Source organism: Hippoglossus hippoglossus, chromosome 8, assembly GCF_009819705.1.
Source record: "Hippoglossus hippoglossus isolate fHipHip1 chromosome 8, fHipHip1.pri, whole genome shotgun sequence".
NCBI lineage: Eukaryota > Metazoa > Chordata > Actinopteri > Pleuronectiformes > Pleuronectidae > Hippoglossus > Hippoglossus hippoglossus.
Window position 1 is genome coordinate 17,438,721 of NC_047158.1, and position 102,410 is coordinate 17,541,130.

At 43.6% G+C, this 102,410-nt stretch overlaps 12 protein-coding genes and 1 long non-coding RNA gene across 39 annotated transcripts; 5 read left to right on the forward strand and 8 right to left on the reverse strand.

Moving 5' to 3' along the window:
- Window positions 1-525: 525 nt before the first annotated feature.
- LOC117766099 (trichohyalin-like) lies at window positions 526-10,548 on the reverse strand. The gene is made up of 16 exons (XM_034592805.1): window positions 10,529-10,548; window positions 9,805-9,865; window positions 8,306-8,662; window positions 7,302-7,414; window positions 6,941-7,212; window positions 6,642-6,715; window positions 6,369-6,479; window positions 3,447-6,284; window positions 2,911-3,049; window positions 2,550-2,655; window positions 2,265-2,421; window positions 2,056-2,148; window positions 1,874-1,960; window positions 1,433-1,577; window positions 1,188-1,276; window positions 526-934 (listed from the first exon to the last, which is right to left on the reverse strand). The coding sequence occupies exons 1-16, from the start codon at window positions 10,546-10,548 to the stop codon at window positions 884-886; spliced, it is 4,713 nt and encodes a 1,570-aa protein (XP_034448696.1). The 3' UTR covers window positions 526-883.
- A 1,879-nt stretch (window positions 10,549-12,427) lies between these two features.
- natd1 lies at window positions 12,428-16,202 on the forward strand. The gene is made up of 3 exons (XM_034594132.1): window positions 12,428-12,626; window positions 13,693-13,811; window positions 14,488-16,202. The coding sequence occupies exons 1-3, from the start codon at window positions 12,524-12,526 to the stop codon at window positions 14,602-14,604; spliced, it is 339 nt and encodes a 112-aa protein (XP_034450023.1). The 5' UTR covers window positions 12,428-12,523; the 3' UTR covers window positions 14,605-16,202.
- Window positions 16,203-17,315: 1,113 nt separating this feature from the next.
- tmem11 (transmembrane protein 11) lies at window positions 17,316-19,997 on the forward strand. The gene is made up of 2 exons (XM_034594128.1): window positions 17,316-17,454; window positions 18,929-19,997. The coding sequence occupies exons 1-2, from the start codon at window positions 17,408-17,410 to the stop codon at window positions 19,443-19,445; spliced, it is 564 nt and encodes a 187-aa protein (XP_034450019.1). The 5' UTR covers window positions 17,316-17,407; the 3' UTR covers window positions 19,446-19,997.
- Window positions 19,998-21,578: 1,581 nt separating this feature from the next.
- On the forward strand, window positions 21,579-25,374 carry dhrs7b (dehydrogenase/reductase (SDR family) member 7B). 4 transcript variants are annotated; one of them, XR_004614742.1, is made up of 8 exons: window positions 21,579-21,698; window positions 22,625-22,800; window positions 22,987-23,105; window positions 23,534-23,750; window positions 23,941-24,033; window positions 24,138-24,290; window positions 24,554-24,846; window positions 24,879-25,374. XR_004614742.1 is itself a non-coding variant. In XM_034594096.1 (7 exons), exons 2-7 carry the CDS (start codon window positions 22,647-22,649, stop codon window positions 24,757-24,759), a joined length of 942 nt encoding a protein of 313 aa, XP_034449987.1. In that variant the 5' UTR covers window positions 21,579-21,698; window positions 22,625-22,646; the 3' UTR covers window positions 24,760-25,374. The 4 variants fall into 4 exon arrangements, 3 of the variants coding, with proteins under 3 accessions (XP_034449987.1, XP_034449989.1, XP_034449988.1); XM_034594096.1 differs by having other exon boundaries at window positions 24,554-25,374; XM_034594098.1 differs by having other exon boundaries at window positions 23,540-23,750; window positions 24,554-25,374.
- A 1,722-nt stretch (window positions 25,375-27,096) lies between these two features.
- On the reverse strand, window positions 27,097-40,594 carry cramp1 (cramped chromatin regulator homolog 1). Of its 4 annotated transcripts, none has more exons than XM_034594024.1 (20): window positions 40,455-40,594; window positions 38,254-38,630; window positions 36,328-36,530; window positions 35,522-35,675; window positions 35,007-35,090; window positions 34,778-34,826; window positions 34,041-34,126; window positions 33,203-33,326; window positions 32,578-32,659; window positions 31,488-32,450; window positions 30,927-31,104; window positions 30,378-30,550; window positions 30,216-30,290; window positions 29,993-30,074; window positions 29,759-29,869; window positions 28,904-29,061; window positions 28,537-28,726; window positions 28,104-28,271; window positions 27,703-27,848; window positions 27,097-27,502 (listed from the first exon to the last, which is right to left on the reverse strand). In XM_034594024.1, the coding sequence occupies exons 2-20, from the start codon at window positions 38,627-38,629 to the stop codon at window positions 27,389-27,391; spliced, it is 3,516 nt and encodes a 1,171-aa protein (XP_034449915.1). In that variant the 5' UTR covers window position 38,630; window positions 40,455-40,594; the 3' UTR covers window positions 27,097-27,388. The 4 variants fall into 4 exon arrangements, with proteins under 4 accessions (XP_034449915.1, XP_034449914.1, XP_034449913.1 ...); XM_034594023.1 differs by having other exon boundaries at window positions 28,537-28,729; window positions 40,455-40,587; XM_034594022.1 differs by lacking the exon at window positions 40,455-40,594 and adding an exon at window positions 39,013-39,376.
- Window positions 40,595-41,659: 1,065 nt separating this feature from the next.
- jpt2 (Jupiter microtubule associated homolog 2) lies at window positions 41,660-46,597 on the forward strand. Its single transcript, XM_034594119.1, has 5 exons — window positions 41,660-41,857; window positions 43,046-43,197; window positions 43,431-43,573; window positions 44,785-44,821; window positions 45,139-46,597. Exons 1-5 carry the CDS (start codon window positions 41,802-41,804, stop codon window positions 45,405-45,407), a joined length of 657 nt encoding a protein of 218 aa, XP_034450010.1. The 5' UTR covers window positions 41,660-41,801; the 3' UTR covers window positions 45,408-46,597.
- Window positions 46,598-49,494: 2,897 nt separating this feature from the next.
- mapk8ip3 (mitogen-activated protein kinase 8 interacting protein 3) lies at window positions 49,495-74,383 on the forward strand. Of its 14 annotated transcripts, none has more exons than XM_034594007.1 (34): window positions 49,506-50,474; window positions 55,374-55,494; window positions 56,018-56,088; window positions 56,819-56,910; window positions 57,395-57,418; window positions 58,487-58,634; window positions 59,726-59,957; window positions 60,075-60,177; window positions 60,692-60,810; window positions 62,510-62,521; window positions 63,115-63,132; window positions 64,333-64,390; window positions 64,545-64,697; window positions 65,123-65,180; window positions 65,345-65,496; window positions 65,635-65,691; window positions 65,794-65,964; window positions 66,692-66,851; window positions 67,220-67,270; window positions 67,480-67,569; window positions 67,744-67,899; window positions 68,021-68,186; window positions 68,275-68,472; window positions 68,578-68,758; window positions 68,861-68,980; window positions 69,098-69,178; window positions 69,494-69,561; window positions 69,854-70,002; window positions 70,084-70,252; window positions 70,374-70,487; window positions 71,423-71,461; window positions 71,987-72,151; window positions 72,609-72,755; window positions 73,044-74,383. In XM_034594007.1, the coding sequence occupies exons 1-34, from the start codon at window positions 50,169-50,171 to the stop codon at window positions 73,166-73,168; spliced, it is 4,074 nt and encodes a 1,357-aa protein (XP_034449898.1). In that variant the 5' UTR covers window positions 49,506-50,168; the 3' UTR covers window positions 73,169-74,383. The 14 variants fall into 14 exon arrangements, with proteins under 14 accessions (XP_034449908.1, XP_034449898.1, XP_034449903.1 ...); XM_034594011.1 differs by having other exon boundaries at window positions 49,507-50,474; window positions 66,725-66,851; window positions 70,081-70,252; XM_034594018.1 differs by having other exon boundaries at window positions 49,507-50,474; window positions 58,487-58,538; window positions 66,725-66,851; window positions 70,081-70,252.
- On the reverse strand, window positions 72,376-72,680 carry LOC117766803. Its single transcript, XR_004614755.1, has 2 exons — window positions 72,560-72,680; window positions 72,376-72,524 (listed from the first exon to the last, which is right to left on the reverse strand). It is a non-coding gene; the product is annotated as an uncharacterized LOC117766803 (long non-coding RNA).
- A 52-nt stretch (window positions 74,384-74,435) lies between the features above and the next one.
- nme3 (NME/NM23 nucleoside diphosphate kinase 3) lies at window positions 74,436-78,097 on the reverse strand. 3 transcript variants are annotated; one of them, XM_034594122.1, is made up of 5 exons: window positions 77,944-78,097; window positions 76,354-76,484; window positions 76,139-76,240; window positions 75,671-75,783; window positions 74,436-75,378 (listed from the first exon to the last, which is right to left on the reverse strand). In XM_034594122.1, exons 1-5 carry the CDS (start codon window positions 77,987-77,989, stop codon window positions 75,261-75,263), a joined length of 510 nt encoding a protein of 169 aa, XP_034450013.1. In that variant the 5' UTR covers window positions 77,990-78,097; the 3' UTR covers window positions 74,436-75,260. The 3 variants fall into 3 exon arrangements, with proteins under 3 accessions (XP_034450013.1, XP_034450012.1, XP_034450014.1); XM_034594121.1 differs by lacking the exon at window positions 77,944-78,097 and adding an exon at window positions 77,448-77,791; XM_034594123.1 differs by lacking the exon at window positions 77,944-78,097 and adding an exon at window positions 76,722-77,294 and having other exon boundaries at window positions 76,354-76,587.
- A 605-nt stretch (window positions 78,098-78,702) lies between these two features.
- mrps34 (mitochondrial ribosomal protein S34) lies at window positions 78,703-80,765 on the reverse strand. Of its 2 annotated transcripts, none has more exons than XM_034594118.1 (4): window positions 80,656-80,765; window positions 79,598-79,961; window positions 79,419-79,461; window positions 78,703-79,239 (listed from the first exon to the last, which is right to left on the reverse strand). In XM_034594118.1, exons 2-4 carry the CDS (start codon window positions 79,913-79,915, stop codon window positions 78,941-78,943), a joined length of 660 nt encoding a protein of 219 aa, XP_034450009.1. In that variant the 5' UTR covers window positions 79,916-79,961; window positions 80,656-80,765; the 3' UTR covers window positions 78,703-78,940. The 2 variants fall into 2 exon arrangements, with proteins under 2 accessions (XP_034450009.1, XP_034450008.1); XM_034594117.1 differs by having other exon boundaries at window positions 79,598-79,958; window positions 80,655-80,706.
- A 2,113-nt stretch (window positions 80,766-82,878) lies between these two features.
- spsb3a (splA/ryanodine receptor domain and SOCS box containing 3a) lies at window positions 82,879-86,797 on the reverse strand. 5 transcript variants are annotated; one of them, XM_034594083.1, is made up of 7 exons: window positions 86,588-86,797; window positions 85,540-85,751; window positions 85,003-85,183; window positions 84,606-84,793; window positions 84,374-84,476; window positions 84,157-84,282; window positions 82,879-83,876 (listed from the first exon to the last, which is right to left on the reverse strand). In XM_034594083.1, exons 2-7 carry the CDS (start codon window positions 85,663-85,665, stop codon window positions 83,485-83,487), a joined length of 1,116 nt encoding a protein of 371 aa, XP_034449974.1. In that variant the 5' UTR covers window positions 85,666-85,751; window positions 86,588-86,797; the 3' UTR covers window positions 82,879-83,484. The 5 variants fall into 5 exon arrangements, with proteins under 5 accessions (XP_034449974.1, XP_034449977.1, XP_034449973.1 ...); XM_034594086.1 differs by having other exon boundaries at window positions 85,003-85,178; window positions 85,540-85,754; XM_034594082.1 differs by having other exon boundaries at window positions 85,540-85,754.
- A 1,105-nt stretch (window positions 86,798-87,902) lies between these two features.
- atp6v0ca (ATPase H+ transporting V0 subunit ca) lies at window positions 87,903-93,740 on the reverse strand. Its single transcript, XM_034594130.1, has 3 exons — window positions 93,240-93,740; window positions 90,292-90,475; window positions 87,903-89,070 (listed from the first exon to the last, which is right to left on the reverse strand). The coding sequence occupies exons 1-3, from the start codon at window positions 93,313-93,315 to the stop codon at window positions 88,866-88,868; spliced, it is 465 nt and encodes a 154-aa protein (XP_034450021.1). The 5' UTR covers window positions 93,316-93,740; the 3' UTR covers window positions 87,903-88,865.
- A 2,015-nt stretch (window positions 93,741-95,755) lies between these two features.
- On the reverse strand, window positions 95,756-100,550 carry ypel3 (yippee-like 3). Its single transcript, XM_034594131.1, has 5 exons — window positions 100,346-100,550; window positions 98,641-98,759; window positions 98,090-98,133; window positions 97,129-97,237; window positions 95,756-96,934 (listed from the first exon to the last, which is right to left on the reverse strand). The coding sequence occupies exons 2-5, from the start codon at window positions 98,755-98,757 to the stop codon at window positions 96,845-96,847; spliced, it is 360 nt and encodes a 119-aa protein (XP_034450022.1). The 5' UTR covers window positions 98,758-98,759; window positions 100,346-100,550; the 3' UTR covers window positions 95,756-96,844.
- Window positions 100,551-102,410: the final 1,860 nt, after the last annotated feature.

Here is a 102,410-nt window from a genome sequence, read left to right on the forward strand (position 1 = left end):
GAATGTGACTCTGCGGCTCCAAGGACACCAGGAGCTTATATTTATAATTTACACAGATCTGTGGAGGATAACTACACATATTACACGACAGGGGTCGTCTGAGGTAAACTGGGTGAACAGTGTATTCAGAAAAGACAGAGGCGACGGTAAATGATAAGACGTCTCTGGCTCTTCCTCCGTACGACAGGTGGTATAAAGTTGGAGACCAGGCTGAAGTGTAAACAGTGTGTGTGAGAGCAGAAATCTGTGTTTTACTGTTCCTGTCTCTTCAATTGTAAGGAACATGACCATAATAACTTTAATAACTGTGACCGCAAATAACATTTATTTACTTCATATACTCACAGGTATTGTTAGAGGGCAGCAGGGAAGCAGAGTTTGGTTGTTCTCTGTGTTTACATAAATGCATCATTTCAAAATACAAAATCTACATGACTAATATTTTTTATTTACTGATTATATGGAATAGTAAACATTCTAAAATGTTTTGTCCTTAACCGAAGAACAGATTTGAAAGTTGGAGAAGTAAAAAGAGAGTAAATGTTGCATCACGCTACATCTAGTGGTGAAAAGTGTTAATAACAGCTTTTATGCAACTGGTGCAACACTGATGAGTTTTCCTGTGATGACCAACACAGACCTCAGATCTTTACCATCCTCTAGTGGTAGTCGGATGCTTGGTTTTTCTTTTCTTTTTTCCCAGCGTGAAGCACAAACAGATTTTTTATCCAATAAAAAACATTATGCAACACATTTTTGTGTAACAACAAAAGTTACACACACATTACAGATATATACATATATATATACACACTCTCTGAACTGCACTCGACAAACAGCCGTCTTCCTGTGATGTGCAGGTTCCAACGTCTTCGGATCAGAATCACTCAAACAGCTTCATTCTTTCTTGGACAGAGAGGCCGTCTTTCAAACTCTGCACGACAAACACACATTCAAATGAATAAGAGACAAAAACGTTATTCATAGTGACACACTTTACTGTTGGGTAAGGGTTTGAAAATGGTTCATATGAGAGAAACATTCTGCACTTTTACTTAAAACATCCTCTTAAACTCTGCATTCTTTGTGTGCTGGATAACAATTGCTTTCTGATGCATTCACATGCTTGTTTGCTTTATAATCTACATTCTACTAAACATTTAACCCAACTTAAAAACAAGGTTTACCTTCGATCTCGCTCTGATCTGACGTGTGAGCGATGACTTCTCAGTTTTCTTCTTAAAAGCAGCGTTACTTGGGTTCGGCGTGGAGTCCTCTGAGAAAGAGTGCAACATCAGAGAGGGATGGTATTAATGGCATGAACGGATATTATCGGATTCCCTGTTTAGCCAGGGGTCTTCTCTGTGTGGGGTTTGCATGTTCTGTTCCCCAAAAAGTCAAACTTGATTATGTGTGTGACTGTAAATCTCACTGAGGCTCTTTCCCGATGTGTCTCTGTTTGCAAACCAAGGTCCCAACTTGAAATGTTCAGCGTTGTGTTTGTTGACGTCATGATGCTGTTCGTCCTGGCTGTTCGTGTAGAGCGTCTTCAGCTTGTTCTGGGCATAGATTTTGTCCTGTCAATGTAAAATCACAGTTACAGAGTTAAATCGCTGCTCTTGTCATGTAAATAATAAATATATGAACAGACAGAAACAATTTGATATGTTTTTTTAAGTTTGCAATTGCATCTGTTACAGTCTGTCTGTCTGTCTGTCTGTCTGCCTGTCTGTCTGTCTGTCTGTCTGTCTGCCTGTCTGTCTGTCTGTCTGTCTGTCTGTCTGTCTGTCTGTCTGTCTGTCTGTCTGTCTGTCTGTCAGAGGATTTTCTCTAATCGGATCTTGTGATCCCGGAGGTTCAGAGACTTCAGTACCATTCGAGCGAGCTTCAACTCCTCCTTGAGTGAACAAGCTTCCTGTCGGAGGAACTGCATCTCTGCCTCCCTCGCCCGCAGAATCACCTGTGATGAGTCAACACAGCGTGATAGAATCAATATTCAGGTTCTTGGCAGAAAGTTTTAGGAGGGAGACTTTGAGGAGACTTCATGATGCTCACCTCCATCTCATAGAAGTCAGTGGTCTGTGCCACCACATGTGAATGTTTCCCATTCATCGAGAACTGTAGCTGCGACATTGCATCCATCTCTCTCTTGAAGGATCACACACACACACACACAAATACAACGTTTACACAACATCAACATAAGTCAATATGATTAAATAATATCCAGCTACAGGACCCGTGTAAGAAGAAACGGTTTGTACCTGCTTCTTTATCAGCTCCTGCCTTTCTTGTTGGTGCTGCATCAAGCATTTCCTCTCGCTCTGCAGCTCTTGGCTCAGCTGAGAGTATTCCAGGCATTTCTGCGTGTGCTGAACTGACAACACCTCCAGCTCCTTGTGCAGCAACTGGATCTCCTTCCTGCAGGGGGGAGATGATGTTGTACAGTAAAATACAAAGCAGCGTCCCTGGAACAAATGCTGTAGTGATAGAGTAAAACACTCTTTGCTCTTCAAGAGTAAAACTGACGTGATGGGATCAGTACTCACTCGTATTCAATATGCAGTTGTCCGATGTCAGCACTTTGCCTGATGTGCTGAGACTGTCTGCTTTTCTCCAGCTCCTGTTTATGGGCTCTCCTCATCGCTACAATTGCTAGGAAGAAAAAGTGATAAGATATAAAATGCCTGACTCCAACACTTACTTTCGACTTTTCATGATGGACAAAGCTTCTTGTGAACCAGTTTTTACACAGAATAAATGTTCCAATGATCTGCTCCCATGTGTCCGTGATAAAACTACAGTGATAAAACTACAGATCTGTCAAACTTAGCAAAGTAATGCATGGAGTCCCTTGAATGGCCTAGAGTGCTTTTACTTTGGCATTTCAGCCCTGACTACTTCATCTACCTGCCATGGTGGCAGCCGTCTCTTCCTGCAGCAGCTGGTCTTTCTCCTGCAGAAGTGCCGCCACCTCCATCTGATGCTGCTGCTGCAGATCTACGAACAGCTTCCTGTGCATTTCCTCCGCAGCAGTGACGCCGTGATCCTACGTTGAAATCCAGAAATTAGACCTCTATTTATATACATCGAGTCAATCCTGTTTTATTCATGCAGGGCAACATCACAGATCACAAGTTAACCTCAATTTGTACAGTAAACAACTCTGTGCACAGCTTTTATATACTTCAATGTAAGTTAGAGGGGATTTGTATACACTGTTATATAGTTATTGTATGTGCTAGTTAATGCTTTTGGTCACACAAACAAATACATATCAATAACCTTAAATTATAGATTTAGTCATTTTACATGTATTCACTTATAAAGACAAACAAACATGTGATCACACTACAATTTTCACAGTGTAAAAGCTTTAAAAAGCTTAAACTGAGAGATTCTAATAAGACTTCAATAGTTTGATAAATAAATAAAGTCTTTGTTACCTGAGGATGGACAAGGGCCTCTCTCGCTGCCAGAGCATCACAGTTACTTTCATTGAAAACAGGCGCCTCAGTGCAGTTTCTCTGTTTCTCTTTGGTATAGTATCCATGCAAGTGTTTCATCTCCTCCTCGTGGATCTGTTGAAGTTCTCTTATCTTCTCTCGAAAACTGCTTTCCAGTTTTTGCATCCGCTCCTCGTGATAATCTTCGATTCTCTGTATGTCTTCCAGGAGTCTCTGGTTCCCGGTCTCTACGGATATGATCTTTTGCTCGGCACGCTCCAGTTCCTCCCTGAGCACGCTGTTGTCCTCCTGGAGCAGACACAAGGTGTGATTTAACGCCTCCTCCTGCTCATCCATCGCCGTGGTGTCTTGCTCTTTGCACAGAGCCTGCAGTTTGTTCCGCTGCACCTCACTTTGCTGCAGCTCCTGCTCTAAATGCAAGTGCAGCCGGTCCGACAAATAAATCAGCTTTGCCTGCTCCTGCACCCAGTCCGTGTCTGCGTCTGAACCATTTTCCCCACTGTAGTCCACACTGCCCTCACTGACGGGTCCGTCTGAGATCTCCTGGCAGAGCTGCTTTAAGAATCTGGCTCTTCTTTGCAGCCGGGATGTAAGTCTCCCTAACCACTCTGGTTCCTTCTCCACCTTTTTGTCATCAGACTGTTTTTTTTCAGCTGGTTCTGTAGCCTCCTCTAAACCTCTGCCCTCCACCTTCACTTGCTGCTCATACGTTGCCAGCTCTGGAGGGCTGGTATCTGCCAGACCCGTCTTTTCACACTCCGCTTGTTGACTCTCATAGCGCTGCTGAAATTTCAAGGCAGCGCAAATGAGCTCAGCTTCGGCGCAGCCTCTACCAATCACACTTTCCAAATGCTCTTCACCGTCATATCCCTTTTTCCTAGACTGAGTTATTTTTTCTCTTCTTAGGGCTAATATTTGGGAGATGATGCTTTTGTACTTGTGTGCCACATTCCCCTCATCGTCTCTCACTGCTAAGGATATTTGGCCGATGCCACGTTGACTCTGAAGGACAGACAGCATTTTTCCTATGACAAATATTTCCCTCAATAAGCACTTCCTAACACTTGTCATGCCATTCTCCGTTGGAAATGTATCAGTGAGTTTACTTTTAGCACTAAGGCCACTAAAATCTCCAGCCACTGTCTCATCGTGGAGGATTTTGTCCTCTCCTTTGCTGGCATTGTGTGACTCGTGCTGATGTTTCTCTGCGTCTCTCTCTCCTTGCTGAAGGCAGGCTGCAGCGGCGGCCAGCTGCTTCTCAAACTGTGCAGCGTTAATCGGGGGGGCTTGGAGCCTGTCCCTGCAGGCTAGCACGATGTTCAGGGAGAGCTGAAACCTGCCGACCAGCACCCTGCAGCGGTTCTCGGACTCCTGGGCGAAGCGCTGACTCTGCCTGGCCTGGCTGTGGAGCAGCAGACTGAGGTGCTGGGCCGTGGCTCGGCTCTGGGTGAGCTGGGAGTACAGGTGTGGGTCCTGGCAGCTGAGGTGACCATGGTGTTCCTCCAGGCTTTGCGTGATGTCCTTAAGCTTCTCCTCTGTCACATACAGCTTCCTCTCCAGTAACTGGATCACAGACATAAACCTGTCTGGGTCATCTCCCGCCGTGACGATGTGCTGGTACGACGGGTCGATGGAGCGAGACCTGTTTCTGGCACGTTTATCAGAGCGGTTGCCGTGGACCTGAACAACATCTGTGGTGTTTGAGCTGTCGGAGAGCTCGTCACTCTCTGCTCCATCTTCTCTTCTAGCATTGAGAGGATCAGTCACCTGCTTTTCTCTCTCACTTGAGTTGGAAACTTTCAACACTTCATTCAGCTTCACCTCTGTCTCCTCCAAGCTGTTTCCCAGGACTTCCATCTTCAGCAGAACTTCAGTCAGCTCTTGCTCCTTCCCGTCCAGGAGTCTCTCGTATCCTTCTCGCATGTCCTGCGTTTCAGACTCCCTTTGCTCCGCCTTCCCCAACGCCAGCTGCAGTTCCTCGCAAACTCTTTCATACGAGTGCTCAAGATTGTAGTACTGGGTCTCATCTGTTTTCAAGCGGCTCTGCAGCCTGCTCACCTCTCCTTCCGCCTCAGATAACTGGTTCTGCAGCTCCTGACAGTGGTGGCCGAGCTGCTCTCTTTCCTCTTGTAGTTTCTGTACAGCAGATACCGTACATGTAAGCTCCTCTTGGAGCTGCTGCTGAGCCACCTCAATTTCTGTGGTCCAGGCCTGAGTCTTGCTCAGGCTCTGCTCCTGAGCCCTGTCCAGCATCTCCTGAAGGTCCTGTGAGTGCTGCTGGGCCTGCTCCAGACTGGCAGCCAAGCTCCTCCGTTCTCTGTCCTGACTTGCTTGAAGGAGCATGAGGTGCTTCTGCAGACGAGCCTCTTTGTCAGCCTGTGCTTCCTCATTGGCACAAAGTTGGGTTTCCACCTCTTGGAGATGTTTCTGCAAGCGATCGGCCTCCTGCTGGCGATCGTAATGACCCTGCAACTCCTGCTGCAGCTGTGTCAGCCGGGACTCGGCCTCCTTCTTCTGCTCCTCGCTGGCACTCAGCTGGGACTTCAGGGAGGACACATGATTCTCCCACTCCTTCTCCTGCTCAAGAAAGCAACGTCGATCTTGCTCCAGATGAGCTTGTGCGAGAGCTGTGGCGTCGCCTGTGACCAGTAACTGAGCCTGTTGAGCCAAGAGATCTACTCTTCGCTGTAGCTCGGCTTCTCTGGCCTCCTCGTAACTCCTCTTCTGCGTCTCCAGCTCGACGCGGAGGTCGTGGTTTAACTTCTGCAGTCGCTGTAAAGTCAAAGCTTGTTCCGAAGAGTTTGAAAGAAGATCATTCTAGAGGACGACAGAGAGCTTTAAGTAGGACAAACTGTTCTTTACATGCTGAATTTAATATTTATATTTCACAGTGTCTTCTACCTGTGGAGGAACCGATTCTCTTGAATGTGTCTCTCGCTCATGTTTCAGTTCATCCTGCAGATTCCTGTTTAACTGCTGGAGTCGAGACAGTTCCTTCTGTGTTTGCTCCAGCTGTGGTATAATGGCAACAAACGGTCACTCGTAACATGGGATCATGTCTCTCATATTAAATTTCCTAAACACATTTGATTTCTTCTGATTCTTAGACGGTTGAGCTGCTTGTTATTTCCTGCATGTGACACAATATCAAGATCAATGCACATGAAGTCTCACCTCTTTGACCAGCTGCACAGTTTGCTGCTGCTGCTCACATCGTGTTTCCTCCTCTTTTATTGAGACACCTACGTCTGTGAAAACCAGGACAACAGAAGAACCATTCACACAAAGCAAAAAGATTTGAATCCTCACTGACTGAATGTAACGTATAATGATAAAAATAATAATTTCCCTCGAGTGGCCTATAATTACATTTCTAAACACTGTAATAAAAACAGCGGGGATCAATTTTCCATTGGGACGTTTCATTTAAAAGTAATAACTGAAGAAATTACTATTTATCTCAGTTCACTCACCAGTTTGTGGCGGACACGGATCAGAGGGAGCACCGTGGTCGTCCTCCACCTGAGGACTCACAGGAGGTGGAGCTGAGTTACTACCACTGCAGCTCTGCTCCTTCTCCGGCTGCAGCTCCTTCTCCTGTTCTCTCTGCTGCTGATGTGAATCCTCTGCCTTGTCGCTGGCTTCTTGCCAACAGCTATCTGGGTTTTTAGATTCACACACAGCCTCAGCCGACTCTGAGTCCGGTTGATGTGATCTTTGTTGGGTTTTCTGCCCTGAGAGGGAGCTGTGAGCACGAGGAAAGAAACGTCTTCACAAGGGGAGATGCTTAAAGTCCCAAAGATTTGATACCAGCTGTGCAACAACTCCAGTTACCTTGGGACATCAGCTGTTACACTGGGCCTCACGTTCTTCAACACAGCTTGGACCCAGTTGCGTCTCATCCCAGAGGTCATTGCACAGAGCGCGGCAGACACTCCATCTTTGGTCTGTGGGGAAAAAGATTAAATGTTTGTTTTAAAAGCTTTTTATATTTGTATCTAAGGTCCTGACATATACATCTGCTTCATGTAAACTGCTGCATGACCTTAATTTACCCTCAGTAATGGAAAATGCTTTCCACCTCTCTTTCATCAAATATCTAAATAAAAGGCCAGTGACGTATTCTATGGTTATTGCCAAAATGTGGGCCAACATATAGACTTTAGACAAAAGCAGAAAGGGTCCAAGATGTCCTCCTGATGTCTGTAGCATCTGTGGAACATCAGTTATTAATATAAAAACTCAACCTTTAAGTACCTGTTTCTTTACTGTGTTGCAGTGATGATAATATGCAGCGGTAGAGACTGAAGAGGAGGAAGACATCTCCTCCACATCATCACCATGACACTGGTCTTCGTAATCCCTTTATGACAAAACCATAAACAGGAGTAGAAAACCCCAGTTTTTAAAGACTGAACATTATAAACATTTGTGATTCATTTGGATTAAAGCATTTATGCAGAACAACATTAGATGAAAAGTCCGACAAACCTGATTTGCTCCTCAGAGGACGACAGTCGACCAGAGTTCAAGATTTTCTCTCCTGAATTTTGTCCTTTATTATCTTGTGAGTTTGGAGGTGCATGGTCTGAATCTGTTCAGAGGCGACAGTAGAGAAACAGATTTATATGAAACTGTTTGAGAAGCGTCTTTGGTGAGATTTATCATCATTTGCTTTCAAATCTTTAAAGTCCTTATTTACATTTTTTGTGGTGCAGAATAAGAAAAAACCCACAAATAGCATAATAAAAATGAGCCATTAGATTTTCAGAAACATATAAGATTCATGGCTGAAATATAATTTAAGTTAGCTTTATGAGATATAATCATAATGACACATGAGTGAATCCACCTCGTCTGGAGGATCTTTCGTCGAGTCTGCTGAGAGAGCGGCTGCTCCTCATGAACGGAGCGGTCTTGAACGAGGGCGTGTGGAGGGACGAGAAGCTCCGGCTGCTGCAGAGGCGGAGAGCAGGTCTTCCTGGCTGAGGTGCCGGTCCGGTACCCGGGTGGCCAACGCTGCCATGGTGACCGAGGCTGCCTCTTTTCAAACTGCCTCCAACTTTACCGACGCCCGCCGTGAAGTCGCTGCCTCTGCTGCTTTGACTGTTGCTCCTGCCACAGCCGACGCTGGGTTTAGACACACTGCTGCCGGCTTGTTTACCACCACCAGATGCCGGCACTGTGAGTCGGTCCTTCGGGAGACAGAGAGGATGTGAGCGACAGCAGACACTTAACAACGACAGGGAATAAGACAGTAGAAAGCTCCATCTGCGTCTCAGGTATGGGGATGAAAAAATAAAGATGTCAAACATCACACCTCCTGCTCACCCCCATCCCAGCTTGGACTCTTTAACACAAACAATCCAATCACCACTGGAGAGAACCCTGTAATCCTCGCAAGAGCTCTTAATTTGCTTAAGTACCATCTGACCGACACTGTGATCGAGGACACACACACATTAAACTTAATCACACTTGAGCATCAGGGGAGTCATCAGACATACACAGTCTATTCTAGTCTATTCCAGTCTGAGCAGGCGCAACCTCTCCGACTGCAGAGGCAATCAATCTGTGGCCGGAGCCGTGACGCAGAAATCAATTGGAGGAGGGTGGAAGAGTCCTGACTCAGTGACTTGGGCAGGATTTAACTGCACACATTTGATTTTCAGTCATCAATGGTAACATATATCAGACTGAATGCAAGCAAAACATCCCCCGACTCTGAGGAAGTTGCATCCACGTTAAATCAACAATTCAGGACATTGCAAACGAAGCCTAATAATGTTGAACATGTTCTAACACACAGTTTATATTAAATATAATGCTGGAGGAAACTGTTAAAAATGTAAGATGCTGTACTTCAGACTAAAACCTCACAAAATAAAACAACCCTATCCCTAACCTTTATTTCTGAGTGTATTTGTTGTGATAACGCCGAAAGTTATTTTGTGAATCTTATTTTGGGATCAGATCCAGTGATTGAAGAGTCAATTTTTGCAACATAAAAATGCTGTATTTCATAAACGGAGTCGGATAGGACCTCGTAAATGCAAATCTTTATTTTGTATGTCTCAGTTTTATTATGAAAGATTTTTGTTTTAATCATGCTGACATGGTGGCTCATGCTAGAAACTTCAACACCCTTTTAATCTTTTGTTCAGATGTGGGAAATTAGATAATAATCAAGACAAATATAATAAAACGGAAGACTTTCTCATTTCAAGAATGTTTTCAAATCAATGTAATAAATAAGTCATACTTTTGAAAGTCAAAAGCATTTTAAATAACCTGAGAAGCATGTCTGTCTGAATTTCCTGCCGAGTTTGGTTCTTACCTTTCCTCCTTTCTTCTGTGCAGGTGTGTTGGTCCTGGAGTTCCCCACGAGCTCCGGCCACCTGTTATTGATCAGACTGAGGCAGCTCAGCACAAATCACGTTTTCATGGAAGTTAATTAAATTGATGGAAAACATTTGTAACATCTCTGTAGTAGCACGTTTATTTATGTGCACTTCAAAACAGCAACATTTTCACTGCATTAAGCTTCTTACAGGGAACATGAGATTTAGCCTACTTTGGATAAAGTGCTAAATTTCTGTTCTCCTATTAACGAGCCTAAATCAGCACAAAAAAACAAGCAACACAAAATCAATGGTGCTCAAATTAAATGCTTTTCTCTGGTTTAGTTGGTTACGACACTGGTAAAGGTTTGATTACTTTGTTAAACCAATAAAATCATGGATGGTGTCAGGAAATGTTTCCTACTTATGTGAGGACATTTCACATTTCACTTCTCTTTGACACCAAGAGTAAATATCATAAGCACACATCAAACTGTTAGTTGTCGATAAAGAAATAGACAAATGTTATACATGTTATACATAAACACAATATGTAACCTGTAATTATGGCTTTGAAATTCACAGAAATAATCTCCTTTTTAATTCGTCAGTGAGCCAACAAATTGAAGCACTGCCCTACTGTGTACATCTATCTGTCTAATAGCTGAACTAAATCAGTTACCTGTTACATTTAGGGAATAACCTGATAACTGGACTCACCTTGGCGACTTGGACATCATCTTTAACAGTAATGAGAGAAGACTAAATGAGACCACTGAGGAAATAGTGCAAATTGAACTATCTGTCTGCAGAAACGATTGTGCTCCTTCTCAGTCTGGAAAAATCCTGCATATCACAAGCACGTCTATACAAAAGTGTCCAAAAGAAACACAGACAGAAGTAATCCAACAGAGTTGACTAATTTAGTAATTGAGTTTTGTGGGATTAGGGCGACAGCTTAACAGGATTACTACACAGTCGTTTCAGTGAACTCAACGTACCTGTCTATAATTCTCCAAATGTATATAAAGTTTATATCAAGATGTTATATTTAATTGACATCAGCACCATGCAAACAGGTCGCAGTTAGCACATGAACTAATGTGAGTCTGAGAGGAGTCTGACCACTGGAGACACACAGCTGCCACCATGGACCTGTGAGCTGTGACCTGACCTGACCCATCAGAAACTGTGTCTGTTCATATACTGGAAAAACAACTGTACAATGTGAGTTCAGAGCGAGAAAGATCCTATTCTTCAATCTTTAACACCACATCATGCAATTAGAGCAGAAATGTCGTAACTAGTTTTATTTTATTGTATATATGTGGCCCGGACAAAACACGTAAAGCAGTAGACTTTTTTATCAGGGGTATACTTTCTTGATCGTATTTACTATAATCGACTTTATTGATCCCACGCTGGTGAAATTCACTTGTTACAGCAGCAGATAGTCAAAACAAGGTAGACAAGAGAACATGTGAACGTATAAAATTAAAACTAAAAATAGGTGATAAAAATCAAATAGAAACAGAAAAGACACTAAAGAGAAATATGTACATAATATATACATTTCACTACAGCTGGTTATGGGTTGTGAAAAGTGCTTTTACTATCATCTTGTTCAGTGGCACATAGCGGCGATGGCTGAGGGGTAGAGCGGTCCACCCCCAACCAGAAGGTCAGTGGCTCGAATCCCTAAGTGTCGTTGGGCAAGATGCTGAACCCGGAATGGCCCCTCATTGATGTTGAAGGCACTAATTGGAAGTCGCTTTTGATAAACGCGTCAGCTAAATGACATGTAATGTAATGTAAAAGATGATTGCGTGAGGCCAACCGGATCATTAAAGATCCCTATCACCCCAGCCATAAACTGTTCTGCCTGCTGCCGTCTGGCCGAAGGGTACCGCAGCATCCGGGCCCGCACCACCAGGCTCAGAGACAGTTTCATCCCCCAGGCCATAAGACTTTTAAACTCCTCCAATCTGTCATAACTCTGCACCTTAGCATATTTGCACTATTGCATATTTGCACTATTGCACACACTTGCACTATTGTTTTTCTTTTTCTTTAGGTGTATATATATATTTTAGATATGTATATTTTATTTTAAATTTTAAATTTTGATTGAGCATTGTTATAAGAGAGCCTGTGACCCAAGCATTTCATTGCAAGCGACTGCTTAATGTTATCGTTGTGCATATGACAATAAACTCTTGAATCTTGAATCTTGAATCTTGAAATGTAGAGAGTTAGTATAAAATGGTGTGTGTGTGTGTGTGTGTGTAACTTATATTATAGATGACTAACTAATATTAGATATGACTAATTAGTATAATATATGACTAACTTATATTATAAATGACTACTGACTAACCAACTTATATTTTAAATGATTAAGTAATACTATCGATGACTAATTAATATTACAAATTATTAACTAATATCATAGAAGACTAACTAATGTTATAGATGACTAACTATTACCAGAGAATACCAATATTTTAAATTTATATCAACTAATATTATATTTATCTTGATCCCAACGTCTGCACAGTTAGAGTCTCTCCCCAGGGCGCTGATTGGCTGCGGGTCGTCATGTGACCTCACAGCTGATTTCCTGCGGAGTGTTTTGCTTTGACCCTTCATTATTTTTCAGTTTAGCCGTTTCTGCTCCGGAGCTCCGCGGCCTCCCGTGTCCTCCAGCCGGCCACCATGGCGCAGGCAGCCCCGGCCAACACGGCCCCCGACGCCGCGAACCCTCAGATGCAGGTGGAGCACGACAAAAAGCGTCGGCAGTTTGTAATCAGACTGAATGGTGAGTTCAGCATGTAAACATTAGCATGCTAGCAGGCTAACGCTAACCAGCCCCAGACGGCTGCTGGGGGGGGGTTTCTCTGCTGCTACACGTCGCAGCCGTGGCCTCTTCTTTACCTTCCGGCGGCACTTTGGGGCATTAACGGGTTTATTGTTCCACACGGTTGAAGTGTCAACGTGTTTGATCAGATACCTTTTCCGGGTCAGGAGCTGAACGCAGGCCAGTGCTTCTCCTGACTTCTCCTCCAGCTGCTGGTTTCTCTGTGTGTCGCGGTGGAAACTGTCTCTCTTCTCCCTGACGTGGAGTCAAACACTCAGCCTTCAACAGCCTCCAGCCATAAAACCGTGGGATTGACGTGTGTGAAGTAAAGTAATTAAACTTCCAAGTGGAGCAACAGCCTCGTTCATCTCGTCCAACCTGTAGAAGTTTCAAAACACAGCTCGTCCACATTCCTGGGATAAAAACGCTGTGTATTGTTTAGTTCAGGCCGAACGAGGCCTGCGGCACTTCCTTAACTCTCTGGGATCCTTCTGTCCATGACAAGGCAAAGCACATCTGTGTGTTTTCCTTTTATAGAAATAAGTTTTTGCATTACAGATATGTTTCCAGCGAAATTAAGCCAACCCTTGTTCCCTGAATGAAGATCTCTATCTGTGGTCTGTCTTTCCACCCAGCTGCTACACAAGCGCTTGTCTGTCTGTACCTGGCCGGGCCAAGTGTTGTTTTCCACTGTGGTACACGGTATCAAACCAGCGATCCCTCTTGTTTTGAGGGGGCTGAATGATCGCTGATTGAAACCAGGGGGGCTGGGCGATAACGCCAAAGACGATATCAAGATAATAACATGTATAAAGCAGTCGCAATCTATTTTTATCCCAATAAACGTCAAATTTAATGGAAGCAGTGGGCTCTCACAAAGCTTTAATGCTCAGACTTTACAGTTAATCGACCATCAAATTCTGTAGCATGTGTATAGTAGGTATCATTGTGGTTGTCCGTTACATATTATCTAGTATCCACTAACAAGTTAACACAACCTGAGAGCTGTGACTTGTCTTTCCCTCAGGATCTCATGATCGGGCAGTTCTCCTGTATGAATATGTTGGGAAAAAGACGGTGGATTTGCAACACACTGAGGTTCCAGACGCTTACAGAGGAAGAGGAATCGCCAAGCACCTGGCCAAGGTAAAACTCATTAAGAGACCGAAAGACCCTGTATATAATACTTTGACTATATAAGTTTTAGGCATGTCCACGTCCATGTTAATGTGGAAAACGGGTATTTTGTGTGTGGCTGAACCACAGCAGATAAAGATGGACGACATGTCTCCACTTCCTCCAACTAACTATAAATTAAGCTAAAATGTCCCTGATACAAACGCCACCATCTTGTGCATTTGGATCAAGAGTCTTCACAGTAGAGGGGGGTATAGAGATGCAGGCTCAACCAATCACGAGTCAGTATTTTTTATCATCAAACAATAACTACACTGGCAAAATCAGTGTGATAAGAACTACATAAAAATGACAGAAACCTTATTTGAGAAATATTTAATGTGTACTTTTACTTTTTAGTTTGGTCTATCCCCCATCCATTAACATGGAGGAGGACCTATATTTCAGCAAGCCACCAGGTGGAGATTTAAACACTTGTCCACATGAATCTAAATTTCACTAATGATTAGAACTTAATTATTTCAATTGAAAAAGTACCTACTTATGTTGATTATACCAGTCATGTCCATGCTTGCTGTATATCTGGCAAACATTCACAAGCACACCTCACATAACTGAATTTCGAAACAAAGTGTTCATGTGAAAAAGTGCCTGTCAGTCAATTAATATGCTTGTGTGATGACAGGCAGCCATGGATTTTGTGGTGGAAGAGGACCTGAAAGCCCACCTGACCTGCTGGTACATTCAGAAATACGTCAAAGAGAATCCTCAGCCTCAGTACTTTGAACACATTTGTCAATGACCCCACGCAGCCGCGGCAGAGAAGGAGAAAGAGACTCCCAGGAGATGAACAAGATGTGGTGGCAGCAGCAGCAGCAGCAGCATCTTTTGAAGATACAGGCTGATATACAATAAAGGACCTTCCAGGCACATTGAGTGAATCCAGAGACAGCGGATCACACGGGGAAGTCGTCTGTGAGCTGTACATTAAGTCTGCGGTAATGGCCATAACACGTTGGAGGCAGTTTAACCAGAAGCAGGAAGTGAATCATCTGGTCATTACTTGTACACACGTGCAAACTAATCAACCAAAACCGAAGCCTGTTACCTCAGACAGAAACCTCCAGGTTGTCAAACCATCACTGACACTGAGCAAGCGTTGGGTTTATCAAGAGAACATGTGGAAAAAAAGACTGCAAATGTTCTGTCCTGCTTTGGACTCGCTGTTTGTGAACAGCTCTATGAAGATGGACCAACCCCGTGTCTTTCTCTGTGAGGACTCGGACGGAAGCAGCTTATGGCTTCACTGACGTCCAGATGATGACGACTTTTATAATTCAACTCCCTTTTGATATTCTTTGAGTTTGTTATTTTTTATTTCCGTTTGTGTTCCACTCTATAAACTTGTCTCTTAGGGGCTGAAATGCTAATGTAGTAGGTTTTGAATACTAAACACATCTTTTAAACATCAAGCTATTACAATTTCGTTTTCTATGTTACTGCAAAAAAGAGACATACATTTTGTCGGTAATGGGTAATTCAAAAATATATATAATCTGTATTTTGAAAACATTTATTTCTCAAATTTTCAATTTAGTTCCACTGTTACTCTGTCCACTTCCACTCTTACCAGTAACAGACACTTACTGTCCACATTGAAAAGTTAAAAGGTGCAAGAATTTGTAAACCAAAGAACACAATGTGAGGATGTCTAGCTCTGCAGGTACAACCATTTTCTCCATTGTAGGTGTTAAATGTCTCACACACACATGAGGAATTAGGTGTGAAGCTTGTCACTATGCAGCGCAGCACTTGAGAGTGTATTTGAATCAATATCTCTGCTGAAACCAGCATTTCACAAACAGCAGTGCTATATATTCAGGGCATTTACATTCTGTGGTGTGGTTGAGGCTTTCTGTGTTTTCTCGTCATTTGATCAGTTGCTGTTTTTTGATGATGAACAAGGCAACAATTTACTGACAAAATATGGTTTACTGTTATTTCCCTTCTCACGGCTCCTCTGGAGTCTTTTGCAGGCGACAATCTTAAGTGTTGAGGAGAAAAAATACCTCAGGTTACGCGACACACTGGCAGGACGTACATCAACGTGCGACGCAGACTATCTGCTTAAATAAGGAAAAACTTTCCCTTTGTAAAAGTTTTATTTTAGGTGGCACACACCTATTGGTTGGTTAAGGTATTCAAAACATTCTTTCATTTTGTAGTTTTGTTGATATTTGTGTGTTTTCTTGAAAGGAGTCAGATGCTGATGAAACAGTTTTTAGCGGATGGTTCTTTCAAATGAGCATGTGGTGGATGTACCAGTCCTTTATATTGTTTTGTGCTTGAGACTTTTCTTTTCTGTTACTGTTGTGTGTAAATAAATACATCTAATACTCACATTATTGTCAAAGTATGTGTGTGTGTATAACGAAACAGGATTCACATACAGCCATTGTTATGAGTATGACTTAGATATGTGTTTATGACAGTTTATGAACTGAGCTCTTTCATCGACTGAGTCAGATGAACACATTTCAATTTTAGCAAATGGATGCAAATGTATGTAAAACTTCCAACTACTACTTTTTGACTAGATGTATATTGTCTCCTTGATAAACTCATGCTCACATTCTGCAACAAACTGCATGAAATCAAGGAAACACTGGAAGTTTTAAACATTTGAAGTTACAGGTTAACTTTCAAACTCAATAACAGCACATACACTGTGTTGATCCAGTTCATGTGTAATTTGACCTTGTAACGCATCAGTGATGATCCAGCCTGTTGGTGAAGGTTTTTAAAGGGCCTTACTTTGTCACCACCTAGTGGCAGTATCGTGTATTGCATTTCACGCTGCAGTATTTTGATAATTGTCTGATATTGAGCTATGTTTGGTGATTTATGATTCAGTCAGGGAGACTATCTATCTATCTATCCATCTATCCATCTATCTATCTATCTATTCATGTATTCATCTATCCATCTATCTATCTATCCATTTATTCATCTATCCATTTATTCATCTATTCATCTATTCATCTATCTATCCATCTATCTATCTATCCATCTATCTAACCATCTATCTATTATTAATAATAAATCAATGATTTGATTAATCATTGACACACCAACACTGTCACTTTTCATCTTCACACACACACACACACACACACACACACACACACACAGACAGATACCTAGAAGTCTACACAACACACGTGCTATTACAAAACAACACATGTACGTTGTGTTACATACTGTACACATGATGCTGCCACTGACTCAGGAAATTAAAAAAAATAATTTAATGTGGTTATCTCATTTATTTATTTAATGAGCTTTTAATCAATTAATTATTATGTTCTACACAAACACACACCTCCGTTAATCTCTTTCAAATGTATTCATAATTCATTCTGACCTCTCAAAACTTGTACGTGCTGTTAAAGACGTAAAGTCAGGCGCTCTGTCCCTTGTTGCATTCTGGGAGACGTAGTCCTCATTCCGCGCCCAAGCGACGCTCCCAGCGCACTGACACACTACATTACCCAGAAGGCTGGGCGCCGTCATACGTCAACCGCAATCACGGTTGTATCTCCAACATGGCGTCGCTGGGAAGGAGGCGCGGTGTCCCAGTAAGCAGGGAGAGGTCAGTTACTCCACATCTTGGCCATTAAACGAGAATGCTCTGTTGTGAAGTGTCATTTTGTCGATTTCTCTGCTTGAGTGACGCTAAACGTGCGCATCGTTCGGGGCCGCAAAGTTAAACACCAGCGCGACAAGTCGGAATTGTATCCCCTGGTTGGCTAACGTTAGCGGGCTAGCGCGTACAGCTAGCTAGCGTTAGCGGGGGAAACAAACCCGCAGCTCGTGCGGTGTTTTGGTTCATTTCACACAAACCGACTAACTGCCGGGGGGGGTTGCGTTTAACCGCGGGGTCGGTGCGGGCTCTGGTTGCGGTGGGGCCCGGCGAACATGCTGCCAAGTCCCCGGCAGGATGTTAGCCTTGTCCGCTGTTTTTTTTTTTTTTTTTTTTTTTTTTCTCGACCTGTGCCGAAAGTGAGTCGCTTCTCAACTTCGCTGTGCACCGCTCCAACTTTCTACCGCCAGCTCTGTAAGCGCCTCTCCGGTACACGGTGTTCCCTGATCCGTGATCCTCACATGACTTTCACCGGTGTTCAGTCTAACGTCCAGTTCTTCTCTCCCCCTCCCCTCCTGCCTCAGTCCACGTCCCGCTGTCTGTGAGGCAGAATAAGCCTGTTATCTGTCAAGTGGTTAGTTAGCTTGTTATCGAGGCCTCAGAGGATCCACTCGTGTGTGGTGGTAGTTGTACAGTTCATTAGGGGTGAAGAACGTCCATATACTGAGGTGTTGGGATAACACACGATCAAAACAGAAAGTCAAAACAAAGGTGTTGGTAGCAAGCGTTTAGTTTGCAACCTAACATATCCAAGGGGTCTGGATTAGCATTTTAAACTGCAGTGTTTTAAATGTCATACTTCTCACGATGCAGGTTTTTGTTTGCTGGTCAGACAAAGTAGTTTGTAGACATCACTTCCCCTATGAAAGCTGACTTTGGGTATTTTTATATTTTGGAGTTCGGGAGTAGGGATAGTGGTGGAAACTGAATTACCTGTTCAATCCCAGTAAGAACAATGAAGTTTAAAATGTGAAATGACTTCATTTAAAACGCGTTGTATCTTTTGTTGGACTGAAAACAGTGAGAAATGACTTCATCGTGTTGTAACAGTGGGCTCACAGTCATTCACCATGTAGTCTAAAGGTCACACATCAACATTTTCAAGTAGCTTTTCAAATAGGTGCTGAAAAAAATGCAGCTATGCATAGAAATGTTTGTCTATAAATACAATTTTTCTCATGTAAGTATGTAGATATACAGATTAATAGCAAAATATAACTATTCAATCAAATCTTGCACGGGCACTTTTTAGTAGAAGCAGATAATATATATATATTCATATATACAGCAGGAATATTTATGTGATGTAGTAAATGCACTGAAAGTTAAGTTGAGGAACTTTGAGACAAAAATAACCTCCTTGGAATGTTTTTCTTTGCAATAAAATTTGGCCACAAAAATGTTTTTCTCTGTTTATGTTCAGGGGAGTGATGGCGGCGACAGACTGCTACATCGTGCACGAGATCTACAACGGGGAGAATGCACAGGACCAGTTCGAGTACGAGTTGGAGCAAGCACTGGAGGCCCAGTATAAATACATTGTTATTGAGCCCACACGTATCGGAGATGAGACGGCCCGTTGGATTACAGTTGGCAACTGCCTGCACAAGACGGCTGTGTTGTCAGGAACGGCTTGCCTCTTGACGCCTCTTTCACTGCCTGTTGAATACTCTCGCTACGTGGCGCTGCCTGCTGGCGCCCTCAGCGTGGCCTGCTCTGCCCTCTACGGGATTTCTTGGCAGTTCGACCCCTGCTGCAAGTACCAGGTGGAATATGACAGCCAAAAACTCTCACGGCTGCCCCTGCATACACTCACCTCCTCGACGCCCGTGGTATTGGTACGCAGGGATGACGTCCACAGAAAGAGACTCCATAATACGATAGCACTGGCTGCCCTGGCGTATTGCGCCAAGAAGATCTATGAACTCTATGCTGTATGAGTGCACTGTGAAAGGGTTTAAGAACCAACCGAAAAAAGGAAAAAACAAACAAAAAAACAGAACCTATCCAACCCCAGATGTAAGAGAAGTGGAAGTCACGATCAGGCCCAGCAGTTAGCTCCGCACATGTGGTGGGTGCTTCCATTTTGAACTTTGATCAGAGGGATATAGTTAAAACTAGAAGGAATTGTTTTTTTCCCCCTTACATTTCCTTTACTTCTTTGTGACAACAGCAGTACATTTATCTCTGTAGTTCCCTTGCGCCTCCTCCCCTGTGCCCTCCACCTGCATCCTTGACACACAAGTTAGTGCACAAGGGAATGGCCGCAGTTCCTCTGGACTGAATCGTATTGCTGTTCAAACGGACAGATATGTTTTGAGTACCGAGCTTTTTCCCCTTTCCCTCGTAGTTTTACTGTACCCTTTTCTTGCTGATCAGTACATCACCCTTTCATTAAACTTTAGGATATTTCAAACTCACTTTTCTGTATTTTATTTTACTGTTTTCATTAAATGGATTCTACATGATGTCCACAAAGGAGCAAAAAGCCTCAATTTGAGATTGTGTCTTGTCCATGTAGGTTCTTTGGTTGAAAGAGAACAAGTAAGATCTTTGGTGACAATGATGTGTCCTTGTTTCAGAAAAGTCACATTTTATTCACGCTTCTGAGCCTGTGCAGTATTTCACATTATGTCAAGCCAAACCCTTATAATGAAAATTTAAGAACAGAAACAAAACAGATTCAAAATTCATACTTTCTTTATTTTGTTTATTCAGTGATGCTTGTTTTGAGTTATTGTCTACATCGGCAGTTTAACAATTTTAAAGTAATGGAATTCGACTGATGAACATAAACAAGTATGTGAAGGATGATATGTAATCTAACAAGACTCGCGACAATTGAACAATAAAGTGGATTTTAGGTGTAAATCAGTTCAGTTCCAAATGTGACGATAAGGGATTGTTGACTTTCCTGAAACACTTATTTTCTCTGCTGGAAATTAGAAGATTTAAAATATGATACTTTTATCAATGAAAGGTTTCCTGGAAATAAATGGTTAACTTTCTCGAAGGTCAGAAAACTGGTAATGTTTCAATAAGTTGTGTTTAGACAAAATGTCAACAGACAAACACAGTAACACAAATGTCTTTCCCTCACTTGATCACAATATATTTTCAGTTTATGACACTATAACAGGGAAACATGTTTACAGTGATTTAAAAGGACGAGTAGGTTGCAAAACGTTTAGTTAATAAAACTGTTCAACTGTTGACACTGTTGAACAGTTTCTCAATAACTGTTCAATGTATGAAAACAGCCTCGGATGACTGAGACCACAGCCGCCGGCTTTAACTTGGAGAAGATTCCGTTTGCAACCTTTGCTGTGCTCTGTATTCACATTGACTTTGTGAGCCCAGCCTGTGTTTCACTTAGACAACCACAGGGACGGCCGTGTGTTCGAGACCTAACGCAGTCATTTTGGAACTGAATTAAACAAATTGCCTTAATGCTCACAGAGCACGGGAAACCTCCCAGCGCCTTTTGCCTCTCACTCTACATGTAGATGTGCTGGACTGACGCAGGGAGACGGAGACACTTGAAGAAGACGGATGAGTGCTCAGAGGGACAACCCAAGATAACCTCATTAGTTTGCTGGTGTGGAGCCAGTGCTGGCTAATCATCTGTCAGCTGACCCGATGCTCAGTGCTGATCCACAGCAGTGTGGCTGCTTATCACACTTTAAGGTTGACCACTAGGTCTGTTAGCGGTAGGAAGCCCCATCACCACAAAGAAGACGCTGGTTATAAGGTTGGCAGGATGAGGTCACTAGTTGAAGTTAGTAAACCTGCAGTACACCTGCAAAATGAGAGAGAGACTAAGGAAACACAACTTTAGTGATTTCAACAGCCCAGAGGTTCACATCTGGTTTCTAATCCAGATGTGGAAGAGTTTTGATTCACTTTCAAGTTTAAAAAAGGTAAAAACTATTTTTAATGTTCCACTTCAACACAAACCTGGTCAGAGAACCTCTGGTAACTTGACAGCAAATAATTTGTATCTGTGTGAAACGAGACACGAGCACATGAGTCCAAAGTCCACTGGCAAACCCCAAACTTCAACTCCCACAATTCACAGCGGTGAATGACCGTGACTGTCTTCGGGCTTCCGGTCGTCGGGTTCCGGAGACAAACCCGGAAGTTCTCCCGTCACCCGTCCCGCTGCTGCGGTTCAAAACAGAAACACACATCAGGTGAGACTTTAAACTTTGAAACCAACTCTTGTGTCCGGGTCAGTTTGTCGCATTGTTGGAAACGAGCTAACGTTAGCATTAGCATCCATGATAGCCTCCCATGTGCAGTGGAGTCAGTGTGGAGCTCCTTCTGTTGTGTTGTGTTGTGAGATTCTAACGTGTAGTCAACGTGGTTCATTCGGTGTGTTCTCGATTCACGTGTTCACCAACACAAACCTGCTGTGCGTCACTAAATGCTAACTGTGTTTCTATTGCTATCACTATGCTAATAATAACTACTGCAGTCATGTGCAAACCACAGACTGTAAATAAACCTAACATGCTCATATAAAACATTATTTAAACAGAAGCCTTGAGAGGTGACACAGTTATTACACCTCACTCTTGTTTATGGTGACTCCCACTGTCTGTGTGTCAAGTTTCAGAAGATTTTACTGTAGAATTCTTGAGAAAATTAAAGGAAAAGTTGGCAACTTTCTCATAATGACGCTCATAACTTATTATGAAGAAATCCTTGATCCTTATTCTGAAGAAATCCTTGAGAGGTGACACAGTTATTACACCTACAAGGTGACTCCCACTGTCTGTGTGTCAAGTTTCAGCAGATCTTTTACAGTAGTTGGCTACTCAGGACCAGGGGATGACTGGAAGCAGCTCAACTTAATGATGTGATCATGAAAACACCCACAGTCACTTTGGCATTGGGGCGAGAGAGCTTAAGATCTCACTGTGTTCTGCTGAAACAATCTATTATCTGTGAAATTATAAATGTTTGCCCTGCAGGCTGTCAAAGATTTTCAACAGACCTTTGTCAGGTGACTTCTCTCCACAAGAAATCTCTGAGTCTGAATGTTGTGATAATGCAAATCAGCAGTTGCAGCAGGGAGAAACTCCTCTGGACTAAAGGATCGAGCCTCTGTCTGCAGGTCTCGGGGGGGTCTGTGAGCCATGGAGCGGGTCACGGGAGGAGGGATGCTGCCGCTGGCTTTAGCGAGTGTCGGGGTCTGGCTGTTGTACCAGATCCTTTCCCGCCTCAGACCAGGAGCTGCCCTGCAGGACGCGGTGGTGGTCATCACAGGGGCCAGCTCTGGACTGGGGAAAGGTTCGTCTCCCACTCGTCTCTTCCTCACTTCAGCTTCACATGTTCTCCACCAATCTAGTCACACTGATTCACAGCGGTTCATTTCCATGGGTAGTAGTGAGATAAGTCACAGTGGCACATTTTAGTGTTGTGCTCCTAGTGCTATTAATATTCAACTTGAACCGAAGGTGTTGTCTGTTTTCGCAGAGTGTGCGCGGGTGTTCCACGCTGCAGGTGCACGGCTTGTTCTGTGTGGTCGAGACGCAGCCCGTCTGCAGCAGGTCGTCCAGGAGCTCACTGCAAGTTCGACAGGCGCGCAGCAGAAGGTGTTTACACTAGAGCTGAGATAAAAAAGGAAAATGTATTGCATAGTCAATAGATTTTAAAATGTTCCATTAGTAGAGGGATGACATTACAGAGAGAGCGATGCATAAAGGATCAGCGATGAAGCCGCCAAGCCGCTCAAATGTGAGAGCAGCTTTTAGCTTTTTCTTAAAGTGTTGGATTGTTGGTCCGAACAAAGAGGAACATTTGACAATGTCACTTGCTCAGGTATGAAAGTAACGTGAGATTATTTTTAGAAGTCTGAATTCTTTCCGTCACTGTTGTTACTCTTTCTTTGCTGAGAATCCAACACGAAACTCCATTAAAAGAGAAACAGTTTTTCACATCTGTGCAGATCAATCTTTCATTAAAATACAAGAATGATAGAATGACATGAATCAGCCCGAGTGTTCAACTGTTTTTGTTCTACCAACAGACTCATGTTCCCAGAACGGCCGTGTTCGACCTGGCTGACTCGGGCACGGTGGACAGAGCTGCAGAGCAGATCCTGAAATGTTATGGACAAGTGGATGTCCTCATCAATAATGCCGGAATCAGTTACCGTGGTAACATCCTGGACACCCATCTTTCGGTTCAACGGGACGTCATGGAGACAAATTACTTCGGCCCTGTTGCTCTGACTCAGGGTTAGTGAGGAGCTGAGGTTTTATAGCATTTGGTTTGCAGATGTGAGTCGTCGTGTATAATGTGTGTTTGTTGCTGTGGTTACACTGATAAGGAAGAGACATTTGCAGATTGCCAAGGATTTGAAGTGTAAACAGGACCACACAATATTTTTATATTTAACTGACTCATTCTTCTCTGCTCCCTTCACAGCTCTCCTGCCCTCCATGGTCCGCCGGCGTAGCGGCCACATCGTGGTCATCAGCAGCGTCCAGGGCAAGATTGCCATCCCATACAGATCAGCTTGTAAGTTGCCTCTTCTTGTTCAGTTACACAAACTAAATGTCCAAGAGGTTTTCAGTCTGTCGGGTTGATGGGAATGAAGCAGTCCCGTGTCTTTTCCACTCCAGACGCAGCCTCTAAACACGCCACCCAGGCCTTCTTCGACTGCTTACGGGCAGAGATCGAGTGCTACGGGATTCCAGTGACCGTGATCAGCCCCGGTTACATCCGAACAAACCTGTCTCTCAATGCCGTCACCGGGGACGGCTCCAAGTACGGAGGTGAGGCATTGAAAATAATTGCAGGACATTTTGTAGAAATTCTACTGTTGTCCTTTTGCTTTTGGAAATTGTGTTTCCCCTTTTGTAAAACATGACAACATCTCATGAACCCGACTTGTGCAGCATGTTTATTTTCTGTTAGAGTCCAAAATAGAGTAAATACAACAAAATGAAAAAAATACGAGAAGTAACAACAGTTTTCCAAAGAAGCTGACTGAGGTGTCACTGATTTTTTTTCTCTGTTTGTGCGACACCGCTTTCAGTTTTGGACAAAACCACAGCTATGGGTCGGGATCCCAGAGACGTGGCTCTCGCGGTCCTGAAGGCCGTCCGTCAGAGGAGCAAAGATGTGGTTCTAGCAGAACCTCTGGCCACCTTGGCCGTCTACCTTCGCACGCTGTGGCCCGCACTGTTCTTCAAACTCATGGCCTCTCGTGCTCGCAAGGAGCAGAAACCGAAAGACGGATGAGGGCTGATCGCGGCTGCGGATTAAAGTTTGTGTCACATGGACCAAAACTTAAAACTGACTGCAGCACATGGAGGCCAAATGGACGTGATGTGAATAGATGCTTCTGTTAAGTGACACAGTTTGAAGTGCTACTAGTAGAAAATCTGAAACTTGACCAGACTGTGTTGTCCATTCATTTCAGGAATTAACCTTGTTATCAATATCGCTGCTTTAAAGTCAACTGGTAAACTCTCCTGTGATAACATTGTGAGGCTGTTTCCTGAACTGACTCCATGACATGGACATTACATGACAAGGGATTCTTTGGTTTACTAGTTGTATTGTTTTGATGGAAGATAACTTTTGTTTTTATGCAGACCAGAGAGAAACCACTCAGCTCTCTGGAAAAGATGACAAAACTTAACTCAGTACAGCGCATACCTCCACCAAGGCCCAACATTCCCCTTAATTTCAATTTGATGTCTTCAGTTTGCACACACGCATGGATATCACTCTCAAATTCCCTATTTATTTTCATCAAGATCCACGGTGGAGGTAATGACCCAAAGGCTTCTCTGTAAATTGTAACATTTGAACTGGTTTTATCACAAATTAAACAATGAATACAGGAAACAATGAGTTTTTTTATAACTATCTTTATACAGAATAAAAACACCTTTTACAAACGGAACATTTTAAACAACAGGTTTTTTCCTTTTTAGACGTCGTCTTAATATTAAGTTAAACAGAAAACATTTTCAGAAATGTTTCCAATAAATAGTCCAAATAACAATTTACAATATGTTACAAAAGCGCAGTCAATACTGGAATTGCCATTTGTACAAATAAATCCTTGAACAAAACAAAACAAAAACAAAAAAAGCCAGATTCAAAGACAAAACCTGCTGTTTATTTCTTCATGAAGAACATCTTCGTCGTTTCTTTTCTGGTGTGAGGAGATGAAACCTTTTTCAAACATCTCTAACGAATGAGCGCCACGACAGGGTTTTAAAGCGTAGAGTCAAAACCGTGGAGGAGCTTGAAGGAGACCAACATTTTTTTTTAAATCCCATTTGTGGAATGACCAGAATTCTCCCAACAATTCACACGAACAGAGACGAAGTTAAAACCTGTTGATGAGGCAATATGTGTTCAACACTGCATATCGATGATGCTGGTAATTGAAATTCAGAGTCTGGAGTTAACGTGGTACATTTGTAGTCTCTGTGAACAACAGCGAAACTACATCGACGGAGTAAAACAAAAAAAAAGAGCATCAGGTTCAGAGCGGCCTGAGGTTAGAGCGACGATGGCCCAGTGTTCAGTATCAACACTCATCAATGGACAAAGTAAAATCAGAGGGTTTTAATAGTGACTTTAAAACTTAGTATGAGCGGAGTGTCAACTACAGCTTCAGTGTTTGATTTCGTAATATACTTCTTGTTTCAACTGGAGTGTGATATTAACAGAAACGTCAGACATTTGAAATTTAAAATGAGTGGAATTTAAAACAAATATCTAAAAGTGAAATTACAGCTGGTCATTTTATGGGCAAAGTAGTAAAATGAGCACTGTTACTTAATCCAAACGCCATGTTATTCAAACTGCAATGTCTGAGTATATCATTAATATGTAAAAATGAGAAACCGCAGCTGAAAGTTAAATATGTAAAGAATTAAGTTATTTCTTAGCGACTTTAGTGAACAACAAACAAACCTAAAGGCCGTTTTCTTAATTATAATCTTGAAACACATTAAAATCTATGAAAATTCAATGAGGCTGAAATTTTAAACTCCACTAGAAATTCAGATAAAGAAATTTCAAGGAAGCAGCTGCAGAAGATCACATCTTTAGTGCTGCTATAAAATGTATCCAAGCGACAGAAGCTGCCATTTTGCACGTGGCTGTAATAAACGAAAGAAACCTGACTCCAAACAAACACAGCAGGCTCTACTCCTCAAATGTAACCAATGATACCTGAACTGACTGAGATGAAGAGCATGTAAAATGTAGGGCAGGAGCAAAGGACTTTACGTCTTCGTGCTCCACTTTTGCTGCCGTGACGACTGAACACACTGCGTTTTCTCACTGCCACCACTTTCAAAAAATCGCCCTCCGGCAGCTGTTTGCCACCGACTGGGACCTCAACTGCACATTTTGGAGGATTTACACATTTTGGAGGTCGATCTGAGAGAAAAAGATGACAGAAATACACACACTGCACGCACACACACACACACTCACGCACACACACTCAAAAGATCATGAGAAGACGTAAGATCAGTGAAAATATTTTGTTCAGATATGGCATTGTATCTTCCTGTACATGAGGTTGTGTTTTGTAAACGCGTTTTTTCGTTTTTCTTAAGTGTTTGTTTTTTAAAGGGCATTTCACCTTAAAGAACAGTCCAGTGAAACCAATGCATTTTTTTAACTTTGAACAATGGTCAAGGTTCACTGTCATTATTGCACTTAAACAAACAGGGCAGGGATGGCTTATAGGGGCTGGGCTTTTCTCCACAACTGCCTTTTCCACAGTGTAGAAGCGACAGAGGAAACAACAGTCTTGCCATCGGGGGGGAGAGACCCGTTCGTGGGCCACTCTGGGACTTGTCCTCCAGATGGCCGTGGTGTGGTGGTCCTCTCTTCCTCAGGGCGGCGGGATGGAGCGCTCGGTCACAGCCAGCTCCTGAGCCAGGTCGTTGAAGCGAGCGATGTAGTCCACGCTGCTTTCACTCATCATACAAGCAAGCTGAGAGTCCATCTGCAAACAACCACAGAGCGTTTGATGTGAACTAAGAAGATGGATTCCACAGGGATTTTGAGATAGAGGTAAAACTGCATATAAGGCTAATTTGAGTGTACACTTCAAAAGAATAAAAAAAGATTTAACATTTGTGAGAAACAAAGACAGAAATCCCCCCCGTCCCCACATATCCCTTATAGTCAAAGCCCTGAACTCACCTCTGCCACGTCAGGAAGACCCCGGGACTGAAAGGAATCATGGGAGTTGCAGTCCAGGAGGCTAGGACCAAGCAAAGCTGTGCCACTGGAGGGGCCGGAGGGGGTGAGCGTGGTCCGCCTCCCTTTATCAGGGGACACCATGCTGGCTGGATGAACATGAACAGGAGGTACATTTCAAACAATGGCAACATCTATGACACGTGGAAGTATGTGAGCAGTGACGGTGACATTGTTTGAAACCATCGTATCTCTTAAATGAGCCTTAAGCCTCAACTCGTTGGATAGAATCAAACAGAGAAGTAGAGCAGAGCTACGATTCGTAATATGCAAGTTTGTAAAAAGATAGTTATCTATAGTAACATCTGTTTGTGGAGGGTTCTGTAGGGGAGAAAAACACTTACAGAGAAGGCATCCCAGTGTGGAGTCAGAGGAGTCGCTGGGGTACCACTGGGGGTCGTGGCTGGGGGATGGGATCCAGCCTCGGGACGGGCTGACTGAGGGAGAAGAGGCCAGAAGCTTGGAGCCGTCGTTGCTGCTCAGCTTGGCTGGAGAGAGAGTTGCCTCCTCACCTGCACCACGAGAGACAAACAGCCATATTAGCTTACAAACACACACACAGTGGTCAATACTCCTGACGGGTCGGAAGCTTAATATGTCGTCCACAGATTCCTTCACATAATTTCAAATCTCTAATGAGAAGACAAATAAAATCTTGTCGTTGGGGATTTACAAAACCTTTTTCCTGTCGTCGCATCTCATTTCAACAAAAACCTTTGCAGAAGACAATATCTACACATCCTAATTAAATGATGAGCGTTGGAAACAGGCACGTACCGCCGTAGTGGGCAGAGTTGATGGCGAGCTCGATGATGGAGTCACTGATGTGCGTTTGAGGGCCTCCGGGGGCCAGAGCCTCTTCTGGGGGCCCAGGCAGCGAGATGTCCAGGAGCGAGGCGACACTGGGTGGAGAGAGGAGTGAGTCTCTCCCACCAGTCGCTCCAGGAGATGGTGGAGGCAAACCATTCTGCTGAAAGAACAAGTTCAACACTTAAAAAGGGGGAGAAACTTGGACTATACTGTACAGATGATAAGATAAATTCACTAGTGCGAGGAGTGATCCAGCTCTGTTATCCTTCCAACGACAAAAAAGGGATTAATCCTAAATAAATAGATTTCGGAGCGTTTGTGTGTGGGTGCTGACCTCTGGGACGTCTTGCTGGAGGAGCTGAGAGTCTGGTTCAGCCTCGGCAATAGGTGCGGTGGCGAGCAAAGTGCCGTTGTCGACAGTGGGAGAATCCAGATTCCGACAGGGGCTGCCGGGGATGATGCCTGCAGACTTGGCTGCCAGGTCGATGGCACCTGTAAGAATAAAAACAGTTAAGATAACACAGAGGATTTGTCACATCTGCACAAGTATTAACCGTAGTGGACACTAGTGTGCAACTTAACATTTCAGGAATCAAACTCAACAACAGTTTGAATATACAACTTTAAAGCTGAAGTTCTTCCCTTCAGAGAGCAGAAGAACGTTCTTTTTGTCCATTTACCCCTGCACAATGGATTATTTGTTCTAAATCATATCGACTGTTGGAGATCATGTGGGAGACAAGAGGCCAATCATTTTTCATATACATTCAAACTAGGACTTAATTTTGCATAAAAACCCAGAGCCTCAGGGAGCAGTTTCTCGCATTAAAGAAATCAATGCTTTCATGTTAGAAACACTGTTGGTAAGAAGTGAACCAATACAGAAAATCAACTGATGTAGGACAGAGTTATTTCTGATTGAGAGGTTAACTATCCAAGTGCTTTTATTTTGTTGTGTATGAAGACTTCATTGTTTTGTTGAGGCTGTTTAATGATGGAGCCGTGTTATAAAGTATTTGTGTTTAAAATAAGGGAAAAGCTTATGTTTAAGTAGTAATTTTAGTTTCTGTGGCCACAGGATCAAAAAGTAACTCAAACTGAAATCTTTAACAGTACAGCCTACATTATGTTCTATCTAGAATTTAACAAACTGTCAATAAAACATGGACAGGAAACAGAATATACATACTGGAGAGTTGGCTGGCGGCTGCGGAGCTGGGCGCTGCAGGGGAGACTTTGGAAACGGGAGGGCGGGGGGAAGGAGCAAGGCGAGTATGGATTGGCCGGAAAGATCCAGTTCCTGAGGGAAGAAACAGGAAGTGAGACAGCAAATGGAAATTCCCCCCCCCCTTTTTTTACAACTTCCCATCCTCTGCTGACAACATGTTGTATCATCATTTTGTCCTGATGTGAGGAAGCGTACCTGTGGCAGAGGAGTTGGAGAGGATGGAGAAGGAGCAGACGTGCTGAGGAGTGTCCCCTGTAGTTCGAGGCAGCAGTGTCCGCTGTGTATGAGACAGAAACAGATTTTTAGCCCATTGTAGGACAGCAACATGTAAGACAATAAGAGTATAAACCAATAGAGAGGGTGTTCACTTCAATACGACTGCATATTCAAATGAAGCACCCTTCAATTCTTCTCTTACCTGAACTACGAGGGGTTTGCGGAGTTGCCTGTTCCGAGGTTTTCTCTGTCTGGAAAGGAAAAGATCTGACTGCATCTGCGAGGACAGAAAGTGTCTATTAATATTTGTGCATATATTACTGTGGACAATATACCAGTTTAATGATGCTCTGCTCTGTCTTACATTGATAGAGTCCAGCTGCTGTCTAAAGGCTAGTTCTGCTTCCTTGTTGGGGGAGAACATTCGGTTGTGGCGCGAGCTGTTGGGGGGCAGCGTGGTGGGTACCGCAAACACACCCCCCTCCGAGTCGCAGCCTGCTGTCGACCCCAGCAGAGAGCGGGGAAGGCTCCGTCCGCCTGGAGAGGGGAGGAACAAGAAGGACATGTTACGTGAGGGGGAGGAATGTTTCCTGAGAATAACGTATGAACCCACTGAACAGCTTCTGGGAGAATATGGTACGTAAAGTACTTGAAATATCCAATTTCCTATGAAACAGGAAGCACTTGCACTGCATAGTTATTTCCCATCGTCAAACAAACAACAGCACCATCCACAAAACCATTCATCAGGAAAAACAACATACTTGCTTAGGATCTTATCAAGGGACAGAGAAACTGTGATGCCTGCTCGTCTGTACTAAGGTCTACAGCTACAATAGGATCAGCTACACTGAAGATGAATTTATATTTAATGTAATGGCTTAGGAGTATAGGGAGAGATACCCACAAATACCTGAGGTTCCAGCATTTCCCGGGTTTAACCGGGCCCCTCGGACGGACGCCTGCTGCCGGCCACAGCTGGGGCTGCGAACACCTGTTACGAGCCCCTTTCCTGGAGGTGTGAGTGCCTGGTTTTGCTCCTCTTGAAGGGTCTTGAGCGGTGATGTGGCAGTGGAGCACAGCTCCGGTGCCTAGAGGAGAGGACGAGTTAATGACAGCGTCTGTTCAAAATGTACAGTTCTAAATAAAGATGTCACTACAGTTTGAAGGTGGCACAGAGAACAGCCCGTCCCCAGTCCTACAATCACCAACATTGCACCAACCTTTATCTCTCCATCTAGGATCTGTTGTAATAGTTCTCTTAGCAATGCAATTTTGTAAACACTACAACACAACAAAATGCAATGTAGCACATGAGAACCACTTTATGTCTCCAACCATGTGTCCTTGTTTGATCAATTTAAGTTTTTCAAAAACTAAACCATGACATTCAAACATTTTGTCAACAAATATATATTAAAAAGCATCTGGCAACCAGCAACAACACTGAGAGAAGTAAAAAATTAATCCCTACCAAAGGTTTAGGATTGACCTCAGTGGTAACCAGTTTGAGCAGGCAGCGCAAAACACGGTTTGTCTTGTTGGGCTTGGCCTGAGCCAAGGCTTGTCCATTTTCCTGGTTGTTAGAAGGAGCCGCCACGGGCTGCCACTCGTATTCAAGCTGTAGCTTGCCAGGTTTTCCAAACATCAAGTAGAGCTCAGCCAGGGTGACGTTCTCTGCGTCACGGGCACTCCAGCCTTCCTCTCTGATCTGCTCAATGGTCCGCTCTTTGGCTGCTGGTGCAGAGCCCTGCAACACTCCCTCCTCTGAGCCAGTCATCAGACTTTTGGCTAGAGGAGTCTGGTTGGCCTCAGGGGAAGGAACACTGGTGTTCTGCTCCTCCTTGCAATGCTCAGATGAGCTCTCTACAACACTACACAACTCCGTGCTTTTGATCACTGCTAATCCACCACTGGCCTCCACACTGGCACAGGTCTTGCCCCCCTCAGAGAGCCCCAGCACAGTTTCCTCTTCCCTGGGAGCCACAGTCTGCTGAGAGGAAGCAGTGACAGAAACAGACAGAGGTCTCTTCTCCTCTACCTTTGCAGAATTGTCTGGTGAAGGTTCAGGGTTAAGGGGCTCAGTCCGACGAGTATCGCCCAATACAGTCACTGAAGCACCAGCACCAGAGGCAGTGGCAGCAATGGAAGCACTCCCCCGTCCAGATTTGGTGCCAGTCCGAGGTGGTGGAGCCGTGTGGATGCCTAGGATCTGAGCAGTTGGTAATTCCTTGGAATTAGGGCGGGTCTTGCCACTCTCCAGCCAGTGTACGGTGCAGGAGGCCTTGGAGTGAACCACACGTGCCACACCAGGCATCATGGTCAGGGTGCTGGTCTCCGCGGGGAGAAGAAAAAGTTCATCAGGCTGTGATTTACTAGGAGAGGTTGTGCTGGACTGGCTGCCCTCCAAAGCCTCTCTCTCCATGAGACTCTTGAGCTGAAACATCAGTGTTAAGGACTCAGTTCACACAGGTTTGTCCTCCCCAGCTGTGTATGGATGAATTTCAATACCCAGCTCGAATTCACACACATAAGATGATTGTAACAAATTGTTAAAAGGATACGATCCGCTGGTCCTGGTGCGCCCACTTCTGTTTCAGATAGTCAATGAGACTGGAAACTTTCCTGTGGAGCTCCACCACCATCCTGGGTGAGAAAAGACAAAACAGTTTGTTGACAGCTGCTGTGGTAAGACAGTGTAGCACTGCACTGGCTAACTTTAGTTTTATGCTCCTAACATATCAAGTAATTCTAGGTCTGATGCTAAATGATTGACTTATTAAAAATTAATGAATGAGAATATAAATCAACTTCAATCAAGGTCATTTTGAGACTGGGAGACAAACTACTGTGTTTTCCAAATGTATCCAACGTTTTGCATAGATTCTTTTTGGTTGCTCTTATCTTATAATCTTAGAAGCTGCTTGAGCAAACAGGCACACTTTTCAAAACTACCTGATGACGCATTAATGCAAACATTTGATTGATTTGCTAATCATTTGCATTAGTTGGCTGTCCTTGAAAATCCTGAAAACAATCGCAAACACGGATGTTTTCTTTTTCTTTTATTTTGTCTTTTCTTTTATCTCCAAGGATCAGACTCAAATGTGAAACGTTGGCTCATTCTGATGACGCCGTTTTGGAAACAGGTTTTGACTCCTCCCGGACATCAGCTAAAGCCTGACTGACCTGAGGCGAGGGTTGTGGGCCAGATTCTGAACGCGGGCCCAGGAGTGGTTACTGCGTGGTTGAAGCTCTACTGCCACCTTCAGGGGTAGACGCACTGGCTTCTGGTCCTCTTCGTCACTCACTCCTGCACGGACACAAAGACATAGTGAGACTGACTGAGACACAACAACAAAGCTCTTTTCTGGGACAAGTTCAGGTGTTTTTAGAGAGAGAGCGAGAGAGCAGGTGTCCAGCTGGTGGGATTTTGTGACAGTCATAAATTTCGAAAACCTAGCAGACACAAAATGTCACAACTGTACAACGGGTAAACCTCAAAATCCACAATGACATCACTTGAACAGTAAACCACAGTTGACCGTACAACTCGTGAAAAGTTAAGTACTCTATCTTGCAAACGTTCATGCTCAACGGATTAGCAGGCAATGAAAAGAGTGTAACTAGAGCAATAAAGGAAATTAACAAACCAGAATGAGGCTGTTTTGCCAACAAACTTTGCAAAGCACTGATACAGCTATGAAAAGATCGACTTTAAGAGAAATGGTGATTTTCCATCCTGGATTGAAAGAAAAATTATTTCTATAAATGTGGATGATGTTGAACCGAAGGGTCAATGGCAGCAGCCGGCCGGACCAGTCATCTCCATCATCTCCCGCCTGTTCCTCCTCCTCACATAGCTCCCACAGAGTTACCATGGAAACGCCACTAGCCCACACTGTTATTGTTATTGCCAGAAAAGAACCTGCCCCCACAATCGCTGTGCCTCACCATCGTCACAGTTTGTATTTTCAGCACCGATGTTTGTTTACTTTGCATGTGCAGTACGTGTGGAGTGTCTCACCATCAGGGTCACAGAGTTTCTTCAGTGCACGGCACATGGGTGCTTTAATTCGCAAGTTCCTCCCTTTGGAGCGTACGGTGGTAGCCCTGGTCAAACAAGCAGAAGAGCAGAGAAATCTTCAAGGAAAAGTTTTTTGGATCAAATTGCAATTTTGAGAGGAGGAGGCACATGCTGGCAATTCAGAATAACAGACATGTACAAAGTTAGCTGAACCCTTTACAATACAGCAGCCATGCAATATGAAAGGCCCTGTTCAGACCTGGTATTAACGTTTTACGTTTGATTCATTTTGAAACTGTGGCGGGTCAGAGGAAGTCAGTTGAGTAGGCGGTCCTTCATATTTGGCCCAGGATGTAATTGTGTTGACACAGCAGAAAGAATGTGGCCACATGCATCCCAGTGATCAGATCTAAATGAAGATGAATTTAAGTATGTTCAGACTTGTACTTAGCGCTGAGCACTTGTGAGGGGATCACGTTGATGCCAGGTCTGAACAAGATATAATGACACATTTTTATACCCTATTTCAAAAAATTCCCTCTAAGTGATATAAGTGGCCTATGTGGGATGTGTTCCTGCTGCTTATCTTGTATTTGGTATATGTCATCATGAGGTCAAACTGATTTTATTCCTCATACTGAGAGTGAAAGCATATCAGGGTTTTTGTTCCTGCTAAAAATCTAAAACTGCATAGTGACAGTGGGCTGTTCATTTGATCACTTCAACGACAGACTTACCCTTGCTGGATGAGTTCATTCAGCTTTGCCACATTCTTATCGTCCATTACTGTCAAAGACAAAACACAAAGCCAGAGAGTCATTTACGTCGTCTTACCCCAGGAGCAGCTGTCCCCCATGACTGGGAGCATGCAGCATTTAATCACGTCCCATGTGTCACAATCTAACAGCATGAAAACAACTTCCACAGAGACATGTCTTCGTGCGTGTGTGCACAGCCTTCACTTACATCCCCCAACTTTTTTGCGGAGCTCAGCGTAGCAGATGAGACCATATAGTTCCTGGGAGGATTTCTTCAGCACTCGGGAGTACACTGAGAAGGAAAGGAGGGACAAGTCACAACACTACGTTAAGATCACACGGCAGTGACACAGAGCTTTTTGTAGGAGAAAGAGGGTAAAGCTCGTCTGGTGAGATTCTTTCACACATGAAAGATTCTTTTTTTGGACTGTCAATCAAACTGTCTAACAAGTTGCGACATAAACATGAAGAGTAAGGATTATTACATCGATATTTAATTGTTTTCTCCATGGCAGCAACTGTTGCAAGAGGCACCGTTAAAATCAAAACCAGCCCTGATTCAACATGAACAAATTAAGATATTTGAAATGATGGATTAGATTGAACAATTAGGCTGTGGTGCTCCAACCCTCCAAAAATAAATCCTGTTCTACCCTCTGAGTTTCAGAGAGATCCCGTTAGGTCCCAGCTGTTTTGGGGTGACAGAGATTATGGGCAACTCACCGTTGGCGAAGTCAATGTGTTTGGAGATCTTGTGCCAGGTGCGGTAGTAAAAGTGGCGGACTTGCTCCTTGTTCTTCACCATGTTAGCTGGCTTCCCTCTCTTCTTGTACTTCATTGCAATGTTGTTCTGGATTGCCTCAAAGTCCTTCCCATGCTAGAGAGACATAGAGTAGAAGGAGAGTAGAAGATGTCAAAAGATACAAATGAAATTGGGTTTTTATCTTGATTTCATGTGTCCCGTGATGCATAACATAAAGATAAGACGAATGCTAGGTTGTGTCATATAAAGTAGTATGTATTTAGTGTAAATGCTAATTCGTGCTCAACGTTAGATACAGAAACAGAGTGTGCACGTCTTCTGAAAGCGTACAGATATGGAGGAGGCTAAATGGACCAGTACCACTGGAAATCATGGAGGGTCGATGTAGCCATTACTTCAAGCGAGACGAGGAAGAAATTCCAACAATGGCGGAACTTTTTGTGGAGTTTGTAGGAAACTACAAGCTGATGACGTTACTTCGTCTGGGCACAGGGACAAAAAGACACTTTTGCCTCCGTCTTAATTGGTACATTATCGCAACCTCCTCCACCATCAACATGTTTGTTGTTGTAAGAAACTCTCCACTCTGGGCTGCCCTCTAGTGGATGTATTGCTTAACAACCATGCCAACATAAAGAACGCATGGAAATATTTGGGCAGGTATGTTTACATCATTTGAAATGTTCAAATCTCTTCTTGTACGCAAAGTCAGCACAAATGAGCCTAAAAGCTATATGGTAATAACTAATGGATTTTCACGCTTTACCTCATAGAGCCCTTCAAAAAAGCTGTTCTTGTCTTCTGCGCTCCAAGACTCCCACTGCCGACGGGCCCTTTTCTGGTTGCCAGCTTGTTCCTCTTTCTCAGCAGACCCTTGGCCCTTGGAGGCCTTGGACACTCCTCCTGTGGAGCTGACCATCGGCCCCGACTGCCCCACTGCACCCTGGGAGGACGAGCCATTCTCTGTGCCTGCGTTGCACAGAGTCAAGGAGCCCACAAACCCGTCAGTAATGAAACATTTATAGGGACAAAAAAAACACACTTGAGTTAAAAATGTAAAGATTGAGCCAAATGTTTTTGGTTGACCACCCTGGCTGCTTTTTTTTAAAGCGAGGAAAATAAAATACAATTGTAGTTCTGAGCTGTGCAGCTTAGAAGATGTAGGACACACGCACACAAAGCCACCCACTGGCATTACAGTGCACAACCTGCAGAGCCCACCCCCCGCTGTGGTTCAGTTTTGGCAAGGAGGCAGGAAAAGCAATCAGCCCATACGGGCAGATCTACAGTACACAGGTCCAAAACCAACTCGTGGTGGGCTGCAATGGCCAAGTTTACCCCAGCACACAACACAATGCCAGGAGGCACCAACACAAACACTAAGAATGTTGTTGATGCAACACTGCGCTATGTGAAGGCAACTATATTTTCAGCCAAAATGAGAACTCATTTATAAATGCAAACATGTGTGTGGCTCACAGAGACTAACCTTGATGTGTCTTATTCAAATTAGATGCAAAATAAGTAGGTCTCTATAGAAATCTAAATTTACTGAGTCAAACAATCTTTTTCTTGTTCGCTTTCCCAACAATTACGTCTGTCAGATTTAAGTCTGATTCATGTATAAAGCAAATTTTCAATAAATATATTGTAGAGCAGGATAATTATACGACCCAAAAAAGTCAGGAATCATTTCTAAATAATTCTGTATGAAAATTTTAAAAGGAAATCCTTCAGCAAGGAATGAAACAGGTGCCAGTTTCAGCGACAGGCTCGCCAAAGAACAGAAGCCACCTCAGTTCCTGTGAGTTTCTAACATACAGGATATTAACGCTCCTGCCCCACCCCACTGCCCCGCCTGTCTTTCACTCTTCTCGGGGTATGGAGGACAGGAAGATCCCTCATTTACATGGACGCACTGAATTGCGCCACTTGTCAGTTAGTGTTTCTCATTGGGCTACTTGTGATATGAAATCAACGATGCACATCCTGAACTGCTAAAGCCTGATAACCTGTTTATTATTATGTCAATTCAACAATGACAGCTTCTAAAGCCTTCTGCAGAAATCACACAAAGAGTCACCACAGAATCAGTTGAGATAAGTTGCAAAGACAAATTTCAGCACCACTAGAGCATCTTTAGTTGCTTCTAGAAAAAAATTCAGATATAACAAAAACCTGCACTGTTTAAAGTCTCTGAACAAATACAATTATATGTAAAAGAACTCGGTCATAATAATGTGGTTTCTTTCTGTCCTGTGTCTATTTCCATGCAGGAAAAAAAACTGAAGTCTTAAACCTGAGATTTATTCCTCCAGCTCTCTGTTGATAATCACGGTCATAAAAGTCCCAGTTAGTACAGCTGGAAAGTGAAAACTTTCCAAGAAACTGAATAAAAAGGAGTCAGTTGACATCTGAATTGTAATTCAACATCTTGTCTGTAACTCTGTCTTTTTTTTAAAACAAATGTTAGGATGGTGCTGGAGCAGATCAGACAGCCACCTCCAGAGGCAGTGGCCCAGAGGGACAGCAACACAAACAGCATCGCTCCAGCCGCCACACACTCTCACACATGTAAACACAGTGACAGTCAAAACTGAGAGTTGACCCTCTTGTTAATCCCATCACACACACAGACAGACACACACACACACACACACACAGACACACATTCCTGGGTCACCTACGGTACCTTTCGACTTCGCCACGCCGTGTCCATTGATGGCTGATCCGATTGAATCCTTCCGGATGCGCTTGCTCGGAGGTCGAACGCTCGACCGGAGAAAATGATGCTGGTCGTGACACGGAGCTGCGGACTCCGCGGAGGTCTGGGGCTGCGGGCTCGAGGCTGGCCCGGTCCGGTTCGGCGGAGAGGCGGGGAGCACCGGGGCTGAACCGGGGCTGAGCGCTGTGGCTGATGGATTAAGAATTTCCACTCCGTCGTCTCCCTTTGTACTGCGCTCCTCGCTCGCCTGCTCTCCGCTCTCCTCCTCGTCGCAGCCGTCGGGCTTTCTGGACGGATTCCTCCTCCCATCGACACCGATCCCCTCCCTGGAGCCCGGTGTCATGCTGCCAAAACACATTCGGGCACATTCGGTCACATTGGGAGCAAAGCGGTGTGAAAAATTAACTTCTAAAGACGACGTTCACTGTCTCTCAACATGGCCGCCGCTGTTTGTTTCAAATCCCCTCTCCAGTCCCGACAAAACAACACCAAATATATGCAATTACCGTCCCCGGATAAATTATATCCACCAGCCAGAATAGTTCGCTAAGTGACGGCGGTGTTTTAGCGAGTGTCTCTCGGCTCGAATGTGAAATATTTCGGGTTGAATTTCAACTAAATTCAAATGCGAGCGCTTTTCAGTTTAGCGCCCTGCACAAACGACAACGAGAGCCCCTCGGTGCATTCGACCTCTGAATAAAGTGTGAATTTCAAATATTATTTTACCCATTCTCGTATTCTTCGGTGCCCGGCGACGTCTTCTTCCTCTTCACCATGGATCCGATCGGTTAGGTTGGCAAATACTGAGCGAATCGAGCATAATAGAAGCGACACCGATCCCTCCGCTTTCTGCCCTCTCCTTGCTCCTGCTTCGACTGAGCTGAACTCTCTGCGCAGTTCAACTGTTTTCTATCTGCATCAACATTTACTCAATGCTTCTTTACAAACTAGAAATAAAAAGGTGGACAAACCAAGGGGCACACACGCGAGACGGTCCCTGCACGCACGCGAGATGCATTTGCCACGAAACGTGTCAGTTGTGCCCATTTGAATCGCGGAGCACAGGAGGTTTTTCATTCAACCCGAGTGTGCAAGTGGACTTTGCTTGTCACTACGTCACCCGGCGCCTGCAGAAATTATGTCTGCAAAACTATTAATTTCATATACACCCTGCATTAGTAAATCTTCCAAACAACAGGCCCTTTGCTCACATTATTAATATCCTCATAAAGAGTATTATACATCAGGAGCAGGAGCAGAGGCTGTGCGTGTGTCTGGTGCACATAACAAGACACAGTATATGACATTTGTATCAGTGTTGTGTAAGCATCCCCCCGAATTTGTAATTGTGTGTTTGATCCATTGTTACCCACTGATTTCTTTATCTCTGAGTAATCAGGTGGAGGTCGGTGCAGTGACAAGCTACACAAAGCTACACAAAGAAATATGAAGTGCACAAGTGTAGCTTGAGCCCTGATTTTCTAAGAGCATCCCTCTTTCTCTATTCACTCACAGCCTCACACTATTTCTGTCATCTCGACGTTAATTCTCAGACACATTTCCAAAATAGATAAGTGATCTAACAACCGTGAGACCTCGACACTACTGGTAAAGTTACTGTATGTTTACATGCTCTCATGTGGGGTCTTCAACACCTTCAAACTACTGCGAGAGCATCTCCGGGTTCAAACCAACATTTAGCGAATATTCAAAAGTGAAGATGTCGTTTGATTTGTGTTAAGTTTGATCTAAACTCGTACAGCAACACACTGAGATCTGTTCCACAGGGTTTCACTGCACATTCTCGGTGCAATGTTACAGCTCCAGTAGCTTGTTGGTTCTCTAACCACAGGGCTGGTCTTTGACTGAAAGGTTCACGTGACGACTGTGATAAGATATTTAAACTAACAGCTATCGATAAGTTCAATATCGTACGACGTGTATATATATATATACATATATTAAACGAATGCATGAGTCCTCTCCATCCATACATACACACCGAGGGAACTAGCATGGCTGCTGTTGTCGGCTAGCTAACGTTAGCGCCGGAGCTGTCAAACGAGGCCACAACGTTACGAAAACTGCTCGAAACGCGACGGTTCTTCACACGCGGAGCCTCAAACACTTTGTCCGACGTGTGACGTTGTCAGAAGGCTGTAAATTACCTGAAGCAGAGGCCTGTTGGTGGTTTTCCCAGTCGGTACGCGGCCTAGCATCGCTAGCTCCCGGCGGCCCTGCAGCTCGTCGCCGATGACAGTTCCTGCGGATCGAATGACCATGCGCCCTGGCACGCCCACCACAACTCGAAAACAAAGCCCCCGATTGGCCGGGGATACACGAGGCGACCCGTTGGAACTTGACTGACAGCAGGCTCCGCCAATCGCCGGCGGATCCGGCCCAGCAGAGAAACCAATTGCGGTTTTCTTCCTGTCACGTTGTGTGAGTTAACGGATGTTTTATTTTATTATTTAATTTAACGGATTCATTACCAAAAAAAGTTGTTGGTCAGTTCTCGAGCTTTTATATCAAGAAGATTACATCATTGCTACGGAGTTATTTTTAACACCATAGAAACAAGTCCCACCCATAAAGAGATTGACATTTTAGAGAGCGAATCAACAGGCGGGACTCAGGGAGTGCGCTTGGTTTCTTAGCTTGGCGTACGGCGAAAATCACCCGGATGAGCGGAGTCAGAGTTAAAGTTTCACACTTGGCGACAAAGTGCTGAGTGAAAGTAACCGAGGCTGCAAGGAACTAAAACAGAAAACACACGAAATGTGCTACAAATTTAGTTTAATCTAAATTAATTGCATACAGATTTAGTTTAATCTAAATTAATTGTAAAACATATTTAGTTTAATCTAAATTAGTTTAATTCCAGGGTAAATAAGCTTTATTTTGGTTTCCTCTGTTGGACTGTTCCATTTAATTTCTCCTGACACCAGGTGTAAGTATTCAACACATGTTCAAATTAAAAATATGTCTTTTTAAACCCCAAAGTCTAATATTCCATGGCTGCGTGCAGAAAGTCCAAATAATCTCCTTTCCTAACCACTATTCCTTGACCCTGACCTTTCCTTCCATAAAGGATGGTCCGATGTTTCCTATGCTAAAGGAGATAAGTTAGGAAGCATTGAGGCTCCTTTCCTTGGCCTTTAAAGAATTGGAACAGCTCTCATTGTGGCGGCTGCTGAAATACTTCCGGGTCACTCCCCCTCAGATCTGAAGGCTCCTACGCAAAGTGGACTTATTCGAACGCGGCCCACTTAGTCACGCAGTTGCAACTTTTTCCACGGAGGGACGCCGGGTGCCTCGAAACGAGCGCACCCCGCCCCTCACTTATATTGCTGCGTGTGGGAGGGCGGAGACATTCCTCACACCACGGAGCGCGAGGCGGCTGCAGCAGGAACTTCGCTGCTCGTCCAGTTGGCAAAGTGACGTGAAGTTGTTGCTTCGAGGGGGGAAATCGGACAAAGGCTCAAAAACCAGAAGAAAAAAAGAGAAAAGGAACCATGACTTCGACGAACATGTTCCAGGGGCTGGAGAGCGGCTCCAAGCCGAGCTCAAGGTGAATACGTGCGGCGGCTGCTGCGGGTGGTTTGGTTGAAGATGTGGCGATTTCACCAGCCGCCCCGCGAAGCTAGTGTCTGAATGTAGGTTAACGTCATTTGACAGGTCTCCGCGGGGTTTAGTCACACAACCTGTGCATCTCAGGACGAGTCTCACTAATAAACTTTGTGTCCCCGAGGGGTGCGCTCGCTTCGGGGAGGGTTGTCTGCGTCGCTGGTAGCTGAACTTGGGTCGCGTAGCTTTTTAAGCTAACCCACCAGGCGTTGTCTGCTTTGCCTGCGGAAGTGCGGGAGCCTCTTCAGCCGCTGCGCCTCTTTGTGTGTCCGCCTCATTGTTCCCGTTGTGGTCAAGTTCCCTGGGACGGACTCGAAGGCGTCTGCTCCTGGGGTCAGATCACAAACACACACACACGCGTATGTTGTGGCTGCTAAACCACGTCAGGGAAGTTTAGCTCAACACATGGCGCCACTCCCGGCTCTATAATCAAATAACATGGTGTTGGGCTGCCTCGGCTGAAGCTGCTGTGCGAGATGTCAGTCAGGTTGTTAGTACTTGTCGCCGTGTGTGTGTGTGTGTGTGTGTGTGTGTGTGTGTGTGTGTGTGTGTGTGTGTGTGTGTGTGATAACCTGTAGTATGCTGTGTCACGTTTGACAAGGGTTCACACAACCTCTGGTGACAGGTCACTTTCATATAGTGTGTATGAAATTAAGAAAAGTATGTGTTTTGTGAAAAGGCTGTTTCTGCCAAGTCACTGTACGAGGCAGGCCTGGATGATGTGGCTAAAAATTGTACCAAGGTAAAGATGGTCATTGGTGAATCAGCTTTATTTGCAATGCATACTAGGAATTTGACTGTGCACTCTGTGTATTTGCACAGATAAGCATAGAATTAATGGCAGACACGACATTTGCAGATTCAACAGAACTGCTATGTGCAACTAGAGTTAACAATTATCACAATAGATGTCACAGTATTTTGTTTTAGTTAAAATACTTGTTAAAATGTGTTATATTCTCATCCATATCTAATATAAATATGTTGTTAGAGCTCTAACTATACTACAAGACATTGTAATAAAACATTGTGGTAATTATTGATATTGTTTTATTGCCCAGCCCTAGTACATGGTAATTGATCTGTGACAGGATCCTATTTAAGTTGTCCTTTATTACTTTGTCTCCCGTAGGGTCTTGCAGCCTCCTGGAGGCGGCTCTAGTAACCTGTTCGGGGGCTATGATGACGATGCTGCAGCATCAAGAAGACCTAATAAAATGGCCTCTAAAGTGTTTGCTTCACCAGAGGAACCCAAGAACGTACCCAGACGCTCCAATCCTCCAGGTCAGACCAGCCTGTCAGGGCTAATGGATATGCTGAGGCAGGGCAGTCTAACCATCTGTCAAAGTCCAGGGTGTGAAAACAGTTACTGTAATGTGATGATTTCAGTATAAACACTGTCACTGTTCAGGGTCTTAATGTAATCGACCTCCAAGTGAAGTAACCTGTTCCTTCATGTGTGTCTACTGACTTAAAAATGACCTAATTCAACACTATCTTTGTAATCCTTTGTGTAGGTGGGAAGAGCAGTGGAATATTTGCGGAAGCTGAACCTCGTGCTCAACCACAGAGACGCGTTCCCCCGGGGGGATCCACTAGCATCCTATTCGGGGCTGCAGAAAGGGCACCTGTGCAAAACCCAAACAGAAACAAGCCAGTGGTAGGCCAAGCATCTCCATTTTATTTTCCACTTTTTGTTTTAGTTTAGTTATTTATTTTCTATTTTATTACTCAGACTCCTGACGATATCCACGTCAGTAAGTGAGTTTTTAAAAGAATCGTTCACCCCAAATACAAAACATAATGATTTTCTACCCCTCAGGGTCCAAAGGCCTGCTAGTTATCCAATTAATACTTTACAAGCAACTGTGTCAGGCAGCATTTGACACAGTTGTGTGTATCAAGCAATCCTCTTCACGGTTCAGTAGTGTTTGTGCAACTCGAACATTGCAACAGCCTCAGAAAGGACAAAAATAGATTCCCTCAGAGGTACTGAATTTCAACACCAGCTAATTAGTTTTTTTTGTAAACGTGATGGTATTTTATACAGCTGTTTGCATAAGACAGGAAAAAGCACAGCGTCATTGGGTCTCTTGAAAGGCGCTAACTAAATTCAAGTTATTATTATTATGACAATTTACTGATGTTTTTATCGTAGTTGATAAGAATGGGATATTTTGGAAAGGGAAAATATTTGGAATAAGCTACATATTATTGTGCTAGGGTTAATTTGGAAGTGCCTCTCTGCCAAGAAACTGGGGATCTCAGCATTATCAACAGTATTTATGATAATCTCCCCGTCATCAAGTTCAAAGTAATGATGGGGTCTTACCCGAGACTGTTTTAACGTAATTGTTAGTTATCGTTTACTGTGCTGAAGTAGAAAATAAGCTTTTCTTATTGTATTGAAATAATACAGTCGATGCTGGGAAATAATACTTTTCCTATGTTGATTAAAAACAAAATGTATTTGCATAATTTTTGGAGCTGCCAACATAATCCATTAACTCACTGCATGGGTAATGGTTTCCATCTTTTACACAGAATATTGTCTGTGTGTTAACTAAAACATACTTTCAGCATTTTCTTTTTCTATTATTTAACCAGGTAAAATCTTGTTTGAATTAAAATCTCTTTTTAAAGTGAGACCTGCCTGAGCCCAGTAGCCTGACTGTGTGAATGAGAGACAAATACTTTCACTGTGATGCATCAGAGAGAAGCCTTCGTCAGGGAAATTACACTGTTTGCAGAATTTGAGCCGCTGCTTTAGCTTAAAGCAGCAATAGTGAGAAAGCCTTGTGTTCATCCCCCCCCACTGGTAACAGAGTAAGACAACCTGTATAAAACGGCTTTGTTGTCCTTTCTTTACAGGACAATCTAAGTGTGGGACCGGAACATAAATCACCAGGTGAGTTTATTTAAAAGGAAATTGTTAATCTAAATCTGTAAAAACTGTTAATATGGGAAGTATGATACATCCATGTGGCAATAGTCATCAACAGGTGAACTATAATTCTGAACCTGGTCTGGAGTGTACATAGTGGATTCTCATTCCTTTCATTAAAAAAGAAAAGGGGTTCATAAAGTATAGGGACAGGTACGGAGTCCACACAAGTGTATCCATCAACTCTACACTTTCTTTATTTCCTAAATGTTTTCTAAGTTGAACTATATGCTCATCTTCAGTTTGTTATTTCTGTAAAAATGCATTATTCTCTCCTCAAGCACCCGAGCCCAAGGTCAGCCAACCTGTGGTGACGGAAGAAGCTGTCCGCCCGGCTCCTGTGCCAGCCAAAGAAGCTCCTGCCCCTGCTCCTGCCCCTGCTTCTGCTCCTGTGCCCGAGCCCAAGCCCGCTACTTCCTCACCTTCTTCCTCACCTCCTGATGATGAGACTTCACTGAAGAAACATGAGCCTCACCTCGGACCCAGGCCTCGCTCTCACAACAGGGTCCTTAGCCCGCCCGGAGGGAAATCTAGTGTGGTGTTCTACTGATCAGCTGCACACAGCACTCCTCCCTGTTTTGTGTCTATACACTCCTTGTCTGATACCCCGCTAATCTTCTCTCATTCCTTCACGCTTCTACTCACGGTTATTTCACCTGTACATCTAAACACACCAGGAATTTGTTTCCATGGTCAAATATGTTCTCCCCAACTTCTTGCACTTTCTTTCCCATTTCTTGCTCTTTGTTCAAGTTGTATTGTTCTTCACTGAAACCTGCTATCATACAATCACCTACCAGTGAGCTGTTACTCACTTGGACTGTATCAATGTTGCGGTTACATTTGTCTGTGTTTGAGCATGTGTAACTGAAGTTTGGTTTATATGTCAATCTTTAAATCACGTATTTTGCATCTCAAGAAAGGTTGAGACAACTGAAGAAGCTTTAAATGACTGTGGATTCTAATGTTCTGGTGTGACTACAATCATTGCGTAGTTTCATTGCAGGCCCTTCCTCAAATTTCAAAAAAATTAATTCAGACATGATGGGGTGAATAGATCTTTCACCATTTGTAATATGTGAAATGTTTCAGGGAGTGCCAGCTTTTTATTTGCGGCCAGTTCCAACACACAACCATTTGTTTGGCACTTATTCCAAATGTTGCATGTTAGAATTTCACAAAGACGTAATATGAAGAAGCCTTAAATTGCATGTGTTAGAATTTCACAATGACTTGATAAGCAGAAGCCTTAAATCATCCAAGTGTTCCTTCTTGCCGTGTTCTGAATTTCAATGTGTCGAGGGAAACACAAACTGTGTTCAGGGAGAGATGCCAAAAAATTGACCCCCAAAACAAAGACAAATGCAATTGTCTCCTCCCAAAAGCTTCAGCTTCCTTAAAGAAATTCCGTTTCGATTTTAATGCGAATGTATCGTGTGCAGGTACTTTCTGCTTTGTCCTCATTGCTTGCGTCATCTGAGAACATGCCTTTTCTTTGCTTGGGGTAGGCCTCTGTTTATGTTTTAAATTAAAACGGCTGAAGACTGAACTCTGGACAAGCTCGTGGCCTACCTGAGTCTAGGTGGGCTCATTGATAATCACCTTTTCAATCACTTCACAATGCACATTCATGCTATTCTGGTGCCAGCCTGTCCCCAGTGTGTCCATGTGCCTGGCAGGCAATGAGCGCAGCGGAAGAAAGATAACCTGTGTATTGCAATAAAATGTTGTTTTGCATTTGGAGTGTGTTTATGCTGTTTATTTTCCTAAAATTTGAGATGCAATAATAACTGAAACTTGAAATGGAGGAAATACTAATATGTGAACACGCTACATACCTTGTTAAATGTTTGTGTGGATCAGTGTAGATGTGACACGCTAACTATGTCTTGTGAGCTCCAGATTTAGAGTTATTTCTTGAATCACTGACACTGATGCTTTTGTTCTTATTTGCCCCGTGGTAGCACTCTGAGCCCTTTGCTCTAAAAAATGGCCACTTCATGCTTTGGAGGAAATTGTAGTTTAAGCTTTGCAACTACACAATGGAATAGTGCACTATTTCATTTCCTCCTTTAGGCAAAACACATTTCTCAGTATATACAGATACTGACATGGATAAGTTGTGTTTTTATGATACCGGGGAGTGCATTAAAAATATGGTACTTTCCAGAGAGAGGAGGAAGGAGTGGTTGTGTGCAGTCTGTAAGCAAGCATGAAAATAAATCAGTTTATTACATCTACACGATGTCGGTCATACAATTAAAGTTAGATCCTAGAAGAATGGGGTCTGGTCGGCCGACTGGATCAGCATCGTGAGTGACCAAGGGCTCTTTCAGCTAAACTCCTCAAATGTGATTACTGTGAACTTGTCTCTGTGATATAAGAGCAAATGAATAATTTAGTTGAAATGAAACAACGGCATATGCAAGGTGCATTTTAAATTGCAATACTACAGCCACACCGTTGTTTTCAGTTAATCTGACTGATAAGGCCGAAGTCTGTGTAGGTTGCAGGTTGGTTACATTATGCTGTGAGATTGCAGCATTTATCGGCCTCATTATTCTAAAAGCTCAAGATACAACTCATACAACAGGCAGGGGAATCTCAAAGGAGCTGAGCAAGTTCAGTATGAAGACACTTCTACTCGAAATCTGGTGTGTTCCCTGCAGAGAGGCAACACGAGGAGCACAGTTTGATCTCCCAGACCTCCTCACTGGTACGGACAGGATGCAAACCCCTGGACTGAGTGAGACCAGCCGCTTTGACTTCTGCCAGTTCAGCACGAGTCTGAGAAGATAAAACACAAGGTTGATGTTTGTGTAAAATGACTTGGCTCTACTTAAATTGACCTCTTGCCTACAATCTGCTAACTATGAGGTTTGCTGCAGTGAGAGGCTGGAGGAGGCACACAGATGCTCACCCTCTATGCAGTCCCTTTTTTTTTTTACTCTTCACTCCTGTGCTATCTGTGCAGTCCAGTGGCAGTAACTACCTGCCCTACAGGGCATTAATCACGCCAGGCAAAAACAATGAACCTGTTGAGGATGTTGTGAAATGTAACACAAGACCATCATCTGAAGCGAATCCCTTTTTTTAGCCAACTCTGTCCATCTCTTTTGCAGGAGAAAAAAAGTGCATATGCTGCAAGAATCGGAACGAATGAAAGCTGAATTCCTCATCTAGATGAGATTATTTCATGCTCCTGTTATTGGAAGGTATAAGACTTTTTACCAATTCCTATTTTAAAGTGAACGCACTCAGCAAAAATTCTGAAATCTGCATCTTTTCATGCACTTTTCAATATAGAGCTGCTATTACACCATTGTTTATTTTAATTGACCCTTATCAACATACTGTAAACGTCAGGAGATTAAGACAGTGACTTGCAAAGTTAAATGTTAACCTGTTAACATATAAAAAAAATCTCAGAAGGTGATGAACTCACTAAAACCATTAACTAAGTGATGATGTTTTCAGGAGCAGAGCTGTTGCTGTGGATCAAGTCTTTAAAGTGCATATAAACATATTTAATATAGGCTGAGAGCGTGTGATTTTAAAATCCTATCTTCAAACTGTGACTGTTTAGATGATCTCTATACAAATATTTTAAACGGAGATGTTTTTATTCTGTCAGGTGGGAAGTAAACTGACATATATCACTATACTCTCTTTAAAAATCATCTTGACTTCCAAGTTTTTAATATTTATCAATAAGGTTTCATGAGATCTAGTCAATCGGACATTGTTTATCTCCACAGTTCAGCTTTTGATTTCGGTTTCGTAGAGTGCATTGTCATTATTACTGAAGCGCTGCTGCAGACTTAGGTCAAAGGGCTGTTAAAGGGAAAACGACCATTTCCGGTTTAGGCTTTCAATATAAGGTACAAAAAAAAACCAGGTCTCTAGCTACCACTGATATTGACCCCATGCCCTCGTTATTATGTATAGATATTTATATCATTAGAGAGATTAAGGTGTATATATGAAGTATGTCGTTTTGGGTTTCTTTTGTTGTGATGGTCATTTTTAAAGTTGTGTTTCAGTTTTATTTATTTGAGTCCAGTGATAATTGTGTGGACTGGTATTTGTACAAAGAAAAAAAAATTGAAATTAGCGTCCTTAATATCAAACTATTTTGAAATAAGCTCACTAAAACTTATTTGTGTTTAAGGATACAATTGTAGGAATTGTTGTTTTCTTTACACTACAATGGCCCCTTTATATTTACATCGGGAGCAGGTCCTCTCTACGAAGGACGCCATGTTCTTTCCAGTAGCCCAGAAGGGACAAACTAAACACCTTTTGAGTTTTTATGAAAACTGAAGGCTACCACAGGTTCTCTGTCATGTTTGGAAGTGGAGGGTGAGGTGAGGGGTATTCAGCTGCAACATGCAACTTCACCACTAGATGTCACTAACCTCTACACACTGCACCTTTAAGTTTAAAAGTAAAGCAAACCAATGATTGTATTTATGTATTAATGATGATATTCATTGTGGCCTCACTGCAAAGCCGAGCCTTTAACACTAGCTACCATCTGATTTTTCGCTGCTTTATTTTGAAGTGCCAGTGCCGGTGCGCGCTCCTGCTGTCGCGTGTCTGACTTGACGCAGTGAGCGCGCTGGCTGAATGCAGACGCTGTGACGTCACCGCAGTCGGTCAGCTGGCCCCTCCATCAGCAGGGTGAGCCTCTCCCATCGGGAGACATCACCACCAACGCCCGGCCCAGCAGCATCGGCAGCGAGGGGAGCGGAACATGGCAGCGACGGCGGTGTAGCGGCCGATCGGGCGTCGGGAGGAGATCCGCAGCGGAGCGTTATTTATTGACCTATTTATTCTCGTATTTATTCGCCCTGCCTGTAATGGCTGGGGTCCATGGCTGCGGCTTCTGAGAGGCAGGTGCAACATCATCGACGAATCGGCTCCTCGGCATGGACTCATCCTCCAGGGCCGATCCACAGGCTGGCCCTCACACCCACTGCGCCCCGGATCGGATGCTGTGCGCCGGGGGAGAGGAATAGCTGAGCCGCGTCTGGAGGCGATACGAGGGAGTGAAGAGGAGGAGGAGGAGGAGGGGGCCCTCTTCACACCACAATATCACTACCGAGATTTTCCGTAGCGAGCTCAAGGTTACACGACAGCCGGTCTTCACCCGGGAACTCTGCTGCAAAATGGCATCAAGTGTTTTCGTGATCTGAGGTAAAAAAAAGAAGCTGAGATTGAGCGGAACCCCCACCCGGGGACGGTGTCGCCTCCGAGGCCCGAAACTGTGTCCGAGCGCAGCCTCCTCATCTGGGAAACCGCTGGCAACATGATGGAGCTGCAGATCGACGAGGTGGTCTACCAGGACGACTACGGCTCCGGCTCCGTGATGTCGGAGCGGGTGTCGGGCCTGGCCAACAGCATCTACCGGGAGTTCGAGCGGCTGATCCGCAGCTACGACGAGGAGGTGGTGAAGGAGCTGATGCCGCTGGTGGTGAACGTGCTGGAGAACCTGGACGGGGTGCTCACCGAGAACCAGGAGCACGAAGTGGAGCTGGAGCTGCTGAAGGAGGACAACGAGCAGCTCATCACCCAGTACGAGCGGGAGAAGGCGCTGAGGAAGCAGGCGGAGGAGGTGAGTGACTCCCCCCCACCCCCACCTTGGCTCTCTGGGCCTCCACACCCGCTCCATCACATCCTCCTCCTGGTCACGGTTCCCTGTCTGAGAGGGTACATCAGACATGTGACTCACGTTGAGGCCTGTGACATGACATTGTTGAGCTTATTTTTAGTGTCGGTGCTCTGCTGACTCCTGATTGTCCAAAGAACGACTGTAATCTTATTATATCATTTAAAAACATATGATTCAGCAGAAGCACTTAACAAGAACCTAAACGTTTCCTATTGTTTGTCATCATTTTTTTTTCATTTCTAACAATTTAAGCACCTTGTTACTGTTTTAAAATGAGTTCTACAAAAGAGTGTTTTATATTATTGTTATTACTTTATGTGAAGCACACCAGCTTTCTTAAGCAAAATGATGCTCGATGAAAAATTGAAAGCCAGTAACCTCTGGGGTCTGAGAGGAGCAGTGGAGCCGTCGCAAGGTCTGAGATACAGTAGAGAGAACAGAAAGAATAACATAAGATAAGATAATAATTTATTGGTCTACAGCAGCAAGAGGCAAAGTAGGCAACAGTAAGTAATAAGTAACATGCAATACTAAGTGTAAGGATTATAGGAACAATATGTGCCGTGAATACAGTGAATGGATTGCACATGAAACATTTATAACGTACAGACAGATAAATATAGCACAGTGAATATTTACGAGAGTTACAAAGTTCTGCAAAGAGAAGATGCTTATTAATATTCCCTCACAATTCTGTTCATCCTCCGGCTTCTTCATCCAAATCTAATCTGCCAGATATTGAACCTGTTGAAGATGCGGAGGTAAAATCTGCTGTCACGGTCACAGACACGCTATCTGTACATAATAATGATTATAATAATAATAGTAAATAAAATGAGAGGACAAATGTAAACTAGAATAAAAAATGACATCAGAGGCAACAAGCAAAACAATACAATAAAATCAAGGTCAACAAATTATAAAATACAAACGTTCAACGTTATTTAAAATTAATGGCAAAAGAAAAGGATAACAAACGTAAGCAATCGCTAAAAACAATCCCACATTATATTTATGTAAGAGAGCAGAACACATTCTAGTTGCAGTGTGAATAAACGCTGCTTACACGACTGTTAGTTCTGGTGTCACAGCTACTGTTCATAAAACCACCACCACCGCTGTTACTGTGACAACTGCCAGTACCAATGCAACTACTGACAACACTGACAACACCGGCAAGCGCACAAAACACAGCTAAGTGTCACTGGTAGCACACGTGTCTCTTACCTGAGCTGGTGCTAAAAAGGGCCATCAGGCCATGCTTTGAATTTGAAGGAGATGAATGGTGTAAGCGTGAGGCTCATTGGGCACTTACACTGGGAAACACAGCAGGAACAGGGACACAGATAACAAAAGTGGACATTAATATGGAGCTATTACATTACCGGTTAAACTCCCCCCTCCAGCGACTCTTCTCCCCCCCCCCCCTCTCTGTCTTCCTCTGACCGGTGTCAGAGCAGCCGTGGGATCCAGCAGTCATCATAAAGCAACTTTAATCCTCCTCCCATCCTAAGAGGCCTCAGCATATCACTGGCAGCTCTGTTGGTATCAGCTTAGCTCAGCTTTTCGCCTGTGTCATCATCTGTCCCCCCCCCCCCCCCTGTGTTTTCTCCTCTGCCAGTTATCGCATTTGTTTTCATTTTTTTAAATCTGTTAATTACCATCGCCGTGGTTTTTAAATGACAGACGCCCACAGGCCCGAAGATTCCTGCTACTTAGGAGATGATACGACAATAATAACACAAACAATAATAACCTTTATTCATACAGCACCTTTCTTAACAATGTGACAAAGTGCTTACGATACAATAAAACCTTAAACATGCTCTCAGGAGCTCTTAAGAGTCTCACGTAAAGCAAAAAGTATTGGAATCACCATTTTGAACAACCTTTAAATATCAATAAGGTCTGTTTACCTTCATTTTCCATATCAAGGGAGGGTTTTGGTGCGTTTGCTGGTGAACCGACGCAGAGGAGCAATCCGTATTATCTCTGCTGCTCGCTGCCAAAACATGTAACTGAAGCAGTTGGCGGTAAAGTGCTTTGCTTATTGTTTTTTTGTGAGTGAGGAGTCTGGATCGTTCCAGGAACATCTAGGTTTCATATTGGTCCCACACCTACTAAATGTTTAGCTGTATAGAAGTGGTATTTCCAAGCACTTCAGACAGTAATATCATACAATTATCTTGTTTCTGTATTTGGTTATTTCGTGGTTTTCTCTGGCATTCAGGATTATCTTCCATGTTAGGTTATGTTTGAAGCTGGCATGAGAAATCTCTTTTCTATAACAGCTCGAAAATAAAAAAAATTTTGAAGGCCACAAATAAGGAGAGAGACAGTTTCGTCCGAGTGGGAGAGGGGGGTATAATGGGGGGGGGGGATGGGATGCCGTGCGAGGGGTGGGGAATCATAGGAAATCAATAGTACACAGAGCACACTGGCACTGTAACCTGATTTGTGCTTATGAGGAGCTGAGGCAGGACAACAAAAGCAGAGAGAGAATGAAACACGCTGAGGTTTTATGAGGCGGCAGTGTGAGTGAACCAGTGAGTGAAGGCAGCGGCAGAACTGGACCGACAAAGGCTGATAAGAAGAATGAGCGGGGTGAGAGGAAGAGAGCGAGAGAATCTCAGAGGCAGGGGAAAACAATAACACACCCTCTCACTGCACGGCTCAGATTACAATTAGGCCTCAGCTTGATGGTAAACAAAGCTCAGTGCTCGCTCTCTGCTCGTGGAGACTTGGATTCCCCCGGATCACAGCCAGCTTAACAAATTCAGCCTTTTAGAAAGAAGCATCTCTGTTGCCGCAGGTTTCCGTCTGCTGGAGCGATCCCATCAGCAGCTGTGCAGGTTTCACGCCTCTCAAAGTGTGATGGCGGTGAAAAAGACAGATCGCCGCTGCCTCTGCTTCATTTCATCATCGTCACCTTCCCTCCTGATGTGGTTCGTCAGATAACGTGAACTTAACGGCTTAACCGCTTCAGTTCTGCACATTCACAGTCACAAGCCAGTTTTTCTCCTTCAAACACTTGAGACAAATCTGAACTGACAACTATTTCCTCCAGGTTTATTAAAAAAAAAAAAATGACTGACTTCATATTGTTCTCTGCTGCTGCCGTCAGTTCACGCTGTCTTCATGTATTACGCGGTGTAAACGGCTGCATGTGTGGCAGCACTGCAGTCGGACACACTTAGCTGGGGCTTGTCAGGAAAGCACATTAGCTTCACTCCGTCATCACCGCGCTGCCTCATGAATTATTCATAGCGCACAGAATAACACAATAATCCAGCCCATCAATCTGCACACTGTGTCATTTTACCAGTGTAATTGTGATTTACACTGTGAATCAAACGTCCTTTCTGAAAGTGCCCAGCTGTTGTTTTAACCTGGACACACAGCCTCTCTAATGGGCTCTGCACCTCGTGCTACTCACAAAGACTCTTGAGGTTTGAAAGGTGAAAGGTCCGATGCAGGTAAATGCAGCAAATAGAGGAGTACGTCTGGAGGACCTGACTGCAGGAGATGTTCCCCGTCGAAGGGGATGTGATGAAGGGTATAATGAGTGTAGCTGTGGTCTGCTGCTGTGGCATAATGGTGGTGGTCTTATTATATCTTCTGTCAAAAAATATCTGATATGAGCAGAAGAGATAACTGCTTGTGTCTGTTTTTTTAAAACCAATTATTTGCACAAAAAAACAGACCATAATGTCCCCCAGATACGATTATTGAATGTTATGGGCTATGAGCTAGATTATCTGCATTATGTGATTCTTTATTTGATATATTTATTATTGTATTTATTTAGTTTAACACTGGTCAATGTGCACAAACAACACAGCTACTTATAGTACAATACAAATTCACCTTGGGCAGAGTGAAATGGCCATAACATGTTATTAATATACAGTTTATTGCCACGTGACATTTATCATATCGTGGTAAATGTTACAGAATTATTTCTTTTAAGTTTTAAATCTCAGGTAGATCAATTGTGTGTTATACCTCCTCACTGTGTTTGTACATAAGCATTATATCAACATATACTGATGAAAATAATATCACTATAATTATTGATGTTCATATCAGTTATCTGTTCAATCTATAATCACCTTTATTGAAAAAAAACTAATCTTATTGAATCAGTAAACGAGGAGACTCACATTTCTCTGATATTTCAGCTTCTGCTTCTCTGCACATGTCAAACGTGGCCGTATTATACAAGGATTGTTTTTTTAAGGACTTTTTCAAGTGACTAAATTAGTTGTTGCATTTGCAGAAGTCATCAAATTGTAGCATTCCACTTTGTGTTTGCTACACGTGTGCAGCACGCTCCTGATTCCCTGGCCTTGCTGCATGCAGAGGATTACAGTCTTAAGACTTTGCAGACTCACTGCACTGGAAAAAAAGGACGTCATTGTGAACAGCTTTACTGAAAAGCCCAAAAATTAAAACACGGGTAATGTAAACGAGGAGCAGACTGCTCTGTGTTTGCCTCAGGCTGCTCAGTTACAGAGCTGAAGTGCTCGCTGTCGGACAAATAAAAGTTATTTCCTAGACGTATCGACCATCTCCAACCTTTTTTGTGAGCGATAGGTTTTAAATTGCCTTGTTCTCATTGTGCAGTGCAGCCCTGAAACGTGATGACTCAACATGGCTGAGATCAAGATTAGAATCACAATACACTTCCAGCTTTGTCATTATTGTAAATTCTGTTTCAAAAACCCAACCTGTACACGACGTGGAAAATATTACATGTGATCCGTCACGTTCTGTAAAATCTGTGGTTTGAAGTGAAGCTGTGTCGAGGCCAAACGTCTTGCTCGTGTGTTTCTCCACCAGAAATTCATTGAGTTTGAAGATGCCTTGGAAGCTGAGAAGAAGGACCTGCAGGTACAGGTGGAGTTTCTGGAGCTGCAGGGGAAACAGCTGGAGCTCAAGACAAAGAACTACTCCGACCAAAGTGAGTGGACGTGACCTCACACACTGTAAAATACTGCAGCTCAACCAGATCTGAGTAAACTCCTAAAACCTGGAAATGACGTTTTTAACAGTTTAAAAAGATTCTGCAGAGGCTTTTTTATCCTGATATGCATATAAAAGAAAGTGTCATATTAAAAATTCCATTGTAGTTCTATGGGGAAGATGGAAACGGGAGCAGACACTGTTGGACGATGTTGGTAGATTTGAACTGAAACCCTGATTTGCTTTTGTTCTGCTCACACAGTATTTGGCTGTTTAGTGAAGTCGTATTGATGTGTTTCTATTTGTCTATACTAGATTTTCACAGTGGAATATTCTGAGTATGACCTGATTCAGATTAAGTTAACCAGAAAATACTGTTTACAAGGCAGTGTCTTGTTCACATTATTGTCTTAATCCAATAATGTTGATATTGGAATATTTGTGTCAATGAAAACGTGTCTGAGTTAAAATACAGACCCTTGAATTGCTTTTAAACTGTTGTCCGTCTCTCTGTGTGTCAGTCACTCGGCTGGAGGAGCGAGAGTCAGACACGAAGAAAGAGTACAACGCTCTGCACCAGCGCCACACTGAGGTGAGAGGAAACCTTCGACCCCGACAACTTTTCATTCTCTTCACCCATCGTGAAATCCACCAAACCTGCCGGCCTGTTATTATCAAATGAATTGTCGTGTGAACACTGTCACTCTCATCATCCTCACATGTTTCATTATCAAGGGCACAAAGTCGTAGCTCATTTCTATTTTGAGATTTAACCAGACTTAAAGCAGACACAGTTGTTGCTGTGGTCTGCAAATTGTTTTCAAACCATTATGAAAACTAGAGTGGCACTCAGAGAGCTCATACCTCCGCCAACGATCTATTTGGATCTGCACCAGATTGTTCACACACTCACAAACAAATATCAGTGCCCCTAAACACGCCTGATTGTTTATTATTTCATCAAATCCGTGAATTATTCTCGGAGAAATCTGTTAAAGATCTGGATCCACAAAGCAAGTGGATAGGCTCTTCCCTGACCCACTGAAAACGTAACCTCCTTGGCAACGAAGGGAGTCAGTGGCAGCCTGGAAAGTCGAAAAAGTAGAATTTGAACACCGAAAACAAAATGTTATGCATCAAAAAACAATAAGCGTCAAATTAAGTCTGATATCAACTATATTAGATAAACAACAGTATTCAGATATCTCAGTATGAGCTCTTTAATGTAGATTATAGATTGTTCTACATGCACCAATACATGACATCTCACATTCCTTCACTCTCCTCAAGTCTTTGCTCATTGTTCCTGTTGTGGATCACAGATGATCCAGACGTACGTCGAGCACATAGAGCGGTCCAAAATGCAGCAGGCAGGGACCAACAGCCAATCGGAAGGCCCCGGCTGTGGACGAACGTGAGTTGTTTTATATGTTTAAAGCTCATCCGTCTTCACCCCCATCGTCTTGTTGCTGACGTTTCATGTTTTTTTTCTGAACGTGTGAGGCTTTTCATGCTCATTGTACCGACGCTGGCGTTTGTTTGTCAGACGCCCTGATGAACAGCCGGTACCTCCCACCGGCGGAGAGGAGAGAAAATGCACACACAAAAAAACACTGGCAGCCATTCTGAGCTTTGTCGGGAACAATGAGGAAAAAATACATTTTGTTAATCAACCTGCTATACAGCGTCATGAGTCCTGAATATGTATGTGCACCGTACAAGAGGAGTGCGACATCTGGGGCAGCTTCTGCAGCTGAATCTCAGGGTGTGGGGTTGTGTTTACGTGTTTTCATGTGTCACTGCATGTCCCTGTCTCCTGTATTTCTCTAATCACTGTCTGTCTGTCTGTCTGTCTGTCTGTCTTGCTGGCTTGCTCTCTGTGCTGCTGTTTTGCACAGTCAACGCCACACATGGAGGAAAAGGTAAATCCAACATGGTCCCCGCAACTGCCCCGAATCCTTTATCGTCTGAAACCAAATGCCTGCCTGGATTTAAGATTAGAAGAGGGAAAAAAAAGCTGCTGACGCTTCTTGTGGGTGTTTAAACCTCGACTCCTCGTTTGAAGACGTATTCCTTTTTGTGTTTGCTGATGCTTGGTGCAGCTGTTTGTTATCATCGGAGCGTCATTAATGCTGCATTCTCATCGCAATGTGTGAAATAGGGAATAGTTCAAAGGTCTCTCCCTCATCTGCTTGTGTCTGCCTGTCAGTCCGTCTGTGTGTCAGCCTGTCCTGCTTGTTTCTGAGGATGACGTTGATATGTACAAAGAGGAAGTAATTCTATCTATCAAGTTTAAGCAAAGTAGAAATGGACTTTAACGGAAACAGTTTGAGCTGCACATTTCCATATGAATTGTTTTAGCAGGCATTCGCAGCCTCTCTGTGTGTTTCTCATTTTCTCCACACAGTTTAAAAACATTTACTTTAAATACTTGTATTCTCTTACTTGCCAAGAGATAAATGAGAAGATTGATAACCGTCTCGTGTCTGTATTACAGTGAAATTAAATACATTATGTTTTTGACATAAAGGAAACAGATACAGGAACGTTTTGCTTCTGCCTTTCCCTGATACTGATAATTACTATACTGAATGTCACCTCCACCATTTTAATTGAGCTAACCAAGGTGATTTTAAATCCTGACCTGGAGTGTCAGTGGCCCCCTCCTCTGCGAGCTGGGAGATCTGAGTCGACTTAAATCTTCTCCAATTGGCCGGTTTCTGGAATAGATGTGGCTCATTAAAAGTTCACTGCTGATTTAAGTGTTTTACGATAAAGTGGATCCATAAGTAATGAATGATTAGACCCTGTTTTGTGCTTGTGCATCGATTATAAATGCTGATTATTCCTGGCCTGTCTGTGCATGTGCACCTGTAGTATAGATACTCTCCTTTATAATGAGGCCCCCTGTGCTGGACAGGAGTAAGTGAGTCAATCTAATGAATGAATAACTAACCGTCTCCACCTCTTTGTGTTTCCTTCACCTGCAGCAAAGCGGAGCGCCCGCCGTCGTTGAGCCTGTACCCCAGCGGCGAGGGCATGGTACGTGGGGGTCTCGGGGGGGCTAGGATGATGCCCGGGAAAGACACCTGGCAGGTCAGCGAGCTCGGCCAGTCAATCTCCAGCTCTGCCTATCAGGTGGGACAGACAACCGGCGGTCGTGTCCTCCTCCACGACCTCCCACCGCAGCCTGGGAAGGGGGAGGGGGAGGGGCCTGCTTTACCGCTGCCCGTCCTGCTAGCCACACCCCCCCTCCGCCTGCTTGTGTCACTTTAGGGGAAACAGTTTTTTTCACACCAATTGGGAACCAACCCTTTAAAGTCAGATTTGTTAAGCATATGTGTTGACTCAAGCAAGCAGGGGACCCCGTATTTATTTTTCCGCAGAATTTGCTTTTCTGTGTGATGGTGAAGCTTCTGCCATGAGTCCTCGTGTTTTATTTTACACTTTGCACTTTAAGTTTAAGCCTTTAAGTTGCCAAGTGAGCTTCTTTTTTAAATTTGATAGAATATTGTGCTTTATATGTGACAGAAACAGACATGGTGAGTGGAAAAGAGGGCGTAGATGCTTTTGTTGTGGCTCCTTCTGGTTTTTTACGTTTTGAAATCATCCTGACAAGAGTTCACGTTCAAAAAGTGCCTTTTAGGATTCAGGACAGTGATTCTTGGCAGTTTGTGGTCAAACTGTTCTAACTGCATCGACTTAAAGATGATCGACAACCTGTTGAAGTCTTTAGTGAAGAATTAATCCTGGACCCAACGAATCATGAGGCACATGCACAATATCTCATTTAACAAATCAGTTTAAAGTCGTCTTATGAATATACACAAACTATCTGACCTACCTACAAATTCAAAAAGTAAAAATGTCCTCTGAAAATCAGCCAAGTTTCATGCATCAAGATGTCGTGCAACAAAACGTGAATCTTTCCCAAACAGCCAAACACCACAGTGATAACAGAGCATGTGTTTAAACACAGTGAAACAACGTTAAACCTAGAAAAACTAAAGGAAACGTGCAGCTGCCTCAAGAAAGTGAAGTCACGATTGATTCTCATATCATTTTGCAGCATCACCAGTAAAATCAGTTGCTGTAGAATTAAAAAAGTTAAGTGCAGGTGTGAAAGTTACAAAGTTAGTGCCTGATCCTATTTTCACCATATGATGCTCATGTAAATTGTTGGTCTCTTGTCGCCATGTCATCGTCTCATTCCACTGCTGTGCCACAAGGAGGATGGATCCGAGTCCGACTCAGTAGCAGCCACGCCCAGCAGCACGGGGAGCAAGTCCAACACACCCACCTCCTCCGTCCCCTCCGCCACCGTCACCCCGATCAACGAGGGCTGCCTCCCCAACTCCGAGTTCGATGCCATGCGGGCCGGGAACCACAGGAAAAGTGCCAAGCGGCTCAGCCGGAATATGGAAGTGCAGGTTTCCCAGGAAACCAGGAACGTCAGCATCGGTGAGAGGTCGCCCCGGGGTCAAAACCCTGAAAATGTGTTATTAATCATGCAAAGTGCAACCAAAGATGTTTAAAGTCCAAAGAGCAGCTGAACGTGTTTGTGTCACATTTCTCCAGGTATGGGAAGCAGTGATGAGTGGTCCGAGTTCCAGGAGATCATCGATTCTACTCCTGAGCTCGACATGTGTGTGGACCACCGCGGGTACGGGGGAGGAAACAGGTACAACTACACGATATATTCATGGGAAATATCCACAGTGTCTTTCATAGAAACACGTTAAAACATCTTTCAACGTGATCAACATTGATTTATAAGTTAGTCAGCAGAGTTTAAAGGACTGCATCAGTGTTTTTGCACGTTTACTTTAAAAATGCACATTTCCCACACACATCACAGTGATTCAGGTTTTCTAAGGTGTTTTTCTTCATGAAGTGAGTTTATTCTTGTCAAAGTTATCTTAGGTTTCATCGTGTGTCATTCAGAGTTCAGATTTGTCATCGCTTAGGGTCAAACATGCAAGAAAATCAATCTGGTCCTTTTTTTACCCATCAATACAAGGCCAGTTACTGTTTCTCGGACCATAGAAGATTCTTTAATCCTTTAGTCAAAGGTGAAACATGTAAATTACCACGGCTGAGGTGCAGATAAAGAAGTGTTATATTTCAGCTGAACTGAAAAAAAAAAATAGATTCCACTCTTATTGTTTAACGATTACTATCTCTGTGTGTTTCAGCCCCTCCCAGGGCATCGTGAACGAGGCCTTCGGCATCAACACCGACTCCCTTTATCACGAGATCAAAGACGCCAAGTCGGACATCATCGGAGACGTAGATGCAGGCGCCGAGCTGCTCGGTATGAACACGACATTGGCTGTGATATCTGCTGCTTTGTTTTATAGGGTCGTTTGCAAATCCCCTTAGTGGAACGACATAACTCTTGACAGTAAAGTAGAAACAGTCTGTACCATGAGATCATCCTACTGGTCACATCTTAGTGATATGCATCTCATAATGCAGTGGTAAGTTTTTCACTCTAAAGGAAATGCTTGAAAATAAAAGCGCCGCCTCCTTCACTTCCTCCTGACACGAACCTCCTTGATCTGCTGGAAGTGAAGCTGGAGGCTCTTGCACCCTGACATGACAATGTCCTGCATGTTAAAGCAACACAGTGTCATTTCTTTTTTACCTTAAAATAACGGGTTTAAAATCATTTTGATGGTACACAAACTTAAAATAGGGAGAATAGCATCTCTGCCATTGCCACAGTGCTCCCAGAACCCCTGAGATTGCACGATTGTCACGCTGATGAACCATGCAGGACAATTTGAAACATGCATTATATGCTTCAAAAGTCACATGACAGCAACTGCAACAACCAGCGCCGCAGCTCTGTGCTATCTGGAGGGTTTCTCCAAACGCATCCAGAATCCTGCCTGTCTGCAAAGGATGGCAACAACTTTATGGATGTTTTACTTTGTACAAATGTTATTATCAAGATGCCTATATACAGTACAATGCATGTGGCAGGGTATGTATCACCCCTCTGCTCGGCTTCCCTGGTTGCTGGTTCTTTTCAGTTTGCCTGTAAACAAATGTGTGCCGCTGTGCATGGAGAGGCTCAAACTTAGACTGGTATTAATGACGCTGATAAAAATATGAGTTACGCCTCCCACCTGTAGGGGGCCCCTAAGTGTACCTGAGAGCAATTCTCACATTGTGTTGCTTTAACGTGTCAATACGTGATATTACTTAGTACTGTCCGAATAGGTATGGACCCAGACGAAGGGAAATATTAGTGGATGCATGAGTGCAAAGCCAGTTTTTCGTGTTTTGCTGTGGTTGCTGCAGGGCAGGAGCTCCGTGTGACGTGTTCTTTTTCCCTTGCATGGCTGAGGCTGGAATACACTCCATCCCAGCAGCTCATCCCACAGTCATCCTGAGAAAACAATATATACAATCCCCCGACCCCAGCTGCCCATTCACTCACGTTTATCATTTATTTGTCTTTCTAGTTTTTTCTTTGTTCTTCTTTGCAGGAGAGAGAAACCCCGTTTTACACCAACCTTTTTTAAAATGTTTTGGGACATTTGTTTGCAGAACTTCAATCATTTATTATATCTCTTAGATATTCAGTGCAGTGTACTTAATATTTCATATTCACAGTAATTATTTATCCTACATTTCCACTGGCACTCTATAACGGGTTAATACCATAGACTGTATATAAAAATAGACGATGTGTCTTTACATCCTCTCACTATCTGGACTTTTGAGTTTGGTCCATGTCCCCATCTACTAACATGGAGGAGGCAGAACTTTACACTCTTAAGACACTTGGCTTCACTTTTGAGAAGCAGTCACTTCGTCCGTTATATACAGTCGATGGTTCATACATTTTGATGAATCGTGTGAGATTTTTCTCAATCTTAATTATTGTTACTGGGTTCCTTTGGGTTTTGATCGCAGGAATAAGAAGGGAGCTCATTTGTTAACCTCTCACCCATTTCTTTTGTTTCCCCCCCTGTATGTGCTTCTGCTGGTGACACCCATAGGCGAGTTCTCAGGTGTGTATCTTATCGTATTGGTTGGTATATTTTTCTTTTACTCTCTCGACTTGTCTCCGAACTTCCAAGAGCAGGTACTAATCAGTGTGTACGAGACAGACAAAGCCACTATTTTAATGATTTACTGCTTGGTCAGGGATTTTACAAATTTCTTTGATTAAAAAAAAAAGTCACATTGAAATTACTGTCATCTTTTGTGATTAGTCTGCATACCTTAACTTTTCATCCCGTTGTATATGAACGATTTTTGATATGACCCTCAGGAGAGTCCCACTCAGCCACGTGTTCACATGGGAATCATATTATTCCCGAAAGAGGCAATGTGCTCCTAAAACGGTTTCACTGTGGCTTTGAAATAAATCTGTACATAAATCTAATTCAGTGCCACAGAATCGACCTCCCTCCCTGACTTCTACTTCTTCAGTCCTTTAGCCCAGCTGCTCTTCCTCAAATCCAGATATTTACAAATGCTTATCAGCGTCCTCTTTTCTCTCTTCCCTTCCTGTCCCTCTCTTCTTCACCATCTTCTCCGATCTGTGCCGTTTTCCCTCTTTCCTTCTCCTCCTTTCCCCCTTTTCTTCCTCCGCCTCCAGTCCGCGATGATTTCTTCGGTAAGGCGCCCCCTCGCCTACTCTCATGGTCACATTTGCTTGTTATGTCATCCCCTGGCCTTGAGCTTTCACATCCCTCTGGTTTATTCTGTATTCTGTTTGTTGGGTTTGTTTTGTGCGGCTTTATATTATATTTACATTTTTATGCCTCCTTTGCATCCCACACAACTAAAAAAATAAATCTCAATAAAGATTTGCTTTGAAGGGGCTTTGTAGACGTGATGGAACATTAAAGTAAAAACGCCCCTTTTGATTGGACGGTGAATGTAGAAGGCGAGTGATCTCGTGGTGAAGGAGAAACACAGCAGTTCAAACAGGAGAGACTTCAATTGAATAAACACAATGTATTGCTGTGCACAGTAAGAGATGTGAAACAAATAAGAGTCTGTTTGGTGCTTAGACCCCCTCATGTTGTCTTCATGGTTGAAAGGGGGAAACCGCCCCGGGGTCTAGACCCTGGTGGTGGTTGATGGGATCTGGAGACTGGTGGTTCTCTGCCTCTCCAGTCAGGTCACGCATCACAGAATTAGCTTTTCAAAACACAAAGTTTTCTAACAAAGTTTTAACCAATAATCTATCTCCTGTCTTTTTGACACTTGGTATAAAATACACTCTTTTTGTTCAGTTTCTTTTAATTTTTTTACATGTTCTTATGTGCAAACCTTTCATTTCTGCTTACAGTTTGTGGGTTGGGCTCGTGTTGCACTCTGCTTGCTGCTTCCATGTAAATGTTTCTGTTAATTTCTCGCAAGAATTTTGACGATTAGGATTTAATATGTTGAGCATATTAATAACCTCCATGAATTCTGGATAAAGGGGCACTTGTGGAATATCATGGATAATTTTTCTATTTTGAGGTTAAAAAAATTAAAATCTAACAGTACGGAGTTTTCTAGGAAAATACTTCCTGGTGATGCCGTAGCAGACGTCGCAGTTTAAGATGACTCCTCAAGAAAAAAAATAAAGAGGAGTCGACTATTTTTTTGATTTTACTAAACATTCTCCCAATTTGTGAAATTTGTTAACCCCTAATATTTAATAACATTAGTATTATAACACAAGTATTTCATAATTTGTCACACAGCTGACACTTACCTTGATAGATATGTAAGGCAGTGAAATCCATTTGTCAGTCTTTGCGTTGACTGCTTGTTGGACGTTGTGTATAATGTGATGATGATGTGGATGTGACTGTTTCAGGGATGGGCAAGGAGGTGGAGAACCTGCTGACAGAGAACAAACAGCTCCTAGAGACCAAGTAAGAGACACAGAGACGGACGAGTGTGTGCGACGTTGTGCATTTTCATACAGCCTGTTCTCAAAGGAGTGTTTGGGAACGTGACAGCTCAGCTCGCAGTCTCCTGCAGCTGCTTTCAGGTTCCTCACTGCCTCCTCCTGTCTTTGCTCGACAGAAACGCTCTGAACATTGTGAAAAACGACCTTATTGCCAAAGTGGACGAGCTGTCGGGGGTGCAGGAGGTGCTGAGGGAGGAGCTGGAGGCCGTGAGGCAGTCGAAGAACAAGGTGGACGCCAGAGTCAAGGAGCTGGAGGAAGAACTCAAGAGGTGAAAATGACATGTTCCTTCAAATATAATGAGGCCAATAACTTTTACCTCTTAATATATGATTCACACCTTAGTGACTGGGTTTGAGAATCACAGGGTAACTCAGGATTCGATCCTCGATACATGGCAATATCACGATACAACGATTCTGCATAAACAATGCCCCTAAAGTCTCAGTGACCCTGTGGGACTATATAACAAACACACGTCTCCTCCGCGTGACTTGTCAAAGAATGAGAACCGGAGGACAAGATGTCTGAATACTAATCTCTCAGTTTATTTCAAACTCCTGTCAGTTTAGTCTGTGAGGGTTCATGGTTCGAGTCCTGAGGGGGGCGACATTGAGATTCAGTCCCAGTCTCGGCACCAGAACCACTCCTCACATCCACTAGTTCTCTGTAACTGTTTTGGCTTTTGTGTTGCAGGTTAAGAGCCGAAGCTCTCGGTGCGTCTCGGGACTCTAAGGATGAAGGAGCGGATGATGTGAGTGAAATGAGTCATGGAGATATCCTCACTTTTTCAGTTTTTCACAGATTCAGTGTATTTCATCCAACGCCGGCATAATGAAAGTCTCACATTGTAGAAAACCCACGTCTGCCTCTAAATGTGTATTTTTTTTAAATGACACTGTGCTCCCATGTTTCCAGTTCTCATCGCCCATGCAGGACGGCGACATGACAATGACCCAGCGGCGGCGATTCACCCGGGTGGAGATGGCGCGCGTGCTGATGGAGAGGAACCAGTACAAAGAGAGACTGATGGAACTGCAGGAGGCCGTACGGTGGACGGAAATGATCAGGTAGAGGGAAAAGAAAGATGCTGCTCTGGACCGGAGATTTTTTAAAAAAATGATGAGAAACTCAACATAGTGAATAAATTGTAAAAATAATAAAAGCTGTCGTGGTTTATATTGTGTCCTTTCTGTCTTTCCTCGCAGGGCGTCCCGGGAGAGTCCTCCAATCACAGAGAAAAAGAAGTCAACCATCTGGCAGTTGTGAGATTCTGGTTTATGTTTTAAACAATCTTTACTTCAGTACAATTAGAAATACGTAAAAATAATCCAACCTCTCCTCCCCTCTCTGACTCTGTCCACCAGCTTTGCACGTCTCTTCAGCACGTCGTCCAGCCCTCCGCCGGTCAAGCGGCCGTACTACAGCGTCAACATCCACTACAAGTCGCCCTCGCCGGCCGGCTTCTCTCAGCGACGCAGCCAAACCATGTGTCAGATCTCCACCTCCAACCGCACGCTGGAGTTCTTCCCCGAAGAGTGAGCAGCGAACCTTCACTTAACTTACACCTCACACCGAAGCTCCGACCTCCTCTGCTTCTCACTCTGCTTGTGGCCTGAACACCTGGTCGCTTGCTCGCTTGCTCGCTTGCTCGCTTGCGGCAGCTTTAAGAGCAGAAAGCTTCCAGCAGGTTCTCAAACATTCAACAGGATGATAGTTCCAGTTCATATTTCATTCAGAGGAAGCTTCAGGCACAATATACTGTATAATATTACCAGAACGGCACTTGTTAAAGAAAGTTTAAAAAATATCCTGAATCTGTTTGCACGTGGATCTGGGGTCCAAAGCTTCAAAAGTTATTGAACTACATAAATTTCTTCACATTAGAACATTTAGTTTTTGGATCATACACTTCTTTTACCTTCCTGTTTTGAGAATCAATGCAGAGTTTTAATTGGAAAGTTAGATACATAAATACACACAGGACTCACATCAGACACACATCAACACAAACTGTTTCATCACCTCTTAATGCCCCAAAAAAAGCTTTTTAAAAAATCTTTAGCGTTTCAGTTTAGGGTGATGAAACACGTGTTTGGCTCGAGCTATAGAACAAAGCTTCGTTTAACCACTGCAGCTGCTTTATGTTCCTCTTCTCAGTCTTCTCATCTCTTTCTGCCTCCTCCTGCTGCCGGCTGGCCAGGCTGCTAACGCTTCGCTCTTTTTCTCTCTCCTCCCGGCCTCCCCTCCCTCCATTGCTTGCAGACTGGCCAGTAACGGTGTTGCGTCTCTCCTCAGTGACTCGGCGGTCTTAGCCCGCCGAGAGCAGCGGCGTGAACAGTACCGGCAGGTCCGCGAGCACATGCGCCGCGATGACGGCATCATGCAGGCCTGTGGCTGGAGTGTGCCGTCACGCTTCAAACAGGTACACACACACACACACACACACACACACACACACACACACACAGACCCTGGGCCTCCACACACTGCACAACAATAACACATGTGGAGAACAAACTACCAGTTGTGTGACTCGTTGATGCGGGTCACTGACAGCCAGGGAAGTGGCATCTACTGTATCTATATGTATGATGTGTATGTATTGTTGATGATCACAAGACTAAACCTTTGATTTACGCCAAAGTCGGGAAGAATGGTTTAAAAACAGGTTTTAGCAGCATCACAGTGCACCTTTAGATTTTCTCGAGGGGTTGATCCCCGTGCAGCTGGAAGCGCCTGAGGGCCGGAGTGTGTTGTTAGGCAGGCGGCTCTAACTCTGGTCTCCCACAGACTGGTGGTCAGACGGACACCGCTCAGGAAAGCCCGCTGAAGAGACAACAGGTGAGACCAACATGGGGCCAGCATGCGCCTTCACTGCTCCTCTCCCTTTAGCCTTCCCCCATAAACCCATTGTTGTAGTAGGTACCATGTTGTAGCACTAACTCTGAATATCCTTGGATTTTAACATTGGAGGTGCACTGAGGGAACCACACAATAATTCATTACTGTAGTTTCCTCTTCGTGACTTTTCTCATCACCTCTGCTTTTAGACCACCAACGAAAAAGACGATAATCGCATGAAGAATGTTCCTGTCCCGGTGTACTGTCGCCCCCTGGTGGAGAAGGACCCCAACAGGAAGGTGAGAACTAAAGATGGAAAAATTACAGTGGTGGAAAGTTACAAATACCCGGTAGGTCCACACCGAGTAGTAACAACTTGATTCAATGTTATTTAAGGGCAAAAGAGCGAGCATCCTTTGTTTCAGTGTGGCTAGTTCCGTCCTATTAATTTTTGCACGTGTGTGTGCTTGTAGTTGTGGTGTGCGGCAGGCGTGGACCTGTCAGGATGGAGGGCCGGCAGCCAGGAGTCGCCACCAAGCAGAGCCCTGTTGGGCGGCAGCGATCCCCTGCACGCTGACGAGGACGGAGCGGAGAAGAAGAGCAGCCACACGTCCCCGGAGAAGAGGAAGGTACAACCATCACTACGTCACAGTGACTGAAATCTATTTTCAGACAAAAATGCCTAAAAGATGAATTATATTGGTCTGTTTTGGGTTCGCTGTCATCATCACTGCCGTCTCCCTGTCCCAGTCAAAGGAGCTCCAAGAAACAGACAGCATGAACAGTCGAGTGTGGATACTCACCAGCACTCACTCTGCCAGCAAGGTGGTCATCATCGACGCCAACCAGCCGGGCTCACTGGTCGACCAGTTCAACGTCTGCAACGCCCACGTGCTCTGCATCTCCAGCGTCCCAGGTAAAACCCAAAAGAGATTTTTTTTTTTTTTTATTGCACTTTTTTTTGTTGTTGTTGTTGTTGTGTTGATATGTGTGTTTGTGTTCAGCTGCCAGTGAGAGCGACTACCCAGCAGGAGAGATCGTGTTGGATCCGGGTGACGCTGGCACCGGCGCAGGCGAGGACACCGGTAGTGTGGAGAACATGTTGGCCGGTATCACTCTCGTCGGCTGCGCCACCAACTGCAGCGTTGCCCGTAGCAACTGCTCCTCACGCACTGATACCCCCATAATGGACAAAGGACAAGGTGGACACACTGTGAAAACTCCTGCATCTTTGTGTTATCATAGAAAGATGAGAAATCTGTCAACTTTTTAGGTTTATTATTTATTTGAATGGTTTTGTGCCGCAGCCCCCACTGCTCCCCCCATGAACGGGAAGATTCACCCTGCACAGTCGGCCGAGGAAGCCACTGAAGCCACAGAGGTCTCAGAGTCAACAGCCAACCACACGATGGGATCCGGCCCTCCAGGACCATTCACCGAGCACGTCTTCACCGATCCCCAGCCTCGTCCTACAGACGTCTCCGACAGGTAAGAGCTCGAATTCTGTCCCCCTCAAGACAACCGAAATAAACCCCTGAGTACATTAGATAATGATTTGATAATATCCACGTATTTCGTCGGTCCTCACAGAAACGGAGGCCTGTCCAAAGAGGAATCGTCTCAGCCTCCAGAGTCAGAGGACGGATGCGACGATTCCAAAAGCTACACGAGCGTGGCCCCCACCATGTGGCTCGGGGCCCAGAACGGCTGGTGAGTCGTCCCGCTGAACAGCAGGAGATTCTCCACAGCGACACACCAAAAGCTCTCTTGACATCTTAGTTGGTGTCTTCTAGTTAATGTGTGTCCCCACTTTTGTTGTCCCTCAAGGCTCTACGTGCACTCGGCCGTTGGAAACTGGAAGAAGTGTCTCCACTCCATCAAACTCAAAGACTCGGTGCTCAGCTTGGTGTAAGTGGTCGTGCCAGATTTGAAACAAGCTGCACACACACATAAATGTTAGAAATACATCCTCTCTCGCAAAACTTATTTTTATGGTCTTACTTTTAATTATTTCAGCCTTTTTCTTTGATTGTAATTTTAATCTTGCCGTACCTCAAAGATTTTGTCGCTTTTATTTATGTTCTGTTTATAAGCTTCTGTTTGAGGTGAAGCGCGTTGAGCTGCATTTTACGCTATGCAAAGTGCCACATGGGTAAAGTTGACATAAGTCTGTCTGTGAATTCCTGTTACACCAACAGTCTTTGTTTTCTCTCTCAACTGCAGGCATGTGAAAGGTCGTGTGCTGGTCGCCCTCGCTGACGGGACCCTCGCCATTTTCCACAGATCAGAGGGTATCTGGCATTTTTGAAACATTTGTTTAAACAGGGCTCCTGAGCACCAGCATGTCAGTTTAGCGTCTCCACCATTCAGGCTCCGTTCACTCCGACTTGAGCCATGAAATCAACCAAAATCACAGGAAACCGGTCACATGATTCTAGTTCTGTGACAAATTAACATGGATAGATCCAGTGTTCTATCAGCTTTTATCACAGATTCATTGATCAGCGGTGTTTTGTGTTTACATGAATATAACCAGGCCCTGTGCTCAATTCTGTGTCCGTGTGTGTGTGTCTCTGTCAACAGACGGCCAGTGGGATTTGTCCAACTACCACCTCATGGACCTCGGTCGGCCTCATCACTCCATCCGCTGCATGGCGGTCGTCCACGACAAGGTGTGGTGCGGCTACAAGAACAAGATCCACGTCATCCAGCCCAAGAGCATGCAGATCGAGGTGAGTTGTGATTCTCTGCCTTTTTATGGCGACTACACTTATTGTTATTGTAATGATGTTTGTGTGATTCTCATCCAGAAGTCCTTCGACGCGCACCCCCGCAGGGAGAGCCAGGTGCGGCAGCTAGCGTGGATCGGCGATGGCGTGTGGGTGTCGATCCGGCTCGACTCCACCCTGCGCCTCTACCACGCCCACACGCACCAGCACCTCCAGGACGTGGACATTGAGCCGTACGTCAGCAAGATGCTGGGTGAGTTTCTTTTCAATTTGGCCTCTCAGAGAATATAATGTGAATATATGTTTCTAGTGCTTTTTTAAACACTCCCTTCAATCCTCAACTGTTCTGCCCTCACTCTGGTTGTCCCTCACAGGTACCGGCAAGCTGGGCTTCTCCTTCGTGCGAATCACGGCGCTTCTGATCGGTGGGAATCGCCTGTGGGTAGGAACTGGGAACGGTGTGATCATCTCCATCCCACTGACGGAGAGTGAGTTCCATGTGCACAGCTCACAACAAGAACATGTGCAAAAGGTCATTCATGGGCCCAGCTGCAAATAGAAATCCAAACTGTGTCCTAACGGAAGAAACGTGTCCTGTTTATGATTCTATTTGGTACATTTAAAATAATTATATTTTACATTAAGGATCAAACAGCGCCATCAGGTGGTCAATTCACATTTTGATCATGAGATTGGGGCTGAAAAATTACACCACAAACCCAATTAGAGACTAATTTTCATCTATTTAGATTTTTGTTGAAACCCTGAAATATAGTATATGGGACACTTGAAGGGAAATAATCATAATATTACTAGAATAAAAAGCATAAAGTCATAATATTATGAGCGTTAATTTGTTGTATTACGGAAATTATGTCTTAGAGGTCGCCTGTGTTAAAATGAGGAACACAGATCTTGTTAAATTAGGTTTCACACATCATGAAATACTAATAATCTTTGGGCTCATCAGCATCACATCATCATAAGTGTCATGGTTTTAAAAGGATTGTGCAGGAAACTGTCGATTCAGAAGAAAGAACCACAGAGACGGGAAAATCTCCTCTGGTCGTCAACAACATTAAATTACAATTTTGTTCTCGTAACATTACAATTTAATTCTTGAAATCTCTGAATTTTATCCTCGATACAAAACTCAATTGTACTTCATAATCTAATCTTATCCAATCGTATCAAATCTAAAATCTCACTGGTCGCCTGAACCGATGAGTTTGTTTTCTATAAAAACACGTGCAGCAGTTATCTTTAGGTCCCCCCCTTCTTCTCCCCATGACGTCCCTGACTCTATTTTCCTTCCTTCGATGGTTTCACCTCTTTTCACACAGTCATAACTGTTACTGTCACTGTCCCCTTTCTCCTCTGCTCTCCTCCTCTCCTCCTCCTCCTTCTCCTCCACCTCCCGTAGCGGTGGTCCTTCACCGGGGACAGCTCCTGGGTTTGAGGGGTAAGTGGGAGCGCTCCTGACATCCTGCTGTTGGGATCCACCTTTTCCTTTTGCCTTCACCCAGTCGAACCTTCATGTTCTCCTGCAGCGATGCAACCTGTTTCTAAGAGCTCGAGCAGCGAGGACACGGTTGACACTTGTAGTCCTCGTTCTGCTGATGGTCACCAAAAATACTCTGTGTGCAAGGATTTCCATTTTCATTCTCGTATCAGACTGGTGCTTTTACACATCGGTGGCTTTGCATGCTCTTCATCATTTGATTCATTGCAACTTAAAGATGCTGTATATTCGTGTGTACCAGACTCATCGCATGTAAGACATTTGCTTTTGTGTTTCTTTAAAAAGGTTTTTCATTTTCAGTTGATCTTTGGACAAATATGGATGTTGTGGTTGATTTGTATTTGTTTTTGTGTTAAGTTGTTGGTATTTTTGGTGACACGCCACCACTTATGATTTGCTTGTAAAGAAAAAACAAAATGCAGGTTTCTTTCCGTTATTCACACCTGTACGCCTTCTCCCTCTCAGCCAATAAAGTGTCTCCAACATCCTCCGGGGGAGTCATCCACGTGTACGGCGACGACGGCTCTGAAAAGAGCAGCGGCAGCTTCATCCCCTACTGCTCGATGGCACAGGCCCAGCTCTGTTTCCACGGACACCGAGACGCAGTCAAGTTCTTCGTATCAGTGCCCGGTAGGCCCCTGTTCTGAATTCAGTGTTTTTTAAAACCCTTTCCAGCCTTGTTTCATTTACACAGAAGTTTGACACCAAATCCAAGCAGGTGGAATCTTCCTTTTCACTTTTGTCTTAAAATATTTTTCACGTAACTGAATTTTGGATTACAGCATTAATCTGTGATGATAATACACTGAGGCTGACGCAGTGCAAAGCTCCATTGTCTGCTAACCGTGCTTGTGAGGCAGATGTGGACGCTGTCATCATTGTTTAGGATTAATCAGACGTTAACTGAGGGTCGCTGGGCATCTGTTCCAACAAAAAGGATTTTGGTTTTGAACGCACCCCACCTCCAGCAGTAATTAGATGTTGTTTAAATGAACAATAGTACCTGCATGTTGTTACACGTCCATAGCCGACTACAACCCCCCAAGTCTTCAACCTGTTTTCTTGTCTTTTCCTTTGTGTGTTTCAGGCAATGTTCTGGCCACCCTGAATGGCAGCGTGCTGGACAGTCCGTCTGAGGGGCAGGGCTCCACAGCGCCCCCAGAGACCGAGGCCCAGAGTGTTCACAACGTGCTGGTGCTGAGTGGAGGAGAGGGCTACATCGACTTCCGTATCGGTGAGCAACCACGGCTGCATGTCAACCTGACACGCACTAACACAACAAGTGTGTGTGTGTGTGTCACAGTTAACACTCGCACCATTCTTAATAACAGCCATAGACTGTAAAAAAAAAAGAAGATGGGACGACGTGACGAGTGGGAAGAAGTGGAGATATGTCCTCCATCTTTATAGACAGTCTAAGGCAACAGCAACTGTGTGTTGAATCGTTGACTTAAATGAAAGAAATAAGTGTATATATAGAAATTCTGCGCAGCTCTTATATTCTTTGTGTCTCTCTCCTCAGGCGATGGAGAAGACGACGAGACGGAGGAGGGAGAGAGCGGTGGGGCCACGCAGATGAAACCTGCCTTGTGCAAAGCGGAGCGGAGCCACATCATCGTCTGGCAGGTGTCTTACGTACCCGAGTGACACCTGGATCTGCTTTAATGCCCCACACACACACACACACACCCGACCACCACCACCTCCACCACCTCCTCCTCCTCCTCCTCCCCCTGGCCCCAAAAGCTTCCAGCCACCCAAACCTTGTAATTATCCCTGATCGAGGAAAAGCTCCCTTGGCTCTAAAATGACCCTCCAAGCTGTGTATGGTCCCTTGTAACTATGATATCCCCTCCTGCCCCATCACCTTGTAACTCTAAAGCCTTGTAAGTACCTCCTCTGATCTAGTAATCTGCCTGCCATCCTATCTCTCCCACCCAGGGCATTGTTAACCATCTTTATGAGCTTTGTAACCCAGCCTCATAACTACCTCCCCTCCTCTGTATCGATCTTATACTCACCCTGTAAGCACACTGTATCTCCTCCTATATTTACCTCAATTGCCCCCGAATCAGCCCGAGTTAGTCGTCCTCTTCCTTCATTTAGTTCGTCACCTGTGAAACCTCCACCTCGTCTCGAAGTGAAGCCCACAGACCCAGAATGCAACAGTTTTAACCAAAAAATAAATAAATAACAAGTGTGGCAAAACTGACTTCTACCACAAATCAGTCTGATTTTCCAAACAGCAGCCGATCAGATAATCTTTAACCATTTGTGACTGAAAATATGAACCCTGATTGTTAACGGGTGCAGATTACAGGTGCTTTGACACTTTCAATCTTTTTTGGCATTAAAATTGTTGCGAACGGTTTAAATCGTCGGGTTTGTTGACATTTTGAGGATATGTTGAATTACAATAAATGTAAAGTCAATTTTACTACTTGTCAAATTTAGTCTGGGTTATTTAGGCTGTTACCTAAAATGTTTTGCATCCCATCTTGCCTCTGTTTTGAAGAGTCCTGATTTAGGTGTTTTTCATCAGAGCGACGTTATTTGGGCCCAAAACGGGCACCTGCGGCAGCATGATGTCGATCAGAGATCAGAACGTGTTTACGTGCTTTAAATCTCGCGAGAGGTCGAGGGTTCGAGTCCGGAACAAATCCCTCTCCTCTGAATGGCTGTGGATCGGACTGTTTGGTGTAAAGCAGGCGAGCGGTGGCGTGTCGTCGTAACGTGTACAGGGATTATTGTAAATCTCCAGACACACCGAAGCCCATCCTCTTTGTTCAGTATGGAAATTCATGCATCGATCTCCATCCGTGTGGATTAAATATTAAACATATTTGTGTGCTGAAAAACATTTGTGTGGCGTCTGTGTCTCATTTCACAAAACACTGAAACTTGGCTTTTTAAGATTTTGATTTATTTTCTTCAGCATGTCCAAAACAATCCACTGAGCATCATTATAGTGTTTTAAAAAAGCATGAATGTGACGACATGATGGGAAAATGTTTTATAAAAAGATATTCGCAAACTTCATTCAGCGTCGTAAACAAGACAATCTATACATCATATTTTAAAAGCCATATCAACGACTGTATTCAAGTTTTTTTTTAAGTGATCGGACTGTTTTTACATTCTTACAGAATCTGAATTTAAAAGTTACAGGAAACTGAGAAATCGTGAATGTGCAATAATGGTGCCGGGTAACGTTTATTATTACTTTCTTCAAGGTTTTGGTATTTTCGATACATGTGGCTGATTTTTTCACTTTAAATACAAAGAATCAAAACAAACTGAGCTGGTGACAACAGAGCTGTGATTTGACGTTTCCTGTAACTTCACCTGAGACCTTTGGGATCAATTATTACGATTCGTGACCTTTTATTGCACCAAGCTTATTGCTTTAAAAACCACGTGTGTTCTGCACTCATCAGAATCTACACTGAAAACTGTAACAGTCACGTTTTTGGTCATTTAGTGCACTTTTGCTTTGAAGAATCATTTCAAACACTTTCATATAGATTCTATTTTGAAGGGAATGGGGGGGGAAAACAAGACAGCGAGAGATTCAGCAAGGCAGCAATGACGCAGCATCTCTCCTGTAGCTACGAGCTACTAAAGCCAAAATCGTCCTCTGAGGTACAATGTGATCCATCTTGTACTGAGACTTAACAAAAAGAAAAGAAAAAACACTGGTTTACCAACAGGACGGTTTAGAGACAGTGGATTTCAGAGATCAGTTGTAGATCCAGTGGCTGCAGTTGTCTTCCCAGCAGTGAAGCTCGTTCTGACGAAACCACAGAGCAATTTCCTTCTGGGCGCTCGCCACAGAGTCGCTGCCGTGGATCACGTTCCTGCCAACACAAACAGGGGGGACACACACACACACACACACACACACACACACACACACACACACACACACACACACACACACACACACACACACACACACACACACACACACACACACACACACACAAGAGATGATATTATACATATTGTAGTCTTTTATTTAATGTTCTTTCATTTAGTTTTATGATGTGCATATTGTCGAGGATGCAAACAGTCAATTGTGACTGCAGCATACAAATACAATTCTCGTTTTTTCCCCTCAAGGGAGAAATTAGTCATCTTGGATCTGACCTGCTCACTTCCACGCAGTAGTCTCCTCTGATGGTTCCTGGCATCGAGTCCGCGGGGTTGGTCTCTCCCAACATCTTACGCGCGGTCTTAGCCACGTCCAAACCCTGCCACACCTGAACAAACAGAGACGCACACGACCTGAGCACAAAAGGATGACGTCACAAAGCAGCGGTGGCACCACACCCTTTACAGAACAGTGTCCCAAAATGTCTGCCTCATTAGATCTGACGTTTTCAACACATTCACCTTCTTGTACAGAGGAAAAATGATTTCACAAATACGGCTGACTTGTTTTTTTCTGTCATACACAACACATCATTTAAACTCCATTTTCTGATGTAGCAGGAGTGTGACTTAACTGCTGTGGTATCAATTTAAACCTCAATGATAAATAAATTAACCAGGATAAAAACCTTTTCGTATCCAGAGGACTTGTGTATGTGGAGAAAATGTGCTGAAGAGTCTCACCATTGCAACAACTGGTCCTGAGCTCATGTAGGTGATCAGTCCTCTGAAAAAGGGTTTGCTCCGCAGCTCCGAGTAATGTTCCCTGAGGAGCTCCTCAGACGCCTGATCGGTCAAGACAAGACAGAAACATACTTAGTGTGTACGGTACTTTTTAGGGGATTCAACTATTTTAGCGTCTCAGTTTTTTTAAGGGAAATGAAGGACATCCAGCCCACCTGCATCAATTTGAGGCCCACCAGCTTGAACCCTTTCTTCTCGAAGCGCCGCACGATTTCGCCAACCAGCTTCCGCTGCACGCCATCGGGTTTCACAGCGATGAAGGTTCGCTCATTCACCCCAGTCCACGCTAGAACCAGAGTTAACATTGGGCAATATTAAAAATATGAAAAAAACAAAAACCAGTGTAGTGTTTTAACTGCAATGTCCAACCATAGCACACACAAGACCAACTAGCTTTCACCTCAGTGTAGATGGTGGAGTCGGATCATTAAAGTCAATAACTAGAGATGTTCTGATACCAGCATTGAAAATACCTCAAATACTGCATAAAATGGAGTATCTGCGAGTATACAAATCTGTGTACGGATCCAATACCAGTGCATTTAATGAAGTAACTTGTATAATGTACTTAAACATCTCCATCACTAACGCAGGAGGTAGTGAGGAAGAAGTATGCAGAAGTGTTGCAGTGACATAAATACATTCTTGTTAGACAGCAGGTGTCACACACAGTTTACTTTCAAACCTCCACATGCAGCAGAGAACACTCAGGTTTCAACTACATGCATCTGCAGAGCTTGTGTTGTCGTATCTAAGTTTTGAGCCAATTGTTAGATTAGTAAATGCTTCTCTTACAGACTTGTAATATACCCCGACTCTGGCTGCAGAACAGTCTGTACCACAGAAACCTCTAACACTCTGAAGGAACTCTGAAGGAGCCTCTGACACTCTGAAGGAACCTCTCACACTCTGAAAGAACCACTCACACCCTGAAGGAACCTCCAACACTCTGAAGGAACAACTCACACCCTGAAGGAACCACTCACACCCTGAAGGAACCACTCACACCCTGAAGGAACCTCCAACACTCTGAAGGAACAACTCACACCCTGAAAGAACCACTCACACCCTGAAGGAACCTCCAACACTCTGAAGGAACCACTCACATCCTGAAGGAACCACTCACACCCTGAAGGAACCTCTCATACTCTAAGAGGAACCTCTCACACTCTGAAGGAACCTCTCATACTCTAAGAGGAACCTCTAACACCCTGAAGGCTCCACTTCAGGTCCGCTTGGTGTGTCTCACCAGATTCTTCAATCCGTGCACGTTTAACCATCAGATCTTCAGCCTCACTCAAATTTCCCTGTGACCTTTTTTTCGGCCCCATTGCAGAGCTGCTCCTGCAGCAGCCAATCAGATCCCACGGGCCCCAACACGAGCTATTAATAAGCCGATGAATCATCTCCCTTCCCCGCGAGGAGAAACACATGGACCGCAGAGCTGGTGGATTAGCATCTAGCCGGTGTGTCAGTGGAGCCGCATGCTAATGCTAACACGTCTGTCACTACAGTGTGTGTTGTTAGTCACAGGTCACACTTGTGTACGACTCCACTTGTGTTAAACACACATTAGTCGCTGTTAGTTAAAGTTCTTGAAGGTTTCCCTGCCTCCATAGTCGCTCCCTCTCTGTGGCAGCAGCTAGCCAAGGAGTCGCTCTCTCTCTGCGGACACTGCGAGCTCATGATCCGCCGAGACAACCGGAGAACCAGGACCGACATGAAGACATGAAGACATCACCAACCTGACTGGAAGACGTGAGCGAACACGGACAGAAACAGACAGATCATGTCGCTGAGTGGACGGAGCCGCACACACACGCTGCTTGAGGCGGAAGTGGACGAGGAGGACGACGTAGACGCTTACGTTGCTATGGAACGTGCAGCCAATCACAGGCGAGCTGAGGAAGCTGCCTCACGGCCGTAAAGTGACCAAAGATGACGTGATGAAATGAAATTAATACAGTTTTATACAGGAAGACAAAATTAAATCAGGATCGTTTACTTGCTAATAGGATTAGTACTTATAATATCAATAATTTAAATCAAATCATTATTATAATAGTATTATTGATAGTAATAATAATACATAACCCGAGTTGATAGCATTCCAGTTGCACAGGAACCATCTTTACGTTATCCAGCGAGCCATTGTTAGCAAAACCAGTTCATAATAACACATGAAGTGGCGTTTCACACAAACCAACGCCGTAGAAACACGTCCAGTAATTGGACAGTACTATGTTTACGGCAAATGTAATGACAGTAGTGAAATAAAAATACATCTTTCACTACTGCTGACACACGGCGCCGCCATCTTTGGAAGTCGGGGATGGTGAGGTTCCACCGATTTGAGTGTGGGGGTGTTCCAGTTGCAACTTCCAACTCAGAGGTTCCAAGATGGACGACATGACGGCTCCTCAAAAGTGAAGCCAAAGCGTAGCTTTACTGCTACAAAGTCGAGGTAGTCTTTGATTTAAACACAAAAAATGTTGCATTAAAACTCACTGAGAGTGGTTTTATTTTACCTCAGATTTATTAACACATCTCACACATACACATGACACACAGAGAGGCCTGCTTCAGATGAAATTAGGCAAAGAACTTGTTTGAGTCCAGGACTTATCAGGACTTTGCCCTGAAGACTTCCAGTGTTCTTGGACAGAAGAAGTTCGACGCGTCTGTCAACACTGATTTGGTCCAAAATGTCCAAGATTAGTGAACAGCAGTCGAGCAGGAGTATCACACCGCGGTCCCCTCTTTGCTCTGCCTCGCTTGCTCCTGACTGCGGAAATAGTCTTTGTTGAGCCGGACGTCCCTCTTCAAAGGTAAGATGGGCTCCTCTGTCAGTACGCGGCCTGTTGCTTTCTTGTGCTGGGCCAGCAGCATGGCGCGGAGCAGTGGGGGGTAGGGGACATAGCGCACCGGCGGCTCAGGGAGCGGCTCAAAGTCTGTGAACTGCTGCTCTTCGTGTTTGGGAATCAGGCGCCAGTCATGGTACATCACCTTGTCCACCTCCTTGACCTCGCTCTCCTGTTTCCCTGCCGAGCACAAATCACAACAAAGTTACAGAATGATCACTTATTGTTTATTATTTTATGTGCACAAATTTAAGACTTCTGAGTGAGTCCTCTTGGTTTAAGAATCATTGCATCCCGTGTAATATTGGTAATCGCCCTCTCCAACTGGGATTTTGATTAGTTACAGGGTCCAGTCTTACCTTTGGTGGTGAGGATCCCCCACGCCTTTCCATGATCCATGTTCTACAAACCACAAGAAACCAGTTGTACGGGATTACGGGACATATCAGTGTCAGTCACACTCATTTCTACATGTATTTCCATAACAATATGCAGAGGTTACAGTCTGTAACAGTGAGTGGATGTGGCCAGCTCTCACCTCAGCTGTGTAGTCCACCTTGACCTTGGTGATCTGCCAGTAGCTTGGCTCAGTGTGGTCCTCCAACCACGACTTCCGGGTGAAGAGGCGCCCGACTCCGAACATCCTCATGCACGCAAGCAAGGAGAAGAGGCGGCTCTCCTTTCGGACATCTGCCCAAGCCAGCACGGGCAGCATCTTCCCCGTGAGAGGACGCTTCATCGTTTCGTAGTCCAGGGCGTACTTCTGGGAGTCCCGCGGCCGGGACTTGAGCTCTCTGTACGCCCGGATCTTCCGAGCCATTTCGGCGATGAGCCGGAGCTGCTTTTTCTTCACCATGACTGTGTTGCGTTAAAGCCGCTCCTCCACGAGCACGACGTGTGTCCTGCAAGAGAGGAATTTCATTTAGTTACATGTGGACTTCTAGATCTTCTCCCTGCTGGTAACAGAGGAAACAAAGCCCCAAATCAGTCTGCCAGCAACTTCATACGAGACAATATTCATGGTCATCACGATAAATGTCACATTGTTGTTGTTGTTTTAACTTTTAAGACTGATTTTAGCTCCAGAGTGAAGGTTGAAGTTTTAAAGCCTTCTTAATGAGCTAGATAGATAGACAGATATCATTGATGAATTGATTTTATTGATCGCAAACTGGGAAATTCCAGTGTTACAGCAGGGAGGTGTCAGGCATATAACACACTAAGCAAGGTGAGAGAGAGAGTGAGTTCAATGTTCATAATAACAAAAACATTTTACACATCTGTGGTCGATCCATTATGTGATTATATCTTGTGCATTATGTATTATATTGGATCGTTATATAAACATTTGACTTGTTATATTGCTTTTAGTGAGTTATAGTTTGATAAATACTGATATTGATTTATTGCTCAGCCTGAGCACGAACACATTGACAGCCCTGCTGCACCGAAGCTAACCGGAGCTAGCCGTTAGCTGCTGTTAGAGGCTAAGAACAACTTGGACAGACGCATCGAACACTGAGGACAAAAGATCGGGTTTGACGAACTGTCGCTGAACTGTCGATCCTGTTCTATAATCACTTAAAGCTGAAATACCTGAAGGTCTGTGTGTGTCTGTGGGACTTGACCTCAGCAGTGCCGCTCCGCTCTGCGGTCCGCACGCCAAAATGTTCCGTGTGAACCGCTGTCGTACTTTCGTTCCGCAGGAGGGAATTTAGAGAGCATTTAATTTAAGTGTAATCAGACAAAATATTGATTATTATATTATATTATGTCATGTATTTTGTGGGAAACTCTTTATAATAATTCATAACGTATGCTCCAAATAATTTATCATGTGAAAAGGGCTCTTGAATTGATTCATATTATTGCATATTTTGAGGATTATGGCTGATTGGTCAATGGAAGCATCTTCAATCATCTCTTCAGAATAATTTAACGGATAAAGATTAAAATAATTTAGCAATATATTTATTCAACAGCCACACTTTATGTAGAATTAGATGCAAATAGCTGTTTTCGACTATTGAGCTTCTTCATTGTGAATTATTGAATTAATTTACGTAATGATTATATTGAATAAAATGTATTTTAAGTTAGGTTACATTGGTTTTATTTTCACACCACCTGTTGGGACCAAGTCTCTTTTTGGATCCAAAGAGTAAAACCTCAGCTCTTGTTTTCAATAGTTTTTGATTCTGGAGTCAACAAAGTGGCAGTCGATTCAATTAAGTCCTTTCTGCATATGTTTATTAAGCATTCATTTTATTTTCAGCTGAAATCATGCTGATCGGGGGTATACAGAAAAAGGCCAGTAAAGGCCCTCACATACAGTATTGTTAATGACATGTTATAGAAGAGACACTTAGAATTTTCCTATTTACAGTACAACAGTAAGAAAAAGTGCTTGGATGCATTGATGTGAAGACAAATACAGTTAAAAGTAAAAAAAAAAAAATACATCTTCTGGACTACAACTAACCAGTGTGTGGTTACATCACTGGATCTACAAAGAGGGATTTCTGACTAACTCATTGCACAACTGGAATGTAACACTACTCATGGCCGATAAGTGTGGTCCTCTGGTACCAGTGTCTCAGGCATGGCACCCAGATAAACCCATTCCCCCAGGAAACCCTCATCACAGAAGATAATTGCATTGCATAGTACCATAAATGTTTGTGTGCATCTACTTAGGCTAAATAAATGTGATCAGAGACAGGAGACTGAGGCAGCAGTCCGCAAACTGTGTAGCCTCAACCACTACTCAAACACTATTATTATACTTATATTGTTATGGTTGGGTACTCTGACAAAAAAACTACACTTTATATCTGACCCTTGTCACTAATTTAATATCATATCAAACTTAAGTTGACCTTTTGAACCCACTTAGCCCCCGTAGGCATCAAAAGTGACAGTAAAATGTTTTTCAAGACATCAGAACATCAGGAGAAATGTTGCAGATCCCTCAGGCGACAGTCTCTCTGTTGCGGTTATGACAAAATACTGTGAAATCCACAGCTTCAATTAGTTGTGATTGTTACCAGACAGTAGCACAATATTTAAACTGTGTTTTGAGCCACATAGAACTGTTGGAAATACACGAAAACATCTAAAGAAAGAGCTGAGAATCATTTTTATCTGCAGAAGCAGTGAAATAAGCTTCTATGACATGACTGAAAAATCATTTTCTGCTCTGAAAGCTTGTAATAATTGAAACCCATCACAGCAGATGTTCACCTAACCCCTTTCCACAGTCACGTTTCAGGCCAAGAGGGGCTGAGGGTTTGATACTGAAATGACGACAGTAGCATTAAATACAACTTTAGTGAATCAAGAGCAGTTGTTAAGGACAGGGATTGAACAAGGCCTTTGGGAAAACAAAAACATTTAACCCTAAAAAGTGCTCATAATCTTAAAACAAATAAACTACCCTTAAAAAGTTCTAAAGTAACAATAAGACGTAACAGCGATAAAAAGTTACATGAAAGGTGCGGTGGTCTCATTTCACTGACACACACGAGACGATGTTTACTGCTTACATTATTCAGAAGAGTGGAAATTCATAGCTTCTTTAAACCACAAGCAGGACTTTTCAAAGGGAGACTTGAATGTAGTAAATATTTAGTTAAACAGTTTTTTCCAATAATGTGATGAACGATTAGATGTGCGTCAGTTGTTTGGGGATCAAGAGACAGACAGAAACAATCATTTCATTGTTGACTAAAAGCCGCAAAGTGCACTCGCGTTCATTCCACCTCCTCTCATCATTTCTTTAGTTTTTTTTACAGTTGAAGTTTTAGATTCACAGCCGTGACCTGCAAGTAAGAAATCCACTGATTCTCACTTTGGAAAAGTAGAAATTGCAGATGCCAGTGAAACAGGTAACAGACAACTTTGATAATGCATGGACAGCGAATAATATCATTTTTTTTGCATACAGGATAAAAACATAGAAAATACTTTTACTGTCTGTCATTTTTTAACCCCCACCCCCCTCTTGCAAATATATAAAGATGACGACCAAAAATTTGGATTCATCTTGCTTCAGTGTCACGTTGTACAGTTCTCAGCGTAACCATTCCTGCACAATGTCGCTCATTCCCACTGGTGAATGGCAACACATTATGTTAGTTAACAAAACAACACCACATCTTTTCACGTACTACTGAAGCTGGTGTTGGATACTGAGTGCATGAAGAGCATGAAGACATGTGAATGGCATGAGAGAAGATCACAGTAATAAAACGTGCAGGCAGAAATACTGCCACCGCCTACACACCGCTCTCTCTGCTCCACCGAGCCTGGTTATTCTCTGCACTACCACGCTAAGCCTGAGGCAGGTAAGTAACACTAGATTAGATGCCGTAGGGCAGTAACCTCTGCCAGTGTTTAAGAGGAGGTAGGATTCGAGCCGCCCAGTCATGTCCAGCGGCATCTTTTCCTCTGACAGGCTTCGGGGTCGGACGTGCAACCCTCCGAGTCACTCTCCGAGGAGGACGGTCCGGCCAAGGGAGGGACAGACAATTGCGAGGAGCACTCAGGCCCGTCTGGGGTTTCTTCTACAGCGCCACTGTTGAGACTGAGCACCCAACCCAGTTTATTGTGGAGCAACTGACGGAGGCCCGGGGGCAGGGGCAACACGTCCAGGTTGTCTATACAGTCTGGCAGCAGCTGGCGAAGGCGCGCGCAGCAAAGGTAGAGGAGGGAGGTGGGGGCAGAGCAGGACCGGATCACCTTCATGCTGCTTTTGGCTGCTGTGGAGCACGCCATCGGATAAAACCTCTTATTTTGGAGCTCTGTGGCAGCAACACCTGGATCAAGAAGGGTGACAAAAATGTATTATCAGGATTAATATCTTGTTCCAACGCCAAAACTCCACAGAATTCCCACTAAATATATGGACACCCTTATTATGTCTGAAAGGTCATCCAGTTCTGTGTGGGACGTGAAAGCTGTGCAGGAAAATGCTCTACAGCTCTTTTATGCACATCAGTGTGCTTCCCAAACAAAGCCAGGGAACTGATATCTATGAGCGTGTGAAATTTGGTGCAACTTGATTTGAATTAAAAGGGTTAAAGTGGGTGTACCAACCTATACACTTTCGATTCTTGAAGAAAGTAAGTGTGCCATGCCACGTGTCCAGGTGGACTCCGATGATGGACCCCTGTCCGAACCGTGTAGAAAAGTTCATCTTCTCTCCTTTATGATGCAACAAGCCTGTAAAGAAAGACAGCAAATGACGTCTAACTCACACTGTGACCATTGAGCGCAGTCACTGCCTCATTACAATGTATTGTGTTGGTCTTACCTGTGTAAGAGAGACCCCAGCTGTCTGTATCTTTCCCCAACAGGCTGCAGAAGGTGTGTCTGTATTTGTCCAGGTTGACATCAGAAGTGCCGATGCCAACCATCTGTTCATAAAGACAGAACGAAGAAGAATTCATGAAGCCTTTGTTCTAAACAATCTTTTGTTTTCGGGAAAAGGACATAACATAAACAAAAGCAGGCCAATGTAAGGAGGCAAGAAATCAGAGGTTTACCATGTCTGTTCCATACACTGGAGATGTCATCTTGATTTCCCAGAAGTGCTGTCCTTCAGCCAGCTCCTTGGAACCGCGGATCGCAGCTGTGCCACAGCTGTATTCAGAGTGGAAGTTCACTTTGCGATTGTCACAGCTCAGTAATGTTGCCGTCGACCGGCTGTTCGAGTCCCACCCCCAGTCAAATTCTAAAAACAACGGAAGTCATTCATTTCAGGTAACTGTGTTGTACGTTTATTTTACCTTAATATCATCTGACAAGCAAAAATATGATTCTTAGGATTATGTGATCAAAAATTTAAAACATGACATCATACAGTGGTGTAGCCTGAAATCAACCTATGAATTATGCTTCCTACACTAGTTAAACCCTTGAAATGCAGCAGCAGTCTTGTACCTTGGTCATCCTCTCCACAGTGGCAGTCTTTGACTTGGTGAAAACCGCGCAGACGAGGGTTGTAGCTGGTCTCAGCCTGGGAGTCGCAGCCACAGTAGGACTCTCCGGTGACCGGCACTGCGCTGGGGACTGGAGGGACCATCACTGCTGAAAAGTCTGTCTCAGAGTCGGAGTCACTAAACTTGGGAGCAAGTGGGCAGAAAAAGAAATAGCGAAAATCCTATGTAAGCAACATTGCAGGGCTGATAATGGAATTCAGGCTTTTAAATGGAAATTGCTTGCTGCACTGAAAAACACATTTTGAAAGTTAAAGGCCAACATTATGGTGAATTCCCCTAAATTATTAGATCTAAAACAAAGCTTGTAAACAACTCAACTTTTAGCTTCAAGCATCAGACATTAGCAACAACAAACATAGATCTGTTAATAAAGGCCATAGACAAACTAAAGGCTTTCAACTTTCAAGGTGCATCACATGACAACGAAATGGAAACGCACACGATGTCTGACACATCTGTTCCAGTGCGTTGTGCTTACCTCTAGGCGGCCATAGCTCCATTCCTCGCTTTCAGAGGCCAACACGAGAGCCCGGGCATCAGCGTCCTGCCGTATCCCCCCCCACACGTATCTCCACGCACGACTGTTCCTGCTTCGTCTGGACATGGCAGCCACTCTTTGTCTCAGTTGTAGAAGGACCCGACAATCAGAACAGGTTTATTCCAGATGTTGGATGAACAGCATCAGTCCGGCTGCTGGAAGACAGGATGACAACATGAGGGTGTGAGAGGCACAGACACTGAAAACAGGGGACTTCATCTTCAGCTTTTTATTAAAAAAGATGTTTTAACATACGCAACAATAAAAAGACTATAATCTATATCAATAATTACATTCACTACATAATCCAGCCTCCTCCCCAGTGATTAACGAGAAGAACACAAACACACGTTATGACACATCTTAGTGGTTTATTCCTGTTGTCGTAGTTCCTTGTTTGTTTCAGTCAAATGTTATTTAAAGCTAAACTTACATTTGAAACAGATGTTGCACATTTCCTTCTTATTCCAGGAAGTCGTATTAGATTCAAGAGTTTATTGACATGTCGTGTCCTGGTTTGTGCAACAACAACAAACCACACAAAAACAGCAACGCACACATCAACCTAAACGCTTGACTGTCTGTGTTTGGCTTGGACACAGTTCTCGTGTCTTTACCTTCATCTGTCAAATTTTAATTAACCTTTAACGTGCAGATGTTGTCCAAACCAGCTGTTGTTAGCCCAGCTGGGCTAGGCTAGGCTAACGCTAGCATCACGAAGCGTATGCATCAACATGCTAACGGGCTTCAACAAGGTCAGAGGCGTCACAATTCAAGTCAGACTGCGGGTTTAGACGTGTGTGTGCACGGCCCGGTTCCCTGCTGCGTGTCGCTGACTGGTGTGTGTCCGCGGGTTGTGTCGTGAAAAGGAAACTCGAAGGCGCAACAACCCGCGCAGAGTAGCTAGTGAGTTAGCTTCCGTTAGCATGCTACTGCTAGGAGCGCTAGATAAATAAATAAAAAATAAAAAGGATGGCCCCCACATTACCTGCTTGTTGTTCACAACCAGCTCGAAGGTACAAGTGTAAACACTGCAGAGAAGCTGCAGGACGAAGGAGCCGATCGCTACTCGGACGAGACGAAGGAGCGGCAGGCGGAGCTGCGCTTCCCCGTGACCTACTTACCATGAGTCCCGAGAAAACAACAACAAGCCCCGCTGCTGCTCTGAGATCAGTCTGCACAGGAAGTTCCCAGAAAACATCTCCGCCACCACAACTCAGGTGGTTTTAACCCACAGGTGCGAGAGTTCTTCTCTAACTTGACACAAGTAAAGACACAAATACAACACGTCAAAATAACACAATAAAGTTTTTCATTCAAAATAACACAATAAAGTTCTTCATTCAAAATAAACTTCTTCATTCAAAATAACACAAGAGCAAGAGTTATTCTCTCACTTTACTCAAGTAAAAATACAACACTGCAAATAACCCAATAAAGTTCTGCATTAAAAATAACCCAAGAGCGAGAGTTATTCTCTAACTTTACACAAGTAAAAGCACAAATACAACACTTTAAAATAAACCAATACAGTTTTGCATTCAAATAAAAAAGTGCAAGAATTATTCACAAACTTACATTACATTTTACACAAGTAAAAACACAAATACAACACTTTAAAATAACACAAAGTTCTTCAAACAAAAGAACACAAGTGCAAGAATTATTCACAAACTTCATACAAGTAAAAACACAAATACAAAACTTTTCAAATTAAAAAGCGTTAGTGGACAACGCGCTCTACCTCCTGAACCACAACCGCTTCTGATCTCTCAAATCCTGAATATTTGAGTAAGACCAAGAAAATGAAGCAACTTCTTTGAGGCAGAATCGAATCGAATGCTGATTTACTGTCCCCTGGTGGTATAAAGGTAAACGGCCCAATGGGAGAGTTGTCATTTTCTTCATCAGGATAATAATTCACCACAGGCTCCAGAATCAATCAACTCCTGCTGCTCTGGAGTGACTCACCAGTTTGCAGATCCTGTCCAGCACCAGGTCTGCTGGTCTCTGTGCTGATGGTGCAGTGGCCAGGGGCGTAGTCGTTGGCAACATCCTCCTTGCCAGAGATCAGCTGCCAGTGGGCCCCAGTGTGCATGTCACACGTCAACATTCAAACATGCACACGACATGACTCAGACATTAGAAATGAGTTCAAAACAATCTATTCATAGTCTGATTTGTTTCTCTGAAGTGGATTTTGACAGTCTGACTGCAGAGAGAATAAAAAACTAGAGAACTGTATTACTGATGCTTTAATTGACTGATCCCATTGATAGACATTAAATGACTTGACAGAGACGTTCTGGAGGAGGCTGAGTTTTATTTGGAAATCTGACAGGCATGGCTGAACAGTGACCTCTCACCTTAAACAAAAAAAACAAATAAGACAGCAGCACTACAAGTAAACGATACTAGTGTTTGAGAATGTCATATTAAACATAAATCCACTTGCACGCATTATACACTCAAGTCATTCTCATATGCTCACACACACACACATACAAACTCCAAGTCAACATGTGGACATCCTCCATTAATTATCACACTACATCCAGAGGAATTCCAAGCACTTTGAACAATTACCCACAGTGCAATTAATCTAACTATACACAGATAATTTATATGTATTTTTATGTATATAGGGTATTTTAATATTAACAGTTTTCCATTAAGACAGTTTCATTGAGTCAAAATCGTCATAGCTTTCCATAAATAGTGAAAAAAATATGTCTTGACAGCTCCTGAATCAAAAATGGTCCCAAAAAAAGAACATGAAAAAATAAAATACCAATGTGCACGATTTTTCAGCAGTTTCAAAACAGAGAATTACAATCAAAACCACCAACAGAAAACAGAAAACAAAAACCCAAAGGAGGGGAATGGGCAGAGGGGTAAACATTTATACTCACACCCACAGCACAGACTGGTTACTACATTTACAGGAGTGAAGGGACTCTGGATCACTGTACAGGTTAAGATCAGACAACAAATCAGGCAGACTGTCCACACATCATCCCACAACAACCAATACATCTTCATGCCCGTACTGTACACGAAGGACCTGACACAACTGGATGGCTTTAAACAATATGGATAGATCACATCTACTGAGGACACAGCTGTCAAAAGTCGACCGCTGACATGTTTCTGTTGCCATCCCATCCTGTCAGACCCGCGGGGTGTAATGGAAGTAGGTGAAAATCTCCTATTTGTTCTTGCTGCTTGGATATGGAATGAATGAGATGGTGTTTGACGCAGACACTTTATTTTGTAGATAGGATGAGGGCCACGATAAGGCCGTAAAGCCCCAGCACCTCAGCGAAGATCAGGATCAAGATCATGCCCACGAAGAGCCGGGGCTGCTGGGCGGTGCCTCGAACGCCGGCGTCGCCCACGATTCCAATGGCGAACCCGGCCGCCAGACCGCTCAGGCCCACGCTCAGCCCAGCCCCGAGATGCAGGAAACTCCTGTAGGAGAGAGAGAGAAAGAGAGAAGTTCCGTTAGTGTACAAGGTAATACTGTCTGAAACATACAGTTTGTTATCAACAGTGGTTCTAGTCAGGAGAGGCTGAGTGTCTGAAGTCTGAAAGATTTCAGGTGGGGGTATCCGAATATAAATCAGAGCACCATTGAAACATTACAACCGCATTTTCCCAATTTAAAGCAGCATTATGTAACTTTTACAAAAAAAACAGCGCCCCCTGCAGCCGCACAAGGTAATTAATTCTGTTGGGCACTGTGAGCGATTAAGTGGTTTTCATGTAGAGAGAAAACAAAGCCCGGGGCTCCGACTGTACAACTGAACAGTGGATATGACCCATGATCCCCAGTGTTCTGAACCAGCAGAGCTGTCACTGCAACAACAAATACACCCAACTCTTTAGAATTCTTCATATTTCAAAAGTTTCCTCACTGAATATAGGAGAACAGTTTTTTAAAAATGGTATCTTTCAACTGATCTACAGTTCAGCATTACTCCAAGCTTGCTGGACTTAATTCTGACAATTTAGTATCAGTCAGTACCACACGTGTCACAGGAGATCAAACCTGCTCATGAAAGTCACATCGAGCAAGAACAGATGTTGAGGGTGAGGAGTGGAAATGAAAGAGGAAACGGTTTAAAGCTGTTTTGAGGTAGAAAGTTACATAGTGTTGCTTTAAGAGCAGGAACATTTAAGTACATAATGAAGGTAAATGTGGCTGTTTGGACTCATACTGTGCTCATTGCCCTGCTGTTTCACTGTGACTTTAACTTGTCATGCATTGTATCTGTTTAATTAGCTATATTAACAGTAAACGGGACCATTTCACAACAATACTGTGCATCTGATGGTATGGTGGTTAAAATATATATAATTACTTTCTTTCATGGGGTCTCACCCTCATGTAAACCCTCATATAACAGTGTCGCCAGCCTTTTTCAGAAAACAAGTCCTCGTTAACTAGTAACCCAGAAACTCCCAGTCATGAGTCAGATGAAACAAACGCACCACGAAGTAGTAAGTTTAACGTTAATAGAGCTCAAGATCCAAACTTTTCTCAGGAGATCAAAAAGGTCAGTAAATATTCATTCAAAAGATAAAATATGTATAATATTACTATGTTTGTGAGTTAAGGAGGTGGATGGGTTGCAGGTGAGATGAAAATGACTAAAACTGTTCAACGTCTGTATCCGAGGTTCATCTCACTTGTAAAGGGTAATCTTCTCGGAGATGTTGTTTGCTATCAGCACAGCCACCACTAGCCCGTAGATGGCGATGATACCCGCCATGACCACGGGGATGATGGACTTCATGATGAGCTCTGGCCGCATCACCGACATGGCAGCGATCCCTGTGCCACTCTTCGCTGTCCCGTACGCCGCTCCCAATGCTGAGTAAGAAAGAGGAGAGTTTGTGTTAATGCCGGATGAAACAATAAAAAACATTCAACTGCTGTTTTCTCTCACCCAGAAATTCCAATAAAAGAACGAGCACTGAAAAGTGGGCAGGATAAACTATATATAAAAGATGGACAACATGACTGCGCCCAAAAAGTGATGCCAAAGCGTCTCGCTCGCCACCTGGTGGCCGGCTCATAAATCCAGGGACACGGACTAAACTGAAGATTCAAAATACATGAAAATAACGTTTTCTCAAAGATGGTTTCTATCATTTAAAGCAGTTTTCAGATCACACAGAGCCCATCGGGTGCTTTACGCCGGGTTTTTCCCCTGTATTGGTTCATGTCATCATTTGACAGAAGGTGATGGTTGACCGGTATCTCAAGAGAAATTAATGCAATCTTCCTGGGAAGCATAGAACTGGAAAAGCCAATTACTGGTTATTATTCATTGGCTTTGATGACAACGAGAAACTCTGAACACACAACACAGGCGCACAATGAAGACCCGCTAGAGCGAAGGAATAAATAAAATTCACACGATTAAGCTTTCATCGCTTCTCACTTGCTGCCGTGGGTGTGTTGACACATTCGAGGGTTTTTGATAATAAGCACTGTGTAAATAAGCAACCGAGCATTTTCTCTAATAGTTTAACTGCTTTTCATCAGACAACACAAGGATATTTTTGGTCTGTATTTGGTTCAAATTTAAGGGTTTGTCTTCTGATTGCTTTTCTTTGCAAAGCACAGTGGGTCAACTCTGCACTGCCTATTCCCCCTGGTGTCTTTAAAAGGAGGTACAGTCACAGCTGCAGCTTTACAAAAGGTGAACACAGATATCTTATGCTTGACTGAGTTGTCTTGTGAAATGTTCAGGAAGGATCATATTTCCCTCATCTACTTCCCTAAAGGTTACATCAGGGCCTCGGCTCTGTACAACTGAAACCTTTAAGAAATCCTAGACTGACTCCGCTGTGAGGAAACAACATTTATGACACTACACTAACAAAACGTGGAGATTCTACTGAGCTGTGGGCAGAGTGGATTTTGATCTAACGCTGTAAAGCTAAAATTATACTCTGTTACCAAGGTGTGGTTGTATGATGTGGAAATGATGAGCGACAGATAAGGTTCCCATAGTACTCTGTGTTACTGGTGTAAATGTTATTAGACACTATTTAGGCCTCACCGTCTTATTTTATAAAATACTAGTTATTCATATTTTGTCAGAAGCATTAAAATTATAAACCAAAAGTTTCTGCATCACAGAATATCAGCATCTCATCACATGACAAGACAATTTGGTGTTAATGAAAAGCAAAAGCTTGTACTCGCCAGTATTTTGAATTTAACTTGAATACAAAAACTCAACCTGATAACTTTAATGAGGTAAACTGCAGTTTGACCGTTACTGACAAACTACTTTTGATTTCTTACAGCCTTTATACTAAATGTGAGCAAATAGACAAAGTCTGTGCAGGACTCAAAGGGAAGTGGATTTTGGAGCAACAGACACCTCTGGCATAAGCAATAAAAAAGATAAGTGTAAGGGGAAATGTATTAAGGTTTAATTACGGACACACTGATCCAGTTGGGTGTGAGCCAGGCTGTGATATTAAATCCAGACTCTTTGCCAGGGTCATTCTAAAACTGTAGTTGCATTCAACCGGGCGCTGACTCAGTTTTTGGTACCTCAGCATCACCTGGACTTATGTTGCATTAAATAAAAATGAAAACAGATTCATATTTGAGCAGAAGAGCACTGGTATTGGATCACTTCTCTGTTTCGCTGATACCCTGAGCTGAGGTGTTGCATATTGGGAGAGAAATATTTGTATCTGTGCATCTCTAGATTCATGTTAGAACTCCAGTCTGCCGCCGAAATGTTCAGCAATAAAGCAAAGGTTCAACACATGTCGATACATATTGATTATGAACGGTGCGAGCATCCTGAGGCGAGACACAATTGCTTGACCTCAGGTTTTGTAACGAGTTTAAAACCCACAACCTTCACTCGGGGGTCGAGAATCTGTCTTTAAACTTACAGAGAAACAATAACGGGGACATTTATCGAGGTAATTATCGATATCGACTGATGTGAAAATTATTTTTTTGTCAGTGACTTCCAGGATATGCAGACAGTTGTGTGTGTGTGTGTCGTTCCTACACCCCCCCACCCCCCAGCAGCCATGTGACACACTGGGTGTACCCTGCCTCCATCATGAATGAATGGACGGATTTTCCCTTTAAATGCACCAGACTGACGTGTGTAGGCCCGGGCCTTCGTGTGATCCGGATAGAAACCAGCGGTACAGGAGGAGGAGGAAGAGGAAGAGGAAGAAGAGGGAGAGGAAGAGGAAGAGGAAGATTCAATCCTGCTTCCCCTACAACTCGTCGATGGCCGCTTTTGCTGTAAATTACAATAAACGATGGCAGATTACAGGGAGCAGCTGCCACCTCGGCGAGGCTCTGCGTCACCAGCGGACGTGGCTCCAGCTCGACCCCGGTGGTCGGGTGAGGAAGCCGGGGAGGAAAGAGGGGGCTGGTGGTCGGCGGCCGCTCGGACACCTTCCCCCCCCCCCCATCCTCCTCCTCCTCCTGCCTTCGCCACCGCCTCGCATCGCTTGACAGGTGCGTGCGAGCCGTGACCGACCGGGCAAGCTGACTCCCAAACCCGCCCGCTTCTCTAACGACAGCACCCGCTACCTAAGCCCGCACAGACAGGGGTCGACCCAGAAGGAGCTCGGGTAGTTACCGCTGAAGACCATGGCCGCGGAGGCTCCCATCACGGCGAAGAAAGGCGAGTACTCGGGGCTCTCCTGGCTGCTCATTCTCGCTCTTCTCTCTCGCGGGGCGACGGACGCAGCTACACGGAACGACTTTCTTCTGTTTGGAGGAGGGGGGTCGGTCGGCCCGGTGGTTCTATCCCGCAGGCGGCTGTGGGGCAGGTGGGGAACGCGGAGAGCAGGGTCGATTCGCGGAGCTTCTTCCAGAGGCAGCACCGGGTCTTCAGGAGGAAAATGGCGAAACGGAAAAAGTCACATGACCGGCAGCCTCGGACGCGTCCATTCCCGCGGACGTGGGGGTGGCCGACACGAAGAGGCATCCACTATCCAACCCTTGTTCTGTCTCCATCGCATCTAACAAATATTCCCGGAGAGCTTGTTCTCACGTGTCAGCGACTTTCACATGAAATACACACGCACGTAAACTCTTTAAACTAATGAAGGTTTAAATGGGTTGTTTTGTTTTTTTACGGGGTGCGTGTTGTGGTATGTTCTGCTGCAAGTGCACTGACTGCGGTTGAATCGCTTGAAGTCACTTCACGCTGACGTATTAATTATAATGTGTCACATAAACAGTACAAATCAACCATTGAACACATTGTTTTTTAATAATTAATAATAAGAAAATACCCACAACAAACAAACAGTGCAACGCAGGAAACCCGGTGAGCCTGTGATCAGGAGACATCCATCTTTTATTATATTATATGTATGTTTTTTAAATCAGCATGGCAGCTGCAGGTTCATTTAAAATCCACATGTGAGTCCCCTGCACGTGTCAAACAAATTCAAACAGACTTGACTGAGTGACTTCACCGGAGCTGCTTTTCTCAAGGTGACACTGTCAACTAGAAATGGACGTTTCCTAGTGTCAGATAAAGGGACATTTCACCTCATCTCCTAATATGTCTGTTCCTTATTGGGCGGATTGTGTCTCTAGTTTACATCTTAATACCTAATCGAGTTTCCTAAAATATAAAAGTCACCCTCAGCCAGTCTCTGTGACCTTTACGGTTTACATCACCTGCATTTTACACTGTACATATTAGTTTTGATTCCATTCATATATTTCTAATTTTTTTAATATAATATTATCCTTACATTTGAGTATTGCATGTTACTTATTACTTACTGATGCTTATTTTGACTCTTGCTGCTGTGATATTGCACATTTCCCCATTGTGGGACTAATAAAGGATTATCTTATCTTATCTCATCATTGAAGTTTAAATTCTGACACCAGTTTAGATTTGACTGAGGTCTCTGCATGGCTGCTCTGTTTCCTGTTATGGTTTTCTAAAAATACTAAGTACAGTGAAACTGAGTTTGGGGCTGTGATCAAATTCAAAATCAAAATATGCAAATAATCAAAAACTGTTCAATTACTGATTTATCCATTGCAGTCCAGCAGGATTTGCTTCTCAGGGAGCAAATTATACACTATGAATTTGGCATCACAATACGAAACTGTTGCCACTTTGCACAAATTAAACAATTGAATACAATTTTCTGTCACCAGCCTCATGATTTGTTGACGTGTCCACGAACAAGGCACCAAATCCTCAACCTATAAGTGGGGGATCACCAGCCAAACATTATAAATGTATATCCCTCAGTGCTACTTGTTTAAAGTTTATCACTGTTTGTCATCAACAAAGACATTTACAATGTCAATACACAATAGACTGGTAGAAATGAAAGGTAAGAGCAGGACAGACAGTTGAATGAACTGCATACACATGACTGTCAGCAGTTTCTGCACCACATCCTTATAATAAACTGTTAGTTCTGTTCAGAGCTCCCCGTGTGACCTGTTCCTGCAGCAAGTGTGATCACCATTTCTTTACAATTAGACCAGAAGATGTGTTAACTTTCTTTTGTTATTTGAAAAACAAGTTTGTGGGACGGATTAGAAAATGTGTTTTTTGGTTTGTCCATCTTTACGCCTGCCTCTGCTCTCACCGGCGTGAACGATAAAGTTAATTACCTGCAGAACACAGCCATTGTTAACACGAACACATTGTGGTCTAAGGTCACAGGTTAAAGTCACTGTGTCCTCACTAAAAATAATTCATATGCCACTTATAACAGTTAAACAAAAAAAATGACATTTTATAACCAAATAGTCAAAGATAAACTTCCCAGTGACATCATAGCATTCTGCAGTAACACTTACGCTGGTTATTAAACAGCATGATCATCCATTATAGTCAATAGTTAACACTATGATTCAGGAACAGAAGGTGTTACGGCCATATTTCCTGAAACAGACGTCAGCAAACGCTCCGTAAAAAAGGAAGTTAAAATAATACTGAAGGTCAATCGAGAGGACAAGTACACAAGAGTATGTCAACTATCCCTTCTCTACAGAAACTTCTTCTTGATCAACCAGTTATTTGAGTAAATAAAAAGAGGAATTTGTAGGTCAGAGGCAGGAAACCATTATCAACAACATAGCACACACAAAATAAAAGTGAACAACCCGTTACAGACACTGTCTTTTAATGAAAAGTTAAAATAATACACTTAAATGAAAGCATGAAAGAAGCAGACTTTTAAAAAATAAATCACCATAAATATGCTACAAAACCCTAATCACACTTTGCACTAAGAGGATTGAGTAAATGTATCAGTGATAAAAGGCTATACACAAACACACAGGATGTATCTTATCAGCATTAAGTAAAAGTGAAGATATCCCAACTGTGCAGTGATGAGTCTTAGATGTGAACCCCAGACCTTTTCTTCTCAACATCATCCAGCTTAAGGCATCTCAGCACAAACACCCACTGCAAACGCACACACGCACGCACGCACACGCACGCACACGCACACGCACACATTAAAATATACCCCAACAATCAGAACACACTCATACTCCAGATTTAAGAATTCATTTGGGAGACTTTTGTGGGCCTTGACCATCACTAGTATAACACCCTGATTGCCTTTGGCACAATAACAAGAAGTGTTACTGATCTTACTGTTAAAAAAAACAATGAATTTCACTGATAAAAATAGAACAGCCTTCCCACTGCTAGAAGGATTCCCATAGCCTTGTATCACTCGCAAAGGATCTGTAGGGTTAAACGAGCCCAAATACACCGTTTAAGCCAGATAGTCTAAACTCAAAAGGGGAAAACAACCAAATACCTGCATTTGAAGTGTAAGGTTTGATTATTTGACTTGCCCAGGTCTCACCTCCCCAGAGTGAGACCGTTTCGTGGTCACTGATAAAAGTTTCATCACTCGAACACGATTTTAAAAAATCCAACACGCACACGTGCCTGCGTGACCACATCCGCCCGTCTTTCACACACCCACCCTGCACTCATTCGGTCCATGTCCCAGCACAACTAGCGATTAGGATAGTGAGATCAGCAAATGGTGGTGTTGTGGTCGCCGTGAAAAGACACAAAGAACAGAAAAAGATAAGGCATCACATGCTACTGTTGGCGAAGCCATACGAAGCAATGGCTCGAATGCGGGATAAGGAAGCTACACTGGAACCCTTTTTATGTGAGGGGATGCAACTTTTTAAAGAGTCATGGAGAAAGATGAAGATTTTCCTCGCTCAGTCCCAGCCATTGTCCTTTATCATGTGGGACAGTTCGATGATGTACTTCCCCTCCTTATACTTCTGACTCAGCTCAAAGGCTTGTTCCTGCAGAGGGAAGTTGCACAAGGGTAAATACAATAAAAAAAAGTCCATTGGTGTGTGTGAGACATATATCATTGTTATCTCTGCTTAGTGCTAGTTTCATAAAAGGATGTGCAGACATTGACTATGTTTACACGGACACCAATATGACGATATTAACCCAAGCCTGCTATTCGTGTTGAGGTGTGCATGCTTACATATTTCCAGCCCAGTGTAGTGTGACAGTTTTCACAGTAGATGTCGGCCACAGCATGAAGTCCTGTGAGCAGCAGCCTCTCCTCCGCAGGACCACAGCCGACGTTCACCCTGAAACCGAACGCAGTGTCGTCAAACAACAGCTCATCTCTGATTCACAGCAGTGAGACAATGGGAGAGTAAAACTTATCCACTCCACTGTCAAACTAACGGTCTAGATAAATTGTTACACTTTATAAATTCCTTTAAGAGAAAAAGATTTAGACCATTTAAGGCTTCACCTGAGCCAATTCAATTTAAACCTACTAACCCAGGAGGAGTGTGACTAAAATGATCTCATTCTACTTCAAGGTCCAATCTGCAGGAATTTCCAATTATCTGTTGACAATCTGTAAACATGTCTGATCATGGGAATTAGTTCCCAGGGAGAACTGGACTGTTTTGGGAAAATAAAGTACTGGGAAAACAAAAGAAGATCATAGATTCTCCAACTTGTTTTTGCTTCTAAAAAAGGTCCACAAAATGTTTTAAAGGCAAGAGATGATTTTACAATTGTGTAGGCTAAGTACAAAACATATTTAAGTGGTTTAAAAACAGCAAAGAATATAAATTCTAACACTAACTAAACTAATTTTATACCAGTTTACATAGTGATGGATGGAGCTGAACAAAGTCTTGGCTAAACATGGCTAACAAGAGCAGGCTCCTAATTTAGATTTTTTTAAAAAAAACAACATTGTACTGAAAACATCTGCTTCAAATAAAGTTTTAAACCCCCCCCCCCCCCACAAGTTACAAATGTACTTCATATGGGCAAGGATTCTTTAGTGACAGCACCACGATTAGTTTGATGTTTTCCATTCGGCTGTTATTACAACTCTGATCTAAAAATAGGAGGGACAACCTACAGTAAGAATAATAACTTTTGTATGTACCAGTGATATTTGAAAACAAAATACTCACACAGAGTTGAAGAGGTAGGCTCGGCCTTGACTGCCTTGGAAAGACTATGAGAAACAGAAGAAAATAACATCAGAGAGAAGTAATGCTACAATTCTCCACTTGATACTGATATGGATCAAGATCACAATATGATGGCAATTGAAATTTGTCCACTTTAACATCCCAAATCTAAGTTTGAAATATGTGGAGTGTTATTTTAGTCCAGTTTTGCAACCATTTAAACTAGAATGGCACTCATATCTCCGCCAAGGCCCAACAGGCCCCTTAAATCCTGTATTTTTCCAAATCAAAATCTCAAAAATCTAACAAACAAAAAAACAACAAAAAGATTTAAAGGGGGGGCGGGGGTGTTCCTTCTTGTCACATACCCACCCTTCCACCATGTTTAGAATAAAATGAGTTCAGTAGTTTTTGTGTAATCCTACAAAACAGACAGACACCGAGGAATGAAAACACGACCTCCCTGGCGGAGATAACTGCGTGAGAACCATGGAGGGTTGTACGAGCCAACTAAAATGATGAGGAACAACACAGGGTGGCAGCAAACTGACCTTAGAGATAAGATCGTCATGGTTGGCCAGATGGGCGCGGCAGTGTACACAACTGTAACGCCGGTGGCAGGAGTCCAGGTAAGCCTGGAACGTCTTGGCCTTCGTCAGCTTCACCATATCTGAGGATGAGGACAAGGAGGAAGCAGGATGATGGTCAGTTGTCACACATGGATCAGTCACGCTGCCATGCATGCAACCACTCTTGAGATATACCAGTTATTCATACATTTAGATCAATCGGGTTGATTTCCTTTTCTATTTTGAGCATTTTTTAACTGTGGGTGAGGAATTCCAGCTTATCAGACAGACAGACAGGTTTTCTACAACTTTTAACACATCTGATAAAAGCAGCATAACACTCGCAGGCTTTATCCCAAAATAACCTCACAAAAGTACTGCTGGAACAACCAGAGGATTAACTGGCCAGTAAAAAAACTCATTAAATTTAGTGTTTTAACCAGGGATGCACTTCATAAATCCTTCACTGAGTGTTAAATATAGAATGAATAAACAAGAAAAAAGAACAAACGATGGGCTGAGCTCATTTCTGCATCATGCATCCTTGTTACGGTCATTATGTGTGCAGACGCTCATGCTAGCAGATGGGTCGGGGACAGGCACCGTTTATCAGGCAGCTTGTTTCCTGGTTCGTAACAGTTTGCACAAACAACCCTCGCTTCATTAGATGCAATCAGTTAACCCAAATTCAAGCCCTGTCAAACGTGTGCTGCCACATTTCTGCTCTGTACAACACTGGAGAGCGTCTGTGGTCCTAATGCATGCATTAGCTGCAGGAGGCATTAGCTCTACCCCAGTGTATGTGTGTGCGTTTTTGTTATCTTTTCAGGACATTTTTCCAGCATCAACACTGAATTTGTCAGGACCAGTGGACCAAATGGTGACCAGAGCTCCGTCCTAATGAGGCAAAACATAATTTCTGAGTTGCTGGTTAAAGGTTTAGTGTAAAAGATTTAGGTGAAAGGGATCAATTTGTAGAAATTAAATATAAAATAAGTCTGTTTCTTTACCCTAGAATGGGCCCTATATTTAGATCATTTATATTTACTTCGGGAGCGGGTCCTCTCTACGGAGGCCGCCATGTTTTTTTTACAGTAACCCAGGCTGGACAAATTAAACACCTTTTGAGTTTTTAATGACAACTGAAGGCTACCACAGGTTCCCTTTCATGTTTGGAAGTGGAGGTTGAGGTGAGGGGTGTTCAGCTGCAGCATGCAACTTCACCACTAGATGTCACTAAATTCCACACACTGAGCCTTTAAGCTTAAGGTTAAGATGTGAATCCTGGTTAGGTTACGGTTGGGGATCGGAGTGAATTTGCAGGGATAAGGCTTTAATGTGTGTGTGTGTGTGTTAGCATGCTAGCTCCCCACAACAGCAGCTTGTCAGGACCAGCTAAAACATAATTTCTGAAATCCTGGTTAAGATTAGGTGAAAGATATGAATTGTGGTTAGGTAGAGGTTATGGTTATGCATGGGTTGGTCGTGGTTAAAGTTAGGGATCCGGTTTTGGTAAGGCTGTCCACAATGAATGCAAGTCAATGCAATGTCCTAACAAAGAGAGCTGCGCAAACATTAGTGTGTGTGTGTGTGTGTGTGTGTGTGTGTGTGTTAGCTAGCATGCTAGCGCCACACAGCCACAACAGAGCAGCTCTGCGGGGTTTCCCCTCGGTGTCTGTCCGCTCACCTGAAACAACCGACGCTCCTCGCGGTCTCAGCTGCGGGTTAGAATCACTGACAGCTCGAAACCATGCGGTTACAGCGGGTTATGCGGTCTGCAGGAGGTGAGGGGGTGTGGGGGGGGGGAGTCTCAGTCCCAGTCCCGACAGTCGACCACGCGTCGTCCGCTCGGACAATGAAGACAACACCGACAAGACTCCGGCTGTCGCAGCGTTCACCCCGCGTGTCTGTCTCCTGGGTCTGTCTCCTGGGTCTGTCCCGGCTCTCGCGGCTGCTGCTCCACGGCCTCTTCGCGGACACGGCGGCGGGAGTGTGTCGCTGCTGGCAGGCTGACAGAGAGACGCGGCCCCGGCGGGAGGGAAAGTGTGGTTTGTTTATGAAAACAGCCAGAGGAGGAAGTCCGGAGACTGCAAAACAAACCCCCCGTCGACCAATCACAGCCCCGGACTGACCTTTAGGATGTGGGTCAGCCAATCGGAGGGGGCCTTACATGAGTCCCGTGTGGCCATTGGCTGCTGGTGCATAATCTTTTCCTGCTGCTAGGGTCTGTGGTGTCTTGTAACAAAGTACCGTTACTCAAGTACTGTATTCAAGTACTGTAATCAAGTACATTTACTCAAGTACTGTACTCAAATACACAGTTGATTGAAAACAAAACATTTTAATATATCATTTGGTTTGTCACATTTTCCAAACAAATCATTTCCTAAAAACAAATTGATTGATAATGAAAGTAATAGTTGGAGCCTTAAATATTTGCTCTTTTTACTCCACTGTATTTATGTGACAGCTTTAGTAAGTTGATTTTTGCACACAATGATACAAGTAAGTACATAACGTGCACTCACACACTTTTACTCGCATTGTCAAGTATTTTGACAGTGTGATATTTAATTTTCCGAGTGTCTAAACAGTTAATGTGATAGGATTCAGGAAATGTTAAATGTTATTCAGCAGAAAAGATTGGTACAGAGATTGGTTGCTGTGGTTTCTTGATTTATTTGCATGTGCGCCTTGAGGTTGTGTGTTTGCTCTTCTCTCCGGGGTGTGTGTGTGTTTTCATAAAACTCCAAGGTCCAAATTCCTCCCCTGCACCACTTCATCCACCTGAGGCATTTTTACTAGCCTCAAAAAACAAAGTCTGTAAATAAAATCCTACCATGTCTTTAAGGGAAGAAAAAAAACACATCACATTTTATTGATTCATTTAATCGTCTGATTACATTTTGGGTACATTTTATCTCTGTTTGTACATTGTTGATAAGTTGAGCTGCAAGTTATGGTCATTTTCATTACCTCATCATTATCATAGTCTATTTAGTCAATCAATTATTAATTCAGTGAACAAAATTGTCCACAGTTTGTAGTCAGAGAAGAGAAAGACAAACATGAAACAGATTAAAAATTTCTCTCATCAGTTAATCAACAAGTCAACTCTTTTGGATTTACTTTTTCTGGTGGTACCAAAGCCTTTCCCCTCAAAACACTCAGTTTTTAAAGTATTTTAAAGTAACTGCAAGGTGAAATATGAGAATCTCAACTTCCCTTAACGTTGATAACCCCCCCCCCATAAATATTGCTGCAGACGTGCCCCCTGTGTCCTCAGTAGTAGCTGTATTATGTTATATCCCAGACTGTATGATCACAAAGACCTAATTTTCTCTGCTGGGTCACTTATTCAAACCTTTGCTCTTTGGATCAAAGCCCTTAGTCTGCACTGATCCACTTACAATATATTCCATTAACTCACTCGTCACACTGCGAGGCCCAGCCAAATAGGTCAGAAAAATACAGCCTTTGTTTCACTAACAGCTTGGTTGATTACCAATGGACTTTGACCGTGGCCTGGTAAAACAAGGACACAGGTGTGGTTAACTGCACATGTAAACCCTCAGCCTATATGTATATATATATATATAGTACATGTGAGACTAATAAACATAGATGCACAACACAACCTAGACACCATATCAACTCTATACTCAGCTACATTTACTTTTCTTCGGAACGTTCTCCCTGAGGAGGTCCCAGTGTCAAACTCATCCTCTTTTAAATCTCTCCTGAAGACACAT

Coding starts and splice junctions, on each gene's coding strand:
- ypel3 (XM_034594131.1), bottom strand. CDS start 98,757: ATGGTGAAGCTGACGAAGGCCAAGACGTTCCAGGCTTACCTGGACTCC. Junction 98,134..98,640: donor ATGACGATCTTATCTCTAAG/GTCAGTTTGCTG, acceptor TGTTTCTCATAG/TCTTTCCAAGGCAGTCAAGG. Junction 97,238..98,089: donor GCCTACCTCTTCAACTCTGT/GTGAGTATTTTG, acceptor GTTCGGTTTCAG/GGTGAACGTCGGCTGTGGTC.
- atp6v0ca (XM_034594130.1), bottom strand. CDS start 93,315: ATGAGCAGCCAGGAGAGCCCCGAGTACTCGCCTTTCTTCGCCGTGATG. Junction 90,476..93,239: donor CGCGGCCATGGTCTTCAGCG/GTAACTACCCGA, acceptor TTTCTTACTCAG/CATTGGGAGCGGCGTACGGG. Junction 89,071..90,291: donor GAGAAGATTACCCTTTACAA/GTGAGATGAACC, acceptor TCTCTCCTACAG/GAGTTTCCTGCATCTCGGGG.
- tmem11 (XM_034594128.1), top strand. CDS start 17,408: ATGGCGTCGCTGGGAAGGAGGCGCGGTGTCCCAGTAAGCAGGGAGAG. Junction 17,455..18,928: donor GTCCCAGTAAGCAGGGAGAG/GTCAGTTACTCC, acceptor GTTTATGTTCAG/GGGAGTGATGGCGGCGACAG.
- cramp1 (XM_034594021.1), bottom strand. CDS start 39,062: ATGGTGAAGAGGAAGAAGACGTCGCCGGGCACCGAAGAATACGAGAAT. Junction 30,551..30,926: donor GGGAAATGCTGGAACCTCAG/GTATTTGTGGGT, acceptor TCCCCTCTCCAG/GCGGACGGAGCCTTCCCCGC. Junction 27,503..27,702: donor GTCTTCCTGACGTGGCAGAG/GTGAGTTCAGGG, acceptor GGTTGTTTGCAG/ATGGACTCTCAGCTTGCTTG.
- mapk8ip3 (XM_034594006.1), top strand. CDS start 50,169: ATGATGGAGCTGCAGATCGACGAGGTGGTCTACCAGGACGACTACGGC. Junction 65,181..65,344: donor AGGATGAAGGAGCGGATGAT/GTGAGTGAAATG, acceptor CCATGTTTCCAG/TTCTCATCGCCCATGCAGGA. Junction 70,003..70,080: donor CCAAGAGCATGCAGATCGAG/GTGAGTTGTGAT, acceptor ATTCTCATCCAG/AAGTCCTTCGACGCGCACCC.
- natd1 (XM_034594132.1), top strand. CDS start 12,524: ATGGCGCAGGCAGCCCCGGCCAACACGGCCCCCGACGCCGCGAACCCT. Junction 12,627..13,692: donor GTTTGTAATCAGACTGAATG/GTGAGTTCAGCA, acceptor TCTTTCCCTCAG/GATCTCATGATCGGGCAGTT. Junction 13,812..14,487: donor TCGCCAAGCACCTGGCCAAG/GTAAAACTCATT, acceptor GTGTGATGACAG/GCAGCCATGGATTTTGTGGT.
- nme3 (XM_034594121.1), bottom strand. CDS start 77,631: ATGTGTTTCTCCTCGCGGGGAAGGGAGATGATTCATCGGCTTATTAAT. Junction 76,485..77,447: donor TGCACGGATTGAAGAATCTG/GTGAGACACACC, acceptor CTCTGGTTCTAG/CGTGGACTGGGGTGAATGAG. Junction 76,241..76,353: donor TGGGCCTCAAATTGATGCAG/GTGGGCTGGATG, acceptor TTGACCGATCAG/GCGTCTGAGGAGCTCCTCAG.
- LOC117766099 (XM_034592805.1), bottom strand. CDS start 10,548: ATGATGTCCAAGTCGCCAAG. Junction 8,663..9,804: donor CACAGAAGAAAGGAGGAAAG/GTAAGAACCAAA, acceptor TGTCTCCCGAAG/GACCGACTCACAGTGCCGGC. Junction 3,050..3,446: donor AGGCCCTTGTCCATCCTCAG/GTAACAAAGACT, acceptor ATTTCAACGTAG/GATCACGGCGTCACTGCTGC.
- jpt2 (XM_034594119.1), top strand. CDS start 41,802: ATGACTTCGACGAACATGTTCCAGGGGCTGGAGAGCGGCTCCAAGCCG. Junction 43,198..43,430: donor CAGACGCTCCAATCCTCCAG/GTCAGACCAGCC, acceptor TCCTTTGTGTAG/GTGGGAAGAGCAGTGGAATA. Junction 43,574..44,784: donor CAAACAGAAACAAGCCAGTG/GTAGGCCAAGCA, acceptor CTTTCTTTACAG/GACAATCTAAGTGTGGGACC.
- spsb3a (XM_034594083.1), bottom strand. CDS start 85,665: ATGTCCAGACGAAGCAGGAACAGTCGTGCGTGGAGATACGTGTGGGGG. Junction 85,184..85,539: donor GGAGCTATGGCCGCCTAGAG/GTAAGCACAACG, acceptor CTTGCTCCCAAG/TTTAGTGACTCCGACTCTGA. Junction 84,794..85,002: donor CTGTGGAGAGGATGACCAAG/GTACAAGACTGC, acceptor CGTTGTTTTTAG/AATTTGACTGGGGGTGGGAC.
- mrps34 (XM_034594118.1), bottom strand. CDS start 79,915: ATGGTGAAGAAAAAGCAGCTCCGGCTCATCGCCGAAATGGCTCGGAAG. Junction 79,462..79,597: donor AGGTGGACTACACAGCTGAG/GTGAGAGCTGGC, acceptor TGTGGTTTGTAG/AACATGGATCATGGAAAGGC. Junction 79,240..79,418: donor GGGGATCCTCACCACCAAAG/GTAAGACTGGAC, acceptor TGTGCTCGGCAG/GGAAACAGGAGAGCGAGGTC.
- dhrs7b (XM_034594096.1), top strand. CDS start 22,647: ATGGAGCGGGTCACGGGAGGAGGGATGCTGCCGCTGGCTTTAGCGAGT. Junction 23,106..23,533: donor CGACAGGCGCGCAGCAGAAG/GTGTTTACACTA, acceptor TTTTTGTTCTAC/CAACAGACTCATGTTCCCAG. Junction 23,751..23,940: donor CCCTGTTGCTCTGACTCAGG/GTTAGTGAGGAG, acceptor CTCCCTTCACAG/CTCTCCTGCCCTCCATGGTC.